Below are 144,179 nucleotides of genomic sequence, written 5' to 3' on the forward strand. Positions count from 1 at the left end.
AAACAAAGCAGATGGATAATGATTTGGATTTAGAATTGGGTAGGGAGAGGAGATTCAGTTAAATTACATTTGGCAAACTGCACAATGCTCTCATTGATCCAAAAACTGCTTGCTGACACAAATATTCCTTTCATTCACAATAATTGTCTTTGTGATTCTATCTAGTTATGAATTTGGTAATAGAACAATATGATCTGTAAAGAGTCAAAATTATAAGTAAAGAAATGATGATGCTAAAGGCATCATGAGTATACATATCCCCAAACCTTTTGGTGCTGGTGACCTGCAAGACATTATGTAAATGTAGAAAAAGAACATATATGACTACAAAGGAGGTGGGTCAGTTATACGGGGAGAATTAGAAGTAACAAATGGACAATACTTAAAGAACCAGAGGGAGGCCTCTAGTATGTTGGGTGGAAACACATGAGAAGTCATAGATAGACAAGAATCACACAGGGTAAGAAGTTGTAGAGAGGCGGTCTGCACTGGCAGAAGATACATTATTAAAATCACATATTCATAAAGTATCAATGTTGAAGCATACAATGATAAACTGCAAAATGTGAACTAGAAGTTTTCTTTGTTGTAATGAAAATGAACACCTTTGGGGTCAGCTGATGAATATAAGCCACACATCTTTTCCAGAGTTTTGGAGAGAGCTTTGGGTCCACAGAAGAATACACCAATGTTACTGCTGTAGTAAAGACAAAATCAAGAGAAGTGTTAGAAGAGCCAAGGCTAGCTCAGGGTTATAGGGTGAAGTAGGTGAGGTTTGTCTTCAAGTTTCTATTTCTCTTCTCTTCTACTTTCACCTAACTTTTAGGCTCCCTCTCCAGCCTAGACTTTCAACAATTATGCTCTGGGTTCCCTCTTGTCATTACAGAGAGGAAACTAATTTGATAAAAACCAATTCTTATTAAGGAATTATTGATTCAATGTGTGCTTCTTTCCAGGTTTATTTGCATTTTTAAAAGGATGAAATGAAAGAACAATACTTGATGTTGAAATGGAAAGAAAAGAGGCTAAAAAAATGCTGAAAGGAATAGATACTAATAGTGTAACTTGTACATCTGCATGGACAAAGTATTTTGTGTTACCAAAAATAGAAAGCTAGACCTAGTGAGTTGTGGAAACAAGAAGGCAGCAGCTATTGTCAGTTGTCCTGGGTAGAACATCAGCCTGGGACTCTCATACCTGTGGTTCAAGGATCCAATATCTAAAATCAGGAAGAAATAGGGCTTTGATGATGTTATAGATCAGCTTGCCATATTATTTTGTCAATAACCTTGAAGAAGAGAAAACTAGAGAGCAAGCTAAGGAAGACTTCATGGTGGATCACTGAAATTCTCAGAGTCTGGTATTCCTGGGTTGCACAGTGGTTATAATGCTGGGCTTGGAATCTCTGTCATCCTTAATCAGAAGGTCTCTCAACCCCTGTATGTGGTCACTTGCCAAATCTTGTCAATTTTACTTCTATGGCATTTCATATCCATTTTCTTCTCCTAACTCACATAGTTAAGGGTTAACACCCCTAGTTAGGTCCATTATTACCTCTTTCATGGACTATTACAGTTTCCTCCTAACTGGTTTCCGTGTTTCTATTCTCTTCAAATACAATTCACTCTCTTCCCCTAACCCCCCCCCCCCCGCCATGTTTCCCAGACACCAAACTGATATTCTTCAAGCATAGGTCTGACTATGTTACTCCCCTTATTCAGAATCTTCAGTGGTTATCTATTACAACTGGAATGGAATATAAACCCCTTGATTTGACATTTAAAACTCGTTGTAATCTGATTCCAACATATCTTTCCCAATGTGGATTACCACTCATCACTCACACTGTTTTATCCAAATTGGTTTTCTTTTATACATCTTATTCCACTTCCCCTTTCCATGCCCTTTGTACAGGCTGTCCCCACAGCATAGAATGCACTCCCTCTTTGCCTGTGACTCGGAGGGTCACCAGTCTCCTTTGAGACTCAATTCAAGCCCTGCCGACTACCTAAAACCTTTCTTCATCTTGAGTTTTTAATGCTACCCCCCATGAATTTCATATTTGCTTTGTGCATATTTTGTATTGACCGCTTGGTGTACAAAGGCATGCATATGCAGCCCTCATTACCTAATTGGTAATTCAAGCACTACTGTAGTGGTCCACCTGGCCCATGCTCTGTGTATACCCATGACTATACACATGTTATTTCACTCCTATGGAATATAAACTCTTTGAGGGCAAGGGCTATTTTGTTTTATTTCTCCAATGCCTAGGACAGTGCCTTCTACATAGGAGGAACTTAATAAATATTGACTGAATTAATGACTGAATAAATTAAAGTTGGAAACATTATCAATTATTGGAGAATGTTGAACAAATTTTGACATGAATATGATGGAATATTATTGTCCTGTAAGGACCAATAAATAAGGAAAAACTGAGAGAAACATGAGAATCCTTGCATGAAGTGACACAGTAAAGAAAGAAGAAAAAAGAATACTACACACAATGACTGCAACATATTCTAAAAGGCATCAAATTTGCTTGACAATGTTGGTTACAAACAATGAAAGCACTCACTCCCTTCTTTCTGTTAATAGTATCATTTACAAAAATGGAAACAAGCATTGTCAGTTGCAATCATTCTGTTAGGAGGTATTGCTTAGCTGTTTTTATATGGAAAAGTAGGGTTAATTCAGTTCTATTCTATGGCACACTCCAGTCCCATTCCCTAGCCTCTTTAGGCAAAAGGGAAGGAAGGGAGAAAGGGAAGAAAGACCACTGAGTGTAATTTCCTGCCTTAAGGAAACTCATCTCTAGAATAAAATATTTAATTCTACTTCCTTCCCTCTGTTGATTTTCTCCTCTATGTGTCTTGTTTGAACATAGTTGTTTTCATGTTGTCTCTACCATCAGACTGTGAGCCCCTTGAGAAGACTCAGCTTCCTTGTGGCCTTTGTATCCCCGGTGCTAGGCAGAGTAGGTACTTAATGTTTCTTGATTTGATTTAAGCTTTTTATTAAGCATCAGTTATGTTCTAGACACTGTGATAGACACAGAAAATGCAAAGAAAGGAATCAATTTTAAAAGTTATTTTTTGTGGGGTGGCACAGCTATGTGCCCTTGACCTATTTATTGAATATGACGATGCCTGAATCAGAGGTTGTGGGATATTTTGGAAGTGAAGCCTTTCTTGTATCTCCCAAATCATACCAGGCAAATTACTGTCCACTCTACTGATACAGAAGGCCACCCTATTAAAATACTTCTAGTTGCCTATGGGATTATAAAGTCTAATAATCACAATGTCCATATTTTAGCTCATCTCTGGGAATGTATGAAAACTTCACAGGGTTTTGATTCCTGTTACACAGCGATAGAGTTTTTGTGATTGATATTCATGGTACCTGCAAGATCCAGGCCAAAACACTATAGTCACTCAATAGCGAAAATTTTAGAACCCAGAGCAACTACTCAAATACAGCTCTTTATTATTGTAATAATTTACTTTTTGCAGGGAAGTACTTATAGCCCAATCCATTCCATTATATGTCTCAACACATTCTTCCTCATTTAACTGTATTCCAATTATTATTATGCCTCTGAGAGTCATTAATAAAAGGGACTACTTCCAGGACATGACATCTGTGACAGGAACTGATGGTTCAACACAATTTCCAACCCCGCTTTCAAAGGTACCTTGCAAAAGGTAATTACAGTAATTTATAATTACAGTACATTTAAACTAATTTCCTCTCTCAATTCTAACTGCTACTTGAAAAGTCCTCATACCCATGGCAAAATTCCAGAAAACTCTTTTTCCAAAAAAAAAAGATGCCCACTAACTCAGACAACTATTTGATTCAATAAAATTGTTCCAAGGTGTATATGGTCTCTGTGCCAATTCCTACTTTTTCTATGCTCAGATAGGATTTATAGGGATGAACTGGGCTAGAATAAGACACTTATTAAAAGGTACCATAACTTGAGGTAATTAGATATCTATGTAGATTAATATTTAGATAATAGTGTTACTCTCTCACAAGTTCCCAGATCCTTTCTTTGAGCAGCCATATTTAGACATTTGGGATAGTGTTAGGTGGGTAGACAAGTTTAGCTTTTAGTCCTCTGCCACTAGCCTTTGTATATACAGCATGCTAATGCAAGACCAGTGGTACCATAAGGGAAAGATGAAAAGAATCATAGAGTGTTCAATGTCTATGGAGAGTATAAGGCCAGTTGTGGCACCTGGAATACTAACACCATGAATCAGCCCAAAGTGAATGGTAGACTCATCCAACTGATCAGGAGCTCTCCTCATTGGCCCACTCCTGACATATGGTACCTCAGATAGAAGCTCTAAGTCTGCATGGTTCTATTACTGACTTTCAGCTCTAAAGGCAATGCCACTGATGGACATGCTTCTCCATATCTATAGCTGGGTGCTAGGACTGACTACCTTACTATGCAAAAGTAAAGACCATTTTGTGGTTTGTACTTGTAGCCACTATTTGCATAGCTTATGCCTCCTGGATTCGCTTAAAAATATTGGGGCAGCTAGGTGGCTTAGTGGCTAGAGTGTGAGACTCACAGTCAAAATAGGCCCAATTTTAATTTCTACCTTAGATACTTACTAGTTGTTTGATCCAGGGAAAGTCACAACCTCTCAGACTCAGTTTCCTCATCCAGAAAATGGAGATAGTAAAAGCATCTACCTCACAAAATTGTTGTGAGGATCAAATGAGATAACCCATATACTTTATAAACCCTAAAGCTTATATATACAATATACATATATACATGTATACATATATAAATGCTATTATATATAGTAGCTTATATGTAGTATAATATATAGTATAATAATTATATATAGTTTTTTTCAACCTATATTCATTTTTCAAAAGAGCTACATCGATTTCAAATGCTAGATACCAGTTTCATATATATGTCACTCATTTCATTCAGATCATTGGCCATTTCATAAGGGAGGCTTTCCTGATCTCACACTCTGTTTTGGTACCCACTTTCTCATCAAATTATTTTGTATCTGTTAAATTCTTACCTCTCCCTTCCCAACCCCTAACATAGAATATAAGATTCTTCAGGAGAGGACTGTTTTTAATTTTGTTTTTGTATCCTCAGTGTTTAGCATACTCAGTGCCATGCATGTCGGATGCTTAAAAATGAGTGGAGAACTGAAGTTACTTAAATTTCTTTCCTGTAGTTCATAACAAAATGATCACATTTTTTTTTTTTAGTGAGGCAATTGGGGTTAAGTGACTTGCCCAGGGTCACACAGCTAGTAAGTGTTAAGTGTCTGAGGCTGGATTTGAACTCAGGTACTCCTGACTCCAGGGCCGGTGCTCTATCCCTGAGCCACCTAGCTGCCCCTATAGGGTCAGCATTTTCTTTTCTGCCCCTAAATGATCACATTTAAGGCTATAGTTTATACTGTATAATGTATATATACCATCATCCAAAGACTATGGATGTTACATAGTATCAAAGAATAACAGAAGTTTTGATTTGGAAAGAACCTCAGTGACCGTCCAGGTCAATCAATACCCAAAAAGAATCCCTACAAAACAATTGCTGAGAAGTCATCATCTAGTCCCTCACTGAAGACCTTCAATGAGGGAGAACTTAGTACTTTCTGAGGCAGTCCCAGTCCTATGGATAGCTATAATTGTTAATATGTTTTTCCTAAAGTCTAATCTATACCTCTTTGTAATTTCTCCTTATTGTTCCTGATTCTGTCTCTGGGGCTAACTCTCTTCCACATGATTGACCTTCAGTTACTTGAAGTTATTTATCAAATCTCTTTTTCAGGCCAAGCATCTCCAGTTCCTTCAACTGATCCTGAAATAACATGTTCCCAAGGATCTTTGCCACACTAGTTTCCTTCCTATGGACACTCACCAGTTTATCAACTGACAAAAACCCAAGGTTTTTACTGTTTGGGTTTGGACACACTTATGACTGCAATGTTATACATGTATGTATTCTATATGTATTTATATATTTTTAGTTGGTCGAATTTTCTTAGATTGTAGAGTTTTCATAGAGATATTAGATAGTACTACTTGTCCATTACCACATAAATGTTCATTTAAAATTTTAATAATGACCAGGAAGATGTACATATAAATGTTGCTCCACAGTCTAGCTCTAACCTACTTTTCCCAATTTATTTCATAATCTCTCCTTCATGACCTCTTTATTCTAGCCAAACTGGAAAGGTAGCTTTTTCCTAACTTTGTTGCTCATGTGTCCATTTTTTTGGGTACATTTAAAAAGGTCATCCCCATCCTTGGAACAGAGCTCCAGAAAATTAAACACCTACTTTGTGCAAGGGTGTGGATTTCCTTCTATACTGAGGTTGAAAATTCAACCTTTTCCCATTTTTCTGGGACCAATGCTCATACCTAGGGGCAGCTAGGTGACATAGTGGATATAATATGGGACCTGGAGTCACCAAGACCTGAGTTCAAATCCTGTTAGTCACTTATTAGCTATATGACCTTAGGTGAATCCTTAGTTTCCTCATGGTTATAATAATTGAATTTACCTCATGAGGTTGTTGGGAGAATCAAATGAGATAACATATGCAAAGTGTTTTGTAAACCTTAAAGCACTATAGAAATGCTAGCTATTGATGATGATGACCTCCTTTACTTTTACCCTTCTATAGCATTTATGTTTTCCCATCGACAAATAACCATTTATGAATAAACATTGTGATTCATAAAGCAGAAAACCCTCCCAAAGCTGTCAAAGCACAGATGTGCTAGCTTCCCTTTTATGTGCCCATGGACAAGTACTACAGACCCTGAATAGAATTTAGTAAATGGTGGAAAATCCTCCTATAAAACATAATTACCCAAGATTACATAGAACTAAAAAAAAGAGGTTCCCAGTAAAAGAAATGGAGAAACAGGGTACATCATTCTTCAGTTTACAGTCTAAAGGCTGTAGTTCTGTGTGAATCCATAAGGCTCAGGAATAGAAACAGCATTATCGGCATTGATCCATCTAGTGCTGCTGACTTTGCTGAGAAGAGAACAAAATTTAAATGAGCTACAAAAGTACTTAAACCTGTTAAGAGCCTTGTCTTTGGAATTTAATAATAAAAAATGCTACCAACGAAAAAGAAAATTCAATTTTTCACTTCTACATTGGCTAAATATCTATCTTGTTCTCTGGGGGCTCTCCCTCCCGCCCCCAAACACTTCAGCCATGCGATGGACTGATGGGATTCAAAATATTGTATGTCAGGAGATTTAAATCCAGCAGATAAATGAGAGCACAGTAAACCCAGGAGTAATCCTACCACCTCCCTAGCTTCCTTGCTCCTACTGCCTTGAGCACCCTATCTTTAAATTGTATGTTTGTTTTTATGTGTTGGCTTTTATGCTTGGTAAGTTATATGCCTGGAAAGACAGACTCTAAGCCCCATTTAAAAAAAGAAATCAAATTACTCTATGCCCAGAGTGCATTCTGCAAATAAAATCAATAAATAGAAGCTTTCTCTTGGATTTATGGGGACTCAGAAAGAAGACACAAGGGCTACATACTCAAAGTTCATTTTTGAACTAGACAGTAGGCCCAATCTTGGGTTAATCTTTTCTGGGCAGAAATTTTTTTTACAACTAGAAACTCCCCCCCAATAATATGTCACATGGTTATACTGATAGAACACTTTCTTGGGGATTATTGTTGTTGTTAGTTGCTTTGATACAGTATTGAGGTCATTGTTCTTGTATTAACATATCTTTCTATTTGGACCTGCCATCACTCATTTCCAACTCCTTCTTATATACTCTTTCATTAATGCCTACAACTATACCTCAATAACATTCAATTATATTGTTGAACAGAACAAAGCAGTTTTTCAGGCCAAATTTATGTGACCCCCTCCTTCTTTGATAATTAAAGATTTGCCTAAATATTGACGAGACCCTTCTGAAGGCTGATTTCTGAACTCTCATCTTTATTTTATTCTTCCTTGTCCCTCTCCTCCTTCTCGTCTGTTAAAAGGCAGACCTAGGGGACAGGATGAAGCTTCTTTAATTATCCAGAAACACATAAAACAAAATCAAATATAATCATGTCCATATATTCTTTCTGCTTATTGCTCTTAGGTTTTGAGTTTATCACTCTTAGGGCAGTCATGTTGACAAGGCTTTAAATAATAGGACCAAATCTACTTTATATATGAATCTATTGTCCCCTGTCACAGTGAGTCAATGAACTGTATTACTTTTTTGGCTTCTAGTTGTATTCCAATGGACATATCTAGCAACTGGATAGTCATTACACTGTGCTGCCAACCCCTGTGCCCCACTTAGGTAGACACTTTCGGTGATATGAATTATTGGAGAGCTCTAGAATAGCTAAACATGATCTCTCTTAGCATGCTAGGTACCACCTAAGCCCAAAGTGTTTGTTCAACAAGTCGAGGAAAGAATTCCAGAACCAACAATCTAGAAATCCAACCTTTCTTACTGCAAGCAAAGTAAAACAGGATTGTGTATTGAGATCATGTTGTTGAGCTAGTATCCCCAGTCATGCTGGTAGATATAGCTAGGGGTTAGGTGATTTCAAAAAGAAAGGTGTTATGTAAAGATAATAAACATACTAATGAAAGCAAGACAGCTTCCCCAAGTTACAGTACAGTTTATCTGATATTGGAATATCACTTGATCATTTGAGTATTTTAAAAAGTTAATATCAATGAACCTGTAAGATATTTCAGTCAATAGAATTCCCATGTGCTATAATCTGAATGCTAAATAAAAAAACACACAATGTGGTATTAAAAGCACTATGCACATGTGCAAATGAGAAATGAAGGGTATGCATACAGGCAAATGTGAAACCAGATGGACACATTTACTCAAATTAACATGAAAGTATTTTTACATTCCTGAAAACAATGGGCAAGATAAAATTCATTCATACAATATGGTTCTAGTCAACTTCTAATTAAATGGCAGACATAGTTCTACATTTTCTTTTTATCTTTATATGTAAAGAAACTAATTTTATTCACTCTGATACACTTTAATTTTTTTCACCTTCTAAGCAAATCTTGAAAAAAACACACCACAATTTGTGGTGATATTTAAAAGCACAAAATCACATCTCAAGCAAGAATTCACACAGAGATTTCTGCTTTGAAGACTGTTCTTTAACTTCCTTTGGGATGAAATATTGCATGATTAATGTTGCCATTAATATTGTCCACTAGGTGGGGCCCTCAAATACTCAGCTGGATTTGTGACCTCACTGATTTGAGAATTCCCTTCAGCTAAAATAGATTGTAACCCATCCTTCTCACTCATGTCCAAGTCCTCCTAAAAGTCCAATACTGAGGATCTGTCTAATAGACTGGAGGCTTCCTCACTTTCTTCTGACTTTATAATGATATCAGTGAAAACAGCAAGGGATTATAGATAATCAGAAAGCTCCATCAGTACCCTCACAGGATAGGGCATTTGTTGTTTACAATGGAGTCCCCAAGGTGTGAAGATGGTGGTGGTGGTGGGGAAAGGATCTGCATTAAAATGAGGAGGTCATGGCTGAGAATATAGGCAGCTGCTGACACTATTACTTCATCATCAACATTTCAGGAATCAGTGCTTTCAGTGGTGTGGGGTACTACTCCAGTGATGGAAAGCAAGACCATTTCATGTCCTTGTTAACATTTTAATGAGAGGCAAGGCAGTGTGGTATTGTGGAGCATGTATTATACCTGGAGTCAGGAAGATAAAATCCCACCTCAGACACTTAGTAGCTGTGTGACCCTGGGCAAATTATAACCTCTTTGGGCTCATTTTCTTCATTTGTAAAACTAAGGGGCTGGATTCATCAAGGTCCCTTTCACTTCTCTATACGTGATCCTTTGAGTTTCTGAGCTGGACAAATTCATCAACTGGTACTAAGAGAAAGTTTATCACAAGAAGGTTTGTGAAGGTATTATTGAAGGAGAAAAGATGGAATAAAAAGTTATTTGTGGGGAAAAATCAATAAAAATAAAGAAGAAGCCAGCATAATACAAGAAAGTAAAACCTAAGCACACATATAGGAAACTTGAAAGTGGACCAAAAAAAATTTCACTGAGTGCCTGAAGTGGACTTCTGAAATTTAGGTGAGCTCTGTAAAGCCCTACACCTCAATTTAAAAATACACTCAGATAATTAATTGCATCCAAAATTATTGATTGCAATTCAAAACACCAAAAGATTAATGTCCATCTGTGTAGGGACTCCCTTCATTGAGATAGAGAGGAGCCCCCCTCACCCTTAGAGATGGCCTTCATGACTTGCTGTGTACAAAATAATGCATCCTCCCATGACCAAGTATCTGTTGAAGAGCCACTCCAAACTTCACCAGATTGGCCCTCCAACACCAGACCTGTATAGTCAGGCATTTCCAATTTGGTAGTCCTAACCAAGATTTGTGCTTCTTAAGTATAACCTTTAATGACCCAGAGTTGCTTACCTCCATGCCATGATGAGGCATCTGATTTATAGTTTAGTGGAGGTTCATCATCATAATTAATGATTAAAATAGCTGGATTATGTAACATAAACAATAGCTCTTTTAACCTCTGGACACTGGACAAGATGCTTTGCAACACTGATTAGAAGATAATACTATCCAATTATGTACTCTGTAGGTGGGAAAATGGATGATTGTTAATCTGTGAAAGAAAATCATATGTAATTTGGTGAAAATTGTTGCAGAAATACAGTAGCAGAGTACGTGCTTATTTAACCATAACAGCAGGTTCCCCTTATATGTGGGAGTCTTTAAGCAAAAGATGCTTAAAATCAAACTTTTAAAGGGGCAGATCTTTCTGTTCTTTTGTTCTCTTGTGTTTCTGGATTGCCACTACAATCCAAAATCAACACTATTGTTGAGTCATTTCAGTCACATCTGATTCTTTGAGACCTCATTTGGGGTTTTCTTGGCAAAGGGACTGGAGTGGCTTGCCATTTCCTTCCCCGGATCATTTTGTGGATGAGCAATGGAGGCAAGAGGGTTAAGTGATTTGCCTAGGGTCACACAGCTAGTAGGGGCCTGAGTCCAGATTTGAACACATGAAGATGAGTCTTCCTGATTCCAAAGCTAGTGTTCTATCCACTCTGTCACCTAACTGCCCCAAACTCAATACTATTCAGCTCTAAAGCTTTGGTCACCTATTATCAATGCCATTGCTTATTGACCTAACCAATTTCCTAAAATCTGTTAGGATCTAAAGGCTAAAGGACCTGCTAACCTACTTTCATCATTATTAGGCTCAATGCCACTGCCTGTTGTTCTAACTCACATCTTGAATTACTGCTGGGGTCTTAAGGATGAAGGCCCTAAATTAATGTTAGAAGATATATTTTTTTTAATATGCCAGGGAAGGAAATAGATAATCCTGGACAATGGCCCAGGTAGACAGCTTGGATTAGGTGAGTTACTGGGCTAAGATTCAAGCAAACACATATACACTGGGTTATCATGGAAGCACATGATATGGGTGTCAAAATGGGGATGCTGTGTAGCTATTAGAAGGTACCAAGAATAGAGTGGTTTTAAAGGAGGGGCTGGCCTGTGGCCATACATTTGGTCAAGGTTTTGCCTTGGATAATTCTTATAGGTTACTTAGAAGTCCATTTATTCCTTATAGGGATTGTTTTGGTTGTGGGTATTTATTCCTATGGACTTGCTATGTCAGTACTCTGTATCTCTTCAAGACATACAGAAAACTGGGGCAGCTAGGTAGAGCAATGGATAAAGCACCGACCTTGGATTCAGGAGAACCTGAGTTCAAATCCGGCCTTGGAGACTTGACACTTACTAGCTGTGTGACCCTGGGCAAGTCACTTAACCCTCATTGCCCCACCAAAAAAAAAAAAGACATACAGAAAAATGTTAGAATCCGCAGTGATATTGATCACTTAGAAGTCAGCAGAAATCAGGGAGAAAGCTAAGTTGGGGATGTGATTAAAGGAGGTTGTACTGGCAAGAATAGAAAACTCATATACACAGCTAGTATCTACAACATTAGCAAATTTAGTAGGACCACTTAATTTTCTCTTCAAAATGAATTCTTTTTGGGGCAGCTAGGTGGCGTAATACATAAAGCACCAGCCCTGGATTTAGGAGGACCTGAGTTCAAATCCAGCCTCAGACACTTGGCACTTAACTAGCTGTGTGAACTTGGGCAAGTCACTTAACCCTCATTGCCCCACCAAAAAAAAAAATTTCTTTTTTTTTTCAAAAACATGCCTAATATTTTCAGAATAAAAATGGTCATATGAAATTAAAGGCACAGTTTAATTTTGGGGATACAACTTTTTTTTTGGTCAGGCAATGAGGGTTAAATGACTTGTCCAGGGTCACACAGCTAGTAAATGTCAAATGTCTGAGATTGGATTTGAACTCAGGTCATTCTGAATCCAGGGCCAGTGCTTTATCCACTGCGCCACCAAGCTGCCCCTTTGGGTATACAATTTAAGTTAGCCAGAGAAAATATAAATTTCAGTTTTTCAAGAACCATATGAAGAGATGGAAATTTTGAAAGATGACATCACAGATTATTTTTGAACTAGACATTAACCTTTGAGATTATAATGATGCAAAAATACTATGCATGCAGTAGATATTGAACAAATCCTTGTTGAATGAATGAATCAAAGAATGAAAAATAAAATGGTACCAAAAACAGTGACTCTTGTATTTGAGTTGAGAGGTAATGATGGAATACTGAACTGTCCTAAACAGATGGTGTCAGTCTGTTATTCTGCATGACTCCTCTAAAATAGAAGACATTTTTAAAGAAAAAGATATTTTATTTGAATTGAATGAATTTATTTCTATTGAATGAAAAAAGCCTATACTTCATATTTCAAAATGCTTTATGATAATTAATTACTCAGAATTCTACCCTCTCTTAAGGCTTGGTAAAGTGTTAGTAGGCATGTTTGAAGTAGCAAGGTTTAAACAATGTTTAAAGTAAAAAAGGAAAGAAATTAATACAATCAGAGATCACTTTGTCTGAATTAAAATAAACAATTATAGTCACAAATTAAATGAGATAAGTGGATATGATAAAAATATGTTTCTTGATCTTTTTCTTTTCTTGGGATCCATTCTGCCTGCTTTTATAAACATTTGTCAAAAGCATGAAAAACATGAGAAAGCTTACCAAAGTTCAATTCAATTTCAGTTATTGTAAAGGGAACCTACTTCTATGGGTGACAGTACATTGTTGTTCAGTCATTTTCAGTCATGTCTGACTGTGCCCCCATTTGGGGTTTTCTTGGCAAAGATACTGAAGTGATTTGCCATTTCCTTCTCCAGTTCATTTACAGATGAGAAAACTGAGGCAAATAGGATTAACTGACTTACCCAGGGTCACATAGCTAATAAGTGTCTGAGGACAGATTTGAACTTGGGAAAAGATGGGCCTTCCTGACTACAGACCCAGCACTCTATCCACTGTGCCATCTAGCTGACCTGAAAATATATTAATAGATGTCAATACATTGAGTAAGTTGTGGTAATTCAGAGCTTGATAAGAATTCAGAGTTCATCTTGTTCAACTGTTTTTTTTTTTTTTTTTACAGATAAGGAAACTGATTCCAGGAGAGGTGATAGACCTTATCCAATGCCATGTAGCTGGAGTAAACCCTGGACTCTTCCTGCCACCCGAGGGCCCTCTCTGAGTCACCATGCCAAATTCTGAGGTATGTGTGTGGGTTCATTGTTCAAAGTATTGAGAGTTATTTCCTGAGGATTTCTATCATCTAGCAATGTGTAAGCTGCCTTGTGGATATTAGTGTGGGCATGTCAGTAAATTGACTATATTTTTTTAATATATAGCCTTAGAGTGTGCTGAAATGTTTTTTATTATACTTCTATTTTCATATTGAAGCCTTAATAATTACAAAAATTAATTACAAACAAAAACAAAAGTATAAGCTGTCATATTTCCTCTTTTCAGCCTTTCATCTATTTTTAATTTTTCCTTCCTCTTTCCTTATTTGTATTCATTTTGATGTCCATCAATTTGTTTCCCTATTACTGTTATTTTTGCAATTTTCTGCTTCTTTTTGTAGCTAGCACTTTTCTCTTTGATCTGCTTCCCTTCAAGCTTTTTTTTTTTTTTTTGGTGCTGGTTTTCATCTTCTAAAAAAAAGTGTTTTCTCTCCTTTTTTCCTTTATTCTTTTTATTTAACTCTTTCTTCTGGGAGCAAGAGTAAGCCACAGCTTTGAGTGAACAGGTAAATGTTTTTAAAAGAGTAAGTCAAAAGGATTCTTAGCTTTCTGGTGATGAATAGAAATGGTGGAGATTCTCACTTCAAAGGCCCTCAAGAACAAAGGATTTTTTCTTAGACCACTAACAAATCCACCAATTCCTACTGACCTATCTCTGCCAATAGAGATGAGCTAATGACAGAACAGACCTGTCTTGCAAGAGTAGCCAAGTATGCTTGGGAACAAACATATCCTTGACATAATAAGAAAAAAATACAGTTTATCTCTTTAATAACCATCTTGAGGAAAATTAATGTGACTTTGTCCTTTGTGCAGAACAGTAATTGGATTGTGTGTTTCATTTATATCTGGACAAAGGCCAGGATATTGAAATACTTCTAAATATTAGATTTTCTCTTTTAAAAATTAGATTTTATTGGCATTCTCTTTCCGAGATTTCTTCATTAAAAGCTTCATTAAACATAAATCTTCTTTTTACAAAGCAGAAAACAAAATTATTTTAAAGGGGTCATTGTCTTTCTGAAGGGTGATGCTTAGCTGTCTCATTGGTGAGATGACTTTTCCCAGAGCTCTGGTATTCCAGGGATAAAACAACAATTGACTTTTGCCTACATGTGTCTATTATTCATTATACTGGCACTTGAAATTGTCTAGTAAGCAACAGAGGTCTAAATTCAAAGGTTAAAATTTTTAAAAAATCTTAATCCTTTTTCTTGGGGCTAGGAAATACTCCATAGTGAAAGCATTAAGTGAAATTCAAACCCTGGGGCCTCCATCTGTTTTGGAAGATACCAAGACCTTTTTTAAGAAGCTGAGGAAGTTTACATAGCTATTGGCTGACAGGCACTCAGTTCCATTAGAGTTTGTGAAAGGGCAAACAGACCTTTCTGGCTAAAATGGTAGTTAAGAGGGGGAGAAATAAGATGACTACAGCAGGGTGAAAGTTTCAGCCAAGTTTGTAGGAACAGGAAAGAATAATTAGAAACAGACACAAAGGGACAAGATAGATAAATGAAGAGATCAACTGTTTAGTCTCTGGAATACCAAGCTCAGGTAAAAGACCACACCTTTGAGACTACTGAGTACCATTCAGGCCCTGACATTTTCTAACTTTATAACTTTGGGCAAGTCACTTAATCTCTGAGACTCAGTTTCCTCTTTTGTGAAATGCGGATGACATAGGCTTTTCATACAATTATAGGGCTATTATGAGCCTCAAATAAAACAATATATAAAGCATACTTTGCAAACCTTAAGTCATTATGTAAATATGAGCTAAAATGATTATTCAGTAAGACTTTAAAAATAATCCTTTTCATAAGGGGGGAATATATTTTAAATGTTTTACATAATTGCACATGTATAACCTATATCTGATTGCTTACTGCTTCAGGGATGGGGGAGGGGTGGGAAGGAAGGAGGGATAGAATTTAGAACTTAAAAGTTTAAATAAAAATGTTTATTATATATATGTATATATATACCATGTATATATTTGTGTGTGTACTTGTATATATGTGTGTGTATATATATAGATATATACACTGTATATATCTATATATGTACTGTGTATATATGTACACCATGTATGTCTATCTACCCATCTATCTATCTATCTATCTATCTATCTATCTATCTATCTATCTATCTATCTATCTATCTAAAACATTTTCACATTCTGGAGAGCAATTTGGAACTATTTCCAGAGGGCCATAATACTGTGCATACCCTTTGATCCAGCAATTCCACTCCTAGTCTATATCCCAAAGGCATCCAAAAAAAGGGGAAATGAACCTATTTGTACAAAAATATTTATAGCAGTTTTTTTTTTGTGGTGGCTAAGAATTAGAAATTGAAGGAATGACCATCAATTGAGGAATGTCTTAACAAGCTCTGGTATATGATTGTAATGGAATATTAGTGTGCTATGACAAGATATGACAAGCAAACTGATTTCAGAAAATCCTGGAAAGACTAACATGAACTGATGCAGAGTGAAGTGAACAGAACCAGGAGGATATTGTCCACAGTAAGAGAAATATTGTTGGATGAAGAAATGTGAATGACAGCTATTCTCAGCAATATAATGATCCAAGACAATCCCAAAAGACTGATGATGAAACATACTATCCATCTCTATAGAAAGAACTAATATTGTTTGAATACAGACTGAAGCATGCTATTTTTCACTTCTTTCATCTTTTTTCTTTTATTTAAGCCTTCTTGTGCAAAATGACTAATATGGTAATGTTTTAAGTAATTGCACATGTATAACCTATATCTGATTGCTTACTGACTCAGGGAGAGGGATAGAATTTGAACTCAAAATTTAAAATAAAAATGTAAAAAAATTCCAGTTTTCATGTGCTTACTATTAAAGCTAACACAACATTTTAAAGCTAATAGGAGCTATACAGTAAGTATCAACTCTTTGTTATCCAAGTCATTGGTTAGGAGGAGAAGTACATTTAATTCTAAATAGTAAATTATTTCAAAAATATATATTTGGCTTTTAAATGCACTTTTATATTTCTAACTGAAAATCTGAGGTTCTAGGACTTTACTTCAGGCAAAATAATGGAGCTGAACCATAAAGATCTTATCCAGGAGAGGTTAGAACTCTTAATGCCTTCTCCACGTTATCCTTCTGCTCCTCTTTCCTGTTGTCTATTGCTGAAGTTAGACAAAATTGCATCTTGGCAACCATAAAAAACCAAAAACCTGGCCAGGACTCATACTCCATCACATGTATCTCTGTATCTCTCTCTCTCTCTCTCTCTCTCTCTCTCTCTCTCTCTCTCTCTCCCCTTCCTTCCTTCCTCCCTCCTCCTCTGCTCTTTAGGTTTCTGGTTCACACCTTTCCTGGGCAGAAAGATAATTAAATGTTTTTGTTTTAAGAGTCTTTCCGACCATGCTGCAGGCTGCATGTAAGATAAGTTAGCAGAGATAATGTAAGATGTCAATAAGCAACATTTCTAAGAGGTGTAGGTGATAATAGCAACATGAATTTTTTCTTTCTTTCTTTTTTTTTTTTTAGTGAGGCAATTGGGGTTAAGTGACTTGCCCAGGGTCACATATTAGTAAGTGTTAAGTATCTGAGGCCGGATTTGAACTCAGGTACTCCTGACTCCAGGGCCGGTGCTCTATCTACTGTGCCACCTAGCTGCCCCTCAACATGAATTTTAAGCCAAGATTTTTATGTGGAAAAAAGAAAAAAGTCAAAAGCCTATAGTATCAAAAACCCACTCATGGATAATTGAGAGATGACTATAAAATGCTTTTGCGATTGACTTTTTTTTCTGACTAAAAGTTGAAAATTATAAAAGTAGAAGCCAGCTGAACCATCATAAAGTGGCATTATTATGCTAGTTTTTTCCACTCCTATTCATTCTATAGAAACTACATACTAAACAACCATTGCACAGTTAGAATCTATTTATCTTCCCTCCAAGATGCCCCCTGTGCCCATCTTCCTCATTGCTTGTCAGCACCATCACCTCTGTTCTTCCACATCAGCAACCTCTGAGTAATCTTCCACTTATTTCTGTCCCTTACTAACACCTGATTAACTATAAATTCTGACACTGATTCTCCACATCTCCTTTATCAGCCCCCTTTCAACTCTATTCCCACTGTGATTGCATTAGGCCGGTTAACTTACTTGAGAGCTCTCAACTGAAGAATCACAAATCCTATTTGGACAAATTTCCCACTTTAACCACCGTTCCCCTATAGTGCATCATCATCACAACTACTAAAATGGTCTTTTTAACCTATTACTTTGGCCAGACTCACCTCTGCCCCTCAAAGGTTGAAGAAGCTTTAAGGCTTAACTTGCCTTGATATAACAAGCCCTGAGTGTGTTTCCTGATCTGTAAAATGTGGGGCTCTGAGGAAAGGACATTCAAAATTCTTTTCAGTAATAAATCCCATATCTATTAATATCTTCCCCTTTCCCATTGGATACTTCTCTTTCTCACTGTAGCCTAGATTCTACCCTGTGCCTCTATTTTATTAGCATACCTATTCAAGGGTTTTTTTATTGCTGTATTTCTGCCTAGTTTTTTGATATCCTCTCCTTGTCCCTTCACAACTATCCGATCCATTTCTCATCCATCATGAAATCTAAAGAATGATTGAAATTCTTCGTGAGACTTTCCTAAATTAATTAAGAAAAAAAATGACTGCTTTCCTCTGCCCTGAATTCTTAAGATGCTTTTCAGCTTTTAAAACAAAAGACTGTCCATTTTGGACATGGTGCTATCAAGCTTCTTTTTTCCTGTTCATCTGGTTCAAATGCTGCCTCTGGTATTTCCTATCTGACTTTAGAAAAGTCACCAAATCGGGGCAGCTAGGTGTTGCAGTGGATAGAGCACTGGCCTTGGAGTCGGGAGTACTTGAGTTCAAATCCAGCCTCAGACACTTAACACTTACTAGCTGTGTGACCCTGGGCAAGTCACTTAACCCCAATTGCCTCACTAAAAACAAAACAAAAAAAAAAAGAAAAGTCACCAAATCTCCCTCAGTTTCATTTTCCTACCTTGAAAAAAGATAAGGTTGGACCAGATGGCTTCCGGGGTCTCTTCCAGCTCTATGATCCTATGGTCCTTTGAACTATATATTAATACACTCATTAAATTAACTTTTCATTGACTTATGGGATAGTGTATCATGCACTCATGTATAACCTTAATGGTTTTAAATTAGCAATGGAATATCATACTGTAGAAAGGGGTTAATATCAACGGGTCTCTGACAGGATCTGGTTGTCTCTTTGAATTGCACCTACCATAACATCACACACAATTAAGACATTTAATAAATACTGGATAATGATGATGGTGGTGGTGGTATTGATGATGACAATTACAATAATATGGTAAAACCTGTAGCAAAACCTTTAATCATTTCTTTGGAAAGTACTACATAATTGCCTGCCAGTCTGTTTGCTCTGGAAAGGGATTTTCCCCCTTTGCTATATCATTAAAGGTCTGGCCATATGTTTGATTATGAAAACTAGTTAATTTCTTAGAGCAATTGGGATCTTCAGAGTACAATACTTTTATTTTTCAACGTTTTGTTTTGTTTTGTTTTTGTTTTGGTGAGGCAATTGGAGTTAAGTGACTTGCCCAGGGTCACACAGCTAGTAAACATTAAGTATAGTTTTCAACATTTTTTTTGTTTGTACAATACTTTTATTAAAAATAACACAACAGCTTACCCAATAAAACACACTGCTCAAACAATAGTTACTGAGCTGAGAGTGCCAAATGAAGACCTATAGTTTATTGTTTGATATTAAGACTTTTTAAGCAAGATGCCCCAGTTATGTTTTCAACCCAACAAAACTGAATTCTCCAGTTGAATATTTAAGGAACAATTGTATTCACTGGTGAATTCTTTAAGGTATGTGCAGAATTAGAAATATCTTTAAGCTGAGGGTGTTTGAAAAATTGCAATTTGGACTGATACAGAGGGAAGAATTTTGAGCTGCTCAAAAGAGTTTGGTAAATATAAATGTTTTGATACCTTTAACTCTGACATTTTCTAATAAATATGCAATACTTACTCTCCAAGGTGAAAACTCTTGTTTAGAAATATTGACATGTATTAGACAATTAATATACAGTGGCTGTCAACTTCAGGAGCAATGTAGATTTGTCCAGAGAATCCAGGGATGCAAAGTCAGTGAATTCGCCTTACCTAGGGTGGTTGTAAGCCAGCTGTCTGAACTCATTGTTCCAGTTAGGTCTTCCATAGAATGTCTTCTGCTTTAGACCAGTAATCACATCAGTGTTTTCATCCCAATGTAAAGCTATATGGGCAGCCTAAAGTAAAAATCATAGCATGATATTATTATTTAGATGAACAATGACAGGTGCCTGCTCCTAAGTATGAAGTTAGAGAACTCTTGATTTAATGCATTTCATGGGATCATAGACCTCAGACACCACTGAACCCAACCCTTTTATTTTTTGAGTCAAGGAAATTGAGGCCTAGGGATATTAAGTGACTTGTCCAGGGTTACAGATGTACAGAAGGTGCATTTCAGAAATAGAATTTGAACATAGGTCCTTGGATGACGTATCCAGTACCCCTTCTATTGTACTGTTTCCACATGAGATTTAAAAAAAATCTGATTATTTTTAGGCGTTCTCACAGTGGGGAAAACAATCAGAGCTGAGGGAAGTACACATAAATTTTTCACTGTTAAATGGCTCAAATGAGTGTTCTATGTTGTCTGTTTCTATTTCCTCACAGTCTGTTCCCTCAACTCCTTTCAGTCTAATTCCTACCCCAATCACTACTGAGGCTGCATACTTCTAATCAACATATATGAACAGACCTGTTTGTGTGATTGACTTCTATAAATCATTGTACATTGTTGACCACTCTTTTCTTCTTGAAACTCACTCTCATGATACCGTTATCCTTGTTCTTGTCCTATATCTCTTCTATCTCTTCTTGTTTCCTTCTGATCTCTAAATATGAGTATTCTCCAAGGTTTCCTCATGGACTACCTGATCTTCTTCTCTCAATAGACTTCCTCCTTTGGAAATTCCATCTATTATAGCTGCAACTATCATAAACATGTCCTCCAAAGATTTCTTTCTAGATTAGATAGCCCTCTCAACCTCTATTCCCGTATCTCTACATGCTGGATATTTGCCCTTAATTATCTCATTTTCAGCTCAAATCCATCATATGTCTAAAATGGAAATCATCTTTTCCCCCTCAAAGCCAACTTTCTTTCTTGACTTAACTTTTTCTGTCAGTGCCCTCAGTCATTCAAGTTTGAAACTTGAGAGTGATCTTTGACCCTTTTCTCTTCTTCATCACGCTGATTCAGTAATCAAGTGACTGAGTCTGTGTGATGCTTCTGTTTTAATATTTCTTATGCCCATCATCTTTCTATTCCAACTGACACCATCTTGGTTCAATTTCTCTTCACCTTGTGCCTGTGGGTTCCTAAGTGATGATCTTCCTCCAATTTCTTCCTCCACCAACCTGTTCTTTATACTGTCACTCAGCAAACCTTCCTTAAACATTACTTTCATCATATTATTACCATGTGTAAAACCTTCAACATAACTCCACTGTGGCAAGGCAAAGGCCAAATACTTGTTTTTGACCTTCAAGATCTACTCTTCAACTTCTTCCTCCAAATTTATCACTAATAATTCTCCTATATAAGTTTTTGTTCCAGTTAGATTGGTTTTCTCTGTTCTTCCAGAGACTCAGCTTGTACACTCTTGCACACACAATTCTCCTTGTTAAATATTTCTCTATTCCAGACCTCTCCTGTGAATACTATTCATTTTAAAGATTCTGCTCAATACTTGTCTTCCATGTAAAAGTTTCCCTGATCAGTCTAGCTCATAAGGTTTTCCTCCTTTTAATCTATATCATGCTCACTTGGCACTTGTATCTTGCCAGTGTCATGGAGAATTCCCTGTATAAAATCCAGATAGACAAGGGATTTCCCATTGACAGAAATGTTCTACAGATGCTTCTGATTTCAGAGGACATTATGGTGATTGTACCATTGTCGTGCAAATGAGAATAGCCTAGCCTTCTAAAAAGGAAAAAAAATGAGTATTTCCTAAATTATAGCATATAGTTATAAAATAAATGTGATATTATTTAAATAAATATTATCTATATAAATCCCATGAATACAATGGTATTTGTATTTGTTGATTGTTTTTGTTGATCAGTACTTATATCTGAAATATGCAGATGGGCCTGGAATTGAGTGGGAGGAGGTTGAAATGGAGTACATTTGTAAAATTGTGCAGTGATTTTGAAGATGCTGAACCTCTTGTTTTTCTTTTTAACAATAATCTCAGATAAATCACAGAAGACAGTTAACAAATATTTTAAGTGCTTTCTGTAGGCCAAGCATATGCTCTTTGTGAATAAGGATTATTTCATTCATTTTATTTATATTTCTATCACCTAGCACAGTACCTAACACTTAGCAATTAAGTACTTAACAAGCACTTGATTGATACAAATAAATGCAAAATGGGCTCTGCCCTCAAGGAGCTTACATTTGAATGAAGGCAACTTGCAAATATATGTATTCATCATACTTTGGGAATAGAAGGAAGATAACCTTAGAGAGGCAGGCTCTAGAAGTTCATAAACAAAAACAAATACAAAAACAATGGAGAGGTTCATGCTGGGCATAGTAAGATTGCAACAGGCTAGCAACAGTATTTTTCTTTTCTTTTTTGTTTGTTTGATTTTTTGCGGGGCAATGAGGGTTAAGTGACTTGCCCAGGGTCACACAGCTAATAAGTATCAAGAGTCTGAGGCAGGATTTGAACTCAGGTCCTCCTAAATCCAAGGCCAGTGCTTTATCCACTGCACCACCTAGCTACCCCAGCAACAGTATTTTTCATATGAGAAACGGTTTAAAAACATCATCTAAATATAAATATATACATATTTATATCCAAATGTAAATATATATTTATATCCGGATACAAAAAAGCCAAATTCTCAAAACGAAGTTAATTCAGCTTTACTTCAATATAGCAAATAAGCTTTTGCAGTTCAGCAAAGACAGTTGATTGTGGTGTCAAGAAATCAAAATAAGGACTTTGATCACGTAATTGAGAATTAGGGATAAAGGATTTACAGTTTCAATGTCTCATCAATAAACCAATAAGCATTTGCACTTGTATACATGCAATATTAAAAGAATCAGAGGAGGTCTCCAGAATGTCTGGTGGATCTATAGATTTGTGGAGGAGGCAGACAAGAATTGCATAGTATGAGAATGTATGAATGAATTGTAATTTGCATTTCTCTAGTGAGTACCCATGCCAACAAACTAAATGACCGATGAAATCCATTGATATGTATGACGTTCCGTTTTTTTTTTTTGGGGGGTGTATATATTTCCAACTCATTTTAAAAAATTACTCAATTAAAAAAAAATTACTGAAGGACAGAATCATGCCATTCCTCATGATATCTAGTGAAATGATTTGTTTGTGGTAGGTCCTCAATAAACACCAGAAATTTGCTTGAATTGTTTAAAAAAAGGAAGAGAAAATTTGAGATGTAGATAAGAGTTGTATTTTGTAATGAATAGTTGCATTTAGTCAAACATTTGTTTTTTTTATTTTATTTTTTTGACTAAAGCAAAAACAAGGACTATTTTTATTTTTATATCTACAACATTAAGCTCAGTGCCTAGAACATAGTAAATGTATAATAAATGCTTGTTGACAGACTGACTGAATTGACTATATGACTTAGCTAGCTCATCAATTGAATCAAAATGTCCAATTTAGCTTTACAAGCAGATATATGCCCAATGTGTGTGTGTATCTGTATACACAATATACATATGTGTATATGTATGTATTTATGTATGCATACACACACACACATATACATATATATATATTTAATTTAAGGGCAATTGTAAAGTATGTTTATTTTTTATTTATTTTTTTAGTGAGGCAATTGGGGTTAAGTGACTTGCCCAGGGTCACACAGCTAGTAAGTGTTAAGTGTCTGAGGCCGGATTTGAACTCAGGTACTCCTGACTCCAGGGCTGGTGCTTTAAGTATGTTTATTTTTAAAATGTTCAGTGAATGAATTAATTCTGCGGATTGATAATTTTCAAAACCTTTGCAAGACTTTTGTATAATTCTGGTTTGTTACTGACAAGTCAATAAAAAGGTTGTACTCAAGTTAAATAATTTGTTATTTGTAAGATGTCCACTTAATTCATGGTTGTTTGACTTAATAAAACCTGTTTCCATCCTGTCTACTCTGCCCCAACTCTGTGTCAACTTAAGTTACCTCCAATTTCTCAAGAAGGAAAATGATCAAAACTTAATTATTTTAATTCACGAGTATGCAGAAAACAAACATTTATCATACAGCCATATTATACTTTTGCAAGGACTCTAGCAGCAGTGGCAAAAGATTAAGCAATGAGAAGCTGTCATGGTTCCAAAATAGCTGCTACTGTTAGACAGAAGATCAATGTATTTAACTCCTAACATCAATCAGTTACAGATGTAGAAAGGTAAGGTATTGAAGCGACTGAATTTCTAACCTGTACATTGAGGGTAGCTGGGTAAGGGGAAGTCAGCAATAATTAATGGTGAGAATTCCATCAATCCAACCCATGCCTACACCAAGAATTGCCATTGTATTTTATCAATGAACAGAAATGAATAGTTCAACTACTGTTTTGTGGCAGTGTATTAATTTAACATCAAAGTCTTGTCATCATATTATGAAATGTTTAGGATCACTATTATAGAGCATAAAGACCAAAGTCATGTCTGTATTAGCCTCTACCAGTAACAGCTCTTATCTAAGCACGAGCTGTTATTATATGAGAGGCAGCCTGGTATGCTGGAACTAGCAATATACTTAAAGTCAAAAGGACAGATTTTAGTTCCAGCTCCTCTACTTAGTCACTGTGTGAGCTTAGGAAGGTTTCTTTCCCTCTCTGGGTCTTATCCCTTATCTATAAAATAAGATGAATAGTATTTATACTGCCTATCTCATAGGGGCTTTGTGAAAATCAAATGAGTTAATTATGTATGTAAAGCAATGACTATGTAATTATAAAGAACTCTACAAATATGAAGGAGCTACATTATTGATCAAAAATCCCATTTATTCACATGCCACTTAAATGAAGGAGAAAAACTGTTTAGAAAATGTGGTTAACATTATTTAACTCATCTAGAAGTGTGAAATTTGGCTTCCAATGAAATCTAACTTCAACATAATGCCAAGGAATCAAGATATTTAACTAGTGTTGCAAACAGACCATAAAAATTCATTTAGCTGTAGACCAGCAAGCAAACCCTTATTCATTTGCAGAAGCATAGAGCCAAATTAAAGTGTTGCTCTGTGGGGCCAAACCAAGAGAGAGATGGAGAATCCATTTGCAAATGCAGTTATTAATGCAAATCTCCTTGGGTCTAATACACTTTACTTTGAAGTAAATATCAATACCACCTGCTGCAAAATACTGGTTGGAACGGCACAATCCATAACCTAATAATTGGTTCATTGATAAGTCCCATTTAAAGAGAAAAAAAAAGCAAAGGTTTATGATATAATATTCATCATTCAGTATTACCAACACTAAAAGACCATTATTGATATAAAACCTCATATCATCTTTTGGCATCTATTTGGTTTAGTAAACATCAAGACCTAGCACTTTACAAATATGTACAACACAGAGTTTGCTTTCCTTTTTTTTTTTTTTAAGATTTTTAACTCACACGATTTATAAGAATACCTAGAGAGAATCCTCAATAGTCTATTCAATTAATTGAGCATTTTTAATTATTCTCTGTTGAAGCTCTCATGGTTTGCAATCCATATCTTTGAAGGTAAATCTTTGGGAGTTTCCTATTGAAATCTGTACAGTTAGCTCCCAGTACACTGCTATGCCCCCAAAAGATGCTTAAGAAATCAGCAACAGTCCATTAGGAATGTAGGTCCAGTGTTTCTTCAAGTGAACAATGTAGCTTCACGTGACAAATTTGATCCTGTGTTTCCAAATTTGCTACCACTTTCCATTAACCATTAGTTCTGCGCCCCCTCCCCCCGCCCCGGGAGTGTGTTTTCTGTAATCTTCCTTTACTTTTGCTATTTCTAAGCAATGTGAGTTATAAACTTTAGAATTTTCATAGTTCCAGTGAGTTTCTGTATGTACCTATCCTCTATTTCTCTCTTCCTTTTAAAAAAATATTGGAAATTATCTTTTCATGTCTTCAGATAATTATGTAGACATAGTCATGCTTTGATTGGAACTGATTTTACCCTAATGACTTCCACCAAGGCAGACCACAACCTGTTCTGCAGCTTCTCATTTTAGAGAGTTGCTTGAAGTACTAAGAGATTGGAGGTAGCTAGGTGGCTCAGTGGAAAAAGCATTGTACCTGGAGTCACAAAGACCTGAGTTCACATATGCCCTCAGACATTTACTAGCTATATGACTCTGGCCAAATCATTTAACTCCCCTTTGCCTTAATCCCTTGGAAAAGGTAATGGGCAACTACTCTAGTATCTTTGACAAGAAAATCCCATGGACATGGACGGTATTGGTGTGCTGTGGTTCACAGGGTCATGAAGAGTTGCACACAACTGAATGAGAACAATTGAGAGATTAGTGATTTGCCCAGGGTCATGTAGTCAATATGTGTATTAATCAGAACTTGAACCCAAGTCTTCCTGATTTAGAGTCTGGCTCTCTACCTGTTTTGCCACATTATCTCTCAGTATATTTCTTCTTTTTGGATTATTGCTATTTACTTGATATATCATTATCATATAACTTGAAAACCAAGTAGGCATACTCAGTTTCAGGTAGGAGTGTAGTGGAGTCAGCTCAAAAAAGCTTGCCCCATTTGTTAAATTTTCAGTGTGAGTATTTATACCTTGGAAATAGGCAAATATTACAAATCAGGGCTTGATTTATTATTTTGCTGATTGTCCAGACTCAAAAAAGTATTGAAGAAAATGTTAACAATGGAGATTAAACTTAAATGTTTGTGTATATTTCCTACCCTCCCAGAACTGGTTGTTAAATATTTACCAGCAAAACTGGTTTCGAGGTTTCATTAATACCTGATTTTCATCCCATCCAGTAAGAAATATATGATAACTCAGAAAATTGGTTTTCCCCTTCTCAGCCATCTGAGTTTCCAGCAAAAACAAAAGATCAGCAAACCACTCAAAGGCACATGGAGCTCTGCAAATCCAGTAGAAATAAACCTGTCAGAAAAAAAGGCAGGGAATTGGATAGGGAAGTCTTTTCATAATGCTCTTAGTAATTAGCTATGCCTATAGCAGCAAACATATCCTTCTGTTCACATTTAGTCCACATTGGGATGTTTTGCAAATAATATGCTCTTCTGTGCCAATGTAGAGACAATCTCAGTGTGCCTGAATGCCTTTAGAAAAAAAAATCACTTTTCCTTTGAAAAAAGCCAAGAATGAATTCAAGGAATGCCTAGGATTTGGGCTTTTACTAAGGTCTCTACATGAGGATCAATTTACTAAATTCAATCCTGTGCTTTTCCTGAACAAAGATTAATAATCATAACAAACTATGCGATGGCTTTGCAATGTTCCCAGATGGGGATGAAGCATTACACTAACTACCTTCATCTTTACTTATGACCTAAGCTCAGGATTTGAACTCAGTCCTCCAGAGAATCCCACAGCTTGTGTATTAATCCACTTCACCAGCCAGAGCCCTGAGAGAGCAGAGGTTATGATAATTGCAGTTGTGAGCCTCAATGGGCTGCATTTTCCCCTCAGCCAGACATAATCAGAATCCATGAAATCTAGCAGGTAGTGTATGTGCATGCATGTCTACTGTCATAATGCAACTCTTATTGTGGAAAGGTTTTTCTTTTCTTTTCTTATTTTTTTTAAAACTGTAGGCAAAATCTCTCCATTCAGTAAATGCCATGGAACAAAATGTAGCATCAATTTGCTGAAGTAAATGCTTAGTTTTTCTGCTATTAGTTTCAGATGAGAACAGCCTAAAGGAACACTGAGATATTGATTCCTTTCTCCTGTCTCCTTTACACCTACAATTTCTCCTGGAATAGGTGCCTATCTTTTAAGTATCAATATTTTGGGATTGGAGGATCTCTGGAGTTGAAGTAAGAAGACTTAGCTCTGAGTTCTGACTCTTCCATTGACTAGTTGTGTGAAGCTGGATAAATCACTTAACCACTCTTAGCCTCAGTTTTCTCATTTGTAAAATTCAGATGATAAGTCTGTGCTGGGATTGTAAAGCTCAAAGAATGTGAAGATACCTTGCAATTGTAAAGTCCTATATAAATGTAAGCTACTCTTTATCTTAAATATATCTGGAGAACACAGTTATATCTATTCTTGATAAAAGAAACTACATTCTTTTAGACAAGTGTCAAATTAAGTTATACCCATTGGAATTTTGTTTTATTTCTTTTTGTTTCAGCCCTAAATAGAAGTGGGGAAAAACCTATATCAAGTGTATGAAGTGCCCACTCAGTTGCCCTCTTTTTCTCTGTTTCATTAGTTTAGCTGACACCCTGTTTATGGTAGCATTTTCTCATATACAATAGTAAGTTTGTGAATTACTATTCTTTATTCTTTCACTCTGTAAAGGATCCAATTTTTAAAAGAAAGTAACTAGTTTCCTCACTATAGCCCCAACTAGAAACTAAATGCCTTCCTGTTAGAGAAAAGCTAAATAAATTATGGTATAAGAATATAACAAAATGCTATTTTGCTGTAAGAAATGATGAAACAGTGTGAAAGGAAACTGGTGAGACTTCTATGAACTGATGCAAATAGAAGTAGACAAAACTAGGAGAACACTATAAATTGAAAACTCCTTAGAGACAAACAGCTTTGAAATATTTTAGAATGCTGATCAACGCAATGATAGACTACAAGTCCCAAGCACTGAAGATTAAAAACAGTGCTCACCTGCTACCAATGAGGCGATAAACTTAAAATGTAGAAGTGGACAGGCAATGTGAGAATTTAATTTGCTGGATTGTGTATATTATGAGGGTTTTATATTTCTTTTTTAAGTTTAGTGGGGAGGAGAGGGAGAGACATAAAAATTCTTATAAAAATAAATAAATAAATGAATGTTTAAAAGGAAATCGGGAGAAATGATTTTTTAAAATAATTAAAAAAAAAGAAAGTCTAGAATGGCAAGCCAAATCATTGACAACATGGAGCTCATGGCAAATAGAGACAAAGTAGAAAGGATTCTCTGGTAGTGAAATGAACATCAAATTTGGAGTCAGAGGACCTAAATTAAAATCCTGATGTCGTCTACAGTTATGTCCACAACCTTCATCTAACCCCTCTATTTTGGGGGGAGGGGGAAGTTTCTCTTTCATTGTGTGAAAAATGATGTTGGATCAAATGATCTCTAAAGTTTTGTTCAGTTTTGAATCCCATGAGACTATCAATGAGCTGAGAGATGTGAACATTTCAAATACTGTCCTAATCTTCCTTACTTTAAGAAATACCCCAGCTCTTCCATGATATTAACCCACATCAACCCTTTTTTCCCAAGTAGAATTAATTCTTATCCTTACTTTCTTGTGACTTAACCCTGTTTATGTACATATGTGTGTGTGTGTGTGTGTGTGTGTGTGTGTGTGTGTGTGTGTATCCCTAAGGTTCCCCAAGCCCTTTTATTTTCTTTTCCTCCTCACAATAACTTCTTGCTTCTTCCTCTGTAATTGACTGATGCAAAGTCTTCTGGGTGATGTTTGAACTTGTTCAAGAGACAATGGAAAGAGAATGAACAGATTTGGCAGAAGTGCTTCAGGTAGGAAAAGAAAAGTTGGATATAGGAAAAGGGTATTTACTTTGATTCTTTTTAATCTCTTCAATGGATAGGCAAACTCAAGTCTGAAGAGGGATGATTGTTTCATAATGCCTCCACATGTTGTCCTGTATAATGCTCCATCAATAATAGAGTGAGGACATATATATGTGTATACATATGTCTGTGAACTGTGCCTTCCAAACTCCAATTTTTTTAGAAACATAAAATCTGATCTGTATGTTATGGGGAAAATGGGGTATGGGGTTTGGGGTTAGGGGTAGGGGTTCTTAGGAATTCCTCTTTAAAGAATTACACCCTCTTGCACACAAAAGTAGTTAGAATAAGATGGTAGTTTATTTAGGAACAAGGGAAGGGAAGGGGGGGCAGGAAAGGGAAGGGAAACCAAGAGAAATCCTTGGACTTCTCTTGGGGAGAAAGGCACAAAGCACATGGCTCTGAGGTACCAATCTCCTCAAGCAGGAGACCGGCAGGTACTTTTATAGAGGACTGATGGGGGGAGGGGGTGACCATTTGACTGTGGAAAGTTCCTTTAGTGAGGGAGGACCATCCCCCACTGATGGTGGCTAGAGGAATTGGGTGAGGGGTGGCTATGGATCTCAAGCCATCTCTCTCTTCAGGACACAAAGGCTGTGGCCACACCCAAACTTATCTCCCCAGGGGTAAGGGAGATCAGAATGAAAGGTGGAGGTCCCCAAGCTAGCTCAGTCTGATTTGTTTCTGCTTATCTCTCTAGGCATATCTGTCCTCTGGTTTAGTTTCTCAAGGAGAAGATTCCTTGGTGTGCCCCAGAGAACTTCTGGGGTGCTCTGCACCCTCAACATGTAGAAGAAAAAATATCAGAATTCAGTGATATCAGAGTTCAGAGATATTTGGTATGCACGTGGTATAGTAGGCTGCTAATCTAAAAAATTATCATTAGTAAAATAATTAGGGACATTGACCTTTCAAAGGAATGATTCCTTAGGAATTGAATTCTTAGTGTATAGGTTTCAAAATTACAGATTCAAGATCTACCTTCTATTGAAGTCTTCTCTGATTTCCCTGGTCAATGATAACCCAATCTTTCCAACCTCACACAGAACTTTATTTTTTGGCTTACTAAATGCTTATGTCATGTCATTTATTGTGGAACAGCAAGGCCTTCCTGGAGTAAGGGAGATCTGAGTTTAAATGTGACTTCAGACACTTACAAGCAGTGTGACCCTGGGAAAGTCACTTAGCTTCTGCTTACCTCAGTTTCCTCATCTGTAAAATGAAGATAATAGTATCTGTCTTCCAGAGTTCTTGTGAGGATAAAATGAGATAATTATAAAGCATTTAGCATAGCACCTGGCAGGTAGTATGTAATATAAAAATGGTAGCTATATTTGTTGTTTTTATAGCTATCTGTGTTTGTATCTTATCCCCATACTAAGTTATAAGCTTAAATAGGCAGGGCCTAATTCTTATCAAGATTTTCAATCTTTCTCAGTGTCTCAGTAGTACTTTTGTATATCATATATAATTAATAAATATCTGTATTATAATATCATATTATATCATATCATATCACATAAGATAGAAAATATAATTTAACAGTGATATGATACATATGACAAAGTTTTATATTACATGATATCATACCATATGATGCCATATGATGCCATGTCATGTCATATTATGATGTTAGATTACTTTATATTATATGAAAGAGGAGAGAGAAAGATTGGGGGAGGGAAAATAGAAAGGGGAAGAAAGTAAGGTGAGGAAGAAGAAATAGAAAGGGTTGGGGAAGAGCAGGATACAGCTAATTTCTTTATCCAGGACTTCCCAATAGCAATTCAATCTTAGGTTCACTTCCTATTATTACATTATAAATGTCATTTTATGTTATGTTTAATATGTATTGTGTTATATCTCAATATCTGTGATTTTGCTAAGTTAATTTCATAGAACCACAAATGTTTTGGAAGCCTTATTCAAGTCTTCCTGGATTTGGGTCATTGTGAGCCTTGGATATCTTATTATTCCTGTAGTAGTCTCACAGTGACAACTGTAAACCATTTTCATCAGTCATATTTAAGTGAACCAATAGGTCTTCTCAGGTTTTAAGTGAAGGAATATTCTGTTTGTACTTGTTTGCTGATGGATCCACATGGTTATTTATTGGGTAGGGGATACATACAGCAACAACGCACCATTTCTGTGACCCCTACCCTCTCACTACTCTCCCCTTTCCCAAGACCCCAAATTCCTGAACCCTGGGATATTCAATGGCAAAAATATTTGAGTTTTCATCAGCTGGGAAATGGTCATTCCCAAGTATCACCAGTCTGAAAATCCCATGGCTTTCAGTTGGGACAAACTGATGTACATTTAGATATGAGCTTTTTACAGTTAGCACAATGAGGCAGCATAAATACTTTCATTAATACCATCACAAGACATTAGCACAGTAAGTATAAAACATTAGAACACAAGCTATACCAATTGCAGCAGGAGAACCGAGGAAAATAATATATAGGTTCCACAAACATTCCCAGAGATATGAACTGGGGTCAGACACAAAATAATGAAAATACTCAGAATAGTGACATAGTACAAATAGTGCTCCATAGTGTGTGCTAGTGAGGCATTTTGGATTGATGTGTCACCCCAGGTATCACTTAACAGGAATTAAGTCAATACTCTTGTTCAATTGTTTCTGTTGTGTCTGACTTCATGACCGTTTGGAGTTTTCTTGGCAAAGATTCTGGAGTGATTTGCCATTTCCTTCTCCAGCTCATTTTACAGATGGGGAAACTGAGGCCAACAGGGTTAAGTGACTTGCTCAGGGTCACAGAGCTAGTAAGTGTCAAGTGTCTGAGGCTGAATCTGAATTCAGGCCCTCCTGAATCCAGGGCTGGTGCTCTATCCACTGCGCCACCTAGCTGCCCTTTTTAAAAAAGAGACTTTTAAACTATCCTACTTATCAGTCTTCTGAGGTTATGTCTCTTTCTGAATAATTTGTTATTCTGGGCATTTCATCCCCACTACCCCCTGGTCCTCAGTATCCTATTCTTTAGAACCAGGCAGGTGCATCATGTGGGTTCTAAGAGTCCAGCTGGAACATTCTATTTTCTATTGTTTGTAATCAAGAACTACCAACAAACAAGAACAGTTCTTTATTTAGGATTATAGACTCATTGAATCTCAGTTGCAAAGTGACTCAGAGCCATTAAAAATATGATTTTTGAATAGTACAGTCAGTCTTTCCTGTAGATGTTACTATGTCATATTTGTTGTGAAAGTCAGATTTAGCTCTTCAAAACTACTTGTGGTTTGGAAACCAATTTTCATCAGAGCCCAGTTAATTTAACTTAGCCCTGAACAAAGCTCCAATTTAAAAACCAAGCTACTTACTTCTTAAGGGGGTGGGTATGGAGGAGAAGGAAGAGTTGTTTTTTGTTAACATAGACCCACCACATAGGGAAAAGACCACAGTTGGGGGTGTGATTTTTTAATATTAATAAATTTGAGGTACTCCACAGAACCTACATCATTTTGCCCTTTAAAATTAACCCTCTTCAAAAACAAACAAAACAAAACAAATGACCTCTTGTAAACAGAAACATTTGAATTTTCTGACATTTTATAGCAGTTGAATATTGTCTTGCTGAAGACTATTACTTACTGAACAAAGTCCAGACTTCTTAGCCTGGAATTCAAAGTCCTCTATAAACTGACTCTAACCTACTTTACTTCACAGTATTTTGACCACAGTGTGGTCAAAATAGCTACCCTTAGAACACATACTTTGTTTTCTGCTGCTGCCATACCTTTGCTCATGAATTAGGAATGGCTTAGCTTCCAGAAAGACAGAATCCCACTATACTGAGCCCTGGTCAGACTTAATATCAAATATTGTGTTCAGTTCTGGGCACCCTGGTTTATGGACAATGATAAAACTAGATTGTGTCCAGAGCCAGGAAACTAGGACAGTGAAGAGCCCAGAGTTCATGACATGAGGCTTGGTTGAAGGAGCTGAGCTTGTCATTTGTGTTCAAGCGTTGGAAAGGCTATTATTTGGAATAGATATTAAACTTGTTCTTTTTGGTCCCTTGCAGCAGAGCTGAGAGTAATGGCTGGAAGTTATAAAGAGTCAAATTTAGGTTTGACGTTAGGAAAAATCTCCCAATCATGGAAGCTATGCAAAAACAGAATGGGTTGACCCAAGAAATAGTTGGGTGCCCCCTCCTTGGAGATTAGTAAATAGAGGCTGGGTGATCACTTTGGGGGTATATTATACCAGGGGTTCTTTCACACTGCAGATGGCTGTTGAGGTTCCTTCCAAATCTAAAATTCTGGGAGTCCATGCCTTTGTGAGATTCCCAATACCTGGAATGCTTTCCCCTTATCCCACCTCAGCATTTTACATTGCTATTCATCATTGGAACCCTAGCTCAAACATGTTCTCTATGGAGCCTTCTCTGAATCCTCCCATCTAGAAGTGATCTTTTCCTTCTATCAATCCTCATCATACTTTGTTCATATTTCTCCTATCATATTCTATTTTGTACTATCATTATTTGCATATGAGCCATATCATTCCCTACTGGATTAAAAACTCCATGAGGGTAGGTAGGCTTTCCCATTTGGGGCACAAAATGTTAAGTGAATGAATGAAGTTTTTTTTTCTTGAAGTTTCTCTAGAATTGCAGGGGGTGGGGGATCCCATTAAAAAAAAAAACTCTGTCCTCCTGGCATCCATCTTTGAGTTCTCTATTTTAATGGGGTCTATGTCTCTTTCAAGGGGAGACTCTCTCATCCAGAGCCAATGCATCGCCAAGCTCCTGGTTAAAATGCTGTAATAAGCTGTGGTAAGTCTAATATAAGCAAGTTTAGTAGTGTGGCTCACTCAGGCTTTGCTAGTGCACTCTCAGGAGAATGCACAATGAATAGTTACAAAGTCCTATTCCTGTTCTGAAAGACAATTCTGATTCATTAGATCCCAAGGAAGACATGATATCTTCTGTCACAGAAAGAGTTCTGGGAACATAACGTTTCTAGATGAGTATGGACTAAAAAAACCCCAAAATGTGATTTTTCCTGTCTAGAAAGATGGAAACTGAGAAGATAATCATATTTCTCATCACTGGCATTTCCACAGCACTAAATGGGTTACAAAATACTATACATTTATTTGTCCTCTCAGCAACCCTAGGGTGGTGGTAATATCCCAATTTCACAGATGAGAAAGCTAAGATATAGAAAGGTTGTGACTTGTTCAGGGTCATACAACCAGAAATTGTATGAATTTAAAATTTAAACTTAATTCAGCCATTATGTTCAAGCATCTGCTGTGTGCAAGGAACTAAGGAGACAGACAAAAACCAATGCAGTGTCTGCCTTTCCTCTTACATGGGTACTATCCTGGTTTATCACCTCTTCTCTGGATTATTGCATTAGTCTCATCATGGGTCTCCCTGTATCCAGCTTCTCCTCTGTCCAATCCATCCTATCTGTGCTTCCAGGAAGTTGTTTCTTTTCCTCAAGGTTCATCTGAAGTGCCATTCCTTTCAAAAGATTTTTCCTGATTCCTTCAGTTTTTAGTGTTTTTTTTCCTCAAATAAATTTTTATTTACTCATTTGTATACATGTTGTGCCTCCTCTCTCCCTCTCTACCAAAACAAAAAAGAATGTAAGCTCTTTGAGGGCAGAGACTGTTTTATTTCTGACACCTAGCACACCACCTAGCACATAGTAGGTGCTCGATAAATATTCTAGAGTTGGTTTTAAGTTTCATCTATAATAGAAAGATATGAGCAAAGTCTATAAAATCATGAATTTCCCCCAGAAAGTTGTATTAGAACTTTGGAGAATACTATTGGACTTAAGAATAAGGATAAATAAAAGAAATGAGATCTTCATTCATACATAATGGTTAATGAAACTATGGAATTCATTAGCTAGGCAGATTATAAAGACTGGGAATATGAAAAAGTTCACTACAAACTTTTTCTGGATGATTGATTCATAGCAGATTTAGAGAAAGACACATAATTTGGGGGGGGGTACCTCAAACCTTTTGAGATTGGTGTTAGAGAGGCAATTTCTTGGTTCCACTCTGGCAATATTGAGCTTATACACCACTGAGCTGGCTTAGTAGGATTTTTTTTTGTTTATTTCATTTAATTGTCTTGATTCTAAGATTTTCTCTCTGCCCTTCCTCATGCCACAGGGATTTCTCCCATGACTGGGGATACATATATATCTGAGCTTCTTCAAATTGATTTCCACTTCTTCTGGTGATGCTATATTGCTACAAATTACAGGACACCATGACCTCATAATCATTGAATTTCCAAGTCAACAGGAACTCCTGATTGAGAAACACCTCTACGATGCCCTCCAAAAGGGGTATAGTGGGAAAAGTATTGGCTTTGGAGGTTGAGGAATTAGATTCAAATTTTGACTCTGACACATCCCACCTGACTGACTGGGCAAGTCATTTAACCTTTCCAGGCCTCAGTTTCTTCTATGGTAATATAAGACAGATGGAAAAAATGACCTTTAAGGTCCCTTCCATTTAAAAAAAATCTATCATTTCTTCTTTCCTTTTCCCATTTCTAGTCTTCTCAATGTCTAATAGAGATAGATAGCAATATGACACTGTACCAGTATGTTGCACCCTCTGCAACATAATATACACTAGTTTAAGTACCCCTTAAACCAAACTTCCAGGTTCTGTAAAGTAAATTAGTGCCCTGCCTTACTGAAAGTTTGAAGTTCAGTCTAATGAGTTCCCTTCAAATTATAAGTGCCTGTACTTTGAAATGTAAAAGGTCACCTCTTGCTAGAATGACCTGAGGTCAACTCAGCAAGTATAAGATTCTCTTTGACAAAGAGGCTTGTCTACAGGAAGGGGCCTCCCAGATGTGGATTATTCTTTCTGGGGTTCTTAGAAGAGATAAAATTATAATGTTGTTCTTCACTTTAAGCACATATGACCTCACATCGCCTCACTCAATGGTCTTCAGTCCTTTTGACTTTTTTTTCCACAGTCATTAGCTTTAATATGAAGCACTAGACATTGCTGACTGTGATTACATCCTAGCTACACCACTGCTTTGTTCCATGACCTGGGGTGAGACTTACTATGCCTCAGTTTATCCTAATTAAAGATAATCACACTTGCCACCTCCCTAAGGAGGCAACTGTGAGGAATAATGTACAGGCTGAAATGGTTTGAGGTCCTCCTGTGAAAGATGCTAAGCACTGTGTTATTATTATATGCATCTGCTAAGGAGAAGAATATAACCTGGACCACACCAACTCAATTTGCTACTACACACATGATTAGTACAGATGTTCCCTTCCAGCTGGAGGCAGAGCTCTGGTGCGAGGGGAGAGGAGTAGAAATAATTTCTCAGCCTAAACAGATTAAATTAAAGACATTTTTCATTCATTACAAAAGAGAAAAAGTCCTCTCTTATTTTATTAATATATTTAAGTAGACCAAGGATTTTTGTCTTTCTTGGCCTTTTTTCCCTGGCTCCCACTGGCCCCTGCTGCCTTTTTTATTTGAATTATCTGTTTATTAGATTAAGTTAGGAACCCAAAGGCCATTTTCCATAGAATGCACAATAAATACCCATTATCACAATTATATTATTATTAAACTGATGAAGGGAGATAATTTATGAAGAAATGTGATGGTCTCTCCTTTTCTGTAATCTACTGCATTTTAAAAACAAAATCATAGGATATGGCATATATATGCATATAAATGTCAATACACACATATGTAGTTAAGGAAAGGAAGAAAAAGTGATACTTCTTTTGTAGCTGTTATACTTCCAGCAACTCACATGTCCTCAATATCTGGGGAACCTCATAAATGGTAATCCAATATACTTATGTCAGTAATCTTCCCTTTACCTCTCCCCATTTTGCCTCCCTCCCGCCATTTCATTCAGCAATCCCAATGGCTCACATAAGTAAACCAATCTAAATTTCTTTGCAAGTGTTCTTTTCACAAATCGAGTGTGAAGCAGAATGAATCACACACGGTAGACAGGAGTTGGAGGAATTTCTAATATCTACAGGGCATTTGTACCCCTTGGCTCTCCTCTTCTCTGCAGCTTCCCAACATGTTCTTCAGTCACCTGTGTCTCCTTCTTTCGTCTCAAAGGAGCATGGCCTGACATTCCTGCTTCTCATAAAAAAAGAATGTTGGCCCTTCTTGTTGCTGCTGAAAATGTCCTTTCAATACCATGGCAGCTTAATTTCACTTTCTCCATTGCAAGCCATCATTAGCTCCTCACTGCTTAGTATGTATTCTGCCCTCTTGGGCAGCCAAAAAAATAATAGTCAGAAGTCCAAGGGCAGCTTCAAATACAGGGTACTATTACTAGACTCCAGGAAGGTGGCAGGCAGCCCATTTCATTTTCTCCTGTGTTTTATTTTTAAGGTTTATATGGTGGTGTGGTAGGGAGGGTGAGGGAGTGGAAGGAGGCGGCAATTTGCCACTATAAAAACCTGAGAGAATACTGGCATTGGGAAACAGGTTCTGACTTCAAGACTTGAAAGTTGAGGCTTTGTTGTTAGGAGAAATTACTGCCTTTTTATGTTCCAACCTGTGCATTACACACGGAGGGAAAAATTCCAGTCTAATTGCAGCCCAGCATCCAGCCTTAACATTCCTGCTCCAAACCCCCACGTCATTTCTTTTCCCTCCTTTTTACAGAAGGGAACAAACTGAAAACTATAGCCCAGATCTATAATTGTGAAGAAGCTGTTAGATAAATATGTACTTCTTTTGCTATGCTGAACTTTTAAAATTATACAGATTCTGACAGCTAAGGAGAAGGAATAGTATTTATATTGCAAAAGCATGTGGGCGGCCCTGACAAATATTAGTTATATAAGCCTAATGATAGCTGTATTCAAACAAACACAAAGTTGCTTAAAAGGGGGTGGGGGGGGACTTCATAAACTTTTCCAAATGTTTTAGATTGTGATGAAGTGGATTCCATGTATAATTTTTCACCTAGAGGGCAACTAATGTTAGGTTTTACTGACTTTTGGTAATATGAAAAACCACCACCTTTCAGTGAATGAACTGGACAGTGTTAGGATCTGTGGATTCTAATCCCAGATTGATGACTTCTGAGTGTGTGACCTTGGATAAATCATGTAACCTACCTCTGGTAAAGACTCAATTCAAGTGCTACTTTTTATGCAATGCCTTTTCCTTAGCATAGTCCTTGTTAGTAGTGTCTCCCTCCCTTTACTACAAATAGTTTGCATTTATTTTGTATGAATTTGGCAAGTCTGCTTATAGTATCTATGTACATATTGTTCTCACCAAATAAAATGTGAGTTTTTTGAAGGCAGAAACTATTTCTTTTTTGCCCAGTTTTGGGGCAGATAGGTGGTACAGCAGATAAGTGTCAGGCCTTGAGTCAGGAAGACTAATTTTTGTGAGTTCAAATCTGTCTTCAGACATAGCTGTATGATTCTGGGCAAATCACTTAACCCTATTTGCCTCAGTTTCCTCATCTGTAAAAGGGGCTTCAGAAGAAAATGGCAAGGGAGCAGCTAGGTGGCACAGTGCATAGAGCACCAGCCCTGGATTCAGGAGGAGCTGAGTTCAAATCCAGCCTCAGACACTTGACACTTACTAGCTGTGTGACCCACCCTGGGCAAGTCATTTCACCATCATTGTCCAAGAGGAGGAGGAGGAGGAGGAAGAAGAAGGAGGAGGAAGAGGAGGAGGAGGAGCAGGAGGAGGAAGAGGAGGAGAAGAAGGAGATGGAGATGAAGATGGAGATGGAGAAGAAGAAGAAGAAGAAGAAGAAGAAGGAGAAGAAGAAGAAGAAGAAGAAGAAGAAGAAGAATGACAAATTATTCCAGGAGTTTCTTTGCCAGCAAAACTCTAAATAGGATCATGGAAAGTCAGGTTTGAGTGAAAAATGACATTCCCAGTTGCAAGCACAGTGCCTGGCACATAGTATGTGCTTAATAAATGCTTGTCGAATTGAACTAAATACTCTCTTCCTGAGTTTAGCTGTCAAAAGGACAGAAACTGGCATCTATTAGCAAATGTTAAGTGATCACATGGTTAGATAAATGGTTGAATGTAAGGCTCTCTAAACTTCCTTTAATCTCTAACATATGAGTCTAGTAATTTGCAGTCCCTCAGTTCTGGTATCCCTTCTTCAATGCTTGAATACTTACATAGTCATTCTATGTCACCTTTCCGCCCTATCTTAGATATCCCAAGAGCCTTGCAAAGAAGGGACGCATCATTTTCCTCCCTTTTAAGTTCTAAAAATTCTGTTCTTTAATATATGGATCAATTTTGCATCACTATAGTTTTGTGGGGTCTTTTTATCCCTGTTGGCAAGACAAATTTGTTGCTGTTCCAAGATACCAAGGACCTTTACATATAGATAGATTACTTAAAACTGAGCTAAGGAGTAAGAATTGATGAATGAATATATATATATATATATATATATATATATATATATATATATATATATATATATATATATTTGCAAGGCAGTGGGGTTAAGTGACTTGCCCAGGGTCACACAGTGTCAAGTGTCTGAGGCCTGATTTGAACTCAGGTCCTCCTGAATCCAGGGCCAGTGCTTTATCTACTGTGCCACCTAGCTGCCACTTCGTAATATTTTTTTTGATGATTTTAAAGGGATTTTCCTTTATAAATAATTTCATTAAAGTTCAAATAAAAGAATTTTAGAAATAGAAGAGAACTAAGTGGTCATCTAGTCCAAAGTCTTCATTTCACAGATGAAGTAATTCAGGCTCATAGGGAAAGAAAGGGTTTGCCATTTCCCGGTTAGGAATTATCAGAATTGGTATTTGCATCCAAGTTTTTGCTCTCAAAACGCACTGTGTTTTCTATCAGAATTTGCAGCCTCTTAGAGATTGAATGGACTTAAAAGTCATCTACTTTAATCAGGGAATCCCCCTCCTCCCAGTACCCTACACCCAATACGTTATTATTGAGCCTTTTATTGCCCACTTTCAGTTATAGGTCATGTCATTCAATATGTCACTCAAAATATAGTAGTGATGTTGTGATGCAACACCCCTAACCCCCAAGATAATGCAATCTTGGCTTTCATGGAAAGAAGCATAGCTTATAGAAATAAGGAGGTAGCAGTCCCTCTGACATCTGCCCATGGTTAGACTACACTTGGGTTGTATCCTTCAGTTCTGAGTACCACAGTTCAAGGATATTTTTCAGTTGAACAGGGTAACTAAGATGGTGAAAGGACTTGAGATCATTTCCTATGAGCATTAGGGGCTGGTTAGCCTAGGGGAAAAAAGGGTACTTGATAGCTATATTCAAGTGCTAAAAGGTTGCTATGTGGAAGAGGGATTCTATTTGTTCTCTTAAACCCTAGAAGATAGACCTGGGATTACTAGGTAAAAGTTACACAAGGGAATATATAGGCTTGATGTCAAGAAACATTTCCTAACATTTAGTTATCCCAAAGTGGAATTGGTTACTTTGGAAGGTATTGTTCTCCCCTTCTTTGGAAATCTTCAAACAAAGATTAAATCCTCACTTGTTGAATACGTTTTAATGGCAAATGTGGGTTGATCTTTATGGACACTGATGTTCCAATTTTGAAATTCCATGATTTTCTGAAGGCAGCCCGTTCCCTTTTAGGAAACCTCTAATTGATAGAATATTTTCCTTATATGAAGAAAAATTTGCTTTACTGTAACTTCCACATATTGGTTTAAGTTCTGTTCAGATTGTTGTTGTTTGTCTTTCCTTCTTGAAGAGGACCATGATATCCTGGGTGATGTCATGACTTGCATTGGATTGGATTTAAGTGAGGGAGGGCTATGCAAGGTCACCAACCTCACTCTCTCCTCCATGCCATCTGGGTCCAGTGGCTAGATATACATCAGGATAACTGGAGATGGCCCAGGATATATAAGGCAATTGGGGTTAAGTGATTTGCCCAGGGTCAGATTGAGGTCAGGGTGAGATTTGAACTCAGTTTCTCCTGATTTCGGAGCCGGTGACCTATTCACTGCACCATCTAGCTGCTCTCTGTTCTGATTACACCATTTGAACATACCAAAAGAAACTCTTTTTGCTGTTCTTAATATTTTTCAACATCTTTAGCCCCTTCTGAACTTTAGCAACCTTGGCTATTAAGGAAAAATTCAGGATTTTATTTTATTTTTTTTTAATTTCTGAGAAAGAAAAGAATTTGTGAGAACAATATATTTGTTAAGTAAATTCTAAGAATTTAGAATATAAGTGAAATAGAACTATAAATGATTGTGGAACTGCATCATTACCATGGCATTAGATGATAAAGGTCATAAACCTTCCATATTGCCATGTCATTTTATTCTTGGATTTTACTTGACAACAAACCTTTTTGGGGGCTGCAAAAGCCCAAGAATACTGTGTCATCACTATGGGTTTGCCACATAGTAAACACTTAATAAATACTTTTTCATTTGTTCATTCATTCATCTTTAATGACTATAAACATTGATTTTGTCAAGCTGTAATTCATTAAGTACTATGTATGTTTTGTTGAGCTCTGAGAAGCAAGTTAAAATATGACTTTTGGGGGAGGAGGGGGAAAAGAAGTCATAATTGGTGAAACTGCATAACATACATTTTTTATCTTTTATCTTTGTTATCTTTTGTAGTACATATTCTGGTGTTTACACAGAACTACCCTTGATATATATTGGCTAACTGAATCCATAGGAAATCAAGGAAGTCATACTTAATGAGGAATCAGGGAGGTGAACACAAAGGAGGATGGAACCCTCTGTCCCTGGATAATGGTTTCATTTTCGTTTGGTTTGAAACTCTCATAATGGTTTCTTTATTCATAGTATTTAATTGTCCAAAGGGGTCTTTGAAATCAACTAGTCCAACTTTTTCATTTTACAGATGAAAAAAACCCTGAAGTTTGGAGAAGTTCAGTGATTTCCCTAAGGTTACATAGACAACTAGTGGTAGATCTGAGCCCAAGACCTTTTACTCCCTGATATTGACTGCCAAATGTGACTTTCTTAGAGCTACATTGGATGTCTTTTTTATTAGAATTACATTTAACTACTGAGGAGGATCTATAGTGGAGCTTCCTAACCTAAAGACCACAGACTTGATTATTTTTTTTAAATACACATTTTTGATAGCTGTTTTTCAATGTAATATAATCTTCATAATCTTAAGTATATTTTATGCATTTAAATTCATTGTTCTGGAGAGTCCTTAGGTTTTGATCGCCAAATAAGTCCAAGACCTTCCAAAAGTGGAAAAACCCATGGATAAAGGGGACTAGGGACTATAGAGGACTGAATTCTGTCTCAACTTTGCCCTTCTTAACACTTCCCAATGATGGAGCTCATTTGGCTCCATCTAAATGTGATGACTAACTCAAGAATAGCTGGGAGCCAAGTTAGCCTAGAGAGTGATGTATCTATATGTGGATGTCAGGGGTTGGGTAGGTAAAAATAAGTAATAGACAAACCTAGAGTGTGCCTTCTATTGTATAGTTGTAATCATCCATTTATATGATGCCTTGATGGCATGTAACCTTTGTGTGCCACAGGTAGCCCCTGAGGATTTAACTAAGTCTTAGACACATTGTGACCTTTATTGCTGGACAGAGTTCCCTCTGTTGACAAAGTTATAAGGAATAGAGACTCTAATAGCTATCTTCTTTCTCTTCAATTGTTATCTAATTTATCTTTCTGGTAACTCCTACATTACATTAAATCTTAGATTCTATTCATTTTTCAAATGAACTAATTTCTAAAATGTTGGTTTGGAGCTTCAAAATTTGCAGCTATGTCATTTATTATAAAGCATTCATTTCCTTTGGTATAGCAGTAACATAAGTCAGAGGGTGGAAGAAACTACTTTTGACTATTAGTAAGAGACCAGGCAGAAGGCTACTTCTCATAGTTCTGGTGACAGGCAATAAGGATTCTAAATTAGGAGGAAATTAAGGAGGAGTCAGAGCTGAGAAACATTCCACAGGAAGAATTGAAAGGACTTAGCAATTGACGCAATGTAGGGGGAGAGAACAGAATCATAGACAATCCTGAGACTTTGGGCCTCATGGGTGATTGGGAGAAACAGGGAATTGGGGAGGAGGAGCTGGCTGGGAATGAAGAAGATGAAAAAATTAAGCCCTTAGTATCTCTAGCTATTTTCTATGCTTCACAAGTGGAAGATGTTATAACAATATTGCAACAATATTTTCAAACCAAACCTGGCAAAGAAATGTTGCCTCTTGATATAACTGCTGTCTCGTCACACGGCCAATTGTCGCATGTCCATATTTTACCAAGATGAGCAATTATATGTTCTATAATGGCAGTGGAGCAATAAAATTTATGTCTTGTCATCTTTAACAAGATTAGACATAACCCTTCTCATAAATATAATACTGAATGAAGATTTTTAAGAACATAAGTGTAGTTAAGGATCCTTGAGTTTATCCCTTGTAGTTAATTAAAATCCTCCCCAAGAATCTGCAGATGATATAAGGATGCTGAACATTTTGCCCAGGGAAGGTCTACATGAATAATTTCTCCATACCTTGTCCAGCTTCGTCTCTGTATGTAGACCACAACATCTCTGGTATATAGATTTCAAAACCGAGGCAAAGGGGGTGACTCCTATTCCTGCAGAAATGCACACACTGACTTGATAGTGAAAAACATCTGTAATAGCAGCTCCAAATGGTCCATCCACTGCCAGTCTAAAGGCATAAAATAGAATACAATTTAATATTCAGGAACAAAATCAGAAAATATGATTTTAAGGATGACTTTCTGAGTCCACTCCCCCCTTAAGGAATTACTTAATGTATAGTTAAGAAGCATAGCTCTGGGATTGGTCAAGGGATATCATCATTGGGAACTTCCTAGACTAGTGAAATAACAGGTGTAGGCCAAAAAGGAAAAAAAAACCACTAAAAACAAAAGCTATGGGTTTAAGATTGTTCTATTTGGGGAGTTGAAACTTGACTTGAAGATGTATGGGTCTGCTTCCTTGTAGTGACAACAAGGCTGTCGTTATGGGCAGATTCAATTGGTGAAAGGACAGATATTGACTTATTTTGGCACCTCCTGTCTCTCCTATGTGATGGGCTTGCTTTGTAGTCATTGGAAGTTGTGTCCATGGAATCAAGGTTAGAGAAATAAGTTCTTTTTATCTTAAGCTGGCCAAATGAAAAGCAGAAGAACTAAGGTGAGTTGGAAGACCTATATTGCCCTTTTGGAATGCAATTCCCTTCCTTTCTCACTTGTTTAATCAGAAGATTTAGTGTATACAAACTGAGCAGGTATATTGTATGTCATTCAAGTGTAATGGAAACCATTCATTTGAATTTCTTGAAAATACACTACAAAGTCTGGTCTCAGGGAAATCATAGCACCTTACCTACATCACAGCAATACAGCATGTCCCAGGATAATGAGGTTTTAATTTCTCCATGTTTAATATATTGTTTGAGACAATGCCAAAGAGGAATTATTTATACTGTGACCTCTTGTTACAATTGGGCAAATTCTATTCTTAATATACTAACATATCATTGGTAAAGGGTGGTAATAATAGCTAACATTTATATAACACTAAAGTTTGCGAAGCACTTTATACAGATTAATTAATTTGATCCTCACGACAACCTTGGGAGATAGGTGCTATTATTATGCCCTTTTCTAAGATGAGGAAACAGACTAAGAGAGGTTAACTAACTTGTCCAGAATAGCACAGCTGGTAAGTGTCTGTGGAAAGATTTAAAATTAAGTCTTCTCAATTCCAAGTCCAGTGCTCTATCCACTGCCCAACCTACCTGCCAAAAATGCAAGCAAACTTAGAACTTCCTTGACTTATATATCATATTTCTATCTTAGAGTCTCCCACTGGCAGTCACTCAATCTTTTCTTTACTAGTGTACTCATGGTTCAGGGTGGTACCAATCTTTTGAAAGCAGCTTAGGTGTGATAGCAGATACATTTCTGGATTTGGAATTAGACCTTCATTGGAATCCAGCCTCAGATGCTTATAAGCTGTGTGGCCCTGATCAAGTCTCTTAGCCTCAGCCTCAGTTTTCTCACCTGTAAAATGGGGAAAACAATAGCACCTGTTCCAGAGGGTTGCTACGAGGATCAAAAGAACTAAAATGTGTCAAGCTCTTTGCAAATCTTAAAGCATCATAGAAATGTTAGTCATTGTAGACACTAGATTTCCTGAGTACTCTCTACTTGTTCTGCTCAGTCCCAAAGGGCAGAACTAGGAGCAACAAGTGGAAGTTACCGTGGCAAATGTTTGATGTAGGAAAAATTTCCTAACAATTATTGCTAACCTAGTATTTAATGGGCTATATATAGGCATGAGTATTATAGAAGAGTAATCTATGAGTATATCATCGATTCTCCCTCACTGAAAATCTTCAAGTCAGTCAATTAATAAGCTAGTGTTAACTACATCCTATGTGCCGGGCCCTGTACCCATAATATGATTGTTATTTTTTTAGGATAATGAGGGTTAAGTGACTTGCCCAGGGTCACACAGCTAGTAAATGTCAATTGTCTGTAGCTGGATTTGAACTCAGATCCTCCTGAATCCAGGAGGATCTGAGTTCAAATCTGGACTCAAATACTTAACACTTACTAGCTGTGTGACCCTGGGCAAGTCACTTAACCCCAATTGCCACACACACACACACACAAACCAAAAAAACCCACCCCAAAACAAAAGAAGCTTACCCTCTTTCCAATAAAACCTGGCTGACCATGAGTTGATTATGATGTGGGGGGTACACTTATTCAGGTATGCCTAGAGAACTGGAGAATTCTCTTCCAACTCTTATATTTTATTATTCTGTAATTCTTTACTTCTCACAGAATGGCTACAACCCACATAAGTGATGCTTCTAGGGCTGAGGTGCTACCAATTCTGTCTCTCAATCAGTCATGACTTAATATTTCTTTCACTCAAATATGGTCCTGGATAATAATAGCCTTGGGTAAATTTCCTTTATGTTTTACAGGATTTACTAAAGTACTCTGATACACAGATTCTCAAAGGGAAAGAAAGAAAGAAAACAAACAAGAGATACACCCTCACAGCCTCGGAGAAGACTATTTCTGTCTATTGTTGTCATATTACATGCTGAAGATAATATTTTATAATGCATATTTACACACTTTAAAATGAAATTTGATTCTAACCTTGGAAGCGTCCAGGGCTCCTTAAACGATGTTTCTTCTGCTCCGAAAGCCTTAAACAAAGCTTCTGTCCAATCACCTGCCACACGTATATGGACACTGAAAAAGTCTTCCTCGGGGGCTGAGGTGAGGGTGAAAGGATGCCATTCCAACTGGGAGATGGAAGGGCACTGTAAAAAGATGTACTGTCCGGGCTCCATTTTAAAATCACGCTTTTTCATATGAAGTTCTAAGACTTCAGAGGGATGAGTTACCACCTAAATCATAACAAACAAGATCATGATTTGCCTTTTCATTCAAGTTTAATTACAGGAAAGGAAGAATGGAATGGTCTGTAAAGACACCTATGAATCTCTTTTAACTTGCTATGAAATTCACCATCATCTTAAAGAATTATATTTTCAAAAAAGGGGAAAAAACAAAGCTATTTATTATTTTTCTAAGTATGGTGCCACATCTGTTATGTGGGGAAGTCTTAGCTTGGGAACAACAGTTCCTAGGCTATGGCTGACCCATATTTTTAGGCTTCTCCAGGGGTGTGCTTAAACTGACTCAAAGAAACTCCAGACTAACAAGATTTCCTATTCAAATATATTTCTTTGATAAAAATAGAACTCTCTATTACATAGCAATAACAAGTACCTAACATCTATATTTACACAAATTATATATGAATATATTTTTGATGCTTAGGTTTTACTTTTAATTATTGGCTTTTTAGTTATTTAATTCTAATAAATAAATTGCATCCCTCAATAACATATAACTCTTCTCAATCAACTTATTCTAACACTGTATTTTCCTCAGATTCCAAAGGAAAATGAACTCCATATTAACTGTAAAGATTTTCTTAAAGTCAAAAGTCTAAGTGGGCACTCAGAGAATTATTGGTTTTGGCTTTGAGTTTCAGTGCAACGTGGCATCAAGATGTTTTTTAACTGAATCCACAAAAATATTCACCTGCTAGAACACTTGATTTAATCTATAAAGATGAAATCTAATAAGAATAAATATAGAATTGTATACTTTGGTTCAACAAATCAGTTTTCAAATATATAAAGTTGGAGGGCTAAGATTTTTAGTGGATAGCAAGATTCTGACATGGTATCTGAAAAAGTGAATGCAGTCTTAGGCTGTGTTAGGAGACATAACATCCAGGACTAGGGAGGAGATAACCTCACTGTAGTTGGTCCTGGTCAGGCTATACCTGGAGTATGCCAGTCCGGTCTGGGTACTACATATTAGGGAAGACATTGATAGGCTAAAGTGCATCCAAAAGAAGGTAACTAGAATAGTGATGAATCTTGAGATCAAAGCTTCTGAGCATCAGTTGAAAGAACTGGAATAATTACCTTAGAGAGGAGAAGACTTGGGGAAGAGGAATGATAGCTATTTTCAAGTTTTTAAAAGTTCATCATGTAGAACAGGAATTAGATTTATGTCTTAATAGAAAAGATACTAAACCTAAAGTCAGAAGAACCTAAGTTCAAATCACAACACTGCTATTTAGTACCTGTTTAACCTTGGGAAAATCATTTAAAATCTCTGGGTCTCAGTTTCTCCATTTGTAAAAAATGAGGGTATTAGACAAAATAACATGCCAAATCCCTTCAGATCCTAAAACTATATTCCTATGCTTAGCTCCAAAGGATGGAACAGGAAGCAATCAGTGAAATCTGCAAAGAGGCAAATGTAGACTTTAAATAAGGGGGAAAATTTCTAACAATTATAACCATCTCAAAGTGAGATCTCATATGGTAGTAAGTTCCAGCTCCCTCAATGAGGTCTTCAAATAAAGGCTTAATGACCACTTGAGTATATTATAAAAGGGTGTTTTATGCAAATAGGGGCTAGATTAAATGGTAGAATTTCTTCTAACTGAGGTTCTGTGATTGTGTGAAAGCCATTATACATATCTTTTCCCCTAGCCTATTAGGAGGAGAAATTTTTCAATATCTGCTTATATTTTCTGAATCTCAGACTGGCTACTCTCTTTGTGTATCTGTTAAGTGGTTCTGGATATGAATCATAAACATTTGTTTTTGTGTAAAAACAAAAAAAGTGATGCTTTCCTGTGTCTGTATGGGTTTAGAGAGGCAAGTTAGGTGAAGGTGGGAGCAGTTCATAAGGCCAGGTCAAAAATGTCACCACAGTAGCAAGTATATCTATTTTTCAGAAAAACAAGTTGAAATGAAAAGAAATATGGTGGAATTCCCATTACTGCCTCATAAACCATTGGCAGAATTCAGTAAACTGGTCTGATCACTAGACCTACCTTCTCTTCTATAAAATTAGTCACACTAAAAGATGCTCAGGATGCAAGCAATTATTAGAACAGAAGATGAGCCTCTAAATTATAGACGGTTCTGCAATAAAAATGGCAAATTAAAACTTGGGCTAATAAAAATTTTTCATCTACACTCTGGCTTTTATTCCTACATAAAGCTGCATACATACCTTAGTAATGACAACTTTCTGTTGAAATCGCCAGAATCTAATTATCCTTTCACACATATACAAGACCACAGGGCCTAAAACCCATTTCCAAGCCTGTAGAAAGAAAAAAAGGAACTGAAAATATAATCCCAATAGTTTTACTCTGGACCAAGCCAATATATGACATGATGGGGTTAGGATGTTTCCTTTGTAACTCTCACTGATTATCTAAGAATTCATATCCTTTTACTAAATGCTAAATTGTTCAATTAATCTCTGAAGTCCATGAGAAGTTCTTATTTAAAGGATTAAGCCCCTTGGTATTGATATTTATGCTTACTTGGTCAATGATACCTTTACATAATTAGAAAAATTGAATTTTCAAAGAGATAAGAAAGTTGAGAGCCTACTTTGATTGAGAGAGCATCATAAATGCTTCCAATTCTAACAGAGTCCAAGGTTTACAAAGCAACATTAACGAACTCACTACTTGATCACACTATACTACTAATCAATAGCTTTGGCCTGTTCTGCCTTGTGAGTTGGGGGTTTACATACCCACATACCACTTCATGGAATGTAAAGCACCAGGTTTGTTACACAGTACACCACCACCAGGTTTACCAAGTCAACAGAAAAGAATAACTGTCAGAAAAACTGTGATTTTGAAACTGTGTCCAACCTAAATTTACATATATGAATATAGAAATGTTTGGACTAATCCTAAAATCATTTAATCAAGTTCCTACTAAACTGTAAGTTTGAAAAGTATGATTTTGAAATGGTGGCCAACCTAAATTTATATATATGAATATAGAGATGTTTGGACTAATCCCATAATCATTTAATCAAGTTCTTACTAAACGCTAAGTTCTTTGAGGACAGAGACTTTTTCCTTATTATCTTTGTATTTCTCATAACCCCTAAATAGTAAAGCATAGATACATAATTATGGATAAATGATTGAATGGAATAACCAATTGCTGGTCTCTTTTACATATTAAATATGATGGTTGTTATAGGAAAAACATAATATATGGTCCTTGCTTTCAAGAAACAGAATCTCCAGCCTCCCCAGGCCAAATTTTATTTATTTCAATTTACAAACACTTATTCAATATTAACATTGTGCTAATAGGGAAGTGAGGTGGTGCAGGGCCTGGTCTAGTGTCAGAAGACTCATTTTCCTGGGTTCAAATCCAGCCTTAGACACGTACTAGCTGTTTGACCCTGGGCAAGTCACTTAATGCTGTTTGCCTCAGTTTCTTCACCTATAAAATGAACTGGAGAAGGAAATGGCAAATCACAATGCTATCTTTACCAAGAGGACCCCAAATGGAGTCATGGAGAGTTGGACACAACTGAGAAGGCTGAATAACAATGATAATATTATGCTTGCAGTTGGGAATAAAAAGATAAAAACACAACAGTACCCATCCTCAAGGAGCTTACATTGTACTGGGGGAAGATAACATGTACATAGAGAAGCAGATATGAAATAGGCATAAAACAATATAAAATAAAGTCAAGGGGGAAGAACTTTTAACAGTTCAGAAAGAAATCCTCATGTGGTAGTGGCATCTGAGCTATGTAGAATAATTCAGAAGATAATCACCGTAATGTGGAAAAAAACATTGGACATGGTATTGAATAATTGGGATTCCTATCCTGGCACTGCCTGTGATGATGGGAAAGTCACTGAACCTGCTTGGGCTTCAGGTTACTCATCTGGAAAATGAAGGTGTTGTCTTAGGTGGGCTCTGAGGTCTCTTCCAACATGAGATCTATGACCCCTTGATCCTACTCTATCCCACTTTGGTTGTGCAAATCTATCCTCTGCAAATTTCAAAAAGAAATATTATTGTTAGTTTAAGCTTCTTATCCACCACATTGTCTACTTTTGTCCTGGCACCTTTAACACCATCTTGTGGACAAGGTCTGTGTCACACTGCTTTTGCAATTCTATAACACTGAGTTGAGTGTTAGCCACATAATGGAAACTCAATAAATACTTTTTGATTGCTTGCTTTATTTTTCCAATCTTCCATAACTCTCCCTTTCCAGGTTCCTGACCTCTCTATTCCAATTACTTTGAGTAAAGCCCTTCTGTTTTACTTTTGCTATAACTAAGTTTTGCTTCTTGCTGTTCTTTTTGTCTCTTTTGTTTGCCTCTGGGTCTATTCTCCCCTCAAAAGTCAACATTCACCAGATGCCCTACCAACTCTCTTCTAAAATTCAGTACTAATCTTATAAATCTTATCCACCAAAGGTTTGTTTTATGCTGACAGTGTGAAGTACATTTAAATCAACCATCCCTACCTCAGGAAGGTTTAGCAAATGTCTTGAACCAGATGGAAGGGGGGGATCATGAAGTGATGGTAGAGCAAAGGAGAAAGATTTTGAAAGGAGGTATGGACAAGAAAGGGGGTAGAAATGAAAGGAGGAGGCAAGGGAATAAATCAGTGATTCTCCTAACCCTACATAAATTTGGAGAGTCTCTAGAGTAGGTTGGACAGAAACCAAAGGTAGCCCTTATTTTGTACAAGAGCAAAACATACTCATGATTTGAATTGCCTTGTTATTTGAAATTTTGCACATAGCATATTTTCCTTATGTCCAAATATCTGGTCTCTCATTTTTCTTTGTCAGTTAAATGTAATAAAGATTTTCTTCTTATTCTTAGTAATTCACATTCATATGGGATATTTTTGGACCAAATCATCCTGATAATGATCAACTTCTTATTTAAGTTATTAACTCTGAGAGCAGGAACTTTGTCTTATTTTTTTGTTTTGTTACATTTCTAAATCCCATAATAATAGAGCTGGGAAAAACCTTAAGAGATCATCTATTCCCACATCCTAATTTTACTCTCTCTTTTAAAAAAATGGATTACCTAATGTCTCTCAATTTTACTACTCTTTTAAAAGAATCAGCTTTTAGTTTTCATTATTTCTCTAGGCTTTTTCCCATCTTCTCTATTTTGTCCTCTAATTTTCAAAAGTTCCCCTTTCAAAAAAATAAAAACAAAGAGTTCCTGTTTCATGCTTATTTAGGATTATTTATATGATTGTAGATTTACATTTGGAATTAGAAACCACTGAATCTGTCCTAGGAAAATGAGGCACATAGAGATTAAGTGATGCCCCACCAGGATCACATAGCTGGTATGTAGCTCTGATTTCAGTGCCCTATCCACTACACCATTTTATCTCTTATTGGATCTTTTGTTTGTTTGCTTTTAATTCATACTCTGTTCATTAATCCTCTCTTTGTGTATTTTGTTAACATATATTTTTGTTAATAATAATTTTGTTTTCAGATATCTTTTTTTCTTATGGGACTATATGGGTCTTATGGGACTATGTTTTACTTATACCTCCTACCCCTCAATTTGCTATGTTATTTCACTATTATCCTCTTTCACATAGTTACTGTTTATAAGATTTGTTTTTTCACGCACATCATTTAGAATGTCATTATCAAGTTTCCCTTTAGGGTTGCATCTTTTCCTTCTATTTCATGTGTTTGTTACTATTTTATTGTGCTATAATCTGGAAAGTATATGTTTAATATTTCTGCCCTTTTACATTTATGTATAATTTTTCTGTGCAGTTTTATTTTTTTAAAGATATCATTTTATGCTGAAAAGTATGTATCTTCTTTAAAGTCCCCATTAAGAAGATGCCATAAATCTTTTAAACCTAACTTTTCTAACAACACTTTAAGTTCTACATTTTCTTTTCTTTAAAAAAAACACTTTTTGTTGGATTTATCCAATTCTGAGAGAGATTAATGTCTTAACAGTTATTAACAAATAAATTAAATGAACAAATATTATATTATGTACTATGTCCCTTTGGAAATAAGTTAACTTTTCTTTTATAGATTTAGATGCTATGTCATTTGGTTCTTATTGTTTTAATGTCCATTGAGCCTATAAGTACAACATACTATCCTGTATCTCTCTTGACATTATGTGTTTTTATTTTTGCTTTGTGTTCACAAGGTTTTCATTTCATATGGATCTTTACCTTTTAGAAATCTTTCTTTCATGTAGCAAATAGTTGAATTTTTTTTTTTTTGTAATTTCTTCCAGATTGCTTAATCTATTCACATTTAAGGGTGTACATCAGTTAGGCTTATGTTTTCCTTCATTTATTTCTTCTGTACTGATTTTTAATCCCCTCCTTTAAGTCAGCATTTTGTCCCTGTAATAAACTTTGTTTATATCACTTTGATGCCCTCTTGTTCCCAATGAACTGTCCTTGAATTTACTTAAATTATTAATTTCTCTTTGTTTTATTTAACTCGTTCATCATTCTGACTCCTTTTTTGATTCTTCCCTTTCTCCACTCAGAAAAGTATGTGGTTCAGAATCTTTTTTTCATCCCTACAACCTTAGCTTATATAACATTATTTTGTGGCACTCTTTTCCAAGAAGTTTTCATTTACTTTGTACTCCTTTTTATATCTACCCCTCTTTAGGCTACAGTGAATTAGATGATCTCATTTGTGTGTGTTGTGTGTTATTGCTTTCACTTGTTCCTTTTATATTCTTTTTATGTACTTCACAAAGTATCTTCTGGTGTATCAAATCTGAGTTCCCTCTATGCCACTTCTATGTTAATATGTTTTTGGATTTCATGATAGTCTCTCTTTCCCGTATGTATGTATTTATGTATTCATTTATTTATTTTATATTTCTTTTTCTGTGAGACCTTTCTTCTGTTGTGCCTCATTGTTAGAAATATCAGCTCAGGAAGAAGGCAGTGTTGCATGGAGGGCATCACTGTTTCTGAAGTTAAAATGACTAGTTCTATCCTTTACTCTTTCAATGACCACTCAGTACTCTGAGGACCAGCTTACCCTATCTCTGATTCTACCACCCTTGGTGCCAAATGCTCCTAGTAACCAACAAATCCTTTCTCCTGGTTTGTGTAATCCACTGTTCAAAGGAAGTAGTTCTCTATTGTGTCCATTTCCCTCCAGATAAAATCCTTTATAAAGACACTGTTTCTCATTATTACTCTCATGGTTATATGATTTAATGGCATAATTTTCTTTGCTGCAGAGAGAGCCAACTTCTGATGTCTGCCCACAATCTCTATTCCAGATACTTCTCGCTATTGCTTTTATTTTATTTTCCCCTAACCTCACATTCTTATGGATATATTTAAAAAACATCTTGTTTCCTTTTCACTTAGCACTGGGATCAATAGGAAGGGTTTGTTTCTTGCTCTTTTCTGGCTTGTCTTCTCTCTTTCTGCTTTAGTGATACCTCACTGTGTTATCCCTACCACAAAAGTTATTCTTTTGCTTATAAAGGAGCATAAGATGTAGTTCACAAATAATTATTCTCCTCTTCCTCTTTCTTTTTCCTTGCTCAAACTCTTTAGTAACCATATACACTTGTCCTTTAATAATGCCCCTAGTGCAATTTCTTTTCTTTCTTTTTTTAAAAGCAATAGCTTATAAATAGGAGAGATTATTTCATTGCTTAGGTTTTTCTTGAACATTGTACTTATTTATTTGTCTTGTGCTTTTATTGTTTGGTGTTTTTGAGCACATGGAAGCCTGCTCATATCTTTTGGGGAGGGGCAGGGGTGACTCAAATGTTACTTTGTTTCTTTTTCATTAATTATTAGGTTTAGTTTTGCAAGATATGCTACTTTAGGTTATTCCTTGAACTCCTTTCCTTTTAAAAAATGTATTATTCAATTTCATTCTCTTATTTATTGTAGCTTTAAAATAATGCCAAGCTATTTGAATTGATGTTCCTTTATAGCTGAAAGTCTGTTTACAAAATTTGCTGTTTGGTGCTAAGATTCTAAAATTAAACCAAAATATGCCTTGAAATTTCAAGGGTTAATTCATGGAGTGGATAAATACTTTTTAAAAAGTCACAGTTTTCTTGTATTATTTCCTCTAATATGATAATAAGATTTAAAAATTTATCATGCTCCTATGGGTACTTAATGGTTCTTAATTTATCTTTGTATATCATTTGTTCCAGGTCAGTAATTCTGGCCTGAGTAAAATTACTGTGTTTTCCCAAAGTTTTTGCTTCTCTTCTGAAAATTTTCTTCTATTTCTATATTTTTGAATTCCAAATTTGCCATTCCATCAAATCTTTGAATTCTCCATTATGTGTTCCAACTTCTCTATTGAATTTTTTCTTTCTCTTTGTTTTAAGAGCTTTGGTGTCTAATAATTTTCATCCTAATATTATTTAAAAGATATATTTCTATTTTGTATCTCTTGCTATTGTTTCATAATTTCTGTGGAATTAAGAGAATTCCTTTTGGATTGAGAATTCGAGGTTAATTTTTCTTTGTAGTATAATATTTGTTTAGTATGTTATGACCTTCTTTTGAATTTTTACTCATTTTTCCTTCTGCCTATATAGGTCATATTGTTGGTTTATCTGATTGGTAACTCAGCTTATATTGAATCCCTCTGATCTGGACTTTTTATCTTTTGGCTTTTTAATACAAATATACACACACGCATACACATATTCCCAATAGTTTGTCTATGGTTTTCCTTCTTACCCTTTGATATCTAAAAATGGGGAGAATTGACTGGAAACCTGACCTGTATAAACTCCATTAGGAGAGGACTGATCACATCTAGATTTCTTGTTCCCTTTCCACTGGGAATGGAAGCCCATAGGACATCTTTTTCAAACATCTTCTCTCCATCCTTTGCACTCTATTTTCCTGGGTGGAAAAATATCTTTTGCTTCTAATAGAGTAAACCCCCTTATACAAATAAGAAAAGAGAGCCCTAGAGAGGTGAAGAGCTTCACTTAAAATCTTAGAGCTAGTAAGGGGTAGAGCAAGGATTCAAACACCTTTGACTTTATGTGCAACTAGTCTTTCTACCTCGACATGCTGCCTCCTCAAAGCACATGTGGTGCATTGTACATAGTAGGAACTTAATACATTTACATACTGTGAAGATTTATTTGAGGATAGGGGAATTATTACCTTTTCTCCTTCCTTCTTTCCATTATTTCAATTTTCTTTCTGTCACTGCTCCTGTGCCAGTATCTCTACTTGCTTCCTTCTACCATCTACTCACCCACAAATGTGTTTTGGAAGAAAATCTAGTCCTAAAAATATTGAATTCAGCTTTTATTTTGAATTATAAGCAATCTCTTAAATGCACACAACAAGCATTTGATAACCAGGTAGCTAAGTGACACATGTAATAATCCAAAATAGGGTGGGGACAGAAAGGAAATTCAGATAATGTGAAGTTAAAAATAACAAATTAATAATATCAGCTAACAAAATACTTTTCATTTCATATTATTTGGTGATCACCAACCTCTGAGGGAGGTGCTATCATTATCACCATTTTACAGATAAGAAGACTGAGAGGTTAAGGGATCTGCCCATTATCACAGAGCTAACTAGTTGAGGAAGTATTTGAACTCATCTTCCTGACTCCAAGTCCAGCACTCTATCTACTGTGTAGATACTGGGCAAATCTCTTCTTCTTATTATTTTTTTAAACTTCACCATGTAATGAAGAATAATTTCAAGAAAATGGCTGCCCAGGTATTGAGAAGTAATTTAGAGATTGCATAAAGGCTTGCATTAAATACAACACAACAAAACAAACAAATATGTAACAGTGGGAAAAACCACTTGATGAAAGTAAAATTATCTTCTTTTTGGTCTTGGCTTGGCATAATATTTAAGCAGGTTCCTCAACACTTTTTTTTTTTTTTTGGTGAGGCAATTGGGGTTAAGTGACTTGCCCAGGGTCACACAGCTAGTAAGCGTGTAAAGTGTCTGAGGCCGGATTTGAACTCAGGTCCTCCTGACTCCAGGGCCGGTGCTCTATCCACTGCGCCACCTAGCTGCCCCCCTCAACACTCTTATCCCCCAGTTTTCTTATATCTTAAATAAAGATATTGGACTATATGACCTCTAGGATATCTTCCAGATGTGACATTCTATTTTTTCTGTGTCATCAAAGTTATTTTTTGTCTCTAGATAACCATCAAGGGTCAGCCTGTGTGTGGTGCCAAAATTTAGAGGTTGTTATTTTCACTACTCCTAGAACAGGTAAAAACAACTGAGGTAAGCAACAAATTTGTAAAAATAATTAGTTAACATAGGAAGCTATTAGTCAGTGGGCTTTCTCCCCTTGCTGCTAATGCTCTAGGTGAACTCCTTCTTTGCCTTGATCTCTCCTGCCCTGCCCTGTCTTGCTCTCCTCTTTTCTCTGGATGATGAACTCTATAATTGTGATTTCATGGTGCACTGGCATCTTTGTCCATGTGGCCCATTGTCCTAAGATCTAAAGTCTTTTTTCCTAAATGTTCTAAAATGTTGATTTCGAGATGCTCTAATAATATTTTGTGGAACATTAGAATTTCTTGTCATTGCTCTTTGTCTTACTAAATATGTTTCTTAAATTCATGTAACTCTCTACCAGGAATGAAATGGTACTAGTCAAGCAGCAGTAGTTTCTTGCATTTCTACCCCTTGAATTTTGCCTGCCTTCATCTGAAAAGAAAATGTAGCATAAGAAAAGACTATTTGATGTCCTTGTTCAGACTCAGCTAAAACTTTTGTCTGAAGTGCTATGGCCACTCGCTAATGGCTTTTAAACGCAAAACATTTATTAAAAAATGCTAAAACTGTCTGCTTGCCTAAGAAGGATCCAGTTATCTTTGAGAAATCTTTGTGCTATAAACATCTGTCTCTGGAACCTGGAGTCTTGGGGAAGTGAATTGCATGAGTTATAATTTGCTCCTGTGATTGCTTTAGTTAATATGGGGGTTATATATGATGGAAACTGGTTCTTGAAATAGTAGGAATCTATCTGTACAGAAGTTACATTAATTGGAACCCAAGAGCTACACAGAGTTAGAAAGTTGAGTGGAAAGATAGGAAATAAAGAGACAAAATAGGGATGATGCAGTGGAGTGCAGGAACCTCTTTGTGTCCTTGGGATGCCTTTTCCTTTCAGGGTCTACGAGACATCAGATAGAATACTGCACAGTTCAGCCAAGCGGTAATTGTACTGCCCACACAAGCTTTGAATCAGGATCCATTAAAAATAATGGGAAAGACTGACAACATGAGTTTGGGTGTGCAAGGAGGTGTGGCAGGAGAGAGTTAACAGAGAGATGGGTATGTTTCCCCCCTTTTAATGATAATTAATGTCAGCGCATGCAGCAAGGAGCAGGCTCTGGTCTGTATTCATGGTGCGTTGGAGGGTATTGATTTTTTTATGGAGACACTGTAGCTGAAAATTTTAGAGAGGCATTCATGTCCTTCATTAATATGCAGGTTGGATAGTGGCTAACGATAGTTTAGTTTAAGACAGAGAGAATCTATACCGGCCATTAAAAGAGCTACAGTCTAATGGACACGTCTATTCAGTTTTCTTCTGTTTTTTTTTTTTTTTTTTAACAATTCTCCTTGTATTTTTCCTCTTTAAAACAATGCACTACAGTGACCTAAAGTATTATTTTTAAGATCTAGGGAGGGTTTTTTTTGAAGTAAATGTTTTATATTCTTTATATATTCATCACTTAATTACCTGATTCCTTTGCATTCATATCTCATTGATGCGATTTTGGGGGCAAAACCTTTTCCGTTTTTGTCTGCTGCTTCCTTTGTTTTTCAACTTATTTCTTTTCACTATATCTCTTTTATGTGGTCCCAAGCTTCTGGCTAAAGTCTAGCTCTCCATTCCTAGGGTAGAACAGGGAGCAAAAAAGAATTGGGAGAAAGGTTTGGGGTTTGGGAGGAACAGGAGGACAGGGTAGAAATAAAATTCTTCGTGACTAATGTCTTTTGTGTGGGTTTCATTTTACTTGAAGTATGTACTTGAATTCCCAGAACATCAAGAATTTCCACATTCTTATATGAGTATAAAAAAATTCAAAAATCAAATATAGTGATGGGGTTGGAGGGGAGGCAAGATGGAGTGAATCATGTTTTGCCTTTTTGAATAACTCACTGCACTACTCCTCCCTGTAAACAATCAGAAAATGAATGTGTCTGTTAGTGACATAAAATACTCGTCTTTTACTCAGATAAAAGAAAAAATTCCCATTTATTTACATTTTAACTCTAGGTTTTTGTGAAAAAGGTCAAAAGGGATCATTCTTACTGAAGGTCTGTTGCCAGAAAACTGTGGCAAGGGGCACCGAGTGGTTTCTTCCCATTCGCTGAGATGATCTTTACAGTAGGTGACATTGTGCAGCATCAAACTCTCCAGTGTCTGACTTCGGACAATCTGTCTTCTCATACAAAAAAACACCCAAAAGACAAAAGACAAACATTGGCATTTTCCTTTCAACATTTCCCACTGCCCCCCACCCCCAATAATATAACATTCTAAGACCATTTTGTTTTAGAATATAGTGATAGATTAGCTTGTTGCTCTATTGTTTCATTCATGTCCAATTCTTCATGACCCAATTTGAGGTTTTTCTTGGCAAAGATACTGGAATGGTTTGCCATTTCCTTCTCTAGCTCATTTCACAGATGAGGAACTGAGGCAAATAAGATTAAGTGACTTGCTCAGGATTACACAGCTAGTGTCTAAGGCTGGATTTTAACTCAGGAAAATATTTTCCTGACTTCAGGTGACACAATCTATCCACTGCACTGCCTAGTTGCCTTTAAATTACCTTACTTGGAATCTGTTTTGTCATTTATTTCCTTAGTGTGGATCAGAGGATTTGGGTGCAAATTCTGACTCTTTGATTTATTAATATTATGACCTATCAACATCTATCCCACTATTTGCAAATAGGGTGACCCATCAATGAGTCATGTCACTTATCAACTTTGTATTTCCCTTAATTGTAAAAGGAGAGGATCATAGATGGAGAACTAGAAAGAACCTTAGGCAATACCTAGGTCAATTTAGTTATTTATAGATGAGGTAAGTGGGGACTAGACATTAAATGGCTTCCCCAACTACCCACAGGTAGCATTTGACACAGAATTTTTTCTTAGATTCTCTGACACTAAATGCAGCAAGCTTTCTACTACTCCACATTGCATTCCCTAGTAAAGTCCCTTTGAGCTTTAAATTATAGGTTGCATCATTTTATTTAATTTTATTTTTGCTGGACAATAAGGGTTAAGTGGCTTGCCCAAGGTCACATACCTAGTAAGTGTCAAGTGTCTGAGGCCAGATTTTGAACTCAGGTCCTCCTGAATCCAGGGCCGGTGTTTTATCCACTGCACCACCTAGCTGCCCCACCATCAAATTTTTTTGAAGAATGCAAGGGGCAACAAAATAGAAGAGAAATGCTCCATTGTGGGGTAATGTTTTAATAAGTAGCATTTAAAGGTTTGCAAAGCTCTTTACATACATTATCACATTTAAGTCTGAGAGAAAAATAGTGAGGTAGATACTCTATGATATGGATATGCCTGTTTACAGGTGAAAAACTGAGGTAGAGAGCAGTCAAATGACTTTTCCATTATCACATAGCTAGTAAGTGCTGAAGGCATGAATTGAAGCTAAGTCTTTCTGATTCCCAAGTCAGAAAGTGTTCAACCTACTTTATGATGTTCCACTGAAGAATTCCTAAAGAAGCCAGAGGTGGTGGTAACACCTGTAATCCTCTGAGACTGATGGATGGATCACTAGAGCTTGAGAGATGATTTGAAATAGGCTCAAAGCAGATTGAGTGTCCAGACTAAGGCTAGCACCAGTATGGTGAGTACTCAAAAGCAAAGTGTGACCAGGCGGTTGCCTGGAGCGGATGAACCAGTCTAGATTAGAAACAGCAGGTCAAAGCTTCCATGCCAATCAGTAGTGGGATTGAGTTTGTGAGTGGTTGGGGCACTTCAATTCCTGGACAAGGCAGGAAAACCATGTCACCAAAAAAAGAAAGCAAAAGGACAAAAAGAAAAGAATTGATAAAGAAGATATATATATATATATATTTTTTTTTTTTTCAGTTAAAGTGAACTGAATCAAATTTAAGTCATTTCTGGTTGCTTATTTTGGCCAACTGGCTAACTTTCTGACAACAAGTCTTCTTTTCTTTTTCAAGTTTATTTAACTTTTTCCTTCTCTCTCTCTCTTTTTTTTTTTTTTGGCTGATGAAGGGACTTTGAAGGAAGAGGTCATGAGAAGGGCAAGGCACAGTAGTTTTAGTTCTTCAAAGGCTACTTCGTGGCCTAGAATCTGACAAGGTCACAATGGATCACTTATGAAGCTCCCTTCATATCACATTAAAGGACCTGAGATAGATACTTGAAGTGAGCCTTGTCAGTTGGGGTAATTATTATCAATTCAAATATAGATTGACCTTTGGACAGTTGTTCCTGGGTCCAGTTTCAGAGCCCATTCCCAAATTTGCTCACCTGTAATCTGGTGGAGCTGCATGGACAGTTAGAGCAAGTCATGTTGGGGCTTCTCCTCTATATCAATAAAACTATATTGTAGTATGCTGAGAGAAACATTAATACTAGAAATTGAGAAACTCTAACCCTACACAAACTTATTATCCTGGTGGTTTCTTGGGTCACCCAGATTTTTTGCACCTTATGGGGTATGAAAACAGAGAGCAGCTGGATATCCATAATAACCATCTGGACATTATGAATTCTGGACATTATGAAAGCTGGACAGCTTTGTGAAGGTTATCTAGCCTAGATAATATTTTCAGTTAGGTAAGCAGTTATATTTAATTCTTCAATTAAAAAAAAGCAATTCACAGAATTACTAATTTAGGAAGTCAGTTATTCTGTCAACAAACATTTATTAAGAGTTTACTATATGAGTGACAACATTGTTAATCTTAGAAAGATCTGTAAGGCTTTAACAAGTTCAGGTGATGCAGCTGGTCGGAGATAACAATGATCATGGGTCCAAGTCCAGCTTCTGACACCTATTGGCTATGTGACTGTGGACAAGTCATTTAACATAATAAAGGTCCAGGCAGCTATCTATAACTATACAATGCAGAGCATGGGCTGATCTATAGCAGTAGAAAGGTTTATTAACTGAGACTTCCCTACAGCAATACAATTGCAGGTCTGCTAAAAAACAACAAAAAACACCAACCAACCAACCAACCAACCAACCAACCAAAAAAAAAAAAAAAAACCCTGAACCTCCCAAAAACCCACCAAAATAAGCTCAAGTGAATATCTCTTTACTAGATCTTCCATTTGGAATTTGTAAGTGGCTTCAGTTATGCCCATTAATTCCAGAATACTTAAAGCACCCAAGTGAGGTTGTTGGGGTTGTAGTTGAATCAGTCATGTCTGACTCTTTGTGATGCAACTGAGGTTTTCTTGGCAAAGATACTCATGTTATGGGCCTAGCACCCCAGAGTTATCTAGGGTACATCAAAGAACCTTTTACTTGAGAAACTAAACCAAAGGACAGACACTCCTAAAGAGATAAGTGGCACCAGATAGGGACTGAGCTAGCTCCAGGACCACCACCCTTCATTCCAATCTCCCCCACTCCTGGGGAGATCAGATTAGGTGTGGCTACTACCTTTGTGGAGGGAGGAGGAGAGAGATGGCTTGAGAGATACACAGCTACCCCTCACCCAACTCCCCCAGCCACCACCAGTGGGGGATGGTCCTCCCTCAATAAGGGAACTTCCCACAGTCAGATGATCACCCCCATTAGTCCTCTATAAAAGTACCTGCTGGTCGGTGTCCTGCTCCTGGAGATAGGTATCCCAGACCCATTCTTCTGTGCTATGCCTTCTCCCCATGAGAAGTCCAAGGATTTCTCTCTTGGTTTCCTTTCCCCAGACCCTAAATAAACTATTATCTTATTCTAATTGGGTTTTGTGTTTGAGAGGGTGTAATTCTTTAAAGAGGAATTCCTAAGAACCCCAAACCCCTACCCCATACCCCTATCCCAACCCCCCACTCTATTTCCCCCATAACACTGGAGTGGTTTGCCATTTCCTTCTCTAGCTCATGATGAAGAACTGAGGCAAGTGACTTGCCAGGGTCACACAGCTACTAAGTGTGTGAGGCCAGATTTGAACTCAGGGAGATGAATCTTCCTGACTCCAGGCCCAGCACTCTATCCACTGTACCACCTACTTATCCATTAAGTGAAGTCCCTATACTCAAATATGCCTCTCAACAAGGGAAATATTGCATTTTCCAGTTAAACAAATTCATCCATATAAAAAAAATTCCAAGTGGTCCACTACAAACTTAGATTCTCTTGTCTTTATATAGCGCAGAAACACATTGGTGGGCTTAGGGTCAGGGAAATAAATATGGAATCACCTTCAAAGGATTACTACTCAAGTACGGAACCAGCCCTCATGAAAGAGAGTGGGGTAGACCTCCCCCCACCACCCCTGCCCCAGAAGAAAGGGTAGAAGACAGCTGTGAGAGCTTGACATGCCCAAAGAAAAAAGCTCATCTGCACTCAGAAAACTACCCAGAAGCTCAGCTAGCACTGCCCTGAACAAGAAGAGTGTTATTAAATTGAAATGCATGGGGGGAATTAAGCAGTGTGAGGGTAGTGGGAAGCATACTAGACTTTGAAGCAGCGGGCCTGGTTTCTCCATCCTGGCTTTACCATTTACTAGCCTTGTAACCTTCAGCAAATTACTTAACAGCTCAGGGTCTCTTTCCACTGCTGTAAAATGAAGGGTTAGATTGGATCAATGGTTTCCAACTTTTTGTTCCATGAACCTCTTTCAACAACAACAAAAAAATGCACTGTGAACCCCCAGGATAATTTAATATGCAACCCCTAATATTTTTTATAATTACTTACTGATTGAGGCAGCACTGCAGAATTTTTAACAAGAACCCTTTTGACCATCATGATGAACCCCTTGAGGGATTTGCAAACTGATAAATCAGAAGCACTGGATTACATAATTATAGCTCACCTATCATGCTTTTAGAACTTCCAACTTCAGTTCAGTTCAATTCAGTTGATTAATTTCTGTCTTTGCATCCTTAGCACAGTGCCTGACACACAGTAGACACTAAATAAATGCCTATTGATTGATTTAATTATAAAGTGAAAAATGTCTACAAAATGCAAGGAATTGAGGCCAAGACAAAAACAAAACAGTCCTGTCCAAGGACCTTACGTTCTACTGGGAGAATGCAATGTATACAGATTTCAGCAAATGTACCCTATATAAAAATAATACAAAGTAGTTTTAAGTTGGGGAAGTCAATAACTGGGAGGGAAGGGAATCAGTCACTGCTTCATGCATGAGATGTCACCTAACCTACGTCTTGGCAGAATCTAAAGCTCCTAAGAGATGCAGCTGAGGAGGGGGAGTATATTCTAGACCTGAAAGACTAGCTATCCAAAGTTATGAAGGTGCCAAGATAAGAATATTGTTCATGTGGATTCCTCAAATACACACCAAAATGTAAGTTCCTTGAAGACAGCTGCCATTTTTGCCTTTTTTTTGTAATCCAAGAATTTAGCATAGTACTTTGCATATAGTAAACATTTATTAATGCTTGTTGTCTCACTGAATGACAGAATGGGGCACAGACAGGAGGTCAGTTTGAACATAGAGTTAGTAAAGGCAGTATAGTACATGTAGTTATTGACAGAGGTGGGATTTGAACCCAGGTCTTCTGCCTCCTGATCTCATCCCATTTATATGTACTATGCTGCCTTTCAAAGGCAGTGGCAGAAGCTGTAATGCTGGCATCAACAGCAAGGGCAATGACCATGGTGATGGCAATGAGTCTGGCCTGTGTCCAAAGGAGCAGAACTGATCTGAGATGTATTGGGAAGCAGATTGCATGTGATCACCTGATGTTTCTTCTCTAATAGTTTCTACCGGTTTTTTTCACAGTTTTGGTTACCACCTTATCAGTGAGTATCTTCCTTAGATGCACATTCCAAACTGGCCAACTTGCTCCCTTTGGACTGTGAATGCATATCACTTAGCTAATGCTTGTAACCACAAGCCTTGGAAGACTTAATCACAGGGGCTGGGTGGGAGGCAAGTGTAAGGGGAAGGAATCACCCATGCATGGATCTAGCTTGTGTATATGAAACCCTAGAAGGGCTGCTGATGGACCAAGCACAGTCTGTCTGGAATCATAACATTTAACTCCAAGTTCCACACTGTGCTGAAGGCGGCCAAATCTAGTTTGAAATGCTTTGTTCAAACCCATAATTAGTGAAAGGGAATCTAAGGTCTTTTAAGGAAATGTGGGAGAGACCACTGTAGTAAGAGGAAGGAGACCTGGATTCAAGTTCCAGTTTGACTACTTATCAGATTTGTAATTTTGGACAAGTCACAATCTGAGTTTCTTTTCTCCCACCTGCAAAATTGAGTGGAGTATCTATGTGTGATCTTGTGCAAGATTAATTATGAAATATCATTTTCCAATAAGCTGCTAAAGGAACATTTTCTCTTGGTAGTATGGCGTCAGCATTAAGTCATTGAAGCAAGAATGAGATGTAGATACAGAAGAGACCTTTAAAATTGTCTTCTCAAACTCTTTCCTTTCACAGATGGTGAAACTGATGTCCAGGGAAATCAATGGAATTTTCTAAGACCACACTAAATAAAACAGTCATGACTAAACTCCATCTGTGTGTTATGGATCTGTCAGAATAACTATCAAAGGTGTTTGGGGTACACAGAGTTTTAATATGTTAGAATCCATGCATAGAGTTTGGACTTACCCTGTTCCATGAATAACTAATACAATGAAGAAGAGGACGAACATGTGGTGTATGTACCAGAATAACTCATAGGAGGTCTGTCTAATGATCTCAGTTGATGAGGTCATGATCAAAATCAAAACCACGGAGATCACCAGTCCAGTTACACCAGCTATTGTGGTTAAGAATTCAGTAATTATGTTCTGAAAGAAACAAATCTTATTTAGTACATTTTTAAAATCATAAAAGTATTTTATTATTTTCTAGTTACATGTAAAACTAGTTTTCAACATTTGTTTTCATAAGATTTTTAGTTTCAAATTTTTCTCCCATCCTCCCTTTCCTCTCCCTTCTCCAAGACATAATGCCATCTGATATAGGCTATATATATTTAGTACATGTTTTAAAGGTATTTTTCCTAGTTAAGATTGGAAAGTAAGAGCCCAAGATATTTTGTGAAAGAAAGACCAAGAGAAAGAAAAGAAGAGAGCAAAAAGGAAAGAAAGAAAGGCAGAAAGAAGGAAAGAAAAGAAAGGAAGGAAGAAAGGAAGGAAGGAAGGAAGGAAGAAAGGTGAAAAGAAGAAAAAGAAGGAAGGAAGGAAGGAAGGAAGGAAGGAAGGAAGGAAGGAAGGAAGGAAGGAAGGAAGGAAGGAAGGAAGGAAGGAAGGAAGGAATACTGAACAAGCACTTATTTGTATGCAAGATGCTAGGAATACAAAGACAAACACATTTGTGGTCCTCCAAGAACTTATAGCTTAGTAGAGGGCTGAACCATGTATCTAAATAAGTATAATATGATATAGAATGTGATAAATGCATAGGAGAATTCAAGCAGAGTGGTATGAGAAATTCAAGTTTTTGTTATTTCTTTTCCCCACTTTCTTTATATCCCTAGCACTTAGAACAAGGCCTGGCACATAGTAAAAAACTAATAAATGCTAGTTTACTGACAGACTGGCTGACCAAGGGATCGTTTTTTAGCTTAGGGAATCAGGAAAGCAGTTCCCTTCTCCCTCAACAGGAGGAGAGAACAACTTTAGCTGTCAGGCCATATCAGCTTGTCTGTTTCTGCAAGGCCTGAAAGGTAAGACTGGTTTTTACATTAAAAAAAATACCATAAAACTTTATTTAAAAATGTTAAAAAACCATTCTTAGCTCCCAGGCTTTCTGACTACTGTATTTGACCCAAGGGACATAGTTTATCAACCCCTGCTCTGGAGAAAGGTTTCACTTCTGATTAGCGGATATTCGTTTATAAAGGACTTTTTTTGGTTGGAGGATAGGTTGAAATTTACTTTTTTTAGTGAATACTTTATTTAAAAATAGCATAAAAATAATACCTTAAGCAAGAAAAAAAAGTGGGTGGAATGTTCACACCTTTAAGACAATAAATTGTTTTTAAACCTCCTTAAGCATCTTAGAAAAAAAGTATTTCTAAGACCACACTAAACAAAACAGTCATGACTAAACTCCATCTGTGTGTTACGGATCTGTCAGAATGACTATCAAAGGTGATTGGAGTATATAGAGTTTGTTATTAATTATTATTATTATGACCACTAAAATTGCCATTTTATAGATGAGGGAACCAAAGATAAGAGGCATTGCCTGATTTACCCAGGGTCACATAGCTAGTGGGTTTTGAGACCAGAACCCAAACTCAGAATTTTAGAGAGGCTAGGGAACCCTATCGGAGACTTGTGCCCAACTTGTTAAAAGTGATTACTTAGTGGCAGAGCCAAGATTTTTTTTTTGCCAAGATATTTTTGAACCCCGGCCTTTTTGTATTCCAAGGAGAAAAGTAGCTTGCACAATGTGTGCATGGAGATTATTGACAATTTCAGTGATTACATTTTTATCATCCTCTTCCTTCAATAATCATCCTCTCTGTGTAGTCACAGTTACTTCTAATGGTAATGCTGGCCATAAAATTAGCTCATTTCCCCAATATCAGATCTACACACCAGCAATTCAAATGCATGCCAAAATATGAGGCCCATCAGGGTGGGTCAAGAAAACAATTTGAAAATTGAAAATGAAGACATTCAATTTATATTCCCTGAATTTGGATGATACTTCATAGTTATGATTCTGACACAAGGTGAAAAAAAAAGGTTCTCTTATGCAAGGTTTTAAAATGTAAAATATTGCATTTTAACAGGTTTATTGCATTTTATACTAGACCTAATCTACTCTCCCTCCTCCCCCAATAAACTAATTAAGTACCATTCCTTGCTTTTTTTCCTTCCTGTGTACCCTCTCAGAAGTTTATGGTAAAAAAAATTCACATTTTTTAGCTGAAATTGATGTTAGCATTTGGCAGACCCTCTGCCTTGCTCTCTTTTATTAAAAGGTTTTGAAATATAGTTTTGCTGACAGAGAGATCAAAAGAGGAAGATTTCTCAGATGAGAAAAATGGACAAGCACTGAGGGGGAACTCACTGTGTCATATTTCCTGATTGGGTTCAAGTAGCTTTCATTTGGGTTGTTGCCAAGGTAAGAAAGCTTGTTTGGCAGCTCCCCGGCCTCTTTGGATTGGCCAGTGTGATAACGCTCCATGTTGACAATGTGTGCCACAATGTGGATAGCTAGGGAAAAAGAGGACAAATGTACAGGTATTCACATAGGCCCCTTGAATCCTTGTCAATGTCTCTATGGAATGCCTCTCTCAAGTTAAGTCTACCATCTTGGTTTTGTAGCCCCTGGGGGAGGGGGAGTGTTCACCATTCTACGGATGTGTCGTGAAATTCTCTAAATAAATCTTAAGTCCCCAAATTGAGAAGCAAAATTAATTTCCATTCTTTTTCATTTAAAACACTAAGAGAAAATATATTCCATATAGTCCTTTGCAGGGATGATGGTAAATATCGTGAAATCATGCAATTAGTAAGAGGCCTAACTAGCTGAAGCTGCACCAGGGGCAAGTTGCACTGGATTTGGGGTAGATGGTATGATGGTGAGGAGGTGATTTCCTGCTCCTCCCTTCATTCACAGTGGAAGGTGGAGCATTGTGGCCAGCAATAACTTGAAAGAGAGGAACTCAACTATGAGTTGGTATCAGAGAGAAACTCAGGTTCCATTAGACCAGGGGAGACATGAAAACAGAGCCTAATTGGGCACCATCCAGCCTCAGACTCACTAGACTAATGGCCCATAAAACCCAGAAGAGACTATAGACAATGTCTAGTTGGGGATGTGCCCAGCTGTAGCAGTGTGATTACATAGACCAACAATATGGTTGGCCTTGAAGTTTCAGATACAGGAATTGCTCCTTTATAGTTTTACCCTTGCCATACATTTCCCTCGTGTGTGTTTCTCTATGCATGTCCCACTTTTCCTGATGACAGTGTGTATATACATACTGTGGGATAATGTGCTCCAAGTTTTTTAGTGGGAAATGTTTGATTGCTATTTCTGTTGTTATGACATCAAATTCCTCTACTTTGAACTACTTTTATATTATTATTGATTATGAAAAATAAATAAAACTGTGGGGTCTTAAAAAGTGTGTGTATATGTAGGTGGATGTGTTTAATTTTCAAGGAGTGCTATGAAGCCGGGTGCATCACACCTGAAGTAGGGTAGGATGCTCAGATGGTATACCGGGAAGAGATCATGCCTTAGTACTGTGATTGCCCGGTCACCACCATGTGATAACCCCTGAAGGACATATGCTAATGCTTACTTTCATGATTTGGCATCTATTAACATACTCCTTTTCCTGTCTCTCACCTACCTCTTGGATTTGTTTGCTCTGTGATTTCTGCCTTGTTTTGGCATTGGATCCTGTTAACTCTGTCCAGTAACTGTGTGGGCTATGGTCTCTTTCTTTAGGAAGATTCCTTCTTTAGGGCTCTATTAATTGTATGTCCACGCCTGATTTTTCTAAAGGATGGGGGATTCCTGCACTTAAGATAGATTTGTATACATAGATGTATTTATTGAGGTATGCCACTATTCATACACAGAGATCTTTTTTTAAGCATGTATTTAAGGATAATACTATACCTCTAACATTCAGGAAAATGGTTACACTTAAACTTTAAATCAAGAAAATAAGCTCACAGCATCATCTGAGTGGAGCTCTCTATTTCTAATGCTGTTCATTCCTGGCCTCTGAAATCTGTTGGGGAGTCAGCAGCCACAACACAGAAGCATTGATATATTGATGGACATTCTGAGAATGAGATACCTGTGAGGGGATCAGATGTTGTCTACCACTGGGGAGCAGATTCAAGGGAGAGACCACAGCTTATTCCAGCCAGGGAGTGTCTAACCCTCCCACCATATTTCCCTTTTCTTTTCAGGGAAGAGTTAGAACTGCTGGGTAGTGCACCTGCTTATGGTGAGGCAGTTAATCTGTGCAACAAGAGGAATATTTTGCCACACTCAATGGCTACGTTGGGGGCTAGGGTTGTGTTGATAAATGTTTAATAACTGGTTATACACCAAAAATTATAGGATATAACTTTTAAGTTTAATTTGCATTATTAACACTTTCTTCATCACTTTCATAAAAAAAACCCAATTAGCAAAACAATAAATTAAGCCCTGACTTGTAGGTTTGCTGGTATCTGAGGTATTAATTCTCACACTGAAAATTTAACGATTGACACTTTTAACTCAACTTGAGCTGACTCCAGCACACTTTTGATCAGAAGTGTTCCATTCTTTCTCCCTCCAATTCTCCTTCCTTTACTCCCTCTCTCCCTCCATCTGTCCTTTTCTTCCTTCCTTCCTTTTTTTAAATAGGGATTTTAACTTTCCATAGATATCACTGTAGCATTAAGGCTGTTCCTGTGTTTTCTCATGATTTTGCTAAGTTACTTCCTTTTCCCATAATATATTTGTTAAATATATTTTATGTTATTTTTTGCATGAAAATCATCTTTGTTAACATGCTACAAACATCTGTGTGAATCATGCTACATTTCCGATATGTGTTTCTCCATTTATCACTGGGTCACATGCAAGCTTAATTCTTTGGAAATTATTATATTCTATTATTTGTGGTCACATAAGCTCAATAAAAGGTTTTCTAAAAGGCAATTAAAAAGTTTTTTTTTAATGTGGGTTTCTGGTGTCGAGCTGCTGCTTAGAAAAGAAGTTGCCACTTTAAAAAAGTGGATTTTTAAATACAACCATCTCTCTCTCTCCCTCCCCAAATCTGGGCTGAGATAATTTTTCTTTTTCAGAGAATGTCTAGATGACCAAAGTAGATGTAACAACTGCATTCATGGTTTGGACAGTAGGCATTCTTCAATCCATTGAATGGATCCCTGTGAAAATGGTTTTGGGTGGTGATGAATCTTATCAAAGAATCACTGTAGTGTTCTGGAGATTGATATAACCAACACAAATCATCCACAACCAGGAGCAACTGGTGAACCTCATCATGTATAAGAAATCCTTTTTCCTTTTGGACTTTGCAGGATATTTTCCATGGTGTGGCAGGATATTTCCCTTTTTTGTCCCTTACTCAAAAAGCAGAAAATCTCTAAATGAAATTACCTTAGTACATTACTTCATATCTGTATATAAATGATTTCTGTATGTTTCAAACAATCCTACATGATTTTAACATAAACATAGGAGATACCTTGTTGGAGTAGAACTCTACATAATAAAATTCCTTTTAGGAAAAACATCAACAATAGCACTGTGGGATCTTATACCCTCTACTCACTTCAGGTAATTGTGTGCCTATGAAGATGTGGTTTTATGTAGAAAATTATTTCCAAAAGCCTGCCTGATCTCTTCTCATGTTTTCAAGCAAGCATACCCTTAACAAGGGCCTTCGATAATTCTCCTAAAGATTTTATAGAAATGAGCAAGTAGTCATATGGATCAATTGTGATTGGAGTCATCTTGATTACTTTTTTGGTAATAGTTCTATCTATGGATTTTTCTAGTCATTTGGTATTTTCTCTTCTTGCTGATACAGTAATTGTCATTACAAGGAGCCCAAAGGAAATTAGGAAGTGTCTTAACTAAGGAATCTGTGCCTCTTTGTCAAATACAGAACCAAGGGCAAAACTGGTTTAGAATATAAATTCAGTTGCAAATGGTATGGAGGAGAATGGTAGAAGATTTTGAGTCATAATATTTCACAAAACAGAAAATAAGAGTGGGAGAGAAAACAAATCTGCAGAAGACTTGGCACGAAACCCAACTAAGATGGTTCATCCTCAGAGCAATTATGGATAAAAGTGGCTAGCAAAGCAAACAGAGGCAAAATAAGGCAGTTCTGTCAGCATTTCTGGACAAATTTTTCTTCATCATCTGTGACAGTAGAATCATCATATTTTGGCCCTAAAACTTCAGTCTCTTTTCAGTCTCTGATGTGCCACACAAGGAAATGGAAAAGGTGTTGAAAGAGATGAAGATGAGAAGAACGGTTGGAGTAGATCAAGTAACACAAGCAAAATCCACGATAAAAGTTACATATTTTTCTAAGAATGTGGAGTTTTTAGGCTACTGTAGTTTGTGATAAGTCTGGGACAGTAGAGAGGCATCAGGTTATGGAGGGCTTTGGATAACTGCTTATTACTCAGTAGACAGTAGAGAGCCATTTAAGAGTTTCAACAAGGGATGTGACATGACCTGATCTGTGAATATGGAAAACAAGTCTGACAGATGGCAGTGTAAAAAATGATTTGGAGAGAGGAGAGTGGAAGCAGGAAGACCTGTCAAGAGACTATTATACCTCTCCAGGTGGGTGGTAATGAAGATCTGTACTAGGATAGTGGCAGTGGGAATAGAAGACAAGGGACAGAGAGAGAGCTAGAATTAGAGTAGAGGAAATGGGCATTAGCTCCAGTGCTGAATTTTAGATGGGTGTCATTTCCTCTCTCAGTGGCAATTGGGCTATTGGCATAAGACATAAAAAAGCCAGACAATTAAAGGCAGTCCTTCTATTTCCTAAAATCCTTGTCTAATGTGGGTAGGGCTCCATCCAATTTACTCCCACTATCTTCTGGTCTGAATAACCTTCAGACTCTACTCCATTTCTCTCTTCTAGTAGCACATTTATTTAAAAAATCCTTTAACACACAAATCTCACAGCAAAGCTTTTTGGAGGTGATGCCTCAGCAAACTTAAGTTATAATAGTGAGTCACATCTACATTGCAGGTAAGTCCCCTAGAGATTCTGGTCCAAAGTTTTAGCCTCATTCACCTTATCAGCTAAGTATGAAAACTATTATTGTTATATAAAGTACTCTTTGCCCGAGCTCCTAGCAAGCCCTAGGCAAGGCACAGTTTTCTGCTGCAAAAGCCATCCGTTCTAACTCCCAACATCTAAGGTAAGCAAAGGAGAAGATTTCCAGAATAGCTTCAAAAGCTTCAGTATCAGCATCTGTCCAAGACACCTGAGCAGGAGAGAAGTTACCATAGCAACCGAGACAGGGTTTCAAAAAGGTCTGGAGTATAGGGAGGGGAAGCTGAGGTGGCTGAGGATGTGGGGCACAAACCGAGGGACACATTCTCCTATCTGCTGCTAACTCTGTGCTACCCTATGACCACCTGGTTCTGTTTTGACAGTAATTGCCCCAGCTCCCTCAGCGGGCTCTGGCTACCCCTCCACTGGCCATTCTACTATTATTCTACCATTCTATGCACTATAACCATACTCTTTAACTCTCTTCATTTAGTGCCTTGACTTGGCTCCTGATACCCCAGACTCTGATAGTTGAGTTTTTGCCTTATATTTCCCAGACCCAGTACTTTCTCAGCATTTTCAAACCATGCTGCCATGGCTGCCAGTGACTGTACTTTCCCCACAGGGCCCCTTTATGTTTGCTTTTCCTTAGTTAGAATGTAAGCTCCTTGAAGGCAGGGACTATTGTGTTTGATTATATTTGTATACTCAGTGCTTAGCAAAGTATCTGGCACCAAAAATGATCCTTCCTTCCTTCTCTCCCTCTCTCCCTCTCTCCTTCCTTCCTTCCTTCCTTCCTTCCTTCCTTCCTTCCTTCCTTCCTTCCTTCCTTCCTTCCTTCCTTCCTTCCTTCCTTCCTTCCTTCCTTTCTATTCTTGCTGCATCTTGGGGCTAGAGGAGATTGATCTTGTGGAGGTTTGTCATTTACAATGGGCATCCTACAGGAAACATAACCTTGTGGAGACAGGTTACTCCTTCCAAGGTGTGACTGGACCTAGTTAGTTACCTGAAAGACACCCCTGATTCACATAGTTGAAGGCTTATACAGCTTGAAGGTAGGTTCCTGCAGCCCAGGTTGGTTCCTGACTTCACTGGACATTACTCTGATCCCTTCCCAACATGGCCTCATGGTCTCTCCCCAAGGCCCTCCTTTTCATCAGGTGCAAAAATCCCTAGTTATGACTCTGATAATGCCTCTAGGGAAGAGCCATATTCCCAAGAGAAGGCAGTAAAAATAGCATAGGCAGAAAGTGGGGACATGACATGAAAGCATTTCTGAGAAGCACTGAGGAAAGGAGGAAAAAAGAAAAAAAGAACAGAGACAACTTCTTAAGACACTGTTTTCTTTTACATTGTGTGAATTAATTCATTAATTAGTATCAACATTTCATGTTAAAAATGTTTTCAGGGGAAGAGGAAGGCAGGGGTACTTTGTTCTTGCTGGTAGGGGTGGCAGGGAGATAGGCAGCAGCTATGCCACCCACACTGGGTTATCCAATGAAGGCATGGGGAAGAGAGGGAGACCCTTAGATAGCCAGGGTGGGCCCACAGATCCTGGTCACCTTCTGACAGCATCTGCAGAGAATTCACTTGAGAAGACTGACCAGCATTTTCCCAGTGGCCCTATTCAGAATCACAGAAAGAAATATTTTAAGAGAAGTAGCAGAGGCATAGACACAGAGGAATCAATGCTTTCAATTAATAGACACTGATGAGCTAAACGACCATGGAGGAAATGCTGGCAAAACGAGGGGAGAAGGCTGGTTTTGCCTGATGGAGATCCTTACAGAAGGAAGGATTCCTTTGGGATGACAAGACATCAGAGAGACAATCTTTCTTATATATTTTTTTCTGGATCTATACTTTTCTGGAGATCCTCAGAAGTATATGCCTCAGAAGCTGTTTTAACAGCATTACTTAGCCAGAAGACCAGTGAAAGAAAAAAAAATATGCTTAAAGAGAAGAGAGACAAAAGCAGGGACAGACAAACAGAACATTTCCACTGTAATTTCAGTATTTGAGTAAACTCCACCTATTCCTCATGTTCTGTTTTCACTGTTTGGCTGAGAGTAACTATTGAAAACCACCACACCCTTGTTTTTGTTGTGAGCTATCTGTGACCGTATTTAGTGTTCTTTGCCCTCCCACCCTTCCAAGTTATTGTGTGGGGGAAAAGAGAGCATATGGCTTTATATATTGCTTCAACTTAATTTCCCTTAGACTTTTCTCATCCCCTCCCTATCAGAATTCTCTTTTCCTGTCTCCTTGTGGTGTGAGGTCACTCTGTGTTCTCAAAGACTACACCAGTAATATAAATATCCTGGCAAATCCCACCAAGCTGGAAAGACTTCATAGTAGAGCTAGAAGGAAAATCAGAGTCCATCAAATCCAATACTTTCACTTGACAGTGAGGCAGCTGTCTGTCTGACATCTGAGGACAAGTTTGGCTATGTTCTGAGGGACATATCACCAGATCAATAGGTTGGTTACCAGGTGACAAATTTTCGAGAAGACCAAGAAGTATGGGACTGTAATCAGTATTAGTGGAGGGAATTCCCACATCAAGGAAATCACAGCTCCTTAAAGTATGGAGGTAAACAGTTCTTTTATCACTCATTGTTTAAAATAGAGCATTGGGGGGCAGCTAGGTGGTGCAGTGGATAAAGCACTGGCCTTGGATTCAGGAGGACCTGAGTTCAAATCTGCCCTCAGATACTTGACACTTACTAGCTGTGTGACCCTGGGCAAGTCACTTAACCTTCATTGCCCTGCAAAAAAAAATTTTAATAACTAAAATAGAGCATTGGCATTAGGAGCCTTGATAACCCCAAATGTCATAATGCTACTAAGAGAATCCAAATATGAGATGGCTAATTGCCACTCCCAGAAGGATTTCCCACTCTCACAGTTGGATGACTTCTAGGAACATTGCCAGAAACTCAAAAATTCTGTTTTTCCCATATGGATATTGATTTATGCTATGAATCATTTGAGGGGCACTAAGGTGGCACAGAGGATAGAGTGCCAGACCTAGAGCCATGATGACTCGTCTTCCTGAGCTCGAAAAATCTGGTCCCAGACACTGACCAGTTGTGTCACCTTGGGCAAGTCACTTAACCCTGTTTGCCTCAGGGTTTCATCATCCAGAAAATGAGCTAGAGAAGGAAATGGCAAACCACTCCAGTATCTTTGCCAAGAAAGCCCCAATCAGGGTCACCAAAAACAGCATCATAATTTGGGCCTTGGTGTGACTTGTTCCTTTATACACACTCCATGATTCAAACAAACTGGCCTTCTTAGGAATCCTCACACCCTACATTCGATTTTCTGTCTCCAAACCTTTGCCTGGGGTTGTGACCCCTGCCTGTAAGGTAGTCCCTTCTCACCTCCATCTCCTAGAGTTTTTAGTTTCTTTGAATATTCAGCTTAAGTGACACTTCCCTGTAATGGGGGCATTTACTAGTCCTCCTTTCCCCCTCTTCCACCCACTAGCTCCTAGTACCTTCTCTACAAATTTCTTTGTGTTTATTATATATATATATAAAATCTACATACTTCTATGAACACATGATATTTTCCCTGATTGAATGAATGCAAGCTCCTTGAGTGTAGGGACTGTTAGATTTTGAAATTTAGTACATAGCAGGTGCCCAATAAATGCTTTCAATTGGCACCAAAGTGGTCCAGTGGATAGAATGCTGGGCTTGGAATCAGGAAGACCCGAGTTCAAATTTGCCCTCATATACTAGTTGTGAGATCCTGGGCAAGTCAATTAACTTATGTTTGTCTCAGTTTCCTTACTTATAAAGTAGGGATAATAATAGCACCTACCTCATAGGGTTGTTGTGAGGATCAAATGTGGTAATATTTGTAAAAGCACTTTGCACAGTTTTTGACTATTAGGAAACAAATAAATGTTTATTCCTTTATTTCCCTTCTTTAATTAATTAATTATTATGGATTAGTATGTTATTTTCAGATTGCCTTTTCAAAAACCAACCTTATAGCTTTAAAAAGTGTCAGATTCCCAACACCTTCAAGGTCAGTTGCTTTCATTTTTCACTGCTAGAATGTACAGGCAGTTCAGATGCAGGGCTGTGAATAGTAGGCAATGGCATCACAGAGGTGGAGGTATTCAATTCAGTTCAATAAATATTTATCAAGCCAAGGAATTGAAGGTCTAATCTAGAAGGGAACTCTAAGCTATGTAGTCCAATTTTACAGGTGAGGAACCCAGGGAAGTTAAGAGACTTACCCAAGGTTACACAAGGAATAATTATTGAGATAGGCTATTAACCCGGTCTTTTGGGTCCAGAATCAGCACTTTTCTACTGTGTCACTTTGCCTCCATGACTCCATGCCAGGCACTGTGCTAAATTCAGGAGATACAAAAACGTAAGTCAAAGTCACTGCTTTCAAGAACTGTATATTCCTTTGACCTGCAGGTACAAAGATACCTCAGATAATAGATTTAGACCTAGAAGGGATTGTAGAGGTCAATATAATGGAGTGTCCTGAGTAGTAGTCATGACTCTAAGTTTGCAAACTTTGCTTTCACCACTGATAGTGATGATGTAGGACTCAGAAGCTTATAAAAGGGCAGAAACTAAGGTGCCAAGTGTCAACAAAATTATGTAGTCAGGTGCCCATCCTGGCTATGTTAGCAGTTATTTCTGGAAAGGTTTCCCACTAAAAAGAAATTTAGATCTACATTTTGCATATCTATAAAATAACTAATTACATCAATTGATGTCTTCTTTTTATTCTCCAAGTGATTTGATTTCATTATATGCCAGCATTGGTCATAAGCACCATAGCTATGAACCTTGGTTAACAGAACAGGCACTATATCACTGCAAATTTAAAAAAGAGTAAGTCCCTCAATTTCCTGTCTGTCTTCAATAGGACATTTGATAAAAGAAAATAGAATTCTAAAAAGTTGAGGTGCATCCCATTTGACAGAGTTAAGAAAGAAGTAATGAAATGAGAATAGTGTTTCCACAACACAACATGGATGCAAATTCCAGTGTGGACTTTAATTATGGAGCTGACAGGACCTGATGCTCTATCCTCTGTGCTTTCTGTTATTTTAAGAGAGAGTTTCATCCAGCCAACCTTTGCTCATTTGTCATTATGACCTAATTTGGGTTGAATTGATAATAATATAAGGAATGGTAGGGGTTTGGAGACACTAAATTATGTTTCTTCTTTTTCCAAGAGATTCTCAATATAGTTGTTTGGTTCAATCAATAATTGTGCACCTTTTCCCAATGCCACAAACCTGAACCTAAACTGTAGGGGACAATCTGTGTGACTCAAGAGTGAACTGTTTACTTTCCAGTTACATTCTGATGAAGTCCGTGCTCTCAAATGCCTATTGTCCATTTAAAAATCCTCAATTAAAATTAAAAAAAAAGTTTTAATTATCCCTTTCAGGGAGATAAAGGGATCTCTTCTCCTGTATACAGATCATACTTCTTATATCTAAGCATTCATCATTGGTTCTAGGATCTCTTATGTGTGGGGAATTTTAACACATTGCAAAGCATAACATGGCAATATCAAATCTACGTTCTATCTATCCCATGTAATTTTCAGAGTCAAACCTCCTAATATTGGTAGACATCATCCCTTCAATAGATTTACTTGTGTGTCTTGGCTTAAAATGCATGGAATGTAGGGCAGCATATTCTAGGGACACAGCTCTCCTACTATTTTTTAAGTGTTAGTTAGACACAGACATGGTACCTAAAAGTACTTGTATTGGTATAACAAGCTGAACATCCAAATAGTTCAATGGGATTTTTATGGAACAATAGATTGTACTAGAGAAAGCATGACAGGTCACTTGGACTGTAGTATTCAATCAGAAGCAGGTCACACCATGATGAGGGCATATTGGGAAGCCACTTGTTTTCATGTTTCATTTTTCATTCTCGGGTGGAAATAACGATCAATGTAATCAGGTCATGGTACTAACATACTGAGGTTATGAATACTTTCAAATTAAAAGTATATGCCTCTGTCGCCTAGGAGGAGACCAGCATAGGTTACTCTAGGTGTTGTCATTTTTTACAGTTTAATATCCTATGAAGGACTTTTATGATCAGGTTGCCTTGTCAGTCTCATTTCACACAGTTCTCCTTCATAAGCTCTGTGTTCTGGTTACAGTAGAACCCAATATTTCAGCATCTTCTCAAACATTCTCTCTCCCTTCTTATTTCTTCCTCATTATTATTTCTTTCTTAACTCTGTCAAATTGGATGCCCCTCAACTTTTCAGAATTCTATTTTCTTTTAGCAGACAGGAAATTGAGGGACTTACTCTTTCTTTTTCTTTTTATTTATTTTTTTATTTTAGTGAGGCAATTGGGGTTAAGTGACTTGCCCAGGGTCACACAGCTGGTAAGTGTTAAGTGTCTGAGGCCAGATTTGAACTCAGGTACTCCTGAATCCAGGGCCAGTGCTTTATCCACTGAGACACCTAGCTGCCCCTAACTTACTCTTTTGTAAATTTGTAGTGATGTAGTGATTGCTCTGTTAGCCAAGTTTAATACCTATGGTGCTTATGACCGATGCCAGAGGATGCAGCCTCCTCATTGAATCCTGGCACTTCCCCTGTGAAGCCTTCCCTAAACCACCTAATTGCTCTCTTCCTTCTGAACTCACTTTAAATGATAATATTATATACAACACAATTGAATACATATACAAAGCAAAGGGTAAAATCTTACCTCAAACCTCAATGAAGCCACACCAAATGAATTACAAAACAATAAACAGGTAAAGAAAATGCTTTTGATCATGACCCTTTCTAAGCCTAACTAAAATTCCATAACTTTGGACACCTGTTTCCTTTTTTTTCTTCTTTTTATTCCCTTTTCCTTTCCTTTCTTAAAAAATATGTATTATATATGTATATATATATAGACATAATTATAGTTAGTTTTTATATAATTCTTGTTCCACTGATTTTGCTCCAAAACAAGTCAGATAAGCCTTTGTGTAGTTCTTTATACATTTCATGTATTGAGTTTTGTGATACTAAAATTATTCAATTATATTGTTATACTCTAACTTTTTCTGCTATTCTCTAATTATTGGACATATGGGTTTATTCCAGATTTCTGCTATTACAAATAGGGCAACTATGAATATTTTCACACAGATAGGCCCTTTTCCCCCTAATTATGATATTTTAGGACTAGAATTCTAACAAGTAGTACCTCTTACTTGAAGCCTTTCCTAATCCCCCCAACTGCTAGTGTCTCATCCACCCAAATTACCTTGGATTTCCTTTGTACATATTTTGTATTTACTTACATTTGAGTATTTTTTACTTTCTTGATGTAAGCTCCTTGAGGACAAGATTTGTTTTGTTTTTGACCTTGTGTCCTAGATGACACTATAGTACAGTGCTTAGGACTTAGTAGGTACTTAATAAATGCTTGATTGATAGATCAAATGCATGCAATCATTTGATCCTGAATACTTGTTCTAAAAGTAGGATCAGTTTTGTGACTTGCGTATTATAATATTATTCTCCAAAATGTTTGTTCCAGTATGTAGTCTTACCAGTAATTCATTAAAATGCCATTTCCCCACAACCTTGCCAACACTGAATTTTTTTTTTTTACTGTTCGAATGGATGTAAGCTAGTATTTTTAAATTGTAGTGACTTGTATTTTTCTGATTAGGAGATTTCAAATTATTTGTAATATATCTATTTTGTCTTTCCAATAAAGTATAATTTCACTGAAGGTGGGGATTATTTCATAGTTTTATTTATCCAATACTCTACAATATGGCAGTTTAATAAAAGTGGTCTTTTAATAGATTTTTTTTTTAAAGAGCAAATGAAAAAAGTTCTCTATAACCTCAAAATGAATGAAACATTCAGTGAATGGCTGCTATGTACAAAGCATTGTGCTAAACGCTGCAATTTGATGTAAATTAGCCTACCAATGCAATATCAATGTAACACCTGAGATACCCCTCTCTCCTACTCCCCCTCCATCCCATCCCTGCCCCTGCTTCCCAAAATAGTTATATAGGTTCAAGATAATCTGTGCCCTCCCACCAGTGTATTTCAGTGTACCTTTTGTATTTATTCTGGCTTCCATCAGCCAGAGGACACAATTAGTTTAAAGCAAAGATGTTTAATGAAATAGAATAGGAAGAAAACTTGGCATTGAAACATTATTCTCATATACCACATTCTCCCTGAAACAGTCTTGGTGAGGAAAATGAGCACAAAAAAGGCCTTCACTTAAGGGACTCACACACATGTCAGGACCATATTGGTCTAGGGCATGGGTGGAGGGACAAATTAAATGGCTAGTTATTTAGGACCACCATCAGTGTCTTCAGGTACTGTCATCACAATGCCCTTATTGGGTCTGTTCTCTAGGAGGTGTGTCAGGCACTGTAACTCTATGTAAATTGCTATGTAAACTGCCAATGCAAATTCAATGGAGCACCTGAGATGCTCTCCTTTCATATTTCCCTCCCCTGGTCCCCAGAGAGCTATATAGACTTGAGATAATCTGTGGGATCAGAAGGCCCTACGAATGTATTTTATATTTATTCTAGCTTCTATTAGCCAGAGGGCACAATTAGTTTAAAATGAAGGCATTTAAGGAAATGGAATAGGAAGAAAAAGTTTCTAGAAAACAAAATTTCTTTGCTGTATTCTTCTAGTCCTGTTATCCCTCGTGGTGAGGGTCTCATGTTGTTGGTCATGCTTCAAATCCCCATTGGCTTGTCTCTCTTCTGATTTCATATGAATGCTCCTCCAGCATCTTCAGAGCATTGTCTTTGTTGGGATTTGCATTCCGTGGTGGTGGTGGTGGGGGGGCAGGTAGTTGATGCAGTTGATAGAGTGCTGGTTCTGGAGCCAGAAAGATTCATCTTCCTAAATTTAAATCTGACCTCTGACATGTACTACCTGTATGACCCTGAGTGAGTCACTTAACCCTGTTTACCTCAGTTTCCCCATCTGTAAGATGAGCTGGAGAAGGAAATGGCAAATCACTCCAGTATCTTTGCCAAGAATACTCCAAATGGGATCAAAAAGAGGAAGACATGACTGAACAACAGCTATATTCTGGGCTCACCTCTTCTGAGTCACAAAAAGTCATTTAATTTCAGACTTCTAGGGTATAGTTACCAGAGACTTTCCATTGATAAGGAAAGGTTCATAGTCACAGCCACAAATACTTAGGCAAACATAAAAAAGCCAAGCAGAGTGCCCCCAAGTTTAAAATATCTTTTCTTTTCCACCCCTAAATCTCATGCTGAGATTAAAGCCCTTTGTTATAGTTAACTATCTAATTTCGGGTTAAATATTCCCAAGATTCTCTAGTTTAGCATGGGAATGCATTTTAGCTAGAACAAAAGTTAAACTAAGGAGGCAAGTTTAATGTCCTTCACCCATCTAGCACATATTCCTGTCTTTATAATTCATAGCTACCAGTAGGGAAGCCTTATAACTTTCATGCTATATTTTGGAAAGGGAAAAACCTTCTTTTTCTTATATCCTCCTTATACTAAAGAACATCTGTGGCTTCAGAAAATAGCTTCAAAAATACTTTAAACATAAGAGGCCATGTACTCTAGCATATAGAACACTGGGATAGCGTCAGGTCATAGGGTCATGGTATAGAAGGGACCTCAGAAATCATCTTGTCTAACCCTTTATTTTACAGATGAAGAAATTGGGGCATAGAGAGGGTATGGCTTGTCTAAGACCACATAGATATTAAGCGTCAACGGTGACCAAATTTCTTTCCTACCTCTGCTTACAATTTGTTGAGTGACCTCAGACAAGTTGCTTTATATCTCTGTCCAAATAACAAAAATGGGAAAAGTAATACCTGACTCCAATCAACTCCATGAATCTATTTTATGGATTGAATATCTATATGGCCCTTTGAATTCTGTAGAAGGTAAGGGCAGTCATAGGATTTATAACTGGAAGAGAGCTTAAATATTATGTTGTCCAAACCCTTTATTTGTTTTACAAATTAAATTCTAATCTGTCTTCTAAATAGTATTTAAAAGAAAACCCATACTTCAAGGTTCAGCTCAAAAGCGATTTCTTCCATGAATCCTTTCTTGAACCCCCATCTCTCCCTTAAAGCAGCATGTACTCTTCCTATTCACTCACTAAGCATATTCTAATCTGTATTAACTTTATCTGTGTATGTGGCCAAGGGCACTGATTATATCCATTTCCTAACTGATATGGATCAATTGCCACAAGGAGATCAAAAGAGCCTGAAATCTTCCCAGTAGGAGAACACTTAATTTCCTTGCCAGGTGTAGGTATAAAGATATGCCATCCAAGGGCAGCAACATCTAGAGAATAGACCTGTTTAGATGTCAGAGTTATTTGTAAGATCATACAGAGAAGGATGGCATAAGATTATGAGGAGTAATGTTCATAATGTAGCAAAATGCAATGGAAGAGGAAAAAATTTAAAGAAAGAATAAGCATTGGGACAGCTAGGTGGTACAGTGGATAAAGCACTGGCCCTGTATTCAGGAGGAGCTGAGTTCAAATCCGGCCTCAGGAACTTAATACTTACTAGCTATGTGACCCTGGGCAAGTCACTTAACCCCAATTGCCTCACCAAAACAAAACAAAACAACAACAAAAAAAGAATAAGCTTTTATATAGCACCAACAATGTGCCATGGATGGCACTAAGTGCTTTTTACCCCACCAAAAGAACAAAAAAAAAGTGTACTAGAGGTATAAAACAAAGTGTTACATGAGTCAGGAGGAGGTTGAATTAGGGGTTCCATAACTATACTGCACATTTAGAAAAACCAAACACCTCTATAGTACTTAAAAGGTGCCAAGAGCCAATATAATTTGAAAATATTATCTCATTTGATCTTCACAACTACCTCACAACAATACTAGGTCCTAGTCTTATGCCCATTTTGCAGATGAAGAAGCTGAGGGAAACAGGGTTAAGTGACTTGCTCAGGGTCACACAGCTAGTAATTGTCTGAGACCTGATTTGAAGTTAAGTCTTCCTGATTCTAGGCCCTAGCACTCTATTTAGCTTCCTGAGTATCGGAACTCTGATTTCATTAACAAAGGGAACTCTCTGTCAAGAAAGATTCGTAACCATTTTCCACACTTGGGCATTCAAAGGTTAAATAACTTGCCCAGCATCATGCAGCCATATACATCTCAAGAACTGTACTTGAACTCAGGTTTTCCTGACTTTGATCTATGTTGTTCTTCACACATTGTAGATTTTAAAGGTAGAAGGCTCATCTAGACCAACTGAATTGAACTCATCTCTTAACATAGTTTCCATAGAAGGAATGGAGGCAACTTGTCCAAGGTTCCAGAGCTAACAGATGTCTTCTGAGTCAAAATTTGAACCCAGTTCTTTCTGACCCCTACCTAGTCCAGCACTGTAATCCTTGGTACACGAATGAATATGACTGCAGGCACTACTGCATATATTAGGTACTTAATAAATGTTTATTGGAGCAATAAGTCAGGCACTAACTCAATGATACAAAATGATGGAAAGTAACACATTCAGATCGCCTCTCCCACTCCCCAAGTACATTCTGCAGCAACAGAGGAAAACAGGAACCTTTTCTCTGGGAATTTGTTGCTCACAAATCTGGGCCCAGATTTTTTTGCCAGAGCCCTTGTCTCTTAAGGCTGCTTCTCTTTGCCCCTCTCCAGACCAGCTCCTGAGGCTGCCTGACTTCACAGGGTCAGAGCTGTATCTGATAATAAAGTGTCTCTCTCCTCTGCTACTTCCATGGCAACCAGCAGCTCTGCGGACTCCTTCCGTTCAGAAGGGTGGGGGATGCTCTCCCTGTCTCCCGATCCCTGACAAAGCAATTATTACATTTTCAAAGCCTTCCATCCTGAATCAGAAATTCGACCAGCATCTGTGGTTTCAGGGAGGGTGGGGGGGACCCCAAACAATCCGAACCCTGATTGCCTTTGCTCTCTCTGCCTTTTGCTATCTAAAAGTTGTCCCAGGCTGCCTCCAATCCTAGGGAAACAGCCCAGAACGTCCTGCCCCTGTGTCCTGGGCAGCTTGTCATTATGCACTTCTAACCCATCTTAATAGAGGTGGGTAACCTTGGAGGGAGCACATCCACCTCGAAGTTTGTGCAGCAACCTCTAATTTCTCATCCATTCTCCTTTACGATGGAAGCACAGGCTTTCATTGGTTATACTGTTAAAGGATGCAATTAGAAACTGATAGAAGGATGCTGGGGAGGAGGGGGAGAAGGAGGGAGGGGAGAGAAGGAAGTGTCAGGGGGAGGGAGAGAAGGAAGGAGGGGGAACCACAAAACAATGTTATCTGGAATCTTGGGCAGCTCTGTCAGTTCACAGTGATGGGAGTTTTGATTAGCCTGGCTTTTTGCCTTCTGGCCTTTCGGCATGCCTACTTATGATAAGAAGTGCCTGGGCAGTAGGTAATCCCCTACTAATAAATCATTTTCAGAGATCTCTAACCCCAGTAATATCAAGCCCTACTTTCACACCCTTTCATCCTTATTAATGCAGAGCATTCTAGACTCCCTGTTCCAGGTAGACCTTGAGGAACCTTCTGATCAAAAGCAAAGCATGTTTTGGAGCCTGAGCTGCCCTTCAAAGTGAGCGGGAGATAGTGGCCTGTGCAAAGCTCGCCCCACCCTCAGAATCAATAACTTTCCTCCTCTAGGTTCTAGTACTGGGCGATTGCCAAAGTGGCAGTTCCCCATAAGCTGTGAGAATTAGTTTGGCTGTAATAGGAAGAAGCTTCTGGAGCAGGTCTGGCCTAGGCCTCAGAGGACCAAGTCAGGAGAAAAGGCCTCAGAGAGTTATAAACATTCAGTCTCTTCAGTACTTGTCACTTGCCTTGTCCTCTTCCAAATAAAATCATCAAATCAAATCAAATCAAATCAAAAGAATTATTCCTAATCTAGGTCTGCTGGAGGCAATTGGAGAGTTCCTTAAAAACTCTAGTCCAGGTGCACGTTAATAAGATTTGATGGGATTTACAAATGAACGCCACTCCCATTGCCCCCACAGTCAGCACACATTCTTGCAGAAATTGGACCATAGATTGAAAAGTTTGGGACCAAATTCTGGCTGCTGAAGCCTAGTTGGAATCCATCCCTGGGATCTCATTTCTAAAGGATGGTTAATTAGGAAGTGACTAACTCCAAAATGACTGTTATCACTGACAGGCAGGCAGAAAGATAGCAAGGACTGACCAGACTTCCAAGATTCTTCTTCAATTACAATTCCTTTGATCTTTTTTTCTTTATTTATTTTTTAAAGAAAAGAAAAAGAACTTATTCAGGGCATCTGAACTTCTAATTGTAGCCCTTATAATTCCCCCCAACCCAAACTCCCCTTTAGTAAAAGCTTCTTATTTGAACTCTGGAGTTAGCTCACTAATTAAATGTGCATGGATAGCATTTCCAAGATTCCTGCTCTCTTTTAACTCTAAAAGGGCTTTAGTGAGAAAATATATGATGTTGCTTAAGGTAAGATCCAGCTGCTGGATCTTTCAGCTAAATGCCTGGCAAACTTGGGCCTATCCTGGGAATTTTCACTGTGGACTCTTCAAAGGCTCGAGCAGCATCTCTGTACAGGAGCTACAGAGAAAGTCCACAAAATGCACCGCAGGGATTTCCATGTTTTTAGCTGATGGCACTGGATTTGCTGCCAGACTTCTAAGTGCCTTCTAAACCAATGTAGATTTAGAAAACACATTAAAACTTCAATTAAATGTTTGCATTGCTTGCATGACAGGACTTTAGAAGGCTTAGTTTTTCCTGTTGATCTCCTAGCAAGTCACAGGAGTACTTTTCTCATGCCTAAGTTGTTTTCTTCTTTCCCTCTTTCTCTACTATTGTAACTCTCCAGAACTACTGCCTCTCTGCCCCGCCACTCCCTGCAAATGGAGAATAAAAATGGTCAATGGTGGGTCCCTGTGGTCATTTCTCAGACACAGGTGACAGAGAGAAGACAATATTTTAAAAATATAATTTTGGATTTGATTTTATGTACTATTTTTTGGTATGTTGTTTCCCTCATTAGAATGTGATCTCTATGGGGCAGCTAGGTGGCACAGTGGATAGAACACCGGTCCTGGATTCAGGAGGACCTGAGTTCAAATTCGACCTCAGACACTTAACACTTACTAGCTGTGTGACCCTGGGCAAGTCACTTAACCCCAATTACCACACACACACACACACACACACACACACACACAAAAAAAAAAAAAAAACCAAATAAAAAGAATGTGATCTCTATGAGGTTGGGGCCCATGTTTTTGTCTTTGTATCTTCAGTTCTTAGCACAGTTCTTGAGATATAATAAGCACTTAATAAGTGCTTGTTGACTAACCTAAGATCTCTGAAGTAACAGTCAATTCCATATACTTACATATGACATGTACTTATACATGTACACATACTTAATAAAACTATTTGATCTATTAAAAATCTATTCTTTGCTTAGATCTGAAGGGTTTTTTGCTGGGATTTTTAGTTTTATTTTTTATGGGTTTAAATCCTTTCTGTTGTATTGTTTTAGTGTGGATAAATTAAGAAAAAGTGTATTTTAAAAAATCTTTCATTCTAGTTCCATTCCTGTGACCCTGGGTTCTCTGATGCTATGCCCGTGTCACTCAAGGTGTGGTGACTCCTCCCAAGCTGGACAGCTTTTGAGCACAAGCTTGGTGACAGACATGAGTTTGTCTTCTGAAGAACAGCCTAGCTGAAGGGCAGAGAGACTCATCACTGGAAGGCTAGCCATCAAGGGATTCTCTTTAAACCACAGCAATTTATGAAACTGTTTACTAAGTCATGGAAAGGTCTGTTGGAGAGAATACTCATGCCAATGAAATCATAATCTTTCAAGGACTGAAGAAAAACGTGTATATAAACCGGCAGAGAAATCTCTATTATCAATTGAAGGGGGTATGTGTGTGCATATATTCACAAATACATTCATGTATGTATATATGCACATATGTGTATATACACATGCAACCATGATATATTAAGTGATAGAAGCATATATATCATATATCTAACATTATATTTATATCACAGATATAATATGTATATATATTTCATATAGAGGTAATATCTATATATTACATAGAGGTATTATATGGTTCTTCAAAAGGTTACATTCTGGGGCAGTTAGGTGGCACAGTGGATAGGGAACTGGCTCTGGATTCAGGAGGACCTGAGTTCAAATCTGACCTCAGACACTTAACACTTACTAGCTGTGTGATCCTGGGCAAGTCACTTAACCCCAATTACCTCACACCAAAACAAACAAACAAAAAACCCAACCAAACCAAACCAAACCAAAAAAAATGGTTACATTCTAATATTTCAATGAATCTCTGGATACATTCAAGTAGACATTCCCTTCTTTGGTGTTAGAGACCAGCAAGGTGGTCCAGTCAACAGAATGTTGGCTTTGGAGACAGGAACAACCAAGTTTGAATCCTGCTTCAGACACTTAACTAGCTATGTGACTCTAGTCAAGTCACTTAGCCTCAGTTTGGTTATCTGTAAATTGGGGACAATAATGGCAAGTCACAGGGTTGTAGTGAGGGTTAGATTTGTATGCATGCTTGCATGCATGTATATATGTAGATATAGATATGTGTATGTAAACCTTAAATTATATATACATAGTAATTATTATTATTATCCTTAAAGTCTCACTTTCCCTCACCCTACCCAGCTAACCAGTTGCTAAATCTTATCGTTTCTATCTTTATAACAGCTCTCAGACCCATTCCATTCCTTTCTCTCTACCCACATTATCATCCTACCTCAGAACCTCATCCTCATGGCTGCTCATCTTGATTACTGTACTAAGCTTCCAAATTGGTCTACCTGCCTCAAGTGGGTAGGTTCTCTCTAATCCATCCCACACACAGCTTTCAGAGTCATTTTTACTAAAATGTAGGTCTAACCATATAATTTCTCTACTCAGTCAACTTCAGTGGTGAGTTTGCCATTGCTTCTGGGATCAAACACAAGCTTTTCACTTTGGCTTTTAAAGCCCTTTGCAACCGAGCCCCAGTCGATATTATCATCCTTGTTCTACACTGCTCCTGTTCCTATACTTTAGGTCCAGTTAATCTGGTATTGTGGTATTGAAGAAAACTTTTGAGAGTCCCTTGGACAGCAAGGAGATCAAATTAGTCAATACCTGCAGAAATTGACTCAGACTACACATTAGAAGGACAAATGCTGAATCTGAAGCCCAAATACTTTGGCCACATAACAAGAAGACAGGACTCATTGGAAAAGGTCTTGATGTTGGGAAAGGTTAAAGGCAAAAGTAGAAGGGGATGGCAAAAAATGAAATGAATAGATGGTGTCACAGAAGCAACAAATATGAATTTGGACAGACTTTGGGAGATAGTGGAGGATAGAAGGGTCAGGCATGTTATGATTCATGGGGTCATGAAGACTCAGATGGTCGTGACTGAATGCCTGAGCAAACAACCTAGTATCCCCTGGGTTCTCACAAATGAAACTCCATCTCTGGTCTGTGTGCCTTTTTATTGACTCTTCCTCATGCCTAGAACGCTTTCATCTTGCTTTTGTATCTTAGAACCCTTTGTTTTCTTCCAAATTCTGATCAAATGACACCTTTTATAAAAAGTCTTTTCTCGGGGGCAGCTAGGTGGTGCAGTGGATAAAGCACTGGCCCTGGATTCAGTAGGACCTGAGTTCAAATCTGGCCTCAGACACTTGACATTTACTAGCTGTGTGACCTTGGACAAGTCACTTAACCCCCAATTGCCTCCCCCAAAAAAAATCTTTTCTCTCCTTCTACTGCCTTTTCCCCCATAGAATTATTTTGTATTTATTTTTCTATATATTTGCTTATGACAGGTAGTATCACATATTGGGTAGAGAGCTGGCCAGGAAGCCCTGGGCTTTAGGGCTACCTCTGACTCCTAATAACTGTGTGATTCTGGGCTTTAATTTTTTTTTTCCTTTGTAACGATTGGAATGACGCCACCTTCTGGAGACTTACTGTAGAAGAGTTCCGCCCATGAAGAGAAGGTCTTTGAGGGCAAGACCAGGAGTCTTTTCTTTGGCATCAGGAAGTGACGCGGGCTAGTGGGAGGAGGAAGGAAGAGACTGGCGCTCGGTCTCACTCTCTTTCCTTTGGACTGGTGGAGAGTGGAGCTAGAAATGTGCTCTCCCTTTAATAGATAGGAATCTAGGCCTTTTCTTCTCTCTTTACCAAATTCTTATTCTCCTGAATAAACGCTTAAAAGTCTAACTCTTGCTAAAGCTTATAATTTATTGGCGACCACTCTTTAGATATTTTAGACAGACTAGCTAGAATTTTAGCCCTTAACACCTTTCTCAAATCTGAGTTTATTTTAAAGTTCCAATTCTGATCTTCACTTTACCCCCCACCCCAGTTATCAGTATTCTCTCTCTCTCTCTCTCTCTCTCTCTCTCTCTCTCTCTCTCTCTCTCTCTCTCTCTCTCTCCTCCCCCCCCCCCGCCATCCTTCACTATCCTTTTGTTTTTGGCATTGAAGTAATCAATAGCATACATTGACTTGATTTGAATGATCTCATTAATTTTATCGTAGCATTTTTTCTAATTCTTAATTCTTAAAGGAGAGAGTCATGCTTAAGCTGCAGTTATCATCAAAGTAATATTTTTCACCTACACTCATCCTTTTTGTTCTTGTTGTTCAGTTGTTTTTCAGTGGTGTTCTACTGTTTGTGATCTCATTTGTGGTTTTCTTGGCAAAGATACTGCAGTGGTTTGCTATTTCCTTTCCTAGTTACTGATGAAGAAACCGAAGCAAAAAGGCTTAAGTGACTTGCCCAGAGTCACACAGGTCCTAAGTGTCTGAGGTCACATTTGAACTCATGTCTTCCTGATTCCAGGCCCAGTGCTCCATCCATTGTGCTGTCTAGCTGCTCCATGTTCATCATTAAGCATTACAAAATTGACCAATTGTTCTATGAGATGCTCTTCTTGTCTTTAATGGAATGAAAAAACAAACAACTCTGCTAATTCTTTCTTTTCCTTTACAAGGAAAACTTTCCTCTTAATTAAAATTTTATTTTGTCTTTTGGTTTCATTTATCATGAGAATATTGATATTGGTGTAGTTCATGTTTTCTAATAGTAGGTCAATTATAGAATCACAGAATTTTAGAGTCGGAAGGAACTTCATTGGCCACTTAGTCTAATTTAGACCTGAAAAAGAATCCCTTCCTGATTGCTCTCCTAAGGATATTTTGCAGCTTGTCAATATTCTCATTTAAATGTGGTATCCAGAATTAACCCCTATACTTTAGATGTAGTCTCTTACTTCTAAATACTAAGCCTTTCCCAATGCAGTCTAATATCACATTAGTTTTCTTGGCTGCCATTTCATATTGGTGATCCATATTGAATTTGCATTCCACTAAAACCCTCAGATAATTTTTTCAGATTAACTTCTGTCTAGCCATGCTTCTCCCATCTTGTACTTGCGAAACTGATTTTTTGAATTCATTAGTTATTGGACAGAGATTAAACATTTACAAAACCTACAGTTAACTTAATACTTTATAGTCTTAAAAGAATATGATTTCTAGCACCCTCTGCTCCCTTTATGCCCTTTTGACACATTCATCATGGAAGAACAAAACAGCCACACGAGACTAAGTTTTGTTTTGTATTTTCTTTGATTCTTGAGTTGCCAAAGTCAAATAATTCACTAGCATGTGACCCAGTTTACTCACAACAAGTTTCTCTTTACTTAGATAGATCTTCAGAAAGTAGACACAGTTAGCTGGCAGGACCATACTTGTAGCTTTTCAAATATGTTAGAACCTCCCAGAACCTATAGGCCACTGGCATAGCCTTCAAGAACTCAGGGTCACTTTCCAATCACAATGAGGCATTGAAATAGGAATTTGTGAGAAAAAAAGATTAAATAATTAATAAAGTCCACAGTATAGTAGGGAGATAGTTCACATACACTATTAAATATATATAAAAAAAATAATGCAGAGTATTGCTTGAATGTCTTCTATTTCTTTAACCACTGGGAGGTGCTGCTAGTCACTAACCTGATTCTATTCAGCAACAAAATGATCTGGCTCTGGGAGCCCATTTTAGTGGTTCTGAAAATCCAATTCATTGGCTAGGAGTGCTGGAAAAGACTTAGGGCATTCTATTTCATTCCCAGAGAGTAATCGATCCTATATTCCTCGACTTCACCTCTCTTTTCGCTACTACCTCATTATATATAAGTATGAGGATTTGTGGATTTCTCCAATCAGAACAGTGTCCAGGTCCCCATCCCACTGGTTGTGTGAATGGCATTCATTTATAAATCCCATGAAATCTTATTAGCTTGGACCAAGACTGGAGTTTACAGAAAGCTCACAGTGTCTCTGGAAGAACTATATTAGGAATAATTTTTCTTTTAAAAACATTGGGGTGGGGACAAAGGGGCTGATCAGATACTGAAGAGTTTGCAACTTTCTGGGGCCCTCTCTCCTGAGATGCCTCCAAGCAATTTTTTATTTCAACACTCTGAGACCTAGGCCATGTCTTCTTTTTGTGTGTGTGAATAGAGGTCTACAAATTAATTTTATTTTTTAATTTTTAAATTTAAAAAATTTAAAAAAATTTTTGCAAATTAATTTTGACAGCTTATGGGGCACTTCTAGTTTGGTGATTATACAGCAAAATTTAGTAATTGTAATCTATCTGTTGTACCCTAACATTATTGTTATGGAAGGAATAAAGGAAAACCACATTTATCATATACCTACTATGTGCGAGGCACTATGCTAAACGTTTTGCAGATGTTATCTGGTCTGATCCTCAAAACCACCTTCCAACCTACCTCCAAGGTAGGTGCTATCATTATCTCCATTTTACAGTTGAGGAAACTGAGGTAGAAACAGGTTAAATGACTTGCCCAAACTCATACAGCTAGTAAGTATTTCAGAGTAGATTTGAATGCAAACATTTGTGATTCCAGGCCTAGCACTCTAATGGGCTATCAAACTATTATTGTTATTGTTATCATTTCTATTCTGGTATCTTTTAAGATTAGACTCTCTACTCTTCTGTCCTAGAAGCACAGGTTAAAAAATTATGTTTCCTAGTTTGATATCAAATAAAAGCTAACATAAGAAATTTCAAAAATTTGATTGAAGTTAAGTTCCTTGAGAGCTGGGACTGCTTCTTCTTCTTCTTCTTCTTCTTCTTCTTCTTCTTCTTCTTCTTCTTCTTCTTCTCCTTCTTCTCCTCCTTCTCCTCCTTCTCCTCCTTCTCCTCCTTCTCCTCCTTCTCCTCCTTCTCCTCCTTCTCCTTCTCCTTCTCCTTCTCCTTCTCCTTCTCCTTCTCCTTCTCCTTCTCCTTCTCCTTCTCCTTCTCCTTCTCCTTCTCCTTCTCCTTCTCCTTCTCCTTCTTCTTCTTCTTCTCCTTCTTCTTCTCCTTCTTCTTCTTCTTCTTCTTCTTCTTCTTCTTCTTCTTCTTCTTCTTCTTCTTCTTCTTCTTCTTCTTCTTCTTCTTCTTCTTCTTCTTCTTCTTCTTCTTTGTATCTCCAGGGCCCTGTACTATGCTTACACAGAGAAGGAACTTAATAAATGCTTGCTGATTGATTGGACAAGTGGTTTTTGTGAACAGGAACACCATGCTCTTCATGGTCTGGTCAGCAGCTAAGTGGTTTATGATTACTCAATGAGGGAAGAAGAAAGTCACCTAAAATTTTTTTAGCACCCTAACCTATCCCTAACCTGAGGAAAATAGGGCCTTTGGGTGCCCTTGTTGCAGTACAGTTGATGGTACAAAATATCAGGGCTTCTTTCTGTCACTTTTTTCTAGCTTTTGAGCTTTCCTTTTAGTTTAATTTGATACTCTCTTTTTAGCACTTTTTCTTCTGAGTCTCGCATCTCTTTACCCCTATTCCTTAACAAACCACAAAGTCTTTTTCAAAGCATCTCCCTGGTTAGTTTAATCTGGTGTTAAGAAAAATCAATTGGGAGAATCTTTGCCTCATGTCTCATTGCACACCCCAAGTCTATGTTAATTGGCACTCCTGCACAGTCTGTCATGTCTTGTTGCTTAATTAAATTCACATTTGTTTTGGAGTGTTCCTTTTACTCTGGTATTCTCTATGCATGGGAGGATAAAAACAAATGAGGAAAACATTTTATAGTTAAATTGGTTTGAGGGAAACAGTCCTGAATCATAACTCTTTATCATTTGTGCAGCCCTTCATTTCAACATCTTTGTTTTCCTGTTTTATCTGTGGTGCATATTGGAACATACTAATTTTGGTGCCTTTGGAAAAAAAATATGTATCTACCTTAAATATTTATGGAGCTTTATACCATTTCAAAGCAGTTTATATCCATTATTTCATAACTATTTACTGATTTCCAGAACTCTTTTTCTTCCTTCCTTCCTTCCTTCTTTCCCTCCTTCCTTCCTTCCCTCCATCCCTCCATCATTCCCTCCCTCCCTCCCTCCTTCTTTCCTTTCTTCCTTCCTTCCTTTCCTCCCTCCCTCCTTCCTTCCTTTTTTCTAACATAAAAATTGTTTTTTTCTGTGATCATAAATGCAATTCAGGTTAATGATATATCTTATTGAACCATATTTAAAATGTAATATTTACTTTTAAGGAGAAATTGGGCATACAATAACCCCCAAGCTTAATTGTTCACAATTGAAAATAGTGGTTAATCAACTATCCTATGCTAAATAGTGGAAAATGGGGCAGCAAGAACATCTGAACAAATAGAGTTTAAGAAGGTTAAACACCAAACTATTCTTTCTGGATTTTAATGTCCCTACAATAGGCAAATCATAGAGTTTAGGGAAAGAAGGCAGTTTAGAGATCTTTCATTTGGGAATATTTAGAAAATGAGCACAAGAGATGGAATGATATTCACGCCCCCTTTCTTTGACTCAAAATCCAGGGTTTTCTCACTACAGTTTGTTAGTTCTGATACAAGGTTGCTTTGCTGTAGATTTTTCTTACCCAAGGTTAAACTCTGATTCTCTTAGTTTAGTTCAGTTTTTTAATTATTTGGGTATCATATTTAAGTTCTTAGGAAATCCTTTTGGATAATCCCAAATTGCATAAATCAGGAAGAAGAGAATAATTCATAAATAATGAAGCACTTACTTGCATTAATGGCTATTCCATAGGCCACCAGCTTGTGGAACTTGAGGCTTTTGTCTAACTGTTTCGTCCATGGTCTTCTGCGGCACTGGATGGGAAAACATGATAGTTTGGGGCGATAATGGATAATGCAATGAGTATCAGGAAATCTGAATGCTCAGTATTTTTTCCCGCCATTGAATTACTGAGATTTTGTCTACATGACACCAAAACAACCAATTTCTTTATTCAATTTTCTTTCTTTCTTCAATTTGTTCAATAGAAGAAGGAAGGAAAGCCAATTTAGTCAAATTCAGAGGGAAAAATTAAGTCAGTGGGTCTGAATTCCTTGTTTAGTCCTTTTTCAGTCATGTCCAACTCTCTGTGACCCCACTTAGGGTTTTCTTGGCAAAGATACTGGAGTATTTTGCCATTTCTTTCTCCAGCTTATTTTACAGATGAGAAAACTGAGGCAAACAGGGGTAAGTGATTTGCCCAGGGTCACACAGTTAGTAAGTGTGTGAGGCCAGATTTCAACTTAGAAGGATGAATCTTAGTGACTCCAGGTCCAGTACTCTATCCACTGTGCCACCTCTGAATTCCTAAGACTACCTGAATGAGCCTCATTGATCCTGGGCAAACCTGCTAACTTCCATTCCTTGGTTTCTGCATTTAGAAAAATAGAATTCATATCTTATCCCATCTATAGAACATAATCTATGTGGGTTAAATGACCTATTAATTTTTTAAGCTACTTAGAGAAAGACATTATAGAGATTATGTTGATTTTTACTAAGTTATTATCAATAATTTCCATTCATGCTGATGTTTGAAAACCCCACATTTTTTCCTTTTCAAAAAGTAGTTTTATACAAATTGTGATTCTCTTTGTCAGGATATATGGCCAAGGACCAAACATTTTGAAATAAGTATAATTAGGAAAAAAGCCTATGATTTGGGGGTAAGATTCAACTCTAAGAAATCCAGTGACTTAAGTTTTCAAATTCCATTATTCTATAAGATGCTTCCTTGTGGGCTCTCTGCTGAACTATTTATGTAAGTTCTTTGAATTTGAAATGGCGAGAATTCATGCTGCTATAGTAGTTCTACCTTTGTGAATCAGGTCAAGTTTATTAACTCCATTTTTCAGACAGAGCCAATGAGACATGCAGAGGTTGAATGATGTGGCCAATATCTTGTAGGGAGTAAATGGCAGAAGTGAGAATATAACTAGAAATTCTGATTTCCTGGCTTAATCACTGGTCTCCCCCTCTTAGGAAGACTTAAACCTTGGTTTAAAAGTACTGTTAAGACTTGAAGAGAGAACAAGGCACAGTGGATAGAGAGCAGATTTTGAAAGCCAAATAACTCGTTCAAATCTCACCTCAATGCTTATTATAATGTTGTATGATAAGTGGTGGTGTAAAGAGTTCCCACACTGGGAGGTCCCTCTTCCTGACAAACACACAGATCCTTTGAGCAAACACAAACTTAGACGTCTTAAGTTTTTTCTTTTTCTTTCTTTCTTTCTTTCTTTCTTTCTTTCTTTCTTTCTTTCTTTCTTTCTTTCTTTCTTTCTTTCTTTCTTTCTTTCTTTCTTTCTTTCTTTCTTTCTTTCTTTCTTTCTTTCTTTCTTTCTTTCTTTCTTTTTTGCAGGGCAATGAGGGTTAAGTGACTTGCCCAGGGTTACACAGCTAGTAATTGTCAAATGTCTGAGGCCAGATTTGAAATTAGGTCCTCCTGAATCAAGGGCTGGTGCTTTATCCACTGCATCACCTAGCTGTCCCCAGACCTATAAGTTTTTGACTAGGGTAACATGAATTAGAAGGACAGTGTTAGCTAAGTACATAAGGGGAGCAGTCTCCTACCTCTGACTAATGCTAGCTGTGGTGATCATGGCAACTCAATTAAACTCTTAGTGCCCCAAGCGATTCTTTAAGACTATATGATTGATAACAATATCTAGAAATGTGACAACATATGTTGTTGTTGAGTTGTTTCATTTGTGTCCAATAATCTGATGGCCCCATTGGGAATTTTCTTGGCAAACATACTGGAATGGTTTACTGTTTCCTTCTCCAGTGTACCCATTTTACAGATGGAGAACTGAAGCAAATGAGGCTAAGTGACTTGCCCAGGGTCACACAACTAGTAAGTATCTGAGGTCACATTTGAACTCAGGTCCTCCTGATTGTAGAGCCAGTACTCTAATCCACTGCACCACCTTGCTGCTCTGACAACATCTGCAGATGGAGTTTTTACTCTGGGAGTTTCCTAAATGCTTGAAATCACAAGTCTAGACATCCTCTTTCAAACTTAGATAATTCAATTCAGCAAACATTTATTAAGCATACACTATTTGAAAGGCCCTGATCTGACACTGTAATAATGACCATGCTGACCACAGAGAAAAGTCAAGCTGGGTGTGGTACTTACAATGACTGTCCCTCTCAAAAATGAAATGAAATTTCGACTGACGGGTAACAGAATTAACATGCAATTATAGTTCAGGCATACTGCAGAGGCTCTTGCCCAAGCCAAGGCTGACTGTATATGGATAAAAGTATAAAAAAGATGCACATTAAAAAGAAGGAAGTTGAAGTTAAAGCAATATTATTTTCCAAAAATTCACAAACTTTTACTTACACCCAGAATAACTCGTGTATAAAGAAAAGCATCTTCTTCTTCATACCAACGGAATGTGTCAATAAACAGATAGAAATTCCCTCCCAACCACAACAGCTGGAATACAGAATAGAGTGGAGAGAGCAGCCAAGCAATACCATCAGCAACCTTTTCCTGTATTCAGAATCACTTACAGGTCTATAAAACTGAAATTAGAATTTCATCGTGCTAATCAGAAATGTGGCATCCCCCCCTTCCTTATTATCGAATTGTTCTTAGTGGTAATTATAAGAGTAATAAATGGTAAATATTTTTATTATATGTTTAAAAACCCATGGAAGTACTCCAAGCTGTTGTAAAACTGCAGAAGGTTGGAAATTCCCAATGAGACATTGCTAAAGGTCAATGACGTCTAGAAGAAGGGAGACAAAAACCTCAGAAAGTACTTCAGAGAGACCCCAATCTTGCAGGCTGGTTTGAAGACCTCATTTGATTTCCAGAAGCCAATTCATACATTATGCAAGAACAAAATACTTGACTTTAAAAATAATTGAAAATGAGCTTGCTCACACAAACAACTTTACATAATTCTTTAAGGGTAGATTAAATATGACTATTGAATGTTTTCTAATCAGATCTCTGTTTTTGTGTCATACTTGAAATCACTTAACATTCTGACACACTCAAATTCAAAGTATGTTTAACGTATTTTGTAACATCGAAAAATAAAGAGCTACTTACTAGTAACACCACAGACAGACTTTCATTCAACATCCAGCACCCCATCTGAATGGCTTTGCTTTTATGCTGAGGAGCAACTTACTCTTTTTCTCCACCTTAGCCTGGATTTTCTGCCCTTCGTAAGGGCTTTCCTACTAACTCCTTTTGTCTTTAGGTCTTAATAGGCACCTCCGGGGAGATGTGCTTTCTAGGAATTTCTAATTAAGGACTTCCTGCCAAGAGCAGATCACCAAGCTGACATGCCTCATGACCTCAGTAAATAAAAAGCAAACCTCTGTCTAATGATTCTTTTCGCCAAAACACTTCACAAGAAAGGAAAGCTGTTGGTATTAAATGATCATCATAGACTTTCTACTCCATTTTCTACATGGTTGCAGTCAAGATTATAAGACCTAATTTAACTGGACAAATTCATGAAATAAACAACTGAACTCAGAAGCCTAAATGAAGAAAAATACATTTCCCCTCATATTTTTTTTGTAGTTATATAATCTGTACCCAGTATCCCATCTTGCAGAAAACCTTTGCTTCTAGTAAAAAAAAATAAGAGCTCATTGAATATTAATTTGTAATAATGAAGAAACGTGATGAAGATGAAAAGGAAAAATGCTATAGTGAAGAACATTTTATTCATGTACAACATATGCACAGAAAAGAATGAGATTGAGCTGTGTGGGTTTTTGGAAACTGTCTCATCATGTGTTAACATGCACACACAAATCTATATATTTATCAAACATTATTTTCTCAGGGCCAGTATTATGAGACTGGCATTTCTTTAAAACTGCCCAAACCAGTGTGACTCCATCTTCCCTTCTAGGACAGACACAGTTTATACCTACTGCTGGGTTTATAGAGGGATAGGGGGATAATTCTCTGGATGGTTCTGATCAAAAGTTTTTAAGATGAAATAATAGGAAAAAAATGGACTATAGGGTTGAGTTGTCTGATTTATGACCAGCTCCCCTTGAAACATAAGATCATGGGATAAAAGGGGTAGAGCCAGAAGGACCTCAAGCCCATCTAGTCCAGACCTGCATTTTGCAGAGGAAGAAACTGAGGTGCAGAAAGGTAAGGGACTTGCACAAGGTCAAGCACTAAAGATCTAGCTTCCACATTTGTATCAAGTGACTTATATATCAGTCGATCAATCCACAGGCATATATTAAGTGTTTTATATTAATTTTTTCTATAATACACAATGCCCAACTATGAATAAAGGCATAGTCATTCAGTATATCAAATAAACATTTGATTTAGCTTGACATAAATGAAACACTGGACCAAGATTTAGGAAGCCCAGATTTTGAATCTTACCTCAGGCTTCTACTATTTGTGTGACCTTGGGCAAATTATTTATCCTTTCTCAGACTATTTCTTCCTCTGTAAAATGAAGATTATAATAGCATCTTATTTCATAGGTTTGGTGGGAGAATCAAATGAAATAAAATTTTTAAAGCACTTTGCAAACCTTAAAGAACCACATAAATGTTAGCTATTATTATATGAATTTTATGGGATGGGTCTAAACCACTGATTTCATAAATATATGTAATTTCTATTACAGAAACTCTCTTCAATAATGTGAGTGGACAACCTATCCTTACCTTAGAGTCTCAAAGACTTGCTTAGAGCATGGAGACATTAAATGACTTGTCATATCTAAAATGGATTAAGGGGAGGATTTGAACTCAGGTCTCACTGACACTATCCATTTCACTGTGTTGACTCTCTCTATATGCCACATATCTTATCTCTTACTTCTCCCTTCCTGTTATTCTTTCTGCCACCTTTGATTTTGTACATCAAAGATTTGAAAGAAAATGTCAATATTCAATCAAATCAAAAGTTGCTAAATATTTTCACCCCTCATTCAAGCTTTTTGGCTTCCCATAAAGCATGTCAGAAGGAACAGATGTGTAGATGGACAAACAAGCAGACAGACAAGTTTGTTTTCAGAGACAAGTAAGATTACTTGCATAAGGGTAGTCCCATGCTTTTATGTGCCTGTAAAAATATTTTAAACGGATTTTATTTAGAAGCAACAGAAATGAGCCTTCTTTCTGATTTGTTTCCTTGTAGAAATGGATCAAATCACAGGTATTCTGGCAAAATTAACTTGAGATTATAGCTTAGCTAGGGAAATTGCTACAGTAATTTCCTTTAAAGTACACTCACTGTAGATTTGAAATCTTCATATTCATTCCTCTAAGCCAATAATCTTCCATCGTGAAATAATTTGTTATTATTCCTGAAGTGTTTAGGATTTACATATCTTTGAGGTCTTATCTGGTTGGGTTATAAAAATTAATTCAGAGGGAAATATACCTACAGTTTTATGCTATCTCTTCTATTTTTGGCCTGGTGAGTATGAGGAAGATTTGAAAATTTCCAGGCTTTTATATCTTTCACATGGTAATCCAAATAATAAAGAGACATATTATGGAGTAATAAAGGGTGGCCACAATTTTTGTTAATTGCTTAGTGTATTTCCAGACCCACATTAAAAACATCATTTGACGACTTAGTTTTAAAGAGATGTCCATCATTACTTTAAAAATAAGGTTGGTTAATTCCCATTTGAATACATAGAACTACACTGAATTAACTGGATGCTATATTTATTATTCATTCATAGCATCCATGGGACTTATTACAAAGAAGCCATTATGATTTGCATTGTGAAAATATACCTTGGGTAGTTCATATTTTAATTCATAATTTTTTTCTTTTTATAGGGAAAATACTGTGGTCATAGAATCATAGATTCATCTTTATAATGGACCTGAGACATAATCTGGTCCAATCTCTTCTTCTTTTTTTTTTTTTTTTAGTGAGGCAATTGGGGTTAAGTGACTTGCCCAGGGTCACACAGCTAGTAAGTGTTAAGTGTCTAAGGCCGGATTTGAACTCAGGTACTCCTGAATCCAGGGCCAGTGCTCTATCCACTGTGCCACCTAGCTGCCCCATATCTCTTCATTTTTACAGATGAGGAAATTGAGGGCCAGGGAGGATAATAGACTTTCCTGAGGTCATGTAGGCAGGAACTGAGAGTGGGGATTTGAGCCCACATATTCTGACCACAACTTCACCACACTTGGCCAATTATATCACTACATCTCCGAGCTGGAAGGAACCTTGGAGACCATCTAATCCAACTGCCTAATTTTGCTGATAAGGAAACTAAGGCACTGAGAGCCATGGCCTTGTCTAGGTCACACTACTAGCGAATGGCAAAGTGAAGACCAAAGAGAAATATGACACCCCCTCCTCTCCAACCCTCAAATTCAGTCAGTACTCAACAAGTTCTGAGTTCTAGTCCTGGCTGTAACATTTAAACATAAGCTTTAAATATGTGCTTTAAAAAAAAGAACTATAATTCCACTGCACAAATATTTAATAGAATTTCTTTTTAGAAATTATTGTGATACTAGGGAACAGTGTGTGTGTGTGTGTGTGTGTGTGTGTGTGTGTGTGTGTGTGTGTGTACATTTTTCAAATAAAGCTCGAAATGGGGATAATATTACTTCCCTCAAAGAACTGTTGGGAGAAGACACTTAGTGAGTGAGTCAATCGTTCATTCAACAAACATTAAGTGCCTACTATTTACTGGGCTGGGAAGCTAAGTGGTATAGTGGCTAAAGCACTGGGCTTGGAATCAGGAAGCCTCATCTTCGAGAGTTCAAATCTGGCCTTAGACACTTATTAGCTGTGTGACCCTGAGCAAGTCACTTAACTCTATTTGCCTCAGTTTCCTCATCTGTAAAACGAGCTGGAGAAGGAAATGGCTAAACCATTCCAGTATATTTTTCAAGAAATCCTAAATGGGGTCAAGAAGAGTTGAACATGACTGAACAACAACAAAAAACAGCAGCAGCAGCCGCATTCACCAGGCGCTGTGCTAAGTGTTGGAAAAGCCCTTTTAAACTTTCCAGCACCACCTAGATACAGACTCTTACCGTTAACATCAATGTCATTCCAGTTTCCTAGCCATGACCTGGGGAGGGTGTTACCTCTTTCTCAGTTAAAAGACATCTCAAGCCATCAGATTACATCGTTGGTCTCCAAGTTGATTAGATTCCAGATGTCAGTTCTTATCTTGAGAACAAGAGCCAACTTCAATTGAACCTTGTGCTCTCTTGTCTCTGATGCAGGGATTGTGACAGATGACACAAAGTACATTGAGGCCTCCGCAGGTGCCAGGTGCTCCAGGATCCTTATCTTCTGTCGGCTTCCTCATGACATTTTATGCCTACACATCATGAACAAATATCGACAGGTTCTGCTGTTTAGGATAATGAGGTTTGTCTTAGCCAAAGTGATTTTAAAGGACTTTGCAAGGACCATGGCTGCAATCGCTACCCCTCTGGTTTCCTGGTGCTTATCTGGAGCAAAGTCAGACAGGGAGAAGAATGGTCAGAAAGGGGAAGTGGGAAGGGGGAGCTGGAATAAAGCGGGTATGGTCGGAATTTTAACCCCTTTTGTCCCTCATTTTCAGTATTTGAAAGAAGCATCTAAGCATCTAGGACAGGACAAGCAGTCCCAGAGGATTGGCTAAGGAATTCCTCATAGACCCAAGATGGAGGCTGCAAAGGTTGGAGGGACAGAGGGAACACCCTGAGATTGATACTCATGGAAAAGTAGAGAAGGATATTTTCAGAATGTCAAGGAATCTTGAATATGGGAAGTCTAGTACTAAATGACAGGGAAGAAAGTTAGGTATACTGAAGGTCACTTACTTTACTCAAAAACTCAGTAACACATGACTTCTTTCTCCCCTCAAAATCTTTTTTTAATAGTTACCATTTGTTTTTACCTCACCTTCATTTCATTTCTAAATATCTCTTTTTCCATTGCCTTATACAAAGAACCGTTGGTGTTTAGTTGTGTCTGACTCTTTGTGACCATATTTCTGGTTTCCTTGGCAAAAATACTGTCGTGGTTTGTTATATCCTTCTCCAGTTCATTTTACAAAGGTAGTCTTTTTCACTTGTACTCATCTTTTTTGTTCTTGTTGTTCAGTTGTTTTTCAGTGGTGTTCTACTGTTTGTGATCTTGTTTGGGGTTTTCTTGGCAAAGATACTGCAGTGGTTTGCCATTTCCTTTCCTAGCTCATTTTACGAATAAGGAAACTGAGGAAAAGAGCATTAAGTGACTTGCCCAGGGTCACACAGCTAGTAAGTGTTTGAGGCCACATTTGAACTCAGATCTTCCTGACTCCAGGGCCAGCTCATTATCCACTACACTACCTTGTGTACCTTGTAATAAAGATTAAAAAAGAAAAATAAGTCACATCAGCTAAACCAATTAATAAATTATCTGACAAGTAGATGTACTATTCTATACTCACAATCTCCCACCTCTGTAAAGATGCAAACTATTTCATTGTAAATAGGCACCGCTACCAACCATGGTTCTTATTAGCATATGTGCTGTGAACTAGATGGTATTCCCTTCCCCATTAGTCACAAATGCCTGAAAGCCAGTGAAATCAACGTTGCCTTATTTGTTTTGAAAGATGGATGTAATAAGTCTCACTAATGCATGTGGCAATGTCCACCCGAGTATTCAATAAACATACACTAAGTACCCACTATGTCTAAGTCACCATACTCAGAGCTAGGGATACAAAAACCATTTTCTGCTTTCTTCAGGAGAACCTCAAGACCATATGATTCCAGATTAAGAGTCGGTAGGTACCTTAGAGGTCATTTAGACCAATTCTTTCATTTTATAGATGTGGAATGTGAGGGCCAGAGAGGTTAAATGATTTGGATAGTAAGTGACAGAGACTGGATTCTAGTACAGTACCTTTAACTCCAAAAGGAATATCAGTCATGCAAGAAGCATTTATTAAGTACCTGCTGTATATCCAGCATTGAGCAAAGAACTACTTATGAGCCCTCCATACCATAGGAGGATGGAGGGGGGCGGAGATTTGATAGTTGTCTTCAAGTATTTGAAAGTCTATTATTTGGAATAGGGATTAGACTTATTTTACTTTTTCCCCCAGAGGAGAGAAGGGAGAACAATAAGTAGAAGTTGTGAGAGGTGGATTTAACTTTGATGTCAGGAAAAACTTTCTAACAATTAGAGTTGTCCAAGCATGGAATAGGCTGCCTCAGGATACAATGTGTTTCCCTTCTCTGGCAGTCTCTAAACAAAGGGTGGGAGAGAGGTGGCCAAGTGGATAGAGCTCTAGCCCTGGAAGCAAAAAGATATTAATGGAGATTTGGCCTCAGACATGCACACTAACTCTGCCACTGGGCAAGTGATTTAACTTCTGCCTGCCTCAGTTTCCACATCTGTAAAGTGGGGTAAAATGGGGATAATGATAGCACTTATCTCCAAAGGCTGTTGTGAGAATAAAATAAGATCATATTTTTCAAAGTGCTTTGCAAACCTTAAAGTACTTATCAATGCTGGTTATTTATTGTAAGTGCTTATCAATGCTAGTTTAATTATTATCAACATTTTGAACTACTTCTCAGGCAGGGCAGGTAGGTGTCACAGATGATAGAACACCAGGCCTGGAGTCAGGAAGACCTGAGTTCAAATCCAGCCTCAAACATTTGCTAGCTGTGTGACCCTGAGGAAGTTATTTAACCCTCTTTGCCCCAGTTTAGTCACCTGTAAAATGAGCTTGAGAGGGAAATGGCAAACGAATCCAGTATCTCTGCCACAAAAACAAAGCCCAAATGGAGTCATGGAGAGTGGGACATGACTGAAATGATTGAACAACAACATTTCTCAGGTATGCTACAGAAGGGTTTCTTGTTCAGACACAGACTGAAGTCTTTGCCCTCTAAGTTCCTTCCCAAATGTGAGAATCTGTGATTTTGTGAAATGATAAATGACATAGCCCTTGATTTCAGGAAGACTATGAGGAGGGTGCAACAGATAGGCAAATCACCCTGGTGCAGGGCCTCGCCCCCTCCCATCTGTACTATCACACCTGGTTTGTATGCCTTGTCTCTCCACACTCTCATACATCCATGGCCCATTCAACTGTTAGAATGATCTTCTTAAAACACAGGGCTGGTGACATCACTTCTGTGTTCAATAACCTCTAGTGGCTCCTTATCACCTCCCGGATCAAATATAAAATCTTCTTTTAAGGTCTTCCATGCCCTGGCCTCTTCCTAGCTTTCCAGTCTTCTTAAACCTTGCTCCCTACCACATATTCTGCACTCCAGTGAGAATTGCTTCCTTGCTGTTCCTTGAACTCAATACTCTATCTCTTAACTCCAGGCATTTTCACTGGCTTTCCCTCAGTTCTGGAGTATTTTCCCTCCTCATTTTCACCTTCTGGCTTCCTGGGCTTCCTTCAGGTCTCAGCTGAAGTCTAACTTTCTGCAAGAAGCCCATCTCACTTCTCCTTCATTTCAGTGGGATTACCCCCCAATATATCCTGTATCTTGTTTGTACATAGTTGTTAGCATATTTGTATCCCATTAATGAGACTGTGAGCTCCTTGAGAACAGGGACTGTTTGTATCCACAGTGCTTAACAAAGTGTCTGGCACATAGTAGGTGCTTGATAAATGCTAATTGACTGACTACAAATCTACATGGAATAGGATAAAACATGCTTGGGGCAAAGGACAAGGTCTAGACAAAATTTTGATTGCTGATTGGGGGTTGGAAACTTATATAGGAGGTGGCACCTCAGCTGAACCTTGAAAGAAGAGAAATTTCATTAGCTTCAAATGAAAGATCATGTGGATTTTGTAAAAAAAAAAAAAAGCAACCCACCAATAACTCTCAATAAAAATTCATACTATGTTATTCATTTTTATTTAAAAAATAAATAACATTTATATAGCACTTTTAGGTTTGCAAAGTGCTTTTAAACATGTTATTTCCTTTGATTCTCATGACAACCCTGTGAAGTGCACGCAGTTGTCACCCCCCCCCATTTTTCAGATGAGGAAACTGAGGCAGAGAGGTTAAGTTGGAGGGATGAAATCCTAAAAGCAAGCCAATTTATAGTAAATAGAAAGCCGATGTGCTGCAAAGCTCTCTTAGACCAGAATCCTTCAGCATTATATTTTTAGCTGCTTTCGTGTTTCACAGTTAAAGAGTGGCTGACCCAACAAAGGAACTCTTTGATCCTCAAGGGCAAGATTGATCATGGGGAAGCTTTTGCTGCTGCATACTAAAAACCGGAGCTCCCTGTAGATAGTGCAGGGCAGTTCAGCCTAGAAAAAGCAGCACCTGTGAGCCATTCTCTTCTAACTAAGCATTAAAGAAACATCGCCTGTTCCTGTTCCCAATAATCAAATATCATCATTCCTATCACAAAAACAAATGCTTAGTCAGCATCTCCTTGTGCATAGGGCTGTGTTAGGGTTAGTGGATTCCAAACCAAACCCCAAACAAGGAAATTCAAAGAGATCATTTTGTTGATTTCTTTTTCCTTTTAGAAAGACTCAAGAACCTGGGGGAAAAAAACTTTAAAGAAAACTATAAATTAAATGGATATTTTATATTCAAGCAGCCTAATTAAAGCACAAGGATGACACAAATATTATTTCCTATGCTCAATGGAGAGGTTGGTGGTCCTTTTATAAACTCCCTCCTCCTACTTTCTCAGTCTCTTACATCTTGCACTTTCATGCCAACCTGCCTTCTCTCCCCTCCTCTCCCCTGCCTTGTGTATTCAGATCCAATGACACTGGCTTCCTTGCTGTGGTTTGTACAAGGAAATCTACCTCCTGAGTCTAAGTGTCTTCCCTTGATGTCCCCCATTTCTGGAATTCTCTCTGTCATCATCTCTGTCTCCTGGTTTCTCTGGCTTCCATCAAATCTTAGCTAAAATGCCACCTTCCATCGAAACTCCTTAATTCTTTCCAGTTTATCCTGTAAATCCAGCTAATTTTTATATAGTTGTCTGTATATGATCTCCCCCATGAGATGGTGAGCTCCTGGAGAACAGGGATTGTCTTTTGTCTTTTAAGTTTCTCTGTATCCCCAGTGCTTAACACAGTGCCCAGCACATAGTAGGTGCTTAATAAATGTTTATTGACCAATTAAGTGGTCTCCGTTCTTGAACCAACATCCTTTTACTCCACATCTTGTTTCTGCTCCTTACTGCTTATGTGACTCTGGGAAAATTTTACTTCTCTGGGTCTTTTCTTTATCTGAAAATAAATAAATAAACAAAGAAACTGGCAAACAAACAAACAAACTAATAAATAAAAGCAGATTGGAAGAGAGGTGGGAGAAGGAGAAGACAGATCTTTGTTAGGAAAAAAAGAATTAAAAAGAAGAGGTTTGGACTAGATGACCTCTGAGGTCTCTTTTAGCTCTAAATCTATGAGACTATGCACAATTCTGTCTGTGTAAGCTTTGTGACTATGGGCAAATTGCTTAATGAAGCCTCAGTTTCTTTATCTGTAAATTGGGAAAAATAATCTCATAGTTACAGAATTATTGTGAGGAAGGTGCTTTGTAAATCTTAATGTGCCTAGGAATCCAAGTTATTATCACTTGGGTAGGTTTTGTTTTCATCCTCAGAGTAAAATGAGTCCTATACAGGTCAATTTTAAAATCATCTTTGTTACAAACTTAGTTAAGAATATCCATCTGGGCTAATCTTCTTTAGGATAATTCAATAACTAATTCATTATTTTTTTGGTTCACTCAACATTTCTTTTATTCAACTAGGATTCACTGAGAATATTGTGAATGTAGCACTTTATTGGGCATTAAAAGTGAACTAGAGAAGTGGATGTTACAGTCTTCATTCTTGAAAAATTGGTTGTCTAATCAGGAGGTAAAAAATTATATATTACAAAAATAGACTACAAATACAAGGAGGGTGAATAATGTTGTGGCATAAATTATATACACAGAGGGTAGGGGACCTCAAAGGGAAAGGTCAGCATAATGGGTTGGTCAGGGAACTCTCATTAAAGGAGATAACTTGAGATGGAACATGAAAGAAATGTAGAAAATGATTTTGTGAGAGGTTGGGGGAAAGCATTCCAATAAGGCTGATTTCCTGTGGCCCTACATTATTATTAGCCTTGGTCATAAGAGAGATGATTTGGCATAAAACCCTGTAATGATTGGAATGACGCCACCTGCTGGAGACTTACTGTAGAAGAGTTCTGCCCATGAAGGGAAGGTCTTTGAGGACAAGACCAGGAGTCTTTTCTTTGGCGTCAGGAAGTGACGCGGGCTAGTGGGAGGAGGATGGAAGAGACTGGCGCTCGGTCTTACTCGCTCTTTCCTGGGGACTCTGGTGGAGAGCGGAGCTAGAAATGTGCTCTCCCTTTAATAGATAGGAATCTAGGCCTTTCTTCTCTCTTTATCAAATTCTTATTCTCCTTAATAAATGCTTAAAAGTCTAACTCTTGCTAAAGCTTATAATTTATTGGCAACCACTCACTAGATATTTTAGACAGTTTAGCTAGAATTTTAGCCCTTAACAACCCCAAACAACAATTTCTAAATTACCTCTTCTTCTGCCTTGGTTTCATCAACATGACTTCAATTGTTTAGCCTCTATTCTCCTTGAGTAAGACCAAAACCCAAACCTTTGCTTCTATAGAGTTATCCAAGTACTGTGGAAAGAACACTGGATTTGGAGCCTGAAGATTTTGAGTTCAAATCCTGGTTCTACTATTTACCACTTGTGACTCCAGGGAGGCCATTTAAAGGATTGTTGATTCAGACCTGGAAGAGACCTTCCATCATATCTTAATGTATTCAATTTACAGGTGAAGAATCTGAGACCCAGAGAAATTTAGGGTTTTCTGCAGTTCCCAATAACTATAAAGTGTCTGAGGTGAGATTGAAACTCAAATTTCCTTATCTGTAAAATCAGGGTATTGAATTAGTCTCTAATGTCTGTTCCAGTCCTATATTTATGTTCTTATCTTTCTTCCTTGCAAGGAATCATTTCAACAGACACCTATTAAGTACTTACTATGTTTGTTCTTCTCACTTAGATTTCCCATTGATATCTCTTCAACATGAAAAAAATGGAGTTCAATATATTTTCTCCAAACTATACAGGTTCTACCACTCTTCTAGTTAGTTGCTCAAACTTGAAATCTAGGAATCATCCTTGATTCCACCCTCTCCCTTAATCTCTGTATTCAACCAGTTGCCAAGCCATTGTTGGTGGGATTCTACCTCTACCCTACAGCTCAAATTCATCCCCTTCTCTCCATTCACAGAGCTTCTACCCTGGTCTGGTATCAAATCATTATAATATATCAACTGTTCTATTTTGATAGATCTGTAATTGGTCTCCCTGGTTCCAATCTCTCTCCCTCTCCAATATATATCCTCCACACAGCTGCCAAATTGATATTCCTAAAACATAAATCTGACCACATTATTCCTCCCATCCCACCTACTTAAAAATATTGGATAGCTCCCTAATTACTTCTAGGATAAAATAAAAACTCTTCAGCCTGTCATTTAAAGCCTTCCACAATCTGCTTCCCACTTACAATACTAGTCATTTCATATTACTCCATTTTACATACTTTTTGTTTTAGTCAAATGGTTCTGCTATTTGTGTGCTACTATCTCACCTTCATGCCTTTGCATAAGCAGTATACTGCATTTGGTATGTGCTTCCTTCTCCCCTATACCTCATAATTCCTACCCTCTTTTAAAGCATAACTCAGGAGTCATATGTTCTGTGAGGCTTTCTCGTACTCTCTCCCTCTTGAAATTACCTTATATATAGTATGTATTTACTCACTTGTGGGCGTGGCATATCGTCTAGAGTAGGTACTGCTTCAATTTGTCTTTGTATACATATTGCCTAATACAACGGTTTTTATAGGGTAGACACTTGATAAATGTTTATTGAATTAAGTTGAATTGCAGGATATTGGTGGGAGGAGGGCAACGAAAAAGATCTCACCCAAGAGTCTAGGATGCTACAAATTGGGTTTTATCCTGGGGACCATCGCCTAAAAGGGTAATTTTCTGTTTGGTTGATTGCTCCCACCTGGAGTTATTCCAGAGGCATCTCAGAGATGCTCAAGGTGTCTTCTGTACAAGCACTCAAAACAGCTCATGCTTTTGAGGGATAATAAAATAGTCCAGGTGAGAAGTCATAAGGGCCAGCACTAGGGTGCTAGCAGAGTTTTCAATAATCCACCATTTGTTACTCTACGTCAGAACCAACATTCTTTCAAGTCACTTCCGAATCACTTCAGATGAAACGCAAGATGAATTGATAACTCGATTTTTTCACCTCAAACTCAGGGCAAACAACATCTAAAGTTTAAGGGGGGGGGTAAAGACTTATGCTACCCAGTGCATCATATTTACAAAACTTTTTACAAACCTTACTTCACTCAATCCTCACAACCAACCTGTGAGGTAGTTAGTACAAGTTTAGTTATTCCCATTTCACTGATGTTAAAACTGAACTTCTGAAAAGTTCAGTTAAACCCAGGTGTCCTGACACTAAGATATATGGCTTTTTTTCTACTATGCCATGTTACATTGTTCTCTTCTCAGTATATTTTGGTGAAAGTCAGGATTAATCGCCACATTCTTTATGTGTGTAGTGTTTTGTCGAGCACATATCAATGCCTAGGAGATGGGAGATGCAAAGAACACTTTTTGTTTCTTTTACTTCTCAGAACATGAGATGGGATCATAACAACCCTCTTATGTGGATACAGTAACTAAGATTAAGAACAACAATCACATAGTGGTTTCCACAAAAGTAAATAAAAGCTAGGGGGAAGTTTTCTTTCCCAGGTAGTGAATTATTCTATGTCTCTATTCAGGAAAAAAAAAAAAGTGTAAAAAGGCTAGTCTCTAGATCCCTCCTTTGCATACCCAAGCTGTTCATCTCTCAAAAGTCAAAGTGGATGCCAGAATTCCATAGATTTCATTTTTCAAGATGAACATTCATATTTGAACATATTTCAAGCCAGATGGTTTACAGTTCATGTATTTGTTGCTGTTTTTCTGCCACAACAACTAAATATTGAAGATACATATCTGTGATGAGGAGATCACTTGCAAAACCATCCTTCCCTCCTGCTATTTCTTACTGCACCCTCACAAATCCTCTGCTTTACATCACACTGCCTGGCAGGGTGAAGGGCTTGGGTGATTCAAATGATGAATTACACACTTTTGATTTAATAGACAGGAGATAGATGAAATAAAATAAAAAATCCCTTACTATAAATAAATATTTGTTATAACAGCTATGAATTTTCCGATAGCAAATAAGAAAGCAAATGAGCATCTATTGAAATACTGTGATTTCATAATCCTTTTACACAGGCTTGAAAGTTTACTTTTAATCCTAAGTTTAGTTGCCAAATGGGGGGATCAGTTAGGAAAACTCCGGGAACCAGGAAGTAAGGGGAAAGTGACAACTATAATTCATATAGGTTCCAAAACAAAGGTTTGAATTTTTTTTTTTAATGGGGTCATACTCTTTTCCATCAGGAATGAAAAATGTTAGGTGGGGAAAGCATTCCACACCACACAGAGAAGGCTGTCAATGTCACTCAGCAGCATCAAAGAGCTCTCCCTTTCAATAAGAAGCAATTTGCTGTCCATTTGTCATCTTGGATGGAATTCACTACAGTACTAAGCTGTCAGTATTTGGGTTGTGATTATTTTCATAGAATCATAGGATTTAGAGTGAGAAGGGGCCTTGCACATCATCTAATTGAGTTCATTTTGTTTCAGCAAACCTATATTATGTACCTACTATATGTATAGTCCTGGAGATATAAGCACAAAAATGAAACTGTGCTCTCGATGACCCTGCATTTTACTAGGTGAACCCTTTTATTGAACTGCCTAGGAAACTGAAGGCCAGAGAGGTTAAATTTTTAAAAGGTCCTTTTCCCCCCTCAAAGGCCATTCGGCTCAAATAATCAAAACACAAAATGGGATATAAACACCTGAAAAAGGTTGGCAACAGCTAATGGATAGCAACCATTTTCAAGTTGTGTATTGCTTCCAACTCTGCCCTGCCTGACCACCCAGTTGATGTGACAAATGGAAGTATAATAATAAAAAAAACCTTAATGTGTCTGTAATAGTCTTTGAAATCAGAAGGATTATTTCAAATCAGAGCAGAAAATGCACACATGGCCAAAACCAAAAATATGTGGAGACTTATTTTGAGGAATAGTGGGGAGATTATAATGATTTCAGAATGATCTATTCCAAATAAAAAGTATCCTAACATCACAGAATTTTGAAACTAGAAGTCAACCAACTGACCAACCAATTAATGAGTATTTATTTAGCACTATACTAGGTGTTGGAAATGTAAAAGAAAAATGAAGCTACTTCTGCCCTCAAAGTCTTACTTATATTCTGGGGAAGTGCAGTGGATAAAGCACCAGCCCTGGATTCAGGAAGACCTGAGTTCAAATCTAGCCTCAGATACTTGACACTTACTATCTGTGTGACCCTGGGCAAGTCACTTAACCCTCATTGCCCTGCAAAAGAAAGAAAGAAAGAAAGAAGATCTTACATTCTATTGGGGGAATGAGAGAATACATATACACCTAGAAGTAAATGAAAAATATAAACAAAATGCACGTGTGTGTGTGTGTGTGCATATATATATATGTATACACACACACACACACACACACATATGTGGTAAAAAATGGAAGTTTTAGCTTAATTATTTGAGAGTTGTGCTACTGAAATGGCTTTTGAAGGACCGCCCTTTTGGGGAGGAGACCGGGACAAATGGTGGTACACCTGCTGCTGCTGGGAGAGCTGGTCAAGCATGCTGTGGCCAAATACTTCCAGGACGTCAACTTAAAACTGAGAGTGGAATGGAAGTTCACGCTCTGGCTCCCTCATTCTGGCTTCTCAGCTTAGCAGTGACAGCGCACTCTTTTGGTGGTCGGCTCTGGTTCTCAGCCTGGCAGGCAGTTTTGGGATTCAGTGAGTTTTATAATGGAATATAGACTAAGTTTAGGTCTAAGATTATTCTTTTGTATTTCTACTTTCCTATTTCCCTAACTGGTATCACCTTTTTGTTACCTAATTAACTCCCAAACAATAAAAGCTAATCCCTCACTGATTAAAGCTCAGAGGCTTCTTTTTCTTAGTGGTCTGGGAGATATATAAAGGAAAAGTTAAAGGGGGAGTTTAATGCTCTTATATACAATTTTAAATCTCTCTCTCTCTCTCTCTCTCTCACACACACACACACACACACACATATAATATATACACACAAATACACACACATATATGTATATACACACACAAATACACACATATGTATATAAACACACTGTGATAAAATGATAGAATTTGGCAGATGCCCAGGGGGCCCACCTGATTGATTTAGGATTGTTTGAATTGGATGAGAATGAGAAACTAAGTACCTACTTAAAGATGATTGGATAGAGGCCATACCTGGCCAGCCCTGAGTGATTTGTTATTGTGCTACTGATGTCAGCAAGAGACCACTCTCAACCAACCAGCTTGAAGGACCTCCCCTTTGGGAGAGGAAGAGAGAAACTAGGAAGTGGATGTTCACTCATAAAAGAACTCTCTTTTTGGCGAGGAGGAACGAGCGTGGCAGCAGATGGAGAAGGGGGTGGGTGGGCCCTCTTAGTTGTTCGGACACCAGCATGGTGGTGAGAGATTTCATGTGGGCTTCTAGGAAAGGAAATTGCTTTCTTTCTCTCTGGCTATACCGAATAAGATCTGAGCTAGGATTTCTATGCTATAAGGAATCAGTTCTCAATCTTTCTCTCTCTTCACTAACTTATAATATATATTTTAATAAAGCATTAAAAGCCTAAACTCTTGCTGAATTTATCAGTGATTTTAGCCAGGTTCCCCCTATGACTTTGGGGGGCACAGATTAGAACCCATAATTTAGATTTTAAACAACACAACACAAGTACAATATACACACATGTGCACTTCTATAACATACAGGCATCTACACATATATGCTATTTATGCATGCATACATGCATGCTTGTATGCATGTCTATATGTCAATAATTGAGGGGGGATGGCAATAGTATCTGGAAGGATCAAGAAAGACTTTCTGTGGTAGGAGGAGGCAGAAGGAAGCTAGGGATTTTTTTTTTTTTTGCTGCAGGGCAATGAGGGTTAAGTAACTTGCTCAAGGTCACACAGCTAGCAAGCGTCAAGTGTCTGAGGCCGGATTTGAACTCAGGTCCTCCTGAATCCAGGGCTGGTGCTTCATCCACTGTGCCACCTATCTGCCACCAGAAGCTAGGGATTCTTAAAGGTACAGGTGAAGAGGAGCACTTTTCAGGCCAGGCAGAAAGATATGTAAAACCAAGGGGGTAGGAAATGAGTTGTTGTATATGAACAACAGCAAGTTTGGCAGGACTGGAGAGGGTCTAGTTTGTCTGAACCATGGCGTCTACGAAGGGGAATAATATATAAAAATGCTTTAATCAGATTGCTAAGGGTTTGAAATGCTACAGTCGCAGAGCGACTCTTCCAAATGATCTTAGAGCCAACAGGGAGGCACCAGCACTTTTTCTCAGGCCAGTACTTTAGGAATGTTTCTTTGGCAGCCAAAGGGAGTACCAAAAGGAGAAGGAGACTGGAATCAAGGAGATCAATTAGTAGTCTTTTCAACAATGCATATGTATGTATTATCATATACATGTGTTGTAATTGTTGTATAGTCATTTCAGTCATGTCCAACTCTTTGTGACCCCATTTGGGGTTTTCTTGGCAAAGATCCTGGAGTGGTCTGCCATTTGCTTCTCCAGCTCATTTTATAAATGAGGAAACTGAGATAAACTGGGTTAAATGATTGCCCAGAGTCACACAGCTACTTAGTGTCTGAGGCTGGATTTGAACTCAGGAAGATGAGTCTTCCTGACTCCAGGCCTGGCACTCTATTCACTGCACTACTTAGCTGCACCTCGCAGACATATGTATTATTGCAGTAGCCTACTAATATATATATATATGTGTGTGTGTGTGTGTAAATATATAATGAGCTTACTCTAACAATAACCTACTGATAATAATAATACTACTAATAATGGCCTACACATATAAGTTGTATTATGTACACATATAAAACATAAAGATAGGTAGGGCATTTATTAAATACTTGCTATGTTCTAGTCACTGTGCTATGCACTGGGGATAAAAGTACAAATACACATGACATACCCTGCCCTCAAGAGGCTCCCATTCTAATGGAGGCAGACTACACGTAGAGGGGAAATAGAAGACAGCTTGGCGCAACACACAAACGGAGGCATAGTTTAGAGCTGGTGACTGGGAAAGTGGCAGTTTGGATGTGAACAAGAAAAAGTGACAGTTTCCCTACAAGAGCCCAAGGTGCTGAGAGAGTACAGAAGTATGATGCCCATGGGAGTAGAGGTAAGGGCTTATGTGCAAGAAGAGATTTTGAGGGAGTTGAATTGACAAGATGTATCAATTGAATGGATATTGTGGAGAGAAAAGGTAGAGTCAAGGGTCAATGAAGACTTCAAGAAGGTAAACTGGGTGACCATAAGGATGGCAATGCAGTAGTGGAGAGAAACTAGGGTTGGGCACGCATACATACATACATACATGCACATACATACACATACACACATACATGTATAGACATACATACACATACATATATACATATGAATTAGAGAGGTTGCAGAAATATGAAGGACCTGAGAAGTTGAGGCCATGCAGAGATGAGAACCCAGGAGCATTTGGCTCCCTGTTCCAGCGCTATTTCCATTAGACCATAGGTGTTCTACTGCTGATACTTTCTATGGATTTTTTTCTTTGTTAAATTTCCATTAGTGGATACACATGAGAGTGCTATGAAAAGGAGTTTCAGGCACATATTAGGAAGGGCTGAACATATCTAATGAGTAAAGACAATACATCAAGGGAAAACTTCCAGAAAGGGGTGTTTCCTGGAGCCCTCCACCTTAGAATTAATGATCAGTGATAGAGAAAACCCATGGTTTGGTCTTTCTCTGGCCAAAATACAATGATGCACAGTGAAAATTATGTCCAGAAAATGACAGAATTATCAGTCCTGTTGAGAGCTATGAGAACTGCTTGCTGGTTTTGATGGGGAAGTAGAGGAGCTACAATGGAGAATGAAAAATGTTACCACTTCCTGGGAGCCACTAGGAACTACAGAAGTGAAGGCCCTTGTGTATTGGGGACTATATTTCTCTTGGAATTTACAATAGATTTTTGGAAGATTTATTGTTAAATTGTTAGAAAGTTTCCTTTCTCCTGTACTGCTATTTTAGGTACCATTTTGTTTTCCTTTTTTTCCTGAATAACATTTTCCTTCTTTAATATTATCAACTCTGTACTTGCAATTGGAAAGTCTTTCAGTACTGGAGAGTATCATACATATGTTTCTCTGAGTTTCCTAGGTGGGGACTATGAGCCAGAGAAATGAAGATACTTCCAAAATTGTATCAAAGCCTACCAAATTGTGCTAATGCCTATGCCTTCTCATCTCTTAGCTTCCATAACACTCTATTCCCTTTGTTTTCATCCTACTCTTCCAACCAATTATTCTTTTGCCTTCAGGCTTGACAGAATGTAAAGAATGTAGTTGGAGATTTTGTAAACTTGGCTCTGACACTGAGTTCTGTGGTTTCAGGCACTTGGCCTCAGTTTCCTGATATGAAAAAGAGAGTGTCATTTCAGATCATCTGTAAGATCCCATGGGCAGCTGGGTGGTACAATGGATAGAGTGCTGGGCCTGTAGTCAGGAATGCTCATCTTCCTGTGTTCAAATCTGACTTAGATACTTGCCAGCTGTGTGATCCTGGGCAAGTCACTGAATCTTGTTTGCCTGAGTTTCCTCATCTATAAAATAATCTGGAGAAGGAAATGGCAAATCACTCCAGTATCTTTGCCAAGATGACCCCAAATAGGGGTCATAAAGTGTCAGACACAACTGGAAAATGACTTAACAACAACAATAAGATCCTTTTCAACCTCTAATTTTTTTGATTCTGTGACTCTATGAAAAACACATCATTGTCATGGGACTAGATGCTTAATTAAATTTAATTCAATCATTATTGAGCAGTAGGAGGAGTTTGGTCTATATTGCTTCTGTAAAATGTAATACTTTTGAAGAACCCAAACTGTTTACTGCTATAAAAGCCCAACACTTTCACACCAATATTCTCCTGGTGATATGATGCCATATGGCTGTTAATCCTGGAGTACCAGAATCCTAAAGGAATTAACATTACAAACAACTCTGAACGCAATGGAATGACACATTGTGGGTGTAAGCAGGCTGTAGCATATTCCCAAAGATGAGACTGCATTGAAACAGTATAATGAACATTACCAAGGGGAAACAGACACATCCACGAATGTGTATGTGTATGCACGTGTAGGTACATGTATGTGTATGTATATGTGTATATATGACTATATATACACAATATAAAACATTATGTATAATATATAATTGGAAAAGGAGTTTGGTTAGTCATAGAGTAAGACTGATGGATAGTCCAAGTGGTGTGATGACATTCCCGAATTAATAAAATAACTGGAGGAAGGCCTTCAGAGGATTCATTGATTGTTGTTCAGTCATTCTAGTCATGTCTGATACTTTGTGACCCTATTTGGGGTTTTCTTGGCAAAAATACTGGAGTGGTTTGCCATTTCCTTTTCCAGCTTACTTTACAGTTGAGAAAACAGAGGCAAAGTTAAGCGACTTTGCCCAGGGTCACACAGCTAGTAAGTGTCTGAGGCCAGAGTTGAACTCAGGAAGAGGAGTCTTCCTGACTTCAGGTCCTTCACCCTATCTACTGTACCACCTAGCTTCCCTGTTTACTGGGGTCATTGCATTCATTGAATAAGTACCTTAAGGAAAAGCTGGACAAGGATCATTCAAGAGGTGTGTAGGAGCTGAGATCTACATTAGGAGAGAGAACATATGCATTGAGTCATTGTTCTTCCAAAGTAAAATGTGAAATACTTACCTTGGCAAATTCTAATTCTTATTTGGCAGTTAGGTGATGCAGTAGAGAGCCCTGATTTTGGAGTCCAGGGAACTCAAGTTCAAATCCTGCCTCAGACCCTTACTGGCTACGTGACCCTAGACAAATCACTTAAACTTTCTTGGGCTCAGTTTCCTTATTTTTAAAATAAGAGAGTGTCTTCAATGGCCTCAAAGGTCCCTTCATGTTCTAAATCCATGATATAATACAGTAGGCTTATGGGTTATAAAAAAAAAGTCTCCAAAGATTTTAAATTGAGGATTGCCTAAAGGGCAATGAGAGATGAATGGTAGGTATGAGCAGGTTGCAATGAGTTATGAATATGAAATTGCACAGCAAAATGTGTAAAGGATGCCATTTTAAAGATTTATGACTGAAAAAAAAAGATGAACCAATCAAGTTACAAGAATTAGGAATAAACTGACGAAGCCCCCATATTCCATTAGTATCAGTTAAATATGAAGAGAAGGTGAAGAAGGACTCTAGTGGAATGACATGAACAAGGGTTCTGTATATAAGTTGGTATAGTTTGCAACATTTGACACAGTATGATAGATCTCCATTGATGGTCACAGGTCTCAAAAAAACCCCTCCAAAGCAAATTGTTGTATTTTTTTTTAATGGCAGTGCAATGAGGGTTAAGTGACTTGCCCAGAGTCACACAGCTAGTAAGTGTTAAATGTCTGAGTCCGGCTTTGAACTCAGGTCCTCTTGAATCCAGGGCTGGTGTTCTATCCACTGCGCCACCTAGCTGCCCCTCAATTGTTGTATTTCTTACACAAGAAATCTATATTCCTTCCCCTATGAAAGGAACTGATCACATGAAGGGCGTTTGCCTAAGTCATTTTAGTCTACACTGGAAATAAACTGTCAGGAATTAGTGAATTTAAATATTTCTCTCCTTCCTTCTCCTCTGCTTCTGAAAATCTAAGTTGGACCAATATGTTCTTATTCTCAGTTAGCAGAATGTTAGTTCCTTGCAAGTAGGGACTGTTTTATTTTTCTCTTTGTAAACCAGTGCCTAGCACAATGCCTGACATATAATATTCATAAATATTTGTTGACTGACTGATTCTTATGCTTGCTAATGAAAAACTTCCATTGGTTATTTGGCCAATCATTTTAAAGTGTAACTTCTCATTAGGACTTAAAAAGCAAATCAATGGCCTGGAATAAAAGTAACCTTGACTATTTTCATGAAATTTTGCCTAGGTAGAAAGGCAGGGATGTTAGAAAATAAAATGAGAATGGCTAGAAAATACCATTTTTTTTCTGTGAAGTTATTTCAAATGTAAAAGAGTATTCTATCTCCACAGTAAGACTGGCTGATCTAAACTTTGGATATTCTCCAGCACCTAGCATAATGCTCTATGCACATAGGAGGAATTTAATCATTGTTTGGTGCCATCAAATTGATTTGATCTCCCCACTTGTAAGCACTAGAGAGGTCTTAAAGATGGGTTAGAGAGTTTGGGATTTGGCAAGAATTCATAAGGGTGAGCTTGACTTCAGAGAAGACTCACTGGGGAGGTTGTGAATAGGCCCTTCTGTCTGACAGGAGGCTCATTAAAGATAGGAATGAAGAGAGAGGAATTGAAATTTCTAGGAGCTCTTTGAGTGACTAAAAGTTAAGGCAGCTGATGGGGGCACTTGAATTTGAACCACGGACCTCTTGATCTGCATTCCAATGATCTACCAAACAATGCATATATACATACATACATACATACATGTATTTATACACATGCATGTAATAGATGTATATAATATATGCCCATATTAGTCTAAGTTAACATAGCTTATTATATAAGTGAAAAATAATTCTGTCTTGCTTTAGATACCTCAGAAGCAATTCCATTTTGCAAATAAGGAAACCAAGGCTCAAAGGTGAAGTGATTTGCTCTTTCAGCTTGTTAGTGGCATATGCAAGACTAGAAACTAGGTCTTTTGTCTCCAATTCATTAGATTGGCTCCACTTCAGTAAGAGTTTAGAACTCATAAACCATATGATTTTCAAAATCTGCCAAGCTTGAAAAAAATATTGGCTCCGACATTCTCAATGATCAAAGCAACCCCAATTATAGCATTATATTAACCAAGCTTAAAAAAAGTATTACAATTTCCAACCTTTCTGAACTGTAATTAGTCATCTAACTGTGTAGCCAAGTTTCGTTGATATATTTGCATAGTTAATTAATTATGATTTATTTAAAAGTACTCGATTTGTAAAACTTTGCTCTCTATTGCCTACAAATCAAATTGCCAAGGGATAGATTTGTTTTTCAGTCTTCTTTTAATCATTTTAAAGATTAAAAAATACTAAAAATATGTATGGAAAAGACATGAGAATTTTTCTTCACATTTTAAAAGGAACTGTAAGCTTTTAAAGAGAAAAGATAGATATGAGAGACTTGATAACTTAAATGTGAATGACCATTGCCTGGGCATGTGAGAGAGCCTTAATTATTCTAAAACAGAAATAATTAATGAAATAAGGATCCCCAAAATGTAGCACCTTTTCAAAACTGGTATCTAGTATATACCCATAAAATAACCTTCTCACTTTGAGCTTTAACAAAGGACTATTAATGAATAAATGGAAGGCTCATAATTTACTGGAAAGGACAAGTATTTTACAGATGGTAATCAGGAGGTTAAGTGACTTGCCTAGAGTGGCACAACAAATACAATATGGTCCAAATATGTTAAGATATTTATATGGCACATAGTAAACTCTATGTTGATGATGATACTGCTAAGAAGGAAGAGGAGGAAAAGTCCATTAGAAAGTCTTCTTCATAGCCCTAAACATATGGTTACAAGGTGAAAAAAAACAACTGACCAGTCATCTGGATGTTCCAGACATCAAGATTTTCAGTGTATACTTATTTTAACAATTTAAGGATCTGTAATTCCATCTCTGTGTGATGTACCCTTCCCTGACGGTTCACAGATCACAAACTCTTTCTTCCTGAGGAGATAATGTTTGCAGATTGTAAGGGATGAAAACATATCACCTTGTGGCCCTTTTATTGATGAACCTTCTGAATTTAGCTAGGCTGGTCCTCATATGAACTACACTCCCTTCCTTGACCTGAGCTGAAAGGCCTTCAAGTTAGCAGGACTGAGCAGAGCTCCCACACCACAGGAATGGTCTTTGAGAACATGAGGTTGAGGTGGAATTTAGTGGTGTGATTAGTGTATATGACAGGATGATGGAGGGAGCTTTCATAGCATTGTAGAAATTAAGCTGAAAGAGAGTTGGGATCTTTTAAAAATCAACATTGTCTGGCTAGGTGGAGCAGTGGATAAAACACCAGCCCTGGATTCAGGAAGAACTGAGTTCAAATCTGGCCTCAGACACTTGACACTTACTTACCTGTGTAACCCTGGGCAAGTCACTTAACTCTTATTGCCCTACCCCGCCCCCCTCAAAAAAAATCAACACAAAACTTCTTCCCCAATTTTACAGAGGAAGAGACTGAGATGTAGAGAACAGTGACTTGCCCAAGGTCATATAAGTAACAAGGAGTAGAGCTGGGAATTTGACCCAATTAACTAATCAATAAACAGGTATTTATTATTTACCAGGAATGAATGAATGAGTGAATGAATGAATGGATAGATGGATGAATATAAAAGCATTCATTAAGCTCTGTAGTAAACACTAAGACAGTTGTTGCTTTCAAAAAATCCAGACTCTCATGGGAAGGGGTGGGAGGAGGCACTATTACAATTAAGTGAGTTCAGGGGGCAGCTAGGTGGTGCAGTGGATAAAGCACGGCCATGGATTCAGGAGGACTTGAATTCAAAGCCGGCCTCAGACACTTGACACTTACTAGCTGTGTGACCCTGGGCAAGTCACTTAACCCTCATCCCCCCACCCCCACAAAAAAAAAAAACAACCCAAAAAAACAATTAAGTGAGTTCAGATACAGGATGGCTAGGATAGCCCAGAGTCCTAAACGCTCAGCAGTTCAGTGGATTGGAAAGCCCAGGAATCCCCAAGGTTCATCAGCTAGTTAGATGGAAATTACTGGAGAGTGTCTGGAAGGTGCAAAGATTGAAAGGCCAGAGGATGTAGTGGTTGGTAGGGCAGATGGTAAGGCCTGAATGTCCTCCATCTCCCTGGAAGGATTATGATTAGTGACTCCTAGCTCATCCATGTGGCACATAAGCAGCTGTGTCTCTCTTCCCTCTGCCTACCCTCATCCCTTTGAGCAGTCTGCTGTCATGGAGGGGAGAAGGAAAGGCCAGGGAGAAGGTCAACTCTGCTGCTGATTCTTCCTGCCTCGTGGGTCCAGATATGCTAGGCATAAGGTAAGGCAATAGGGATTTAAAGAAAAAAGAAATGAAACAATTATTACTCAAAAAAGTTTTGTTTATCAACTTTTTTTTTTCTGGCTCTAAATCTAGGTATCTTTATATAATACCATGCTCCCTGTTCTTTTACTTTTCATCTGACTTTTAGAATTTTAGAATAATAACATAGATCCATTTCTTATAAGGCAGTTCAGATCAGTAATAATGGTAATTGAGAATATTCAGTTATTAGACCTGCCTAGAGAATTTGTTAATTACTAAAGGATTCTCTAACATGTGTGCTTATTTTAATTTTAAATTTGATAATACTTATGAACCAGCACCAGATTCCTTTATTCTCTCAGGACTTTGTTTCTAAGAAGGTGTACTGAAAGCTTGCTTTTTTTTCCCCCCAAGCCAGTAATATATTTTGCTTCATATTAAATACTAACACAACTAATTAAACTTCCTTTACAACTATTTTCATTTAAATGAATTAATTCTGTATATAAATCTTAACAAGGTTTCAGTTGCTCCCTCTAGGTCTCCATTATTGTCCTTTTCCTCTCATTCCCTTTTGCCCATATATGGTCCAAATTAGTGAATATTCTAATTCTCTGATTCTTTTTTCCTTGCTTTGTATTACTTTATAAAAGTCTTCCTGCATTTTATTATATCCCTTATATTTTGTTTGTCCTAATTGCATTGTAGTATCACTTTAGTCTTTTTCTTTTTTTTTTCTGCAGGGCAATGGGGGTTTGTTTTATTATATGTTTCATGTGTAACAACTAAGATTCTGAATTCCCTTAGACATGTTTTTGAGAACTTTCATTGTTTGATTTGATTATTGACAAAGCTATTTTAAAGTTGTGTTAAGCTCAATTTTGTAGGAAATTTCCTGGCTGATTACCAGCATCCACACATCAACCCCTGAAAAGACTTCCATTCCACGACTACACCTAGAGGACATCTGAGAAAAGGCTTTCAGAGACTTTAAATGAACAGTTTTGATTTGTTGTTTTTGTTGTTTTTTTCTCTTTCTGTTATAATATACACCATCTGTAACGTGTATTCTCTGCAGAGGCCCTCCCTTTGCAAGACTAATGTCAAAGCGTCGGTTCATGAGGACAAAAAAAAAATCGCCCCTCTGGACAAAACTTTCCTCTCTTCCTTTTCTATATTGTTGTTCACATATTATTAGTTAGCAATAGTTATCATATTGTTTTTACTGTTCCGTCAAGGAAACATTTTGTTTCTTGAGGAACAACAGGGGGGACTGTAACGATTGGAATAACGCCACCTGCTGGATACTTACTGTAGAGGAGTTCTGCCCATGAAGGGAAGGTCTTTGAGGGCAAGACCAGGAGTCAGGAAGTGACGCGGGCTAGTGGGAGGAGGAAGGAAGAGACTGGCGCTCAGTCTCGCTCTCTTTCCTTTGGACGCTGGCAGAGAAGGGAGCTAGAAATGTGCTCTCCCTTTAATAGATAGGAATCTAGGCCTTTTTCTCTCTCTTTACCAAACTCTTATTCTCCTTAATAAATGCTTAAAAGTCTAACTCTTGCTAAAGCTTGTAATTGATTGGCGACCACTCATTAGATATTTTAGACAGTTTAGCTAGAATTTTAACCCTTAACAACAGCTAGTAAGTGTCAAGTGTCTGAGGCCGGATTTGAACTCAGGTACTCCGGAATCCAGGGCCGGTGCTTTATCCACTGTGCCACCTAGCCGCCCCCTGTTTGTTTTTGCTAACACTTTCAGGGTATATTCATAGCAATGGAATGATTGGGTATTAAGCTAGTATTAAAAATATTTGATTCATGAGTCCCTATTTCAAAGGCTTACCAAGATGTGGTAGTAAGCCTGAATTCTTGAAGGTTATCTTGGAAAAGCCAGGGCTCTGGATGACTTGATAAACTTTGCAAGGCTTTGAATATATCTTAACAACAGATTCATCCAAAGATAAACCCGAGGTCAGAGAGGCTGGTAGTACAGAGAAAAGAGGATTATATTAAGGGTAACAGAATTTGTATTCAGTTCAAGATTTGCTATTTATTATCTATTTATTTTATTGCTCTGAGAACAGTTTCCTTTTTTTTTTCAACAAACATTTATTTTATTTTTCTAGTTACATGTAAGGGTAGTTTTCAACATTAATTTTCATAAGATTTAGAGTTCCAAAGTTTTCTCCCTCCCTCCCTTTCTTCCCCTCTCCACAAGACAGCAACCAGGTTATGTATGTACAATCCACAAGTGCTCTTTTTATCAGTTCTTTATATGGGTGTGGATGGTATGCTTCATCATCAGTCACTTGGGATTGTCTTGGATCATTGTATTGCTGAGAGTAGTTAAGTCATTCACAATTGCTCATTGAACAATACTGCTGTCACTATGCACAATGTCCTCCCAGTTCTGCTCACTTCACTATACATCAATTCATGAGTCTTTCCAGGTTTTTCTGGCATCATCCTGTTTGTCATTTTCTATAGCACAAGACCATTCCACCACAATCATATACCACAGCTTCTTCAGTCATTCCTCAATTGATGGACATTCCCTTGATTCTCAATTCTTAGCCACCACAAAGAGTTGCTAGAAAATCCCTTTTCTCTTTTTCATGATAACTATTGTTAACTGTTTCTCTTCCATTCTATTCCCTTCCCCATGATATTTATTCTATTCATCTTCTTTCATACTATCCCTCTTCAAAAGGGATTTGCTTCTGTCTGTCCTCTCCCCCAATCTGCCCTTCCTTCTTTTGTCCCTCTCTCTTTATCCCCTTCCCCTCCTATTTTCCTGCAGGGTTAGAGAGATTATTCCACCCAATTGAGTGTGTATGTTATTCCCTCCTTGAGCCAAATCTGATAAGACTGAGGTCTTTGAGCCAATTTTGATGAGTGTTAGGCTCATTTACTGCCCAGATTAAATAGATTACTCCACCCAATTGGGTGTGAGGTGATTGGTGGATTCTTTCAATTTCTATTTTACCTTCTGCTTCTAGAATATCAGGGCAATTTTCCCTGACAATTTCTTGGAAAATGATGTCTAAGCCTTTTCCTTGATCATGGTTTTCAGGTAGACCAATAATTTTCCAATTATCTCTCCTGGACCTATTTTCCAGGTCAGCAGTTTTTCCCAGATTTCACATTGCCCTCTATTTTTTTAAATTCATTTTCATTTGCTTTATTGTGTCTTGGTTTCTCATAAAGTCACTAGCTTCCATTTGTTCAATCCTAATTCTTAGGCAATTATTTTCTTCAGAGAGCTTTTGTACCTCCTTTTCCATTTGGCCAATTTGACTTTTCAAGCTGTTCACTTTTTTCTCATGTCTTTCCTGCATCACCCTCATTTCTCTTTCCATTTTTTACTCTACCTCTCTAACTTTATCTTCAAAGTCCTTTTTGAGTGCCTCTATGGCCTGAGACCCATTCATAATTTTCTTGGAAGCTTTAGATATAGGGGCCCTGATGTTGACATCTTCCTCTGAGGGTGCACCTCAATCTTCCTTGTCACTAAAGAAACTTTCTATGGTCCTCACTTTTCTCTGTCTGCTCATCTTGCCTTCCTTTTACTTGACTTTTAGCTCCTTAAGGTAGAACACTATTTCCAGGCTCCAGTACCCCAAGCTTCAGAAGTCCCAGGTGGTATGATTTAAGGAGAAGCAGGTTCTTCACTCACCTGGCCTGTTCCCTGGTCTATAGATGACCCCAGACCAGCTTGATAATCAAGCAGCTTTGTGTGTTGTGGTTGTCAGCTCAGATGAGCCTGTGCCCCTCCCCTACCTGGGCCACTGCTACTCAAGCCTACCTCCTGGTTCCCAGCAGGGGTGAAAAACCCAAGTTCTGCCTCAGCACCAGCATAGACCCCTGTAGTCTCCTCCCTGCTAAGGGCTCAGCCCTCTCACCAGACTGTGAGCTTAGTTGCAGAGGACACTGGTGCTTCAGCTGATTCAGAGGCTCTGGGGGTCTCCTTCTCTGGTGAAGCTTTCCTGGGACTGGATCTGTGTCAGGGTGACTGTGGGGTTGGGCTCGACTCCTGTATTAGCACAGCAGCTCCCTCCTTCTGACCTTCCAAGCTATTCTTAGTTAGAAGATGATTTCAGCACATCCTTCTGTGGATTTTGCTGCTCCAGGCATTGTCCTATGGCATTATTTGGATGTTTTTTTGAGCAATCGTATCATGAGTTCGAGAGCTCTCTGCCTTTCCTCCGACTGACAAGTTTCCTCTTGTAAAATGAGGGAGTTGGACTAGACAACTCCTTCCAATTCTAATCTATGATACTGTTGCTATTTGTCCTTCTTTTTCAAAGAGGATCATGATGGCGATGACTTGACTTGAGTGCGAATTAGATTGAAGAGAGGCCAAGTTGCACAAAACGATCAGTCTCACTCTCTTTTCCCGAGTCATTGAAGTCCAATGGCAAGACAATGCCCAGGATGCAGTGGATCACCTTGGCGGCTTTGATGTTTGACCAAGTTCTAAATGCTCCACAGTGTCTGCTTCAGCTGCCTTCAAGGCCGGGAGCAAATTGTTCTCATCTTCCCATTCTGCTGGAGGAAATCTTCACATGCTAGGGTAGGCATCCTCCTAACTCACTGACAGGTTTGAGGCCTCAACCTGGTTTAGATCATTTGCCAAGATGGTTTACTGAGGCATGGCAGCTGTGCAGGCTACAGTTTTCTGGAGCCACAGGTGAGAGTTGGGTGAATTGGGTGGACACCAAAGGTAGATGAGTTGCCCTAAAAAGGGGTCAGCAAGGCCTCACACTAGAGGTGCCATTTCTCTTGAACACACCATATACCTCATGATCCTATAAATCCTATGAAGTTTGAACCATTAAGTGGCACTTTTTTTAGTCATATAAAAACTTTCCTGAACTTAAAATCTGGGAAAACATGCAATAAAAAATTTCCCAGATGCATTATTCATAATTGCAAAAAACTGGAAAAAAGTATAAATGTGCACCATTAATGGAACAGCTAAATACATGAAGAATATGAACTAAGGCATAGATAGTTGTCATCTGTGTTGGTGGAGAAAGAATCACATTGGCAAAGTTAAGGGGCCTTCAATGTAATGAAGTGTTTCTTTCATGTGGAGCTTTTAAAAGCAGAATGAAATTAATTGTAAATTAAAGTAATAAAATCTTAGTTTGGGGAGCCAATGTTTAAGAGTCCTTTAAACCAGGGAAATAGACATATGCATAGAAGTGGGTATGGATAACAGAGTGGAAAACAATATAGATTCTGGAGACACCTCTGACCACTTAAAAGTCTTGGATCTCAGTCTTTTCATCTGTGCAGTGAGAGCTTTAGATTAGATGCCCTGAGACCCCTTCAAGCTTTAGATTTATAATCCTATAAAGTGAGGACTGTGGGGCAGCTAGGTGGCACAGTGGATAAAGCACTGGCCCTGGATTCAGGAGGACCTGAGTTCAAATGCGGCCTCAGACACTTGACACTTACTAGCTGTGTGACCCTTGGCAAGTCACTTAACTCTCATTGCCCCACAAAACAAAACCAAAGTCACTTAACTCTCATTGCCTCACAAAACCAAACCAAACCAAACCAAACCAAACCAAACAAAAAGTGAGGACCGTGCCATCATTTGGATAGGAACTGTGTGTGTGATGTTAGACAAGTCAGCTTACATGGGCCTCTGTTTTCTAAACTGTCAAGTCAGAGAATTGGTAGATCTCTAAGATCCCCTTACAACTGTGTTATTCTGTAATCCTAAGGACAAAGTGAGAGGCAGGATGGTGTGTTGGTTATAGAGCTGTCCTCAGAGTCACTAAAAGCAGACATCAAATTCTTGCCTTTTATACATACTAGCTGTGTGGCCCTAGGCAGCTAGTGCCTTGACTAACTAGCTAAGAGAATAAATTGATGCTGGTTTGCTGCTTCCTGCCAAAGCAAGTTCCTCATCAGGAGATCCCTGTATTAATAAGATTGCAGTCTCCTCACTCCCCCAAATGTCCCCCCAAAAAAGTAGAGGAAGCAGCAGTAGTAGAAACAATAGTAGCAAAGAAAAGAGATGAAGAAGAGGAGGAAGAAGAGAAGGAGGGAGGAAGAAAAGAAGAAGAAGAAGAATGAAAAGGAGAAGAAGAGGAGGAGTAGGAGGAAGAGGGGGAAGAGGGTGAAGACAAGGAGGAGGGAAAAAACTGAGGAAGAAAGTAATTGCAGGAATAAGGGTGAATGGGTAGGTCCCAACTTGTGTTCAAAACTACAGGCCAGGCAGTCATCTTCCCATTTTACTCAGTCATAGCCTGGGTTCTTTTTCTTCTGTTTGAAATAGAAAAATGATTTAATAAATAAAAATCCACATTAATGCCATTATTATAAGGCTTCTGTATATTGCCCTTTAAACAGATTCTTGTTGTTGACTTTTGGACACTAATGCCATGAGACTTTTTTTTATGATTACATGTTAATTAAATATTCTGATTACATTACATTATGATTACATATTCCCTTGCTTCAGTCTTTCCAAAGGCAGTGCTTTAGACGAACTTCAAGTAGTCTTTCATAAATTATCACTTAATAAAAGAAAAGAAGCGTAACCAATTCTAATTAAGTGTTCAAGTGCTAACCATTTTTTTTTTTCCTCCAGAAATAAGTTCTGTGGAATTTGTGCGGCTTGGTATTCTGGGAGGCTAAAAAAAAAAACAACATAGCAACTAAAAAACGACATTGTTAAATAAATGAGGTGCAAAATTTGATTTACCTTAATATTGTTACAGTCTGGTGGGGAAAATCCACAATATTCTTCATTCTGTCACTTACAAATTAAAAAGTATCCATTGTTTATCTAGGCCCTAAAATGCTATGTCTGTCAAGGCAGGATAGAAGCTGTGATTGATCTGCCTAGTTTGTTGGCAAGAAGTGTGCCTCATGTGTTCTCCTGGGTGTACAGCCCCATGCACACACACACACACACACACACACACACACACACACACACACACGTACATCTCATTTGGAAAGCCTCCTATATGAAGACAAGTTTTGTATATTCTTGTGCAAGGTAAGGCTGACCTTGAAGGTGTACTAGACAATGGAAGCACTTTCCATCCGTTAGCTCATTTGAATCCTGCGAGTGCTGTTTCTATCCACATTTTATAAGATGAGGGAACAGGCTTTAGAAAGGTTGACACTTGCCTAAGGCAACAGGAGATTGTGAGCTCTGTGAGAGGAAGGACTGTTTCAGCCCTTCTTTGCATCCCCAGTGCTTAGGACAGTGCTCAGCACATAGTAGGGACTTAGTAAACGCTCTCTGACTTGACAAAGTCCGGGACAAAACCAGAAGAACACTAGTCACTGCCTTAGAGAATCCCTCATATCACTTATTGTCCGTGTGAATGAAGCAGCATTGAGTAGTTGAGAACTGTTGATTTGGGCTAAGGAAGGCCGGCTTCAAATTCTCTCTCAGTTACCAACTGTGTGACTTTGAAAAAATCACTTAAAATCTCTGTACCTTGGTTTCCTAATCTGTATAATCATGGGGATGGATTCACCAACTTCTAAAATCTCTTTCACTTTTAGACCTATGATCCTATTAGTGAATGGAAATACATTTATTAAAGACTGACTGTGTGTCCGGTATTAAGGGATGTGCTGGGCATGCAAATAGTAAAGTAAGAGGGTCCTTTCTCTTATGGAATTCACATTCTGATTATGGGAGAAGCACACACTTAGGAAGGTACGTCTGTTGGGAATGTGGAAGGAACTTCTATGTATAGGCAGGTTATATGACAATGCCTGGGAATCTGGAGGTCACAGAGTCAGAATGGCTGGTAAGGCTTGGTCTTCAGTGTCCAGTGGTATGGAAGAAGATTTGACCCAGTGTTCCTCCATCTTACAAGAAGGATTATGGTTGGAACCTCTCTGATCATCCAAGAAGTAGGAACAGCCATTTGCAGTTGGCTACGGTTGGGATGGTGGTGCAGAAATGTGGCCAGCCATAATTAGGAAGAGGATGACAAGTAAGACAGTTGGAATAGAAGAGGGATTCTGGATTCTTTCTCACAGGGGAGGGTATAGAGGGTCATCCTCCAGCCAGAAAGGGAAAGGGGGAAAGAGAAAGGAAGCAAACCAAACAACTTGCTGCTTTGTAGATCATCCTTTCTTTGTGTCATGTGTGCATGTTTTAACATAGTTCAGATTCTATCACTAATCCTTTTTGTGACTTTACAAGTTAACCAACTTTTCTGAACCTCTGCTTCTTCCTCATCTCTCAAAGAAGAGAGATTGAACTGGATGCTAAATCCCCTCCCACCTCCTTCATTCAGTGCCCTGTGAACAAAACTATTGTCAAAACCTCTTTTGCAATTCCACAGCTATAGTCCTAAGCTCTTAAAAACAAACAAACAAAAAAACCCAAAACTATTTAAAAATATCTTTTGTTTGTACATGACCTCTATTTTCTCCTGTATACTCCTATCTGCACCCTCCTCTAGAATCATCTATTTATTCCTAAGAATGTTTTTATTTTAAATTTTTTTACTTAATATTATTTTGTTTTCCCCCAATTACATTTAAAAATAATTTTCAACATTCATTTTTGTAAGATTTTGAGTTGCAAAGCAAATTTTTCTCCCTTCCTCACTTAAGACAGCAAGCAATCTGATATAGGTTATACATTACAGTAATGTTAAGCATATTACCACATTAGTCATGTTATGAAAGAAAAGTGAGAACAAAAGGGAAAAAAATATGAAAAATAAAAAAACAGAAAAAAGCGAAAATAGTATGCCTCAATCTTCTTTCAGATTCCAGAGTTCTTTCTCTGAATGTGGAGAGCATTTTCCATTATGAGTCCATAAAGAATATTTTTAAAAGAAAGAGAAAGTAATCAGTAAAACATGAATACATTGCAAAAAAATCTGACATTATATGTAATGTTCCACAGCTATGGACCCTGACAAATATGATCTTTGTAATTACCCCAAATAAGTTTAGATTATTTTGTGGCTGTTCTTTCCTCAATATTAGACAGTTTGGTGGCATATTGGACGGAGTCAAGAAGACCTGAGTTTAAATCTGGTATTAGATACTTATTGAATCAAGTCACTTAATTTCATTTTCTTATCTGTAAAATGGGGATAATAATAGAACTTATCTTTTAGGCTTGTTGTGAAAATAAAATGAGGTAATAGTTTTGAAGGTCTTAGCATAGTGCCTGGAACAGGATAAGTGCAATCTAGATGTTTGCTGTTATTACTTCCATTTCCATTGTTTGTAGTCATTGTGCATATTATTTTCCTGGTTCTCCTTACTTCACTTTGCATCTGTTCATATATCCATTTCCATGCTTTTCTCTATTCATTAGGTTAGTTAATTCATAAAGCACAATATATTACATCCATGTACCACAATTTGTAGAGGCAGGTGGTGTTGCAGTGGACAGAATGTTGGGCCTGGAGTCAGGAAGGTGTGAATTCAAATTCAGCCTCAGACACTATCTCTGTGACCCTGGGCAAGTCACACAACCTATTTTTGTCTCAGTTTCCCCAATTACGAAATAACAAAACACACTTCTCAGGGTTGTTGTGACAATCAAGTGAGGTAATATTTGTAAAGGTGCTTAGCATAGTGCCTGCTACATAGTAGTCATCATATACATGCTTATTTTCTTTTTTCTTTCCCTTCCTTCATTCCTTAATTGATGAACCACTACTTTGCTTCCATATCTTTGGTACCATAAAAAGTGCTGCTATAAATATTTTGTATCATGTCAATCAATGTTTTGGGGTTAAAAACTTTGCGGTGGAATCTTTGGGTCAAAGGGTATGGACATTTTATTTGCACAATTCCAAATAGTTTCCAAAGTGGTTGTTCCAATTCACAGCTCTACCAACAACAGTGCATGAATGTGCTTATCCTCTCAACAACCTCTCCTACATTGACTATTTCTTACTCTTGTTATCTTTGCCAATTTTGTGGGTATTATATGAAACCTCAGGTTGTTTTGATTTGCATTTCTCTTATTAGTGATCTGGAGCATTAATTTTTCTTTTGAGAAATAATTGTTCATATTCTTCAATCACTTCTTATAGTAAGGTCTTAATAAATATTTTTTTGAGGTGTGTTTCTTGGTAGTGAGAAGGGTAGGAGAGAGTTGAGTGAAGATAATGGAGGGTGATCCTTGAAACATAATCAGGAGAATTAGGTTGAGTTTAATATGACCTAAGCAAGGGTCAAGAATGGGAACCAGGAATAGACTGAATTTTTTAAAAAATCCATCTGTAGCTCTGTGAGCCTAACTGTTAATAGGCAGTTAAGACACCCTGCCCACTCTTTTATTTGTGTGTTGCCTCTTAAAGGCATAGGCAGCATGAATCTTGACAAATGGAGAAGTGATTGAACTGGACAGAAACATTTTACCCATTTGATTTCTCTATATAAGTTATGCTCCAAGGCAGGAACTTGAAAATATCAAGAACTGTGCCTGTTGTACCATGATGTCCCTGGAGAAGGACATCCAAGTTTTTTTTTCAATAGGGGGGTGCAACATCAAAATCCATATGTGTGTAGGCTGCACAAATGCTTTATTGCTGCAGGGTAGCTATTTAAAAATGAAGACTTTTTGAATAGCAATTCAAAAATAGTTTAATACATTTAATTAATATACATGTTCGGTGTTACTGAAAACTGTAATGATAGTCACTGATCAAGTTTGAACACTTGAATAAGAATACTCAAGAATTTAGTTTGTATTGAATTCAATTCAAACAACTTTTATTTAACTTCTGCTATGTGTCAGGTACTATACTATGCCCTGAGGATAAAAGACAAAATAAAAACATCTTCTCTCAAGAAGCTTACATTCTGTGTGTATAAACATAAACAAATACTGGATAATTTTGAGGAGGGCAAGAGTATTGATAAATGGGTGTAGTGGAGAGCAGGTTAGGTATGACTTCTTGTAGAAATTGACCCTTGAGTTGAGTTTCAAAGAAGGTAGGGTGACTAAAAAGCAGAGGTGAGGAGGGAATGCATTCAACACATGGGGGATAAGCCTGTGCAGATGTAGGGGAGAGGGTGATAAAATGTGATGTTGGAGGAATAACTAGAAGTTGTTGGGGTGAAGGTACAATGTCTCAAGGGGAATAATATGAAATATTATAAGAAATATGATAGGATAGGATATAATATATAACACAACACAAACTATAACATAACATAACATAACATAACATAACATAACATAACATAACATAACATAACATAACATAACATAACATAACATAACATAACATAATATAACATAATATAATATAACATAATATAATATAACATAACATAACATAACATAACATAATATAACATAACATAATATAACATAACATAATATAACATAACATAATATAACATAACATAATATAACATAACATAATATAACATAACATAATATAACATAACATAATATAACATAACATAATATAACATAATATAACATAATATAATATAATATAATATAATATAATATAATATAATATAATATAATATAATATAATATAATATAATATAATATAATGTGGTGGTCTTTGGAGTGGGCTTTGAATTAAAAGCTGAGGAGTTTACATTTGATCCTAAAGGAAATGGAGAACCATGGAAATTTTTGAGCATGAGAATGACATGCGTGGATCTGTGTCTTATTAATATTAATTTGGCCATTGTTTGTGGAGATCAGAATGATGAGTGAATGGGTAGACAAAAGACAATGATAGGGGCAGCTAGGTGGCACAATGGATAGAGCACTGCCCTTGGATTCAGGAGGACCTGAGTTCAAATGTGTCCTCAGACACTTGACACTTACTAGCTGTGTGACCCTGGGCAAGTCACTTAACCCCAATTGTCTCACTAAAAAAAAAAAGACAATGATAAATGAAATGTAAAGGTAGAATGGACAGGATTTGGCAACTGATCAGATATGGGTTAAAGAGAAGACAAAGCTGAGGATGGTGATGGAAGAAACGAGGAAAAACAATTTTAAGGCGACATGGCAAGGTTGGACTGAACTGATAAGGAGTGAAGTGACCAAAACCAGAAGTACAATGTTTACATTAGCATTAATATTGGACAAACAATTCTGAAAGATTTAAGAACTCTGATCAACTAAATGACAATGATGATCACAGAGAACTGATAGAAAACACTGACTATCTCTTATTAGGGAGATAGTAGAATAATATGCATACTAAGAAACTTATTTTTAGACATGACCAATGTAGGGAACTTGTTTTGCTTGATTGTACTTAATGTGATTCTGGGTTCCTTCCTTCCTTCCTTCCTTCCTTCCTTCCTTCCTTCCTTCCTTCCTTCCTTCCTTCCTTCCTTCCTTCCTTTTTTCTGTCTTTTCCAGTGGAGGAGGAGGTGTGTGAAAGAAAAATGAATGCTTGATAATAGTTTTGCTATACTGCTTTTCCCCTCTTTTAAAATATTTGATGGATAAGGAAAGGAGCAGGGATATATTTTAAACGGTCAGTTAAAAAGACTTTGGGGTATTTGTGAATTAAAATTTTTTTTTGATAGCTGCAATTTGATATTGGGTAACTAGATGACACAGTGGATAGAGTACCAGGCTTGAGTTCAAATCTGGCCTCACACACTTCCTAGCTAGGCTAGTCACTTAACCCTGCTTGCATCTGTCCTTCATCTGTACAATGAGCTAGAGAAGGAAATGGCAAACCACTCCAGTATCTTTGCCATGAAAATACCAAATGGGGTCACCAAGAGTTGGACATGACTGAACAAATAATTTCAATATAATTGACTTCTTTTATAACTGTTATATATTTTACACATTTAAAAAAATGAATCTGAATAGGGGTCCATAGGCTTCACAGTACTGCCAAAAGGCTATACAACACAAAATATATATAGAATCCCTACTTTGGCACAACATCAGCATTAAGGGTTGAAAAAAAGGTACTGCCATCTCCCTTACCTGTGCACTTTATGAGGTATACACTCCACTTGCATAGAATTGCAGATGGATCTCCTGATGCAGGCACTGAATTGCAACAAGAGGGTGCAACAGAACCTTTTTGATGTGTTCAGCAGCTCAGTTTGGTGCCCCAGCAATTCCACTACTGATCAGGGAAACGTTTCTTGTAGTGCCCTGAGTGACTAAGAATACGAATTATTGTGACCTTCAATCTAAAAACCACAGAGGAAAAAATAAACGGGAGCATCTTTCTCACTCCTGACATTCTGCATCTGATTTCACTGAAATATAGTGCACAATTACGGCAAATGAGTGATTCTAAAAGTCCATAAAACCTAGTGACCTTTCCAGTTATAGCAAAGGTAAAAGGTCACTGTACTACTGTTGTGCTCTCAAAAATCTGATTATCAATAATTTAAACTTTAGGTCTGTATAATTTATTTATGTATAAAGTTACTTAAAGACATTACATTCAGAAATAATACTTTCTTGTTTTTCACAGTTTCTCGTGGCCAAAGAATTCATCGCTTGGCAGCCAATCTCTTGGTAATGAGCCTCTTCCCTATTTTGCAGGACTTGTTTGGGAACAGTAGAGATAATCTATTCCCAGGGTGATACCTAAAATCTTTCCAGCTCAGTTGTACCTGCCTGCAGTTATACTACCACTACAACAACAACTACTATTACTGCTTCTCCTACTACCAGCAATAGTTAGCATTTATATAGTATCTAATATGTGCCAGGTGCTGTGCTAAATGCCTTGTAAATATCATCTTTTTTTTTTTTTTGGTGAGGCAATTGGAGTTAAGTGACTTGCCCAAGGTCACACAGCTAGTTAAGTGTCAAGTGTCTGAGGCCAAATTTGAACTCAGGTTCTCCTGAATCCAGGGTCAGTGTTCTATCCACTGCACCACCTAGCTGCCCCAATATTATTTCATTTGATCCATACAATAACTCTGGGGAGTAGGTGCTATACTCTGATGACATTGCTTTGAAGATCCTGGGATTACCTCTTTGACACACTGAGGTATTACATTAGAGTAGGACTTTACTAAAAATAGTTTATTATAGTTTATATTTACCAGCTCCTATATTTACGATTCTAGCTGTACTTGGCCTGACAACAAAGTCATGAATTGGTTAAAATCTATTGCATCTCTCATTCAAACTCTTGTCTCATTTACTGTTGTCTTCAAAATAGCATTGTTGAACAATTAACCAACCCTATTTTACAAATGAGTAAACTGAGGCTCAGAGAAGATATAGTTAGTAGTCCAAGGCTGCTGCAAACACCATGGGAACTAGGCTGTTTAATTTTGGGCTACGGTTGGAGTACTTTTTGAAATTTTGAAGTTAACTGCAATTGTACCATTTATTGAGTTAGAATTAAAAAAAAACCCAACAACAACTGGACAGGTTAAAAAGTTGGATTAAATATAATAAAATGAAATCTAACAGTGATAAATGTAGAATGTAGTATCTTACACCTGGATTCTAAGTAATGGATAGTGAAAAGGATTTAATCTACAAAAATCTTGAATTTGAGTGTAAGTTCATATAAATCAATATTGACATGACAGCAAAAAATTGGAAAAAATTTAAAAATTAAAAGAAGAAAAAAAAGAGATAATATAGCAAAAAAAGAAAGTTAATATAATTTGAGACTACATTCTGAGGACCAGTGACTGGGATTAGGGAGATGATAGATATGTTATACTCTGACCTGATCAAATCACAACTGGAGAATAGTTTCTTTTTAATGACATTTCAATAAGCATATTAATTAATCAGATGAAAAGGCAATACATTTTTATTAAGGACTTACTATGTGCCAGATACTGTGCTAAGTGCTGGGGATACAAATAAAAGCAAAATGTAAAAAGCCCCTACCTTCAAGAAGCTTACATTCTAATGAGTGAAGACAACACACAAATAAGAACTGGAAAGGTGGAGGGGAGAGGGACTAGCTTGTATGCATGGTGTCAGTGAATTGGAAGCAGAGTTGGGACAGAAATGGGCAGGCTGGGTCCCTCCCCAATATGGAGTGCTTGGGAGGAACTCACCCATGGGACAAGAAGGATGAAGGAGTAGAGGGGTGTTCCAAATTTTGAAGGCCCCAGGAGCTGAGGGATAAGCTGGACAGTGCCCAGAAAGCAACTAGGATGGTAAAGGACTTTGAGTTTATCACATGTAATCATTAGCTGAAGGAAATGGGAATGTTCAAGAAAAGAGAAGACTTGGGGAACAGAGAAGAATTAGAAAGAAGTTGTTAAACATTTGAAAGGATATAAAAATGGAACAAAATGGAAGCCAAAAAAATGGAAGAAGGGTTAGACTTATTCTTCCTGATCCCAGAGGGCTGAATAGGTGGAAGTCAGGCAAAGGCTTAGCCTTGAAGTAAGGAAAAACATTAATAATTAGAGGTACCACAGCATGAAAAAGGCTAGCTTTGTCTTTGTTGTTAAGTTGTTTCAGTTGTGTCAAACTCTTTGTGACTCCATTTGGGGAAAAGATACCAGAGTGGTTTGCCATTTCCTTCTCCAGCTCTTTTTTACACGTGAGGAATCTGAGGCAGAGTTAAGTGACTTGCCCAGGGTTACATGGCTAGTAAGTGTCTGAGGATAGATTTGAACTCAGGAAGATGAGTGCTCTTGACTCCAGACTTGGTGCTCCATCTAGCTGCCATAGGTTTCCTTTCTCTGAAAGTTTTCAACCAAAGACTTGATGGTTCCTTAATGGTTATGTTATAGAGGAAATTCTTGTTGAATGAGATAGCTTCTGAGGAGCCCTCCAAATATGTGATTCTGTGATCCAGGGGAATGCTATACACATGCCTATAAAGAAAGGGAAAGAATATAACCTTTCTAAGTGCAGTTTTGTTTGTACAAGCACCACATTTCATTGTCTAATTTATTTACTTTTTATTTAGTGTTTTAACTGGTGCCATTATGTAAATCTCTTTATACATTCACAAATGGATTTCATAATGTTATTATTGAAGAAATCCCTCATACATCTGACTTATTAAAAATGAGCAGCTATGTATCTGTATATCTACCCATGTGACAAACCATAAACTTGATAGGAATACAGTAGACTCTGTAAGAAAAGAGACTAATTATGCCAATATTTTACATTATGTAATGAGTTCACTTTGGAACTGTAGGCTATTAACAACTGTTTGCATTTATGCAGATTTATTGGGTTTGAGCGCCTGCTGGTTCGTTGGCATTTCTACATCCAGAAAGTCATTTGCTAGAAAAATTGAAAACACTGATTTTATTATATCTAGAACTTTTAAAGATTGAAGTTACGTGTCTATATACTTGACGATTCAACTGTCACAAGATTCATTCAACTTTGACTTTTGGTTCTTAGGACCATAGATATGGATTTGGAAAGAATCTTAGAAGTCTTCTAATACAACTCTATATTTTCTTTTTTTCCCTTTTTTCTTTTTCTTTGTTTCTTTGTTTCTTTCTTGCAGGGCAATGAGGGTTAAGTGACATGCCCAGGGTCACACAGTTAGTAAATGTTAAGTGTCTGAGGCCAGATTTGAACTCAGGTCCTCCTGAATCCAGGGCCGGTGCTTTATCTACTGTGCCACCGAGATGCCCCTCTATATTTTACAGAATGAAGAAATTAACAGTTTTAACCAAGGTCACCCAGATATAAAGTAGCAGACTCAGGATTTGAACCCAAGCCTATTGACTTTAAACATTATACTCTTTCCATAGTAGAGGTTAGTCTATAGCATAAATCAATGATATCACAGATCTTTGCTGATTTTATCACTCTGGCAGACTAAGTTAGACCTAAAGTTCTAGGATAAAGTGACATGAAACAAGAGAGATCTTCAGGTATTTTAAATCATTTTATTATGAGTTTGCAGTTTCACCTTTCTTTCCACTCGCGGTGAGGGCTCCATGATGTCAGGGACCAGTTTTTGCTACTTTTTATATTCCCAGTGCTTAGCATAGTGCCTGATACATAGTAAGTACTTAATAAATGCTTATTGAATTTAGCTGACATTGAATATGTATCTCTGACATTTCACAATTCATAATAAAGCTTAGAATAGGTCAGAGTTATAAGGGGAGCTTAGGGGGCAGCTAGGTGGTGCAGTGGATAAAGCACTGGCCTTGGATTCAGGAGGACCTGAGTTCAAATTTGACCTCATATAATTGACACTTAACCCTCATTGCGTCATGACGACGACGACGAACAGCTTAGACATCATCAGGTTCAGTCCCTGTATTTTATATAGGGGTGTGATAGTAAATGTTTAACAACTGTCTTTCTGAAGGAAAAAAAAATTACATATGACACACTTTCAAGTTTAATTTCAATTATTAGTACTTATTTTAAGTTTAGACCAGGTTTGACAAACTATCATTTGAGGGCCAAATCCAGAGTTTCCTGTTTTTTATGGCCTATGAGCTAAGAATTATTTTTATATTTTAAAAATACAACAAATCTTTATTTTAAAATATAAGAACTATACAAAAGTGGGTATTATTTGGTCATAGTTTGCTGATTTCTGGTCTAAACAATAAATATTAGTTTGAATTTTAGCATTTGCTGATTTCTAAGGTGGAAATGGTCACATTGAAATATTTCTCAAGAGCTTCTTATAGTTGAATCCAGCACACTCCTGACTTGAAATACCAGGGAACTGAATCCCAAAGAAGTAAAATCACTTGTCAGAGGTCACATAGGGAGGAAGTGGCGGAAGTGTGACTCAGGTCAGGGATTCCGATGCTCAGTCCATTGTTCTTTCATATACACAATACTCCCTTCCTTAAGTGGTTTTGGCTAAAATATTCATATATCTGAGTGTAGAGTAAGATTTTAGAGATGTATTATAACAACAAGGACATCTCAATACTCAGGAATAATGCTTTTAAGATACTGTCAACAGTATGACTAGCAATGCCACTACAAGAGTACCTCCTAATCAATAGGATTCATTCATTCATTCAGTGAATATTTATGGATCATCTACACTGTGAAAAGCATTACTAAGTGTTTAAAGGGATCTAAATATGAGTAAGACTGAACTCCTGCCCTCAGTTAACTTATACCCTAGTAGAAGAAATAAGTCACACAGTAAATAGATATGATACAAAGCAGAATATATCACTTCTTTTAAGGAAGTACAAAAAAGTGATACAGGCATGCAGAGCAGAGAGAGAGAGAGAGAGAGAGAGAGAGAGAGAGAGAGAGAGAGAGAGAGAGAGAGAGAGAGAGAGAGAGAGAGAAGTGATAGGGTAAAGGAAAAATGCTATTTCAGGAACTAACTTACTTTGTGACTATGAACAAACCATTTAACTTTCCTGAAACTCCATTTCATGATCTGTGAAATAGGAAGAAAGAATAAGCAGCAAAATGAACTTGGCAATGCAAGGAAAATCCCTTCTTTAAAAAGTGATTTCACAGTCTTATTTCCATCCAGTTGACCACTTTGTGCTTTAGATAACAACAGCTAACATTTATTTAAGGCCTACTATGTGCTAGGCACTGTGCTAAGTACTTTACAAATATTATGCCATTTGATGTGAGATTATGAGATTAAACAGGGCAGCTAGGTGGCACAGTAGATAGAGCAATGATTCTGAAGTTAGGAGGACTCAAGCTCAGATCTCACCTCAGACACTTAATAGCTGTGTGACCCTGGTCAAGTCACTTAAACCAATTGCCTTAAACATCAGGAGCTATCTCCAGTCATCCTGATATCTGTCTTGCTACTAGACCCAGATGGCTCTGGAGGAGAGACCAATTCACTGCAAGTCATGACATCACCCAATATGATGGTCCTCTTTGAGAATGAAGGACAAACAACAACATGAGATGAAACAACTAGGTCCCCTCACCCACTCTACCAGACTGAACCCTGTTTAGATTTTTTTTCATTTGACTAGACATGCCAAAGTTAAAATTCCATTAGAATGTAAGTTACTTTGGAGTGGGAAGTTTTATTTTTTGCTTCTGTATCCCTGGCATTGTATGTCTAGCACACAGCAAGTGCTTGGTGGCCCAGCAGCTAGAATGTCTGGCCTGAAGTCAGGAAGACTCATCTTCATGGGTTCATCTCTGGCCACAGATATTTACTAGCTGTGTGACCCTGGGCAAGTCACTTTCCCTTGTTTGTCTCTGTTTTCTCATCTGTAAAATGAGCTATAGAAAGAGTTGTCAAACCTCTCCAGCATCTCTGCCCAAATAGGGGAGCCAGGTAGCACAATGAATAAAGTACTAGACCTAGAATCAGGAAGACCTGAGTTCAAATCTGACTGCAGACACTTACTAGCTGTGCCATCCTGGGCAATTCACTTAACTGTCTTTGCCTCAGTTCCTAATATGGAAAATAAACTGGAAAAGGAAATGGCAAACCACTGTAATATCTTTGCCAAGAAAACCCCAAATGGGCATCATGAAGAGTCAGACATGACTGAACAACAACTAAATGCTTGTTGATTGATTATTGATCTCAGAAGAAATGTTTCTTTAATTTCGAGACTATAAGAACATTTTTCTGTAAGGTTAAATTAGATTTATTCAGTAATGTATCTACCAGTCTCTGATTTCAAAATAAACATGCAAATAGTTAGTGTTCAGTAAAAGTCTGTTGAATTAAGTTGTAATAGTCCTTATACTTATGAAACTGGGCAAATCTGCCTTGGGGGAAATTTTGACTTTTCTTTTTATTAAATATTTTAAAATGTATTTTTAAATATTGAGTTTATTAAGAAAACCCAAACTTTAGGGTTTTTTTGTTACTGAGGCTTTATTTAAAATAAACTATTTGCATAACTTGCATAATAATATATAATTAATTGCAGTAATTCCATTTGGTGGTCTGTGAAAAGGAGGAATATTAATACACATTAATACGCATTAATTCAACTCTAATGTTAGTTTACGAGGCACCTAGGGTGAAACTCATCTAGCAAAATGGTTACAGAACATTCTGACTTCCAATCCTTTTTGGTAGAGTCTGTTAAATGTTCACCTTTGAACTTGTGGTTTCTTTAGTGTGGGGAACTCCTGGAGTGGAATTCAGGATGTTCTGTTCCCATCTAGCTAGAAGTTAAATGTAGGTGCCTGTAGACTAGGGATTTAACCAGCATCAGAATGAACATGGAGGCTTATATTAAATGGCCTCTGAAGTTCCTTTCATCTCTAGATACATGATTATGTAACGATTGGAATGACACCACCTGCTGGAGACTTACTGTAGAAGAGTTCCACCCATGAAGCGAAGGTCTTTGAGGGCAAGACCAGGAGTCTTTTCTTTGGCATCAGGAAGTGACGTGGGCTAGTGGGAGGAAGAAGGAAGAGACTGGCACTCAGTCTTGCGCTCTTTTCTTTGGACTCTGGTGGAGAGAGGAGCTAGAAATATGCTCTCCCTTTAATAGATAGATGAATGTAGGCCTTTCTTCTCTCTTTATTCTCCTTAATAAATGCTTAAAAGCCTAACTCTTGCTGAAGCTTATAATTTATTGGCGACCACTGATTAGATATTTTAGACAGTTCAGCTAGAGTTTTAGCCCTTAACAATTATAAACCATGACCTTCCTGGAACTCTGTTTCCTCATCTATAATTGAGGAGATTGGACTATCAGGCTTTCTTAACCACTTTTTTTGTGTGTCACAGTCCCCTTTGGAAGTCTCTTTAAGCCCATGGACCATTTTTCACAACTATGGTGGTTTTTTTTTTTTTTTTAATGAAGCAATTGGGGTTAAGTGACTTGCCCAGGGTCACACAGCTAGTAAGTGTTAAGTGTCTGAGGCCGGATTTGAACTCAGGTACTCCTGACTCCAGGGCCGGTGCTCTATCCATTGTGCCATCTAGCTGCCCCACAACTATGTTTTTAAATGCATAAGATAAAATGCATAGAATTACAAAGGAAACCAATTGTATAGAAATATCTATCTATCTACCTATTATCTATCTATCTCTCTATCTATCATCTATCTATCTTTCTTTCTATTATCTTAAAGTTTCAGATATCAGGTTATGAAGCCCTGTACTAGATGATCTCTGAATTCTTTTGCATCTCTAAATCTATGATCCTATATCTGCAAACTATGTTCTTATGAATTTCTAAAGATGCCTAGAGGTTAAGTGACCTGCCCTGGAGTACACAACTACTAGGTGCCAGAGGTAGAGTTTGAACTTGGGTCTTCTTGACATCATATTCCCCTGTCTTTCTTACTTACCTGAATGAATGACCCCATCATTAAACATTTACAGTGACCTAAGCACTGGGGATACACATAGAAAAAAATACTTTCAGGGAG

General features: G+C 37.6%; 1 protein-coding gene across 1 annotated transcript; it reads right to left on the reverse strand.

Moving 5' to 3' along the window:
* Positions 1 to 570: 570 nt before the first annotated feature.
* On the reverse strand, positions 571 to 98,689 carry NOX3 (NADPH oxidase 3). Its single transcript, XM_043963256.1, has 13 exons — positions 98,645 to 98,689; positions 97,925 to 98,020; positions 97,715 to 97,825; positions 95,303 to 95,387; positions 68,394 to 68,539; positions 65,973 to 66,154; positions 59,457 to 59,586; positions 49,335 to 49,427; positions 46,881 to 47,134; positions 44,239 to 44,401; positions 26,909 to 27,055; positions 19,985 to 20,109; positions 571 to 697 (listed from the first exon to the last, which is right to left on the reverse strand). Exons 1-13 carry the CDS (start codon positions 98,687 to 98,689, stop codon positions 571 to 573), a joined length of 1,704 nt encoding a protein of 567 aa, XP_043819191.1.
* Positions 98,690 to 144,179: the final 45,490 nt, after the last annotated feature.

Source organism: Dromiciops gliroides, chromosome 4, assembly GCF_019393635.1.
Source record: "Dromiciops gliroides isolate mDroGli1 chromosome 4, mDroGli1.pri, whole genome shotgun sequence".
Taxonomy (NCBI): Eukaryota; Metazoa; Chordata; class Mammalia; order Microbiotheria; family Microbiotheriidae; genus Dromiciops; species Dromiciops gliroides.

Bases quoted from the DNA above. Each gene is read 5' to 3' on its own strand.
- NOX3 (XM_043963256.1), bottom strand. From the start codon at position 98,689: ATGGGGTGCTGGATGTTGAATGAAAGTCTGTCTGTGGTGTTACTA. The intron at 97,826-97,924 runs GTAAGTAAAAGT...ATCCATATACAG, and splicing joins ATACACGAGTTATTCTGGGT to TCAGCCTTGGCTTGGGCAAG. The intron at 20,110-26,908 runs GTATTAATGAAA...TTTTTACTTTAG, and splicing joins CTGGATGGGATGAAAATCAG to GCTGCCCATATAGCTTTACA.